The sequence below is a fragment of the Lagenorhynchus albirostris genome, chromosome 3 (genome assembly GCF_949774975.1).
Source record: "Lagenorhynchus albirostris chromosome 3, mLagAlb1.1, whole genome shotgun sequence".
In the NCBI taxonomy this organism is placed as follows: Eukaryota; Metazoa; Chordata; class Mammalia; order Artiodactyla; family Delphinidae; genus Lagenorhynchus; species Lagenorhynchus albirostris.
The window spans coordinates 97,615,424-97,737,319 of record NC_083097.1 but is presented as its reverse complement, the minus strand read 5'-3'; the positions used below and the strand labels follow the sequence as shown (position 1 = coordinate 97,737,319).

The window sequence follows — 121,896 nt, the reverse complement described above, 5'->3', positions numbered from 1 at the left end:
ATGCAGAGTCAATGGGACACAGAGGAATTCCAGCAAACAGACTTTCCTGTCTCCTAGTTATCTGTAACTGGAACAGGTCATCTACCTACATTCTTTTTTTTTTTTTTGCGGTACGCGGGCCTCTCGCTGTTGTGGCCTCTCCCGTTGCAGAGCACAGGCTCCGGACGCGCAGGCTCAGCGGCCATGGCTCACGGGCCCAGCCGCTCCGCGGCATAGTGGGATCTTCCCAGACCGGGGCACGAACCCGTGTCCCCTGCATCGGCAGGCAGACTCAACCACTGCGCCACCAGGGAAGCCCTACCTACATTCTTTTAGGCAGTTAGGGGGAAAATCAAAGTTTCTTCCTGAGTCTTGGGCCTTGATCATTTTTTCAGCTTGAAATCATCTGCATGCTAAAGAGACATTTTAGGGTGGAGAATTCTGCTCCCTGACACCGCAAAGATTGAGAACAACAAGGTCAGGGGAAAACTCACTAGGTTAGAAGTCAGGAGTTTTAAACTTTCTACCTGGCCATTTCCCCTCTTTGGGCCTCAGCTTCCTCATCTGTAAAAAGCTGGATCTTAGGATCAGTGGTTTTCAACTCAAGCTGCAAGAAGAATACTGATGCCTGGGGTTCCCTCTTTCTTTTCAGGCTCTGATTTAATTGGCTTTGGGTGGGGCTCTTCCTCTGATTCCCATGTAAGACAGGCTGGAAAAGCACCGTGTTAGATGATCTTCACATTCCCTTCCTGCTCTAAAACTCAGTTGTTTCTAATAATTGAGGTAATTCTTGGCCATAAAAATAGTTAAGTTAAAAAATTTGCCAGTCATCTGAATTGGATTTATAAATTTTAATTATTTAACTCTATGCAGGGATATTTAATTCAAAATGTAAAAATGAGTGTCTCCAAAACTAATTGGTAAAACAAACAAATCTAAGCAAACAAGATGCTTTAAAAAAAAAATCCTGTGAGCAGAGGATCCAAGTTGTATGTGTAGATAAGGGATAATAAATTTCCAAGTTCAGTAAACCTAGAATTTTTAGAAAATATGAAAGCATAACTGCACAGTCAGGAAATATAAAAATTAGAGTAGATCCTTGAGGAAAACCAAAGGGTCCAGTGACTTGGGGGTGAGGGAAACGCAATCACCTCCCTATCATCAACTGGGTCACTTCAGAACAATTTATGTCAAAATAATCATGACACATGTACTTAGGGAACTTGCATTAAATAAAAGAATCACTAGACTCACTACTAATTCACATAAAAAAGACCCAAAAATACAGTCTTAAGGAAACGTAGCCTAAGGAAAACAAGGAATGGAATTAATAGAAACCATCTTCCACTTTATATTACTTGCCATTAATCATACCATTTAATATTCTGATATCTAGTTGTTAATCTTCTGAATTCTTCTTTCTAAAAATGTGGTTTACATGGTCATTGTGCAGAACATTTGTAAGATAGAGGAAAATCACACTCACACAGAGACTTCTAATCCCAGTACCTTGGTGTAAGTATCAGTAATACTTTGGGTATATGTTTTTCCTTTTTCTTTTTCATGTGAAGTTTGTATGAATTGCATCCATAGATTTAGATGTGCAGATATGGAAGGTAAGATTTTGGCCCTCAAGTTCTGCACTCCCTGGTGTTATGCCTGAGACTATGTTACTTTACAGAGCAAAAGGGAATTAAGGTTGCAGATAGAATTAAGCAGTTAATCAGTTGACTTTAAAATAGGGAGATTATCCTGGATTATCTAGGTGGAAAAGGAAGTGGAAAAGGAAGGCAGAGAGTGAGTCAGAGAGATGTGACTACGGAAGAAGAGGCAGGAGAAAGTCAAACCACGAAAGGGACTCAAAACCTGCCATTACTGGCTTTGAAGATAGAGGAAGGGGATGAGTTCAGAACATGCTTCCCCAAATATATGCCTCTCTGGCATATTGACTCCTTTGAGTTAAAGCCATGTGAAAAACTGCAGATAGAAGAAAACCACTCTGACTTTACTTTTTTTCCCCTAAAAGCAGGAAGTGAAATTCCTATGTGAAAGATATCCTCCCTATACCAGAAGGAAGGTACATTCTAATCATCAAGGACAGGAAGTTAAGATCAAGAGAATGCTATCATCCAAACAGACTTTGTTAAAATAATTCCTATCTTCCTTTAGCTTGCCCACATAGTTGAGTCACTTTTCCACGACTGCCTCTTCGTTCAACCTAATATAAAAACAAGTTGGTGTCATAATATCTTTGGATCTTATTCCTTATGAAGGGTCTCGTGTGACAAAAAGCTTGCATTAAAAAAATTTGTATTCTTTTCTCCTTTTGATCTGTCTTATGTCGATTTAATTCTCAGGCCCAGCCAAAAAGAACCAGTTGGGGAGGGGGATATTTCCCCCTCTACCCCTCTTGAATTTTTGTGGCTGGACTAATAATATAATTGACACAGACAGATTAACAGAGAAAAAGAAACAATTTTAATTCATGTGCATGGAGGTCTCAGAGAAATGAGACATGGGAAGTGGCCAAAGCAGGCATTTTTTATACTTGCTAGGTGACTTTGTGAGGAATTGGCAGGACAATGAAGTGTAGGTTTTGAATGCCCTATTAGTGAAGAATCTAAACAGAGTTTTGGCTTGAGGTAGTAAATTAAAGAAGTAACAATGTTTGTTTACACAGGCTTCTAGGCTGGAATTCCTTATCTTTGACAACAAGGGTGTCCTTTTACCTCCAGATGCAGGGGTGCACCTTTCACATGAAACACTGATTTCCTGCCTTCAGGGAGACAGGAAGGTCAGAGTGTCCCTCTTGTGTTGGCTGTTTCTTAAGTAATTTTAATTCAAAATAATCAATATGCCCTTGAGGCACACTTTGCATAACCTACTCTGGGCTCCAACAGTTCCCTCCTCTGAAACTTCCCTGGAAGTTTCACATAGTCAAAGCTGAGCTGGTGACAGTGGAGAGAGAGAACAGGTTAGCAGAGTCCTCCATTTCATTGAACCAGTTTCTTAGTTCTGAGAACAGGTCATTTAAACAGTTATCTCATTTCAGTAATGCATCTGGGCTCCCAAAGCCAGATCTATGGTGCAAGGAATCGGGTATTTAATAAGAGGCACTTTATGGAAACAAAAGAAAAACATAGGTTAAGAATTGGAGCAGATTATAAACCAGTTTTTTAGCCCAGGGGCAGTCAGTCAAGAGAATTTCTAGATATCAGTGTCCAAGCATCTTTTGCAGTTTGAAACGTCTCTGATGATGTCATTGGGTGTTCAGGTAAACTTTCTGAGTGACATACAGTAACAGGCACAAGGATTATTTAAATATAAGCTGTTGTGGCAACTTCTCTGAAGTTTATATCAAGTCGTTTAGCTTCAGTTTGCAGGGCTTCAGGAAAAGTTTTAGGTCTCAGTGATTCCAAGTCAAATGGATGGGAAGAAATTGGAAAAGTTAGTTTAGAGAGTTGTAGCCAGATATTGGAGAAAACTAAAAAAATTCAGTCTAGTTTTTAGGTAAATTACAAAACCTCAAGGAAAGTTAATAGCAAAAAAAATCTAATATCTACAAGTATGTATTATAATTTAATTGAAACGTAACTATTCTCTCTAAAATCTCACCCTAATTGTTAACAAAGATAGCCGAATTAAGACTAATTTGTTTGCAAAGTAAGTCTAGATTTAATAAACTTGACCTGATTATTTGTATAAGTCTAGCAAGAGTAGTGACTAACCATATAGGATCCTTTAAATCTGTATTGCTTGAACTTTTATAAGGAATCTCTGGTTTGAACTTTTTGTTTTTGTTTGTTTGTTTTTGCGGAACGCGGGCCTCTCACTGTTGTGGCCTCTCCTGTTGTGGAGCACAGGCTCCGGACGCGCAGGCTCAGCGGCCATGGCTCACGAGCTCTATTACTGTTAGTGATAAATCTACTTTGTTTTTTATTTAAACTTTCATAGCTCTAGAATCAAGATAATTATGATTGCAAAACTTAGCTCATATGACTGGTAAAAACTTAATATTTTTGTTTAAAACGATGAATGTTGGTAGAAGTAACAAAGTATTAAATGAAAACAATCAGCACCGATATAGGGCAAGAAGTAGTGCCACTTTCATTCTGACGTAAAGTTCATTCTGGCTTTTAAAAAACTGCGGGCTATATTGCTGTTTTCCAGAGCTGTAAAAAGTTGGGCAAGGTAGTTATCTTTCTGTGGCTTACTTTTCCCCTCATACATGAAATCTCAGCTCTCTTACTTTGATCTTAGTGGCCTCGGACAATTTAAAAACCGCATTTCAACAAATGTTTAGTGTCTACCGTAAAACAGTATTCTTGATGACGAGTAGAAATACCAAGTACAAGACACAGGACAAAGGTCCCTGCCCTTCTAGAGCAAGAAAGCCGCTGAAACAGACCAGCCGTGAATTCAACTTTCCATCGGTACAACCTCTCCTTTGTAGGCCTGAAACAAGTACACAAGCTGATCAAGTACATCAGATGCTGAGACTGCTGTGTGCACTCACCAAGCTAATTCTTTTTTAAAATTTTTATTTAAAAAAATTTTACATTAATTAACTAATTAAGTTTTGGCTGCATTGGGTCTTTGTTATTGCGCGCGGTCACGGAGCTAATTCTTAAACTGCCATCCTAAGGGGGAAAACGCAGAATTCCATTATATTTTCACTTTTAAAGGGGTGAAAACAAGGAAAGTACATTCAAGTTTGCCACCTGAGGTGTTTTCAGAGGAGATTCCTTTACTTCTTCCCGAGACGCTTTCCTAACCTCACCTGCTCCCCAGGACGATCCACACTTCCCTTCCGGGTTCTAGGTGAACTAGCCCACAGGGCACAGACCAATGGGTTCACTCCTTGTCCACTGCGGGGCGGGGTCTCCAGCATGGGCTTCGGAGACCCGCCCCCCGTACGTGGCGTGCGTGCGTGGCGCCGGGCGGCGGAGGCTGGTTTCTCCAGCTTGTGGCGGCCCCTGGCGGCAGCGGGGCTTCAATGTGACGGTCGGACCTGAGCGCCTGCCATGGAGCTGCAGAAAGAGGCGCGAACACCCAGGGACCCCGTCGCGCGGCTACCAGGGGCCTCTAGGTCTCAGAAGCCGGACGAGGAGGAGCGGCGGGAGGGCGGCTCAGCCCCGGCGGCGACTGCCTTGGACGCGGAGGTGGACGGGGCTAGTGCGGACGGCCTGTGGGAACTGCCAGTGGAGCCGGCTGAGCGGAGGCCCGAGTGCAGCCGCTGCAGGTGACCGCCGGGCGGGGGCGGGGACTGAGGCCGGCGGCCGACTTGGAGGGGGATGTGTATCGCGGTGGCTGCCGCGCCCTCTGCCGGGGAGGCGGCAGCTGCGGTTCCAGGCCGGGGGAGCGCTGGTTCTGGCCTCTCCCCGCTTGGGGCGGCAGGGTCCACTGGTTGACCTTGGAATCACTGTGAAATACCTGTCACAGCTCTTTCGTAAGAAGTCATTTCTCCAGGTTCAGGATTATTTAGCCTTACTTCTTCCTGCAAGACACTGAGCGGGTCATGGGATGAGCAGACAGAAGTTCCGCTGTCAAGAAGCTTGAGTGTCTGGTAGGGGAAGTAAGGCGTAATGACAGTAATATTTGTAAAAACACGTTTATGCTTATGTGACATAGTCATCTCACAGTAAAAAAAAGAAAAAATGGATCAGAGGAGACAATCAAGGTGGCTATTCCAGTAGTTGACATTGTATTCAGAATTATGAATTCACTTAGAAATATTTATTGAGCACCTACTGTGTGGCAGGCACTGTTCTAGGTTCCTAGAAACCTAGGCATGGATAAAACATACGTTATCTCTGCGCTCACTGGGTCACTTATAGTCTAATGGGGAGACAATTTATTAAACTAGCAACACCAACAATTAACATTATTTGACCGTTTGAATTATGCTAGTGTACTTTCAGGATTGTGAGGATTGCTTTCCCTGCTTGTTTGAATCTCATGCTATACAGATATACTATTATATTTACCTCCTGGGTGTTCAGGATCATTTCTCTTGGTTACTACCTCTCTGTTGTCCTTCACACTTTTAACAATTAGGTAGTGTCTCTACTTCCTCACCTGGGAATCACTCTGTAATTTGTCCTCAGATCCTAGGTGCTCTGAAATGGCTCTCACTAAAGTCACCATTAACCTTAATGAGGTGAAATCTAATGGATCCTTTTCTGTTCACTTTTTACTGGACCTCTTGGCAGAATTCTGCAGTTGAAATACTCCTTGAAACACTGTCTCTTTGGTTTCGCTTTGATTTATCTGACTTCTGTATCCTAGTCTTCTTTGCCTGTTCTATTAAAACTCTAAATGTTGGGCTACCTCAAGGTCTTGGTTCTAGGTTCTCTTCTAACCCCATACACTTCTCACAGGTGATCTTACCAGTTTTCATGGCTAAGTTATCACCTCTACTTCAGTCTCTCTAGCTCAGACCTTTCTCCTGAGCACCAGATGTACGCATTCATTTAATCATTGAGTGCTGAGTGCTTTGCTAATTACTGGTAATACGGTGGAGTCTTTGTCCACATAGAGTGTTCAGTTTGTTATTGGATACAGATGATAAACCAGTAAACAAGCAACTAAATATGTAATTACAGATTGGAAAAAAAAAGAACAGCAATGAAAGGAGTGGGATTCTGCCATAGAAAATAGCAGGATGGTGTCAGGAAAGATTTGTGAAGAGATAGCCTTTATATTGAGACTTGAAAGATAAGAAGGATTCAGCCAAGAGAGAAGTGTTCCAAGAAGGGGAACAGAAGAACCGGCTGGTTGATTGTCTTTAGCATTTGCGTACTTGGAGTCTCTTACCAGGGCCATTTTGACCTTTTCCCAGAGCTGAATTCTAAGACCTCAGAGGAAGGATCTTGAGTGTAAGGATCTCTCTATATTTTCTGAAGGTACTATGTACAGTAGATACTCAGTAGACCTTTGACTAATTTGTGTCTAAAAGAGACTGTGTGTTGGAACAGACGGGGTGTGTGAATACAATTTATTTAAATAAGTTGTCTAAAGTTGTTAGGAGATAGCACTTAAGAATGCTTCGGGGCTTCCCTGGTGGCACAGTGGTTGAGAATCTGCCTGCCAATGCAGGGGACACCGGTTCGAGCCCCGGTCCAGGAAGATCCCACATGCTGCGGAGCAACTAAGCCGTGCCTGACTGAGCCTGCGCTCTAGTGCCCGCCAGCCACAGCTACTGAAGCCCATGCGCCTAGAGCCCGTGCTCCGCAACAAGAGAAGCCACCGCAATGAGAAGCCCGTGCACTGCAACGAAGAGTAGCCCCCGCTCGCGCAACTAGAGAAAGCCTGCGCACAGCAACGAAGACTCAACACAGCCCCCCAAGAAAAAAAAAATGCTTTGAAGGGCTCTCACTAGGAGGTGGAAAGAAAAGTATTTCAAATACAAATCCAGAGCTAAATTATGCTAGCTTTATCATGTAGTTTTTAGTCTACTCAGAACTGCTAGTTATAATAGTTTAAAAATTAGTCTTCTATGGCTAGCAAAGATTTATAATTTTTCTTATCTCCTCCTCTCTGCCCCATTAATAGACTTTATTTTTTAGAGCACTTTTATTTTATTTTTTAAAAAATTTATTTATTTTATTTATTTATTTTTGGCTGCATTGAGTCTTTGTTGCTGTGCCCTACTTTCTCTAGTTGTGGTGTGCAGGCTTCTCATTGTGGTGTCTTCTCTTGTTGCGGAGCATGGGCTCTAGGCGCGCGGGTTTCAGTAGTTGTGGCTCGTGGGCTCTAGAGCGCAGGCTCAGTACTTGTGTCGCACGGGCTTAGTTGCTCCGCGGCATGTGGGATCTTCCCGGACCGGGGCTCGAACCCGTGTCCCCTGCATTGGCAGGCGGATTCTGAACCACTGCGCCACTAGGGAAGCCCTAGAGCACTTTTAGATTGACAGCAAAATTGAGAGGAAGGTACAGAGATTTCCCATATACTCTCTGCCCCTACACATACATAGCTTCCCAGTTTTCAACATCCCCTACCAGAGTGGTACATTTGTTACAATTGATGGACTCCATTGACACATTATTATCACTTAAAGTCCATGGTTTACATTAGAGTTCACCCTTGGTGTTGTACATATTTTGAGTTTGGACAAATTTGTAATAACATATATCTACTATTATAGTATTGATAGCATACAGAGTGTTTTCACTGCCCTAAAAGTCCTCTTGGCTCTGCCTTTTCATCCCTCTCTACCCTCTAACCTGATCTACTGTTTAAAAAGTAAAAATGACTTGCTGGATTTTAGCTTGTTTTCAGTTTCATTTAGTTAATCCTTTAGCATTATAATTCATTCTGACATTTCTGCACTTTGTTTTTTCTAGTGAAATTTTCTACCTTTTAAAGACTCTTTCCCTTGGCATGCTGTGCATTTTGTTTGTTTTAATTGGTTAGAGTGCAGTTCTAGAATTATGGAGAATATTTAGGTGTTATCAGTATAATATTTATAGCTCTTTATATTTTATTTTATTAGCCGGTTAGGGTTTTAATTAGTTCCCTGAGTGAACTTGTTTACATTTATGCTTATAATAGTTTTTAAAATTAAAATGCATTCTTAGATTTGAGTGATCAGTAAGTCACAATTATTTGGCCATTTATTTAAAACACTATTCATTTCTCTAAACACATTACTATAATTGTCACAGCCTAAGGAGTTCTAGAGATTGGTTTTGTTCAGGAAGTGCAAACTCAATTTAACTTCTCAGCAGAATCTTGCTCGTTAGAAATATAACATATCTTAAACATTAACGAAATATTCTTTAAAAGATCCCAAACTAATTTGTTATTGCAAGATACAGATTTTATAAAAAGTGTGTCCCTGTTAGAAGGAACAGCATGTACAGGAGTACATTGTATAGAGTACAGTGTATTTGGAGAGCTTGGCAGAAAGGAAGGAGAGACGAGGCTGCAGAGAGTAATGGTGGTTGCACTGGGAAGGGCCAAATAAACTGTGTTAGGGAGTTTGAGCCTAAAGCACTAGAACCCAACAAAACAGCCACTGAAGTATTTTTATATTTGAATGGAGGTTACAACTTGACTTCTATAGGTGGCTTCTATCACAATTTGTACTCTGTTTTATATATTAAGAAAAATGCAAACTGAATGGTGATACAATGGTAAAAGGCTTGACTGGGAAGAGTTAGGGCCTTATTCCAGTAAAATGCCAGACATCTTAATTATTTTTTTATATCTTCTGTTTATATCCCTGCCTGAGGACAAGAGTTAGAAACCACTTGAAATTCATTAATCATAAGAATAATGGAATAATGTCTAAATACAGAGTATTTTTTAATTTGTCTGAGGGAGGCAGACAGCAGGGAGAACATGTACACAAACTGACACAGATAGGCCCTGAGACAGAAATTTTTCTCTCTCCAGTGCTTTTTTCTTACAAAAGTACAAAGTTGTAAGGATTATAATAAGCCACATCAGTATATTTAGCACCCGTTTATTAAGCACTGGTCATCTGCAGGTTATTCACCAAGCCTAGGTGCTTTATGTATAATATTTTATTTATTTCTCATAACAGCATTCTAGAATTGATGATATCATTAGCTTTTAAATGATAAGAAGGTAGAGGTAACAATCAAGTAGCAGAGTTGGGTCTCCAGCTCCAGTCCACTTGGCTTCCAAGCTCTTGCAAACGCTTGGCTTTGCTCTACGCTCCATGCTTGCTGAAGAAGCCTTATGATTTTGTTTGCCGAGTGGATGTAGTCACTAGTTGAAGTGCAGCCACTAAGGCTGCAGGAGTAGCTCTGATTTTCATACTTTTTAAGCTGAAGTATGTTTACTTCAAGCTTAGTAACAGGATTCCTGAGCTTTGGTATTCTTTAGCTCCTTTTTTTAAAAATAAAAATTAAGATATATTTGTTGTATAATTTGTATAAGTTTAAGGTGTACATCCTGTTGATTTGATACATTTATGTATTGCAGTATGGTTATCATTGGTAGCGGTTAGCTGTTGTCACCTAATTATCATTTCTTTTTTTGTGCTGAGAAGACTTAAGACGTAGCCTCTTAGCAACTTTGAAGTATATTAGACAGTATTGTTGACCATATCACAATGCTGTGCATTAGTTCTCCAGCATTTGTTCCCCTTCTAGTTCCAACTTTGTACCCTTTAACAACGTCTAGCTTCTTTATTCCATGTCTTAACGTTTTCCGTATTCTTTAGGCTTGGTTATTCTGGAGAAGAAGGTGCTGGGGATAAAATAATGAGAAAGTAAAGCAGGGAAGGTTGCAGGTATTTAAGAAGAATACAAGAGCCACAAACTGGCAGCCCCACAGATGTTTTGTTTAAAACTATATTTTTACCAGTTTTAAATTACCAGTTGCTAATAGTTAAAAATGAAGGTGTTTTATATCAAAATCCAGATTTCTGTTTTCTGTGAGAATGGGAAGATCTAGCAGCTTGGGGGCCAACTGCCTGAGCAAAATAGTTGGCTGAGCGGAGTATTGGTTGTGCCTTTAGATTGGGTGTGATCTGTCCAGGTCATCATTGCTCCCAGTCATTCCTGCTTAATTCAACTATGATTAACTGCCTGCCTCTCATAGGCATTTGCTTTTTGATCTGGGTGTCATGTACGTCATTGTGGGCTGGTCAGCCTGAGCAGGAGGGTAAATCAGTCTGCAGGTTTTGTAGGTAGAAGTGAAAAATGGTAACTCCCAAAGCAATTAGTTTACAATAATTAAGATTGTTGAACTGGTATCAACACTTAGAATTAGAAAACCAACTGTTTTGGTAAATTTAAAATAAACTAGATTATTGATGGTAATTTTTAGGGTAAAAATTTTGATAGCGTGCAAATTTAATTCTTTGTGCATTAACTAAGTTAATTTGTTCTTTCTTTTTAATACAGAAAATATGTTTATTCTTTGAACTAGTTCGTTCCTAAGATATGTGGGAAGCTAACTGATTTACAAATTACTGTGCAAGCTAATCATATGTTCAAAATTGAGCAAAGATGATATATCTCAAGAGGGAATTTTTTTCTTAATTAAGTCTCCAAAGAGGAGTGACCAATTTTAAGAAACCACTTTAGAGCTTTCTAAATGTTTGATTTATTTTCCCCAAGAAAAATAAGAACATTATTATTACCCTCTGATAGATAGAAGTTTTCTTCAAAGAATATCAAAGGACATTAATTTTTTAACTATGTTTACATTTGCCCCAAATTAATAATTCATAACTCTGTTAATGCTTATATAGTGAGAGAATATATTCCTTAATAGTCTAGTCTAAAATTTGTCTTTTTCATTTATTTTTAAAATATGTAATATATTTTATTTTTTTCTTACAGTTTTATTGAGATATAATTGACATACAGCACTGTATAAGATGTACAATATAATGATTTGACTTACATGCACCATGAAATGATTAAGTTTATTGAACATCTATCATCTTATGTAGATAAAAAATAAAAGAAAAAGAAAAAAAATTTTCCTTGTGATGAGAACTCTTAGGATTTACTTTATTTATTTATTTAGGCCACTCTGCGTGGCTTGTGGGATCTCAGTTCCCCGACTGGGGATTGAACCTGGGCCACGGCAGTGAAAGTGCTGGATCCTAACCACTAGACTACCAGGGAAGTCCCAAGATTTACTTGATTAACAACTTTCATTTATAATGTACAAGTGTTAATTATATTATGTTGTACATTATATCCCTGATACTTATTTATCTTACAACTAGAAGTTTGTACCTTTTGACCACCTTCATCCAATTCTCCTGCTCTCACCACTTCTCGCCTTTTTCTTTAAGTTTGTTTCTTGAAGTATAATTGACCTTCAGCACTATGTTAGTTCTTGGTGTACAACATATTGATTCGATACTTCTATACATTAGAAAATGATCACCATGATAAGTCTAGTTACCATTGTCACTATACAAAGATATTACATAATTATCGACTGTATTCCTCACACTGTACATTTCATACAGGTAACATTTATTTTGTAACTGGAAGTGTGTACATCTTGTATTTCCCTCACCTTTTTCACTTATCCTCTCACCCACCTCCCCTCTGGCAACAACCTGTTTGTTCTCTGTATCTAAATAAATTTGGCATTATTTTAAAAGACTTCACAGGTTACAAAGTGCTTTCTTACATGTATGTTTTTATTTACTATATAAGACAACTTTGTGATTTAAATAGTTATTCTCTTTTATGTATTCTTAAGGTCAGGGGAGTAGCAGAGGCAGAGCTGCTTTAACTTTCATATTTTCATTACTGCATCACGTAATAATGAATTATACTAAAATGAACAGTATGACTTTCTTTCTTTTCCTATTGCATATAATATATACTTCCAGTGAGGTGTTCCTTTGCCTTCTTCTAATCCATAGATTCTTTTCCTTTTCCTTTGTCCATGGCTATTTTTAATTATTTTGGGATGGGCAATTTTAATTATTGTCTTTTTTAAGGTCCACCTTTTACCTCCTGAATCCTTTACCTGCCTATGGTCAGCTCTCATTTCTCTTGGTGGCTCTTCACATTTCAGTTAGAAAGGCAAATTTGAAGGTATTATTGATTGATAGGATTTTTTTTTTTTTTTTCTCTGCTGAGTTTTTAGTTTGCTTGTTTCTTGTTTTTTGTCTACTGGAAGCCTAGTGGAAAAGTTGTGGGGAAAAAGGGAGCAGTGAAGTGAAGTAAGTAGAAGTGTTCCAGGATTAATCAAGGAAAAAAACAGAAAGGTATGGAATGATTCTACTGACCTTGCAAAGAGTTAGAGAGATTGACCTGATAGAAATGTGTCTGATCTCACAGGTGTGACCCCTAGGAATAAATAAAAATAAGAATTAAAAAAAGAAAAGAAAACTGAACAGACATACCAGTGACTGCACACTACAAGAGGAGGGAGTCTGCAGGTTAAGTCCAGGCAAGTTTCCAAAGAACAGCATCCAGAAGAATTAAATAGAATCCAGAGTTTCTACACTACCTTGTCTAAAACGTCTAGTTTTTAACCAAAGCTTACTAGACATGCAAAGAAACAGGAAAGTGTGACTCACATACAGGGAAAACAACAGCAAATAGAAACTGTCTTTGAGTGGATCCAGATTTTGGATATAGTAGAAAAATACTTCAAAGCAACGCTTATAATAGGTTCAAAGAATTAAAGGAAAAAAAATGTAATGACCGTGACTCAACAGAGACTCAATAGAGAGTTCAAAATTATTTTTAAAAGTCTATGCAAAATGTCATTGTAGGTTCATCATTTGTAACAAATGTACCACTCTGATGGGAGATATTGATAATGGAGAGGCTATGCATGTCTTTGGGCAGGGGGTATATAGAAAATCTCTGTAGCTTCCCGTCAATTTTGCTGTGAATCTAAAACAGCTGTAAAAAAAAATCTTAAAAAAAAGAGATGTGTATGATCTACTTGTTTATGTAAATCTGTTATTTGGCAGGTCAATTAAAAAAATCAGGTTAGTATGTATATAACATATTTATCATTTGAACCATTTATAAGCGTACAATTCAGTGACATTAAATACATTCATAATGTTGTGTAACTATCACTACTATCTATACCCAGAAAATTTTCATCATCCCCAGTATAAACTCTGTACCCATTAAATAATATCTTCTCATCCCCTCCTCCCCCCAGCCCCTGGTAATCTCTATTCTCCTTTCTGTTTCTATGAATTTACCTATTCTAGATACTTTGTATAATCACACAATATTTGTTCTCTGTCTGACATTTCACTAAGAATAATGCTTTCAAGGTCCATCCATGTTATAGCATATATCAAAATTTCATTTTTATGGCTGAATTGTATGTATATGCCATCTTAATTTATCTGTTATCCATTCTTTTGTTGATGGACACTTGGTTTGTTTCCACTTTTTGGGTATTGTGAATAGTGTTGCCATGAACGTTGGTATACAAATATTTATTCTAGTTCCTGCTTTTAATTCTTTTGGATATATACCTAGGAGTGGAATTGCTGGGTCATATGGTAGTTCTGTGTTTAACTTTTTGAGGAATTGCCAAACAGTTTTCCATAGCAGCTGCAACCATTTTACATTCCCCTCAGCAATGCACAGGAGTTCCAATTTCCACAAAATTGAAGGTACACAGTTATCTGAGTAGTTAACAAAGCATATATATCACCCTTAATGTACTTGAAATTGAATCTTTAATACAAACCCTCAAAGAAAGAAATCACTGAAAAAATGCAACAATTATCATAAGTAAGGATCTTGCTGTGCTATGCGGCTACTTCCCACTAGCTATGTATTTTACGTTTGGTAGTGTATATATGTCCATGCCACTCTCTCACTTTGTCACAGCTTACCCTTCCCCCTCCCCATATCCTCAAGTCCATGCTCTAGTAGGTCTGTGACTTTATTCCCGTCTTACCCCTTTTTTTTCCCTTAGATTCCATTTATATGTGTTAGCATACGGTATTTGTTTTTCTCTTTCTGACTTACTTCACTCTGTATGACAGACTCTAGGTCCATCCACCTCACTTGTAGCGCTCATACATGGCCTTCCTCCTTACTTATTGTCATTCTGTTCAGGTGCCCATCATGACAGCATCAGTGTAGCTGTTTACTGAGGTCGGTTGATGCAAACTGGCTGAGTCATTCTGCCTACTTGGTTGAATAGTGCCTCTTCTGTGACAGATACTCTCTGGCATTTACAGGAGATAAAAAGATTTTCAAATATTTTTCTATATATCCATCCACATTGCCTCGACCACAGAACCCTTTCTGCTATCTTAATATTTCTTTCATGCCCCTGATAAATCTAGCATGGCAGCTAAAATTGAACCTACTAATTGAGTTTTTGGTATTGTCATCTCCACTTGGATATACACAGCTCAGACTGATGAGTTAAATATGATGGGCGCTGCCAGTAATACATCTCTCTGATCCTCAGGGTAAGTGCACTAACTTTTTCCTTCCATCTCTGACTACAATAATGTTTTTACTATAATAACCTGGGTGACAGCTCCATTTTTCCTTCTCAAGATTGCTTTGGCTATTCGGGGTCTTTTGTGTTTCCATACAAATTGTGAAATTTTTTGTTTTAGTTCTGTGAAAAATGCCAGTGGTAGTTTGATAGGGATTACATTGAATCTGTAGATTGCTTTGGGTAGTAGAGTCATTTTCACAATGTTGATTCTTCCAATCCAAGAACATGGTATATCTCTCCATCTATTTGTATCATCTTTAATTTCTTTCATCAATGTCTTATAATTTTCTGCATACAGGTCTTTTGTCTCCTTAGGTAGGTTTATTCCTAGATATTTTATTCTTTTTGTTGCAATGGTAAATGGGAGTGTTTTCTTAATTTCGCTTTCAGATTTTTCATCATTAGTGTATAAGAATGCCAGAGATTTCTGTGCATTAATTTTGTATCCTGCTACTTTACCAAATTCATTGCTTAGCTCTAGTAGTTTTCTCGTAGCATCTTTAGGATTCTCTATGTATAGAATCATATCATCTGCAAACAGTGACAGCTTTACTTCTTCTTTTCTGATTTGGATTCCTTTTATTTCCTTTTCTTCTCTGATTGCTGTGGCTAAACTTCCAAAACTATGTTGAATAAGAGTGGTGAGAGTGGGCAGCCTTGTCTTGTTCCTGATCTTAGTGGAAATGCTTTCAGTTTTTCACCATTGAGGACGATGTTGGATGTGGGTTTGTCATATATGGCCTTTATTATGTTGAGGAAAGTTCCCTCTATGCCCACTTTCTGCAGGTTTTTTTTTTATCATAAATGGGTGTTGAACTTTGTCAAAAGCTTTCTCTGCATCTATTGAGATGATCATATGGTTTTTCTCCTTCAATTTGTTAATATGGTGTATCACGTTGATTGATTTGCATATATTGAAGAATCCTTACATTCCTGGAATAAACCCCGCTTGATCATGGTGTATGATCCTTTTAATGTGCTGTTGGATTCTGTTTGCTAGTATTTTGTTGAGGATTTTTGCATCTATGTTCATCAGTGATATTGGCCTGTAGTTTTCTTTCTTTGTGACATCTTTGTCTGGTTCTGGTATCAGTGTAATGGTGGCCTCGTAGAATGAGTTTGGGAGTGTTCCTCCCTCTGCTATATTTTGGAAGAGTTTGAGAAGGATAGGTGTTAGCTCTGCTCTAAATGTTTGATAGAATTTGCCTGTGAAGCCATCTGGTCCTGGGATTTTGTTGGTTGGAAGATTTTTCATCACAGTTTCAATTTCAGTGCTTGTGATTGGTCTGTTCATATTTTCTATTTCTTCCTGGTTCAGTCTCGGCACGTTGTGCCTTTCTAAGAATTTGTCGATTTCTTCCAGGTTGTCCATTTTATTGGCATAGAATTGCTTGTAGTAATCTCTCACGATCCTTTGTATTTCTGCAGTATTAGTTGTTACTTCTCCTTTTCCATTTCTAATTCTATTGATTTGAGTCTTCTCCCTTTTTTTCTTGATGAGTCTGTCTAATGGTTTATCAATTTTGTTTATCTTCTCAAAGAAGCAGCTTTTAGTTTTATTGATCTTTGCTGCCGTTTCCTTCCTTTCTTTTTCATTTATTTCTGATCTGATCTTTATGATTTCTTTCCTTATGCTAACTTTGGGGTGTTTTTGTTCTTCTTTCTCTAATTGCTTTAGGTGCAAGGTTAGGTTGTTTATTTGAGATGTTTACTGTTTCTTAAGGTAGGATTGTATTGCTATAAACTTCCCTCTTAGAACTGCTTTTGCTGCATCTCATAGGTTTTGGGTCATGGTGTCTCCATTGCCATTTGTTTCTAGGTATTTTTTGATTTCCTTTTTGATTTCTTCAGTGATCACTTCGTTATTAAGTAGTGTATTGTTTAGCCTCCATGTGTTTGTATTTTTTACAGATCTTTTCCTGTAATTGATATCTAGTCTCATAGCGTTGTGGTCTGAAAAGATACTTGATACGATTTCAATTTTCTTAAATTTACCAAGACTAGATTTGTGACCCAAGATATGATCTATCCTGGAGAATGTTCCATGAGCACTTGAGAAAAATGTGTATTCTTTTGTTTTTGGATAGAATGTTCTATAAATATCAATTAAGTCCATCTTGTTTAATGTATCGTTTAAAGCTTGTGTTTCCTTATTTTCATTTTGGATGATCTGTCCATTGGTGAAAGTGGGGTGTTGAAGTCCCCTACTATGATTGTGTTACTGTTGATTTCCCCTTTTATGGCTGTTAGTATTTGCCTTATGTATTGAGGTGCTCCTATGTTGGGTGCATAAATATTTACAATTGTTATATCTTCTTCTTGGATCGATTCCTTGATCATTATATAGTGTCCTTCTTTGTCTTTTGTAATAGTCTTTATTTTAAAGTCTGTTTTGTCTGATATGAGAATTGCTACTCCAGCTTTCTTCTGATTTCCATTTGTGTGGAATATCTTTTACCATCCCCTCACTTTCAGTCTGTATGTGTCTCTAGGTCTGAAGTGGGTCTCTTGTAGACAGCATATATATGGGTCTTGTTTTTGTATCCATTAAGCCAGTCTGTGTCTTTTGGTGGGAGCATTTAATCCATTTACACTTAAGGTAATTATCGATATGTATGTTCCTATTCCCATTTTCTTAATTGTGTTGGGTTTGTTATTGTAGGTCTTTTCCTCCTCTTGTGTTTCTTGCCTACGGAAGTTCCTTTAGAATTTGTTGTAAAGCTGGTTTGGTGGTGCTGAACTCTCTCAGCTTTTGCTTGTCTGTAAAGGTTTTAATTTCTCCATCAAGTCTGAATGAGATCCTTGCTGTGTAGAGTAATCTTGGTTGTAGGTTTTTCTCCTTCATCACTTTAAACATGTCCTGCCACTGGGGACAGATACCAAAAACAACAGGAACTACGAACCTGCAGCCTGCGAAAAGGAGACCCCAAACACAGTAAGATAAGCAAAATGAAATGCCTCCCTTCTGGCTTGCAGAGTTTCTGCTGAAAGATCAGCTGTTAACCTTATGGGGATTCCCTTGTGTGTTATTTGTTGTCTTTCCCTCGCTGCTTTTAATATGTTTTCTTTGTATTTAAGTTTTGATAGTTTGATTAATATGTGTCTTGGCATGTTTCTCCTTGGATTTATCCTGTATGGGACTCTCTGTGCTTCCTGGACTTGATTAACTATTTCCTTTCCCATATTAGGGAAGTTTTCAACTATAATCTCTTCAAATATTTTCTCAGTCCCTTTCTTATTCTCTTCTTCTTCTGGAACCCTTATAATTCGAATGTTGGTGTGTTTAATGCTGTCCCAGAGGTCTCTGAGAGTGTCCTCAGTTCTTTTCATTTTTTTGTCTTTATTCTGCTCTGTGGTAGTTATTTCCACTATTTTATCTTCCAGGTCACTTATCAGTTCTTCTGCCTCAGTTATTCTGCTATTGATCCCTTCTAGAGTATTTTTAATTTCATTTATTGTGTTGTTCATCATTGTTTGTTTCCTCTTTAGTTCTCCTATGTCCTTGTTAAATGTTTCTTGCATTTTCTCTATTCTATTTCAAAGATTTTGGATCATCTTTACTATCATTATTCTGAATTTTTTTTCAGGTAGACTGCCTATTTCCTCTTCATTTGTTAGGTCTGGTGGGTTTTTACCTTGCTCCTTCATCTGCTGTGTGTTTTTCTGTCTTTTCATTTTGCTTATCTTACTGTGTTTGGGGTCTCCTTTTCGCAGGCTGCAGGTTCGTAGTTCCCGTTTTCTTTGGTGTCTGTCCCCAGGGGCTAAGGTTGGTTCAGTGGATTGTGTAGGTTTCCTGGTGGAGGGGACTAGTGCCTATGTTCTGGTGGATGAGGCTGGATCTTGTCTTTCTGGTGGGCAGGTCCACGTCTGGTGGTGTGTTTTGGGGTGTCTGTGGCCTTTTTATGGTTTTAGGCAGCCTCTCTGCTAATGGGTGGGGTTGTGTTCCTGTCTTGCTAGTTGTTTGGCATAGGGTGTGCAGCAGTGTAGCTTGCTCATCGTTGAGTGAAGCTGGTTGTTGGTGTTGAGACGGAGATCTCTGGGAGATTTTCACCGTTTGATATTACGTGGAGCTGGGAGGTCTCCTGTGGACCAGTGTCCTGAAGCTGGCTGTCCCACCTCATTGGCACAACTCTGATGCCTGGCTGGAGCACCAAGAGACTGTCCTCCACACAGCTCAGGATAAAAGGGAGAATAAATAGAAAGAAAGAAAGGAAGGGAGGGAGGGAGGGAGGGAGGGAGATAAAAAAATAAAGTAAGATAAAATAAAATAAAGTTATTAAAATAAAAAATAATTATTAAGAAAAAAAATTTTGAAGAGTGAACAACAAAACAAACAAAACAACACAAACAAAACGGATGGACAGAACCCTAGGACAAATGGTGAAAGCAAAGCTATACAGACAAGATCTCACACAGAAGCATAACCATACACACACACACAAAGAGGAAAAGGGGAAAATATAATCTATCTTGCTCCCAAAGTCCTCCTCCTCAATTTGGGATGATTCGTTGTCTATTCATGTATTCCACAGATGCAGGGTACATCAAGTTGATTGTGGAGCTTTAATCCGCTGCTTTTGAGGCTTCTGGGAGAAATTTCCCTTTCTCTTCTTTGTTCTCACAGCTCCTAGGGTTCAGCTTTGAATCTGGCCCCGCCTCTACGTGTAGGTCACCAGAGGGCGTCTGTTCTTTGCTCAGACAGAACGGGGTTAAAGGAGCCGCTGATTCAGGGGCTCTGGCTCACTCAGGCCGGGGGGAGGGAGGGGTACGGATGCAGGGCGAGCCTGTGGCAGCAGAGGCCAGCGTGATGTTGCAGTAGCCTGAGGTGCACCGTGTGTTCTCCCGGGGAAGTTGTTCCTGGATCCCGGGACCCTGGCAGTGGCCGGGAGGCACAGGCTCCCAGGAGGGGAGATGTGGACAGTGACCTGTGCTCGCACACAGGCTTCTTGGTGGCTGCAGCAGCAGCCTTAGCGTCTCATGCCCGTCTCTGGGGTCCGCGCTGATAGCCGCGGCTCGCGCCCATCTCTGGAGCTCCTTTAAGCAGGGCTCTTAATACTCTCTCCTCACGCACCAGGAAACAAAGAGGCAAGAAAAGGTCTCGTCTCTTCGGCAGCTCCAGACTTTTCCCCAGACTCCCTCCCGGCTAGCTGTGGCGCACTAACCCCTTCAGGCTGAGTTCACGCCGCCAACCCTAGTCCTCTCCCTGGGATCTAAACTCCAGAGCCTAAGCCTCAGCTCTCAGCCCCCGCCCATCCTGGCAGGTGAGTAGACAAGTCTCTTGGGCTGGTGAGTGCCGGTCGGCACCGATCCTCTGTGCGGGAATCTCTCAGCTTTGCCCTCTGCACCCCTGTTGCTGTGCCCTCCTCCGTGGCTCTGAAGCTTCCCCCCTCCACCACCCGCAGTCTTTGCCCGCGAAGGGGCTTCTAGTGTGTGGAAACCTTTCTTCCTTCACACCTCCCTCCCACTAGTGCAGGTCCTGTCCCTATTCTTTTGTCTCTGTTTTTTCTTTTTTCTTTTGCCCTACCCAGGTACGTGGGGAGTTTCTTGCGTTTTGGGAAGTCTGGGGTCTTCTGCCAGCATTCAGTGGGTGTTCTGTAGGAGCAGTTCCATGTGTAGATGTATTTCTGATGTATCTGTGGGGAGGAAGATGATCTCTGCATCCTACTCTTCCACCATCTTCTCCTGAATCTAACTTTGGGTTTTGTTTGTTGTTCTTTTTCTACTTCCTTTAGATGTAAGGCTAGATTGATTTTTTGAGATTTTTCTTATTCCCTGAGGTAGGCTTGTATTGCTATAAACCTTCCTTTTAGAACTGTTTTTGCTGTTTCCCATAGATTTTGAATTGTTGTGTTTTCCATTTTCATATGTCTCCAGATATTTTTTGCTTTTCTCTTTGATTTCTTCAGTGACACATTGGTAGCATATTAAGTTTCTATGTGTTTGTGTTTTCTGCAATTTTTATTGTACTTGATTTTTAGTCTCATACCTTTGTGTTTAGAAAAGGTGCTTGATATGGTTTCAGTCATCTTAAATTTGTAGAGACTTGTTTTGTGGCCTAGCATGTGATTTATCCTAGAGAATGTTCCATATGCACTTGAAAAGAATGTGTATTCTCCTGCTTTTGGATGGAATGTTCTTTCTTTGACCTTTCTTTGACTTTGACTTTTTGCTTCTTCTTTGTCTCTTTCAGCCTGTTAGGTTTATTTATCATCAAATATTTTAATTTTAGTGCTAGGCCTTCTGGGACCTAGGGAAGCACTGCAGAGTTATGTTAAGACTTTTTATTGACATTAAATGCTTATATGGAATCAACAAAATGTATTGATTAAGGGCATACACTTTGGAATTAGAACTGGGTTCTAGCCCCAGCTCTGTTTTCTCTTGAGAAAGTTATTTAACCTTTCATAGCCTTGGTTTCTTCATCTGTAAATTAGGGCAATAATACTACCTTCGTTTGACAGGTTTTGTAAGAATTAAATGAAGGTAAAGTGTTTAGCATAGTGCCTATAGCATATGCACATTTGCACAAAATTGTGCAGTTGTTAAATTCTTCCTCTTTCCCTTTCCTCCTTGTTCTCATCTCTTATCTTTTTCTCTTTCCTCCTCTTCCTTCCCCTCTTTTTCTCCCTCCTCCCTCATTCTTTTTCTCCTCCATGAATTATCATTATTATTATTTACAAAATTGGTTTATTTTGTAGTCATCTTCTTCCCTGTTTGGGTAGTTTTTCTAGATTCAGAGATTAAGGGCAAGTAAATAACTTTGCATGTGTTAATGTTGCAGGTCACCATAATTAAATTGCCTCATGATGGAGATTTTATAATCCTAGGGCTTTTAAAATACGCACTTTCCAGCTACAAATAAATATTCCATTGATGAAAAATACTTTTTAAGGGACATCAGAATCGGTGGCTTATTCATACCATTCTTGTGTTCTCTTATGTAGTAAAGTAAGCCTATCTTAAACCTTATATATTTTTGTCTCTTATATCAAAGAAAGTTCTCAATTCTCTTTTGCTCTTTTGAAGAAATGAACCTTTATATAAATTTAGGAGGAATATTTCCTTAATAAATCAGGTATTCCAAATCTGCATTTTAAAATATAGACAGCTTTTAGGCAAGGGAAAGGAGAAGAAAGAATAAAGAAAATGAAGATGTTTTCTAGTAACATGGTCCCTTCATTCTATGCTATTCTTTGTAAAATATCTCTACTGAGATATAGCTGGTCCTTGGAACAATTTAACCTCTGACTCCTTGCTTGTCAGGATGGCCATTCATGCTGTCCCCTTTAGTTGACCAATGGCTAAGGAGCATAGAATTCTGCTGCACATGGATCTGGAGGCTTAATTTGATGAATCATATGGGTAGTCTTTATTCATTCAATCATTATTAATTCATTATCCAGTAAAGGCACAGCTTGGGTCATAGAAAAACAATTAAGAAATTGTTTCCTCTAGAATTCATAGTGAATTGAATGTGAGGGAAAACATGTCTATGTAATAAATATTTAAGACAAATTATGAAAGTATAAAATAAGAGTTTGTAGAGCAAAGAGTGATTTACTTAACTTGCTATTAAGAAAGATGTTTATTTTTTTATATTTGTTTTATTTTGATATAAGAAGACAAAGTAAATAATAGGATAACTGACTATAGATGATTACTTTATGACAAGATTCTCAGTTGACCTGTCACTTTGTCATTGCAGCTCTAGTAGGGGCTTTATATAGATGCTGTATATAGTCATCTCTCTGGACACAAGGCTTTTGTTTTCCAAGCATCTGGCTCCTCTGAAGGCTTCTTTTTTTTTTTTTTTTTTTTTTTTTGCAGTACAAGGGCCTCTCACTGTTGTGGCCTCTCCCGTTGCGGAGCACAGACTCTGGACGCGCAGGCTCAGCGGCCATGGCTTACGGGCCCAGCCGCTCCGCGGCACGTGGGATCTTCCTGGACTGGGGCACGAACCCATGTCCCCTGCATCGGCAGGCGGACTCTCAACCCCTGCGCCACCAGGGAAGCCCTGAAGGCTTCTTTAATATAATAACACTTACTAAAATTTTTCCTAGTTATAGATCTTATAGTAGGAACAAGCTTATCTCTAGGCCAGTGATCTCTAAATTATTTTGAATACATACCACAGTTGGTTAAAATATTTAGGATGTAGTTCTAATAGGTATACATATTTATCTATGATAATATACATTTATCATATATTAATGTATGACTTGCCTCTTAAACCATAAAAAAACATAGATAAAAAGGGAAGAGATAATGGTGAAATAAACTATTTAAAAATGTTTTGCTAATTGTGATGGGGTCCTAGTCTTATTATTTAGTATTTTTGAGACATAATATATACTTACAGTAAGGTTTATGATAGTAACTTACTGATAGTAAGATGTGATTTCATAGTTCAAATAATCTTTATAATTTCTACTTTTTAAAGTTATCGTCATCTGATTAGATTTATTAACTCTAATGAAGAGTTTGAAGTAGCAGTAAGAAAGGAACAGCTCTGCCATATACTTATTTATTTGTGATTATGTAATTAGAATTTCTTCAGTATAGACTCTTTGTGGGTATATATAGTTTCTTTGTGGGTGCTGTTGTTAACACTTCATGTTATGAAACTCCTCCTTTTCTATTAGGATACTGCATATCCTGACACATTACCATGTGATATACCATTTCACAGAGGGAGTGTTATTCTATGTACTAAATATTAGTTGTTTAATTATAAATAGAAGTGATAATATTGATACTATCTTTTTGCACCCCATTGGGATATTTTACTTAACTCACTTTGGACACCACTCTTCTAAGCATGCCTAGGTCAATATGTCTCATTTAAAGGTATTTATTATCTTTAGAGAGTTACTTCCTCTCCTATAACAGTGATTTTTTTTCTAAGTCTGTTGTTCCTCTACTCCTGAAGGCATTTATAAAATAAAATAATGTAGTGATAAAAAACAGATTTAAGGGGTTATGAGAATATCATTTCTTTTACACTTGAAGCAATCATACATGGTTGAGATTGCTTCTCTTTATGAGATGAAATTTTATTATAATATTATATTAATAACGAAAAGCTGTTTCTTCTTTCATTGATTATATTGGATATAGTTTCAAAAATGTAAAACCTAGAGTTTATTTTACAGATTATTTAAGTTTCTTTAAAGTGACAGTAGAGGGCACTGTGGCATTTCGTTTTTCAAAGTCTGTTTTAAAATTAGAAAGTTGTTGCCATTTTTATGTGTAATGCAGTGTATCTATTCAACTGATCTATTGAAAAGTGATGAAACTCTTTGTTCTTTGCTTTTTCAGTCTATGGGACTAAAAATTTTTTGTTGAGTGTTGGAAAACTTGAGGTGCGTTATCTTTCTGGGCTCTACATTTGCTTTTGTTTAGTGGGTAAAAGAAATTCTTTTAAAGATAGTGATTCTTGTAAATCTATTCACTGATCTTTTTTTTTTTAAGATTTAATTTTATTTACTTTGGCTATGTTGGGTCTTTGTTGCTGCGTGCGGGCTTTCTCTAGTTGTGGAAAGTGGTGTCTACTCTTTGTTGCATTGTGTGGGTTTATCTTTGCAGTGGCTTCTCTTATTGTGGAGCACGGGCTCTAGACGCGTGGGCTTCAGCAGTTGCAGCACATGGGCTCAGTAGTTGTGGCATGTGGGCTCTAGAGCACAGGGTCAGTAGTTGTGGCGCATGGGCTTAGTTGCTCCGCGGCATGTGGGATCTTCCCCGACCAGGGATCAAACCCGTGTCTCCTGCATTGGCAGGCGGATTCTTATCTACTGCGCCACCAGGGAAGTCCCGTATTCACTAATCTTTAAAGTATGCCTTATTAGTACTATGAGAAAAATAGCTTTCAGTGAATATTATGTTAGAAATTAATTAAACTTTCAAATATTAATTAAACTTTTGGAAGATGTTTTTGTAGGTTTTAGCATCTCTAGTCATATGTCAGATATAATTTTATTTCCCTACAGGCTGTCAAAGATAGCATACCCAGAGTGACAGATTACCCCTGTTTTACAGCATTCACTTCAGAAGCCAGTCAGTCCTAGTCTGACAGGAAGCCTACGTATTTATTTCTACAACCTTATTGAGAAAAGAAGAAAAAGCTTATTTCATAAAATTTGTTCAGGGAAATTATTTGAAAATTCCATTTATATGTTAAGAATATAATGAACATTAATTGGTTGTATAGATTTTAAAGAAGATAAACCCCAGTGATAGAGAACAGTATTTACAATACATTTTCAATGTGTTGTAAGTGTTGAAGAGGGAAAAAAATCTCAGCTCTTACTTTGGTCATTCTGTTATAAGCTAGTTGAAAAATTACATTTTTATTACATTTGCCTGTGATTCAGTAGTTATTCACCAGAACTTTCTTGGTATCTTATTACTAGTTCTATGAAGAAGGAAATTGAAAACCTCTGACACAGTCAGGATCACATAGCAAGACAATGATATTGTCAGTGACATATCTTAATAGTTATTCCCTAAACCTATACCCAATTTACCTGTTGATATTTATTCAGATATTAAATTTTCTTCCTTAGATCTATATAAATTGTAAAAGTAGTTTGATTTTTATTTTAAGATGAATGTTCATTATTTATAAATAATGATAAATAATAAGGTTCGATGTGTAGTTATCTGATCTGTTTTTTTCCTATCATCCATAATAGTTCATAGGAAGCAAGGAACTTTTAAAAAATTTTTTTCTGGCACAGTGAAAACATACACATTCAATAAGGGCAGTAATCTTTCTCTCTTTTATTGTCCCAAGTGCTTAATGTCTGGTACATAGTTAAGATGTACAGTAAATGTTTGAATAAAATTTTGTTGGATTTATAAATTATTTAATCCATTATTGACTTGAAATATTTAAGCCTTCAAGGATTAAGTTTGAATGTAGGGAGATTTTTTTTTCCTTTGGAAAAATATTTTATTTTTATTTAAAAATTTTACTTACTTTTTTGTTCAATTTTTTTAAACTAAAAAATACAAAAACAGTTCATCCATTTCTCCCCCCTCCATCCCCTGCCTCTGGCAGCCACCAATCTTTTCTCTGTATCTATGAGCTTAGGTTTTTTTGTTTTGTTACGTTTTTTTTTAAAGATTCCATATATAAAGAGAGATCATATGGTATTAATCTTTCTCTGTCTGACTTATTTCACTTAGCATAATGCCCTGGAGGTCCATCCATGTTGTCACAAATGGCAAGATTTCATTCTTTTTTTATGGCTGAATAATATTCCATTGTATATATATCACAATTTCTTTATCCATTCACCTACTGATGGACACTTTGTTTCCATATCTTGGCTATTATAAATAATTCTGCACTCAACATGGTAATGCAGATATCTTTTTGATTTAGTGTTTTCATTTTCTTTAGATAAATATCCAGAAGGGGAATTGCTGGATCATATAGTGGTTCTACTTTTATTTTTTTAAGGAATCTCCATACTGTTTTCCATAGTGGCTGCACCAATTTATATTTGCACCAACAGTGTAGGAGGGTTCCCTTATCTCCACACCTTCTCCAGCATTTATTGCTATTCTCCTTGACAGTAGCCATTCTAACAGATGTGAGGTGATATCTCATTGTGGTTTTGGTTTGCATTTCCCTGATGATTAATGATGTAGAGCATCTTTACATGTACCCGTTGGCCATCTGTATATCTTCTTTAGAAAAATGTCTGTTCAGATTTTATGCCCATTTTTCAATTGGATTGTTTTTTTTTTTTACTCTTGAGTTGTATGAGTTCTTTATATCCCCTTATGAGATATATGATTTTCAAATATTTTCTCCCAGTGTGTCGGTTGTCGTTTCATTTTGTTGATAGTTTCTGTTTCTGTGCAGAAGCTTTTTAGTTTGATGTAGTCCCACTTGTTTATTTCTGCTTTTGCTTTTGCTTTTGGTGTCAGATTAAAAAAATCATTACCAAGACCTAAGTCAAGGAGCTTACTGCCTATATTTTCTTCTAGGAGTTTTATGGTTTCCAGCCTTACACTCAAGTCTTTAAACCATTTTGAATTGATTTTTGTGTATGGTATAAGATAGTAGTCCATTTTCATTCATCTGTATGTCCAACCTTCCTAACACCATTTAGAAGAGACTGTCCTTTCCCCATTGTATATTCTTGGCTCCTTTGTTGTTAATTAATTGACCATACATGCATGGGTATATTTCTAGGCTCTGTGTTCTGTCCTGTTGATCTATGTCTGTTTTTATGTCAGTATAATACTGTTTAAATACTAGGGCTTTGTTAGTATAGTTTGAAATCAAGGCGCACGATGCCTCTAGCTTTATTTGTCTTTGTCAAGATTGCTTTGGCTGTTTGGTTTAATGGTTCCATACAAATTTAAGGAATTTTGGTCCTATTCCTGTGAAAAATGTCATTGGAATTTTGATAGGGTTTGCATTGAATCTGTAGATTGCTTTGGGTAGTATGGACATTTAAAAATGTTAATTCTTCCAATCCACGAGTACAGAATATCTTTCCATTTATTTGTGTGTTCTGCATTTCCTTTCATTAATGTCTTGTAGTTTTCAATATACAGATCTTTCACCTCCTTTGTTAAGTTTATTCCTAGGTATTTTATTCTTTTGGAAAAAGATTTTAAATTGAGGAGAGCAATTTCTCTGCACTTATTCACTAGTTTGGTAAGAGATGGTTTAACATTTGGATAGCTAGTCACCAGCATAGTACATGCAGACAATTGTGGAGTAGGAAAGTATGAGAAAAATTGCTGTTAATAACAAATAAGCAAAATTCTTAATTAATTAATAAGGGGGTTAATAAAGGGGACATGCTTTAAAATAAATGGGTAGTGATATTTTATGAGCATGTTAAAGCATAAACCAAAACAATTAGGTTTAGCTTAAATCACAGTTAACAATGTTTGTACATAAAGTGCTTAGCTGTTTTTTTTTTAAGTAAATATTTTCTTCAGTAAATATTTTTTCTCCCTATATGGTATTGCTTACCAGAAAGATCACAAATGATAACAAAGGAAGATCTGAGGGAATTCCCTAGTGGTCCAGTGGTTAGGACTTGGAGCTTTCACTGCCAGGGCCCAGGTTTGATCCCTGGTTGGGGGACTAAGGTCCTGCAAGCTGGACGTTGTGGCCAAAAGGAAACGAAACAACAAAAATGTCAAAGGAAGATCTGGGACTCTGAATTTCATTTATAATACAAACTAATTGCTTTAGTACTAGAGAGGAAGTGAAGGAGAGATCAGTATTTGATATGTAAGAAAATGAAAGGATAGGATAAGAAATTGTGTAGGAGGAGAAAGGAATTTCAAGGTCAAGGTAAGAGGGAATGCAAAGGTATTCCCTCATGTATTCAACAGTATTTATTGATAGCTTACTATGCTAGGTGCTGGGATATAAAAGTGAAGAAAGTAGGTCAAGTCCTTGGCTCTTAGGTAGCTTACATTGTAGAGAAGGAAACCCACCTTAACATAACATGATGTCAAATAGTGGTAAAATGCCTCTTTCTTACTAATTAGGTTGAACGTTCTTTTTTCATTGCATTTTTATATTTTTTAAAAAACCAGCTTTATTAAGATACGATTCACAGACCATGGCATTTATCCTACTAAAGTGTATAATTTAGAGGTTTTCTGTAATATTAGCAAAGTTGTGCAAACACCACCAGTATTACAATGATTTTAGTAGATTATCTTTGAGTATCTCTTTACAACATCTTTCTTTTAAGCTGCCTTCTTCTTTTGGTATTGCATCCTGTCCAGTAGGCTCCACTAATTATCAGTTGATCATTTTATCATTTCGATACAGTGCCCTGGAGAATAAATTGCTCAGCAGTCTGATCCAGTTAAATTTGGAGAGGGGTAGTTTTTGAGGCCACTCTGAGTTTTTTTCTGACTGCATGTGTGTTCTTCTTAGCTGTCTCTTTCCATGGTTCTTTCTGATGAACTAGCTGGCCTATGATTTAGCTGTTGCTCTTAATTAAGAAGAGTTATTGTTTTTGAGAGCACCCTTAGGCTTGAACTTCTCACACTCCATTTCAAATAAAGTCAGTTACTTTAGGGAGAGCTTCAGAGCTCTCTTATAGTCTGCCTCTCCTCCAACGTGGATTCTCTGAGTCACTGTTCTGGGCACAGGTCTAGTCAGTAGCCTCTGACTTGCTGCTTCTGGTGTTGAACTTCTGTCTTACGAGTGAACTGGGGTGAGAACAGTTGGGGTCCCAGCATTTTCAGCCTACTGCACTGTGGTACAGCTTCTGTTTTTTAAGTGGAGGCTGGGTGGAGGAAGGGAGACTGCTCTGTTGGCCACACTCACCAGGAATTTATTTTCTTCAGTTTGGAGTTGGAAGGATGAGAGATGCTGATGGTCTACCTTTCTCTGTGACATATGGTAAGTCTTGATTGAAAGCTGAGAGGAAGCTCTGTTCTCTTGGCCACACTTACCTGGAGTGGAGTTTCTGTCAACCTAAACTGGGGCAAGGTAGTAAATGGGTTATGGCTCAAATGCCACAAACTATCCCAATACCAAGTTTTCATAGATTTTCTTGAATAATGTTTCTTCATTTGAATATGCCCTTAGGACAATTTCCAGAGACTTTATTGTTTTAAGTTTTTTTAAAAAAGATTTATTTATTATTTATTTGTTTATTTTATTTAGTTTTGGCTGTGTTGGGTCTTAGTTGCAGCACGTGGGAACTTTGTTGAGGCATGTGGAATCTTTTGTTTGTGGCGTGCGGGCTCTTCGTTGTGGCGTGCGGGTTTCTCTCGTTGTGGTGCGTGGGCTTCTCTCTAGTTGTGGCGTGTGGGTTTACTCTTCTCTAGTTGTGGCACGCGGGTTCCAGAGTGCGTGGGCTCTGTGGTTTGTGGCACACAGGCCCTCTAGTTGAGGCACACGAGCGCAGCAGTTGTGGCATGTGGGCTTAGTTGCCCCGTGGCATGTGGGATCTTAGTTCCCTGACCAGGGATTGAACCCGCGTCCCCTGCATTGGAAGGCGGCTTCTTTACCACTTGTCCACCAGGGAAGTCCCTCCAGAGACTTTAAATGGTGGTTTTATAAAACAGTATTTGTCAGTTTTGCTTGTTTCACTGGAGTGTGGGTCTCTGAAGCAACTTTCCCTGTTATCCTGGAAGCAGAACTCTCCAAACTATTTAATTCTAAATCTTCCTAAAGATCAAACATGTCCTTCCAGTAAAGAAATTACTACTTAATTCTAAATCTTCCTAAAGATCAAACATGTCCTTCCAGTAAAGAAATTACTATCCCAGGTAACTTTTTTTCCCCCCATGAACAGAGGTTTTGGTCAGACATGAAACCCAGAGCTATCAATAGCTAAAGCAGTTCTTTGCACTATCCTAACTGTCATACTAAGGACCTTTATAATTACTATATATGTCATGAACTAAAGATGTTATTTTAACTGTTTATTTTACCTAGTTTTCTGCTACCCACAGAAATCTACAGCTTTCACTCAGCTTGTTTACTTGTTGGATTTTGCAGTTCTTTGGCCCTGCTGATATGTAGATGCTTCCTGCATAAGACATATGACATTTTTGCATTCTTTCATATTCTTAGAATCATATAATTTATAAATATGTAAGTTGATATCCAGTTAAATTCTGATTTTTAAAAAATGGCTTCATCTGATCTTAAATTACATTTTATAAAAGAATTTTACTGACATCTGATCATGCATTGCAGTCATATGCAGAGTTTCATATAAAAAATCAGAAACTTAGGGACTTCCCTGACAGTCCAGTGGTTGAGACTTTGCCTTCCAATGCAGGGGTTGTGGGTTCAATCCCTGGTTGGGGAGCTAAGATCCCACGTGCCTCGGGGCCAAGGGACCAGAACATAAAGCAGAAGCAGTGTTGTAACAAATTCAATAAAGACTTTAAAAAAAATGGTCTACATCAAAAAAATCTTTAAAAAAAATCAGAAACTTAAACTTTTAGAATTCTAATGTATCTCATTCTCTTCCTCCTCCTATTGAATGGGAAATCCTTTCTAATTGCAGCCCTTGATCTGTTTGTCAGTATACGTAGTTCCATCAGTCACTGCTCCGGTGTTTACTTATGTTTAAGTGGTCTTCTTGGGACCGCTGAAAGACTCTCCATTCCTATAAATCTCACATTCTTGAGAAGGAACCCATTGTAGGACTGAGTAGTCACACGGAATCATTTCAGACATCACTGGAAAACAAGTATATTGATTTTCCTTTGGTTAATCATCCACTCTGGGTTCATTGGTGGAGAGGGCAAGTGGGGTCATGTTGTACAATACATTTCTACCTTTGCGTAAGATATTGTCTAGATGATTTCTTCAGCAGGAGCAAAGGTTTGACAGTTTCTTGTAGAATGAGGTGGTAGATATAATTGAACCAATTTACTTGCACTGTGTTTTATTAATATAAGTATTTCTTACCTTAGGCTATAACTCAACATAAGTAAAATTGAGGAAACAGTTGATAGTGATCAGTTTTCTAGTAGTAAGTATGCTGTTGGGAATTCCCTTTAATATAACATTCACTTGTGTACTATTGTAATGGCATGTAACATCTGCCTATAATAGTGATCCATTGTGAAAATTTACTTCCATCATATACTGTATCTGGCCGTTTGTTGAATTTCATATTATAAACACACATATTAAATATAGGATATAATGGTAAACTATCCATGTATATTCCTTCAATACCTTTGGAAGGACACACAAGAAACTAAGCACTGGTTGTCCTTAGGGAAGAGAATGCACCAGACTGGAGGACTGAGATGGGAAGTATACCCTTTTATTCCGTCTGAATTTTGTAATAAGTATTTTTGAAACAATAGTAAAGCACTAAAAAGTAACTAAAACAAAAACAACAAAGTAAACAATAACAAAAGGGAAAACAAATGGATAGACTGGCGTTCTGTGGATATAATTCTAGCCAAAAATATTTTGGTGGCCCGTTTGGGTTTCTTCTCACAATTGGTAAGCTCTCCATGTTGACTGATGGCTAAGTTTGATTAGAACTCTCTTCTAGGTGGTAATTATATTCTAATATTTTATCATCATTTTGTTCTCTCCAACTTCAGATGATTTAGATCAATTGCCAGGTTTCTCTTTGACATGAGATCTGTTCTTGATTTGGAATGCAAATTATTAGAAGTGTTTCTTCATGAATAAAAAGACCATGGTGGTGACTTATGAGTATTCTTCCATTGAAGATAATTAAGGCAAGATTTTTTGAGGTACTTTGATCTATGTGGATGGTAAAAAATTTACTTGAGTCTTTTTTCAAATTCTCATATTGAAAATATGATTGATTAAATTCATTCTTGGTATCATTTTAAAGAATGCAGCTTTAGCAAATCTATATAATGAAGTGAGATTATGTTCAAATTTTAGGTTATTGGTATATAATTTTATTTTAAACATACAGGTTTTCATTTTTTTTCTGCCCTTTAGCCGACCTCAGAAAGTGTGTTTGTGTCCGTTTCTACCAGTGCATCCTCTACACATCTCTACCCACTTGTACATAATTCAGCATCCAGCAGAGGTAAGATGTTATAAAATACACAATTTCAGATAGAATATTAGGATACAAGAAGAAGCATACAGATGAACATACTCATCCCTTTCAGCTCTTCAGCATTTTTGAAAATAAATTGATGATAAATGCTCTCTTTGGGAAAAAAATAGTTTCTTTTATATATTTTATGATAGTATAGTATCATATGCTTTATAGACAGACAAAAAATGTGTTATTTCATAAAATGGTTTTATTTCATAGAAAGTACATTACTGAATTGTATAATGAATATTGAATATATAGAAGTTTAGAACTCCAACAATTTTGTATAGAGGAAAAAAAGATTTTGTGAGTAGAGAGCTAAGAAATTATTGCTTTTTAAATTCTGGTCATAGCTTGTATCCTTTGATGTCTTTTCTTGTTAAGGCAGAGATAATGCTCAGCATTTTAGTGTTATAAAATGAATGCGTAAAATAAATTTTTTACTTCTTTAAGTGAATAGAACAAATATGTATGTTTTACATGTATATATAAAAATAAATATATAAAAATATGTGTACGTGTTGTATAGAAAGACTTTTTAGTTAATAATTTCATATGTTGGTGAGAATTATGCATGTCCTAGTGTGTATGTATGTTAGTAACTCTTGATTAACTGCAGTAATGAAGAGAGGAGCGAAGGAGATCATAGAAAACCAGAAATTATCATCAATACCAAACTAGTTGATGCATGGTACAAAAATGGGTTTACTGTAAACTGAAGTTAAAACTCTTCCAGGCTTTTGAAGGAGGAATAATTTTTTCTTAAATTTCTGAGGTGTATACCACTTGAAGACTTTAACAAAGACAATAAAGTATATTAATCTGTCACTTTCCTTTTCCAAATGATGAAGCAATTATTCTTTTATTGCAAATTGTTAAATATTTCATTTGTTGGGCAGCCTTTTTTTCTTTTTCAGTGTTAACAACATGCTTTTGTCAGGATTGTGACACTTTAATCACTAGCATTATTTTACTGCGTTTAAACATACAACACGGTGCAGCTCAAATTTACATAAAATGATAGCTTACTGGCCATAACAGTTGTGGCTAAAACTTGACTTTTGATGTTGAGTGCTGTTTTCATTTTGCCATATACATAGTATGGGGCCTTTTCATTGTTGTATGGTTCCAGACATAAGATGGCTTTTAAAATGTAGGTGTTTTCATAGATTTGTGGCAGTTTTAATGTTTTCATATCTCTTATTTGTTCCTTTTTTTCTTCATTCCTCTCTTGTCCTCTACACCCCCCCCCCCACTTTCTCCTCCTTCTCTCCCTCCTTCCCTTCCTTCCTTCCTTCATAGTTAATTCACAGTTTAGATGATTCATCCATAATTGTGTGTGCTATAAATGTATTTTATGTATGTACAAGTACATACATATTGTTTTTCCTTAAAGTTCCAAGGAACTTTACAATCTCAATCTAAGTCAGTCATACTTGGCTGCCTTGTGCTTAATCTCAGCATACTGTTTTCAATAAAAGAATAGGCCAATTTGATGACTTCCCCTAAAAAATGATTGAAAACCATTTGGATAGGCTCTAGGAGGGGGCTTTGAGAAAAGAAGACTTGATGGAGTGAATGAAATGGAGGTGATATGATGGAGCATTTCAAAGAGTAGGTATATGCATATAGAAAATTACTTAAGGATAAAAACAAAACAGTTATCTCAAGAATAACAAAAATACTTTACAAGAAAGAAACGTTGTGTTAAATTGCTTGGCATTTTGTGAACTACGTATATGTAGGCATTAATGATGTAAATACTGTTTATTGATTTAACTAAAAATATTAGAAGATGTAAGGGTAAGGAGTGTTGTAAGAAAGCTAAATTTTCATTTATTACGAGAGGCTGTAGTTATAGAATGCTGTAGTTAAGAGTAAGGCTCAGGAGTTTAAATCCTTAACAGCTCTGTAAACTCTGTAACCCTGGGCAAGATAATTAACCTCTCTGTGCTTCAGTTTTGTCATTAGTGAAATGGACATAATAAAAAATATATTTCATTACTTGTTTGTGGTGCATAGTAAATGAATAATATATAAAATGCACTTAGAATTATATACGTTAAAGTTAGCTATTATAATAAATGGTAGTTTTTAGATAATATCTAAAATTGATAAGAAATAGCAAGACATTATAGAAATATGGACATAACTACTGGAAGAAATAGAAGAGTTAAAGTGATTGCCTCTAGGAAGTAGTATTGGGGAGTGTATCTGGGAACATTACAAATCTTTAGGCACCATTTAATTTGACTATTTTACATGTGTTACTTTGACAAAAGTTTGGAAAGTGATTTAATTATGTGTCGAAGTCTCAATAGTGATGGTAAGGAGGGAGGAAAACAGTATGAGACGCTGGAAAATGTCCTGAAACTTCCCTCTCACCTATCTCCTGCTAGTCCCATTCATCATAGGAGCTGCTCCAACTTGTTTTCAGGCTTCCTCAGAGTGCCAGCCTGCTACATGTTCTTTTTAGTTAAAATCCCAGCAAATTCTGACTCTTCTGTTTCCTTTTTGAACTTTATATTAGGTAGATCAGTTTAACTACTCTCAGCATCTGTAAATTTACCTTTTACATGCTATTTTAATCAATACTTCCAAGACCCAGGGGTGAAAGAGGTAAACACAAAAATGTCCCTGAGGGTATATCTATGTGTCTGTTTGTGGTTGTTGAATACTGTTACTACAATACTTTTGGTTTCTGTTTAAACGTAAATAATGTAATTATAAATTTATTTTTAATTACTTTTATAAATTCATATATAACTTTATTATTTTGTATATTTACTAAATAACTGATATTCCTAAAGGAAAGTAAGTAATATTTGATATTCCTTTAGAACATTGTCTTTTTTATAGACACAAGTTATTCACTGTGAGGATATGTATATGCAGGATTATATAAACTGGTAGAGCTAACATTGGGCTCTATGTAAGTAAACTGATTAGAGAGAGCCTCTGTCACTTATTTGATCAAGCATGACATTCCGAGATGGGCCATTGGAGAAGAGCCAGGCAGTGACTGAGCACTATAGACCAAAATAACCAAGAAAAGTATGAGGCTAAAGCAGAATAGCTAAGCACCTGACTTTACTAAGGATTAAGAATGGAATTCTTGTGGCAACCAGAAAGGTGGTTTTTAGTGTTGGAAGTTAGGACGTTGGAAAAAACCCACTGATTTATGGTGAACATTATCTATGATGATAGTTAATGCAATTTACAGAAATGGTCACCAGCTTTTTTCACACTAAAGTTATAATTTTTTTCTTTTTCCATACTTTATTCCTTGGAAGGAAGGCCATAAATCCAGCCCACACTCAAGTAGGAGGGAGAGATTAAACTCCACCTCCTGGAGAGGGGAGAGTTTATGTTTATTACTTGGAATTCTTCTATGAGGAAGATTTGTCACTTCTCTCCCATTTATTTATTCAATCATTTATTTATATCAGTCTAGACTCTGTATTTATTTTATACTTTGGGTTATAATCCAAATACTGTTATTTTGTTTCTCAAGTTGTTCCATTGGGTGCTCTTTAAGATTGGCTTCTGTGTCCCTTTGATATGCCCTATTGTTTTGTTTTTTTTTGAGCACTTCCTTGCTTTTGGGGCATAAATATCTAGGCAGTTATCTTCAAGTTGACATACTACAAAATGTAATTACTAGTGAAATAAAAAGTTTGTCAGAATAAATGAATTCAATTTAGTTAAACACAGATTTACATTTTTCATAATCTTTATTATTTAAAATAATGTTATCTTTTTTGATCAGTGAACATGTAAATACACCCAAATAAAAATATACACTTGTATTATATTTAATACTGATAAGTCAGAGAAACTGTACCTCTTTTTATTAAACTGTGGCCTGTAGTAAAAGACTTGTGAAAATTATACATAATGCTGTGAATCAGATGTTCATCAAAAAGTTTTAAAAGCGTGTTTATCTAATTAGAATCTACATTTTAATTAATTATTTAATTACAGGAAAACAAGGTGTTGCGGACAGTTCCTCTGCTAGCAGCATGTCTCCCCCAAGATAAGTGTAAAGTCAAGATTGGTCGTCGCTTCAGTGAGGAAAGGTAAATTAACTTTAAGGGCAATTTAAATGAATTCTTTTTTTACTTTAAAAATGGTTTCCTTCAAGTTACCTATTAGACCTAGAACATGGTACATTGGAAATGGTTAAAAAATTTAATTTCTGCCTTCTCTCTCAAAATAATACAAGATAAGCAAAACATAAACATAAACAAAAACAGACCAAAATGGAATAAACAAATTATAGCATTATCTAAATTCCATGGTATATATGTTGAGCCTAAAAGGCATGTATATTTCCTGTTTATTTCATTTTTGTTAAGATATTTTATTTCAAGATGTTAGTGTACTTGTATTAGATTTAGTTAATGTTTTTCTTTCTTTTTTTTTACAATTATATATGATATACATTTATATAAACATATATTCATTTCTAGCCCATGAAGGCTTTCCTAAGGTACATTGACTAGAACTATATTTAGTGTTCCAGTTATAGGCACATCCATATTTTAAAAAAATGATAGAATGCCTTCTCTTGTTGTGTTTAAAATATTTTTTTTTGATGAGGCCCAGTATGTGCAGCAGTTTGTTAGTTGGTATCTTCACAGACAGTTCTGTAATATTCTTGGATCTTATTTTACACTGTATTACAGAACCCATTATTATAAATATATATAATATACTGTATGTATATTGAAATTTTTCTACAAGTTGTTTCTTACCTTTGAAGCATATTTGTTGCTTTTCTACCTATTCAGAGCCTTCACAAATTACTTTGATCCTATCTACACAGTTAAATATATTTTTAGATTTCTTTTTCAGTTCACTTATGAAAATGCTAAGTAAGACTAGTGGCAGCACCAAGCCCAAGGAATTGACCAAACTTTTTCCTTCCTTTATTATTTTAGCTTTATATTATGAAAACATCATGTTAGAACTTTATAAAATCATTTTTTTCCTTTCTCTGAAACTATTGGTTAGGCATTCTTTTCTCATATAGATTTTTCTTTTGCACAGTTTGCATTGCCTTGTTCCCCAGAGGTGAGCTTTGCTCTGGGCTTGGTGCTGCTGTTGCAGATTCTGCCGTTTTGTTGGGAGTGGAAGCACCATCCAGAGCCCTTCACATGGGGAGCAACCACATAATTTACACTGTGACACTTCTTTCACACAGAGGCTCTTTATAATGATAGTTTCTTTATAATTCTTGGATAGATGTGGATATATAATCTGCCAGCTTGGATCTTGGTTATTTTATTGCAAAAATGGTGAGCATCTATGGTGGTAGAAGTGGAAACTATCTGGGTCATCCCTGACATTTGGCTATGTAACCCTTCCACAGATGTGCGTGGGGATGAGAAACTTGATATTTTTCTAAATAGCCTATCCCATTTTGAGCCTATGATATTAAGCTCAGTATTATTATTTTTTTAAATTTTTATTTATTTTTTTGCGGTACTCGGGCCTCTCACTGCTGTGGCCTCTCCCGTTGCGGAGCACAGGCTCCGGACGTGCAGGCTCAGTGGCCATGGCTCACGGGCCTAGCCGCTCCACGGCATGTGGGATCTTGCCCGACTGGGGCACGAACCCGTGTCTCCTGCATTGGCAGGCGGACTCTCAACCACTGCGCCACCAGGGAAGCCCTAAGCTCAGTATTTTTGATGGTACCAAATATAGTGCTTACTCAGTAGATTATTATTCACGTATGGATTTTAAACTAAAGCTGATTAAGATTATTGATTTAATATTAATCTGGTAATTGAATGATTTATTTATTTTTATAAATTTATTTTATTTATTTATTTATTTTTGGCTGCATTGGGTCTTTGTTGCTGCGTGCAGGCTTTCTCTAGTTGTGGTGAGTGGGGGCTACTCTTTGTTGAGGTGCGCAGGCTTCGCACTGCAGTGGCTTCTCTTGTTGTGGAGCATAGGCTCTAGGCGTGAGGGCTTCAGTAGTTGTGGCACGTGGGCTCAGTAGTTGTGGCTCGCGGGCTCTAGAGCGCAGGCTCAGTAGTTGTGGCGCACGGGCTTAGTTCTCCACAGCATGTGGGATCTTCCCTGACCAGGGCTCGAACCCATGTCCCCTGCAGTGGCAGGTGGATTCTTAACCACTGCACCACCAGGGAAGTCCTGAATGATTGATTTAGTTTTTTGTTAGAGTATGTGATGTAACCATGCGGGAATGATTAAGAGACTTATTACTTTTAGTATCCTTTGTAAATGGAATTTAAAAATACTTATTTTCAGTTTTTTGCCACTAGTATATAAGAAAACAGTTGGGCTTTGTATATTAACCCTGTATACTATGACTTTCTAAATTTATTTGTTAGTTGTAGAAATTGTTTTGTAGATTCCCTAGAACTTTCAATGTAAGTAGGATTATCTGCAGATAGGGTCATTTATATTTCTTCCTTTCTGATGTTTATGCCTTTTATTTCTTTTTCTTGCCTTATTGTAGTAACTGGGACCTTCAGTACAATGTGTATTATGAGTGGCAAAAGCCCCTATCTTTACCTTGATACCAATCTAAAAGGACGTTGTTAGAGCTGGTATTGGCTGTATATTTTTGTAGATGCTACTTATTATTATAGTTTGAAGATTATACCATTTATTGTCTTTAATTGACTTTTAACTTGTCTCCTTCCCCCTCAAGTTTGTTTTGTTGCTTGCAGACAGAGGCTGTGTCATTCTTTATTATATCTCTAGTGACAAAATGCTTTGACATGTATTTTTGAATGAAGTTCAATAAGAATAATAAAACTCCACCCCCCCGCCAGGCTAATAAAGACTTTTATTTTAAACTTTTAGAGATCCTGAACTTTCAACTGTTTGTCGGAAGTCTGATACATTAATATTATATCCAGGGGCTGAAGCTGCTAATTTGGAAGAATTTATATTAGATTCTCCTGTTTATCCTTCCACAATCATCATCATCGATGGTACATGGAGCCAGGCTAAGGACATTTTCTACAAGAATTCCTTGTTCCGACTGCCTAAACAGGTAAACTAGTATTTTAACATAGAGTAAATACAAATGTATGGTTATACATATATATATTTTCTGTGAGAGGACACACATATGCATTTATATATGAATTTGATGGTGTTTTGATATGCGAATGTATGTACAGAGGTATGTATATGCTTGTGTGTATGTTTTATATGTAAGCAGAAAATTTCAAATTTGTCCTTCTTTGTCAGTTCCTACCATCAAATTTCACCATAGTTTAGGTATTTAGCTGTATTAAAAGTTTCTCAGACATTTAATCAGAGCAGTGTAAGGATTATTTATTTCTATGTGTATTAATGTTTTTGTTAAGAAGTGTTATGTTTAAATATTTTTGGAATACTAAATTACTTTGTTCTTATTAGGCATGACTGAGTTTTTATGAAATACTTTTTTTTGTCATTCATGATTATAATCATATGGTTTATCCTTCAATTTGTTGATGTAATTGATGATGATACATTTCCTAATGTGGGACTGTTCTTGTATTATTAGAATGAACTCTACTGGGTCATATTGTACTGCCCTTTTGATATATTACAGAAGCTTATATTTTATTTAATGGCTTTAAATTATAATTTATATATCTTATGTACTTTTATTATAATATTTGGGTACTAAGATAATGGTAACTTCACCAAATAAATAGGAGAGATTTTAATATTTTTCTGTGGCTTGGAATAGTTTAAATAATAGTTAACCTAACTTCATTTAGGTGAACTTGAGGTGCTGCCATTTTGTTGTATATGTACAGGACGGTGGGCTGGGAAGCCTTTGTCAAGAATCTATAGTACCTATTTCAACTTCCCCCAAATGACTCTGTCCCTGAATTTGTTTTCCTTGGGGGAGGGCGGATGGATTGTACCATGAGTAAGAAGTATTAATTTTTTTAAAGACAAATTGACTTTGAAGATACAAAAAGTTCACTGCAAGAAATAAAAATTGTGAATGAAGAAAAAAAAATAATAGTTTTTCTCCTTAAAAATTACATGGAGCTCTATGGTGAAGCCACCTGATACTGGTCTCTTTAAAATGGTAACTTTAAAACCCTTCTTTCAAACTCTTTCATGAAAAATTATTCAAACTTTCTACTTCTATTTGCTTCATTTTTTAATAGTTTATCTTTTCTAGGGAATTATTCCTTTCCCTTGGGTTAACAGATTATTTGCCATATACCTATATATTCTTAAGTACTTATTTTAATTTCTTCTGGATGTTTCCCTTTTTTTTTCTAATCATACACACACACACACACACACACACACACACACACACACACTTTTCTCCCCCATGAACAGACTCAAGAGGGATTTCCTTGTTCATTGAGCTTTTAGAAGTATTAGCCTTTAGATTGTTTTAATGGCTATTAAACTTTATTCTTACTTCATCAATTTGAACTTTTAGCTTGATCAATTTATTTTACCTTTTTCAGCTAAATTATTTTTTTATGATTGTAAGATTTGTGCTATAAGTACTATGTTCCTTTATTAAGATTAGTGAGTTTCTTCTTTAATAATAAAGGGAAAGAAGACTGTAATGTTTCTTCTTAGTATAATTGTCATTGTATCCTATAGTTTTAGATTGATGTGTTTTTGTATCTATACCATTGATATAATTTGTAATTTGTTTTGATTTCTTTCTACCCATGGATTATCAGAGTTCTCAATTCTCAAGTGTTATAACATTTTTGTAGCTATTTTTATTTCTTATTTTGTTGGATCATGATAAAATAACTGCCAACAATATTGTGAATAATTTTATGATTTTTATCAGGGTAAGTACATGGCAAATTTTTGTGCATGTTCTATGAATATAAAAAATTTACCTTCTCTATTTAACAATGAAAGTGTTTACATTTTTTTAGTTTGTTATTGTGGTTTTACTTTATGCTGTTATTTTTGGCATGCCCGGGCTATTTTATATTGAAAAAGGTATATGGAAAGCTTCTGTTTGTGTGTTTTTAATGAAGTTATTCCTACATTTTCTTCTTTTTAAATTTATTTTATTTATTTATGTTTGGCTGTGTTGGGTCTTCGTTGCTGCACACGGGCTTTCTCTAATTGCGGTGAGCGGGGGGTACTCTTTTTTGCAGAGTGCAGGCTTCTCATTGCAGTGGCTTCTCTTGTTGCAGAGTGCGGGCTCTAGGCATAGGGGCTTCAGTAGGTGTAGCACGCAGGCTCAGTAGTTGTGGCTCGTGGGCTGTAGAGCGCAGGCTCAGTAGTTGTGGTCCCTGGACTTAGTTGCTCCACGGCATGTGGGATCTTCCCGGACCAGGGCTCGAACCCATGTCCCCTGCATTGGCAAGCAGATTCTTAACTACTGCACCACCAGGGAAGCCCCTTTTTTCCCTACATTTTCAATAGTTTTTGTGTTATGTATTTTTTTTTAACATTTTATTGGAGTATAATTGCTTTACAGTGCTGTGCTAGTTTCTGCTTTATAGCAAAATGAACCAGCTATACATATACATATTTTCCCATATCTCCTACCTCTTGTGTCTCCCTCCCAACTTCCCTATCCAAACCCTCTAGGTGGTCACAAAGCACCAAGCTGATCTCCCTGTACTATGCGGTTGCTTCCCACTAGCTATCTATTTTACATTTGGTAGTGTATATATGTCCATGCCACTCTCTCGCTTTGTCCCAGCTTACCCTTCCCACTCCCCGTGTTCTCAAGTCCATTCGCTACACCTGCATCCTTATTCCTGTCCTGCCTCTAGGTTCTTCAGAACCGTTTTTTTTTTTTAGATTCCATATATATGTGTTAGCATACGGCATTTATTTTTCTCTTTCTGACTTCACTCTGTATGACAGTCTCTAGGTCCATCCACCTCACTACAAATAACTCAATTTCATTTCTTTTTATGGTGGAGTAATATTCTATTGTATATATATGCCACATCTTCTTCTTTTTTTTTTTTTTTTGTGGTATGCGGGCCCTTCACTGTTGTGGCCTCTCCCGTTGCGGAGCACAGGCTCCGGATGTGCAGGCTTAGCGGCCATGGCTCACGGGCCCAGCCGCTCCGCAGCATGTGGGATCTTCCCGGACCGGGGCACGAACCCGTGTCCCCTGCATCAGCAGGCGGACTGTCAACCACTGTGCCACCAGGGAAGCCCCGCCACATCTTCTTTATCGATTCATCTGTCGATTGACACTTAGGCTGATTCCATGTCCTGGCTATTGAAAATAGAGTTGCAATGAACATTGTGATACATGACTCTTTTTGAATTATGGTTTTCTCAGGGTATATGCCTAGTAGTGGGATTGCTGGGTCATATGGTAGTTCTATTTTTAGTTTTTTAAGGAACCTCCATACTGTTCTCCATAGTGGCTGTATTGCTTTACATTCCCACCAACAGTGCAAGAGGGTTCCCTTTTCTCCACACCTTCTCCAGCATTTATTGTTTGTAGAATTTTTGATGATGGCCATTCTGACTGGTGTGAGGTGATACCTCATTGTAGTTTTGATTTGCATTTCTCTAATGATTAGTGATGTTGAGCATCCTTTCATGTGTTTGTTGGCAATCTGTATATCTTCTTTGGAGAAATGTTTATTTAGGTCTTCGGCCCATGTTTGGATTGGGTTGTTTGTTTTTTTGCTGTTGAGCTGCATGAGCTGCCTGTAAATTTTTGAGATTAATCCTTTGTCAGTTGCTTCATTTGCAAATATTTTCTCCCATTCTGAGGGTTGTCTTTGTCTTGTTTGTTTTCCTTTGCTGTGCAAAAGCTTTTAAGTTTCATTAGGTCCCATTTGTTTGTTTTTGTTTTTATTTCCATTTTTCTAGGAAGTGTTTGAAAAAGCGTCTTGCTGTGATAAATGTTACAGAGTGTACTGTCTATGTTTTCCTCTAAGAGTTTTATAGTGTCTGGACTTACATTTAGGTCTTTAATCCATTTGGAGTTGATTTTTGTGTATGGTGTTAGGGAGTGTTCTAATTTCATTCTTTTACATGTAGCTGGCCAGTTTTGCCAGCACCATTTATTGAAGAGGCTGTATATTCTCCGTTGTATATTCTTGTCTCCTTTATCAAAGATAAGGTGACCATTTGTATGTGGGTTTATCTCTGGGCTTTCTATCCTGTTCCATTGATCTATGTTTCTGTTTTTGTGCCAGTACCATACTGTCTTGATTACTGTAGCTTTGTAGTATAGTCTGAAGTCAGGGGACCTGATTCCTCCAGCTCCTTTTTTCTTTCTCAAGATTGCTTTGGCTATTCAGGGTCTTTTGTGTTTCCACACATATTGTGAAACTTTTTGTTCTAGTTCTGTAAAAATACCATTGGTATTTTGATAGGCATTGCATTGAATCTGTAGATTGCTTTGGGTAGTAAAGTCATTTTCATAATGTTGGTTCTTACAATCCAAAAGCATGGTATATCTCTCCATCTGTTTGTATCATCTTTAATTTCTTTCATCATTGTCTTATAGTTTTCTGCATACAGGTCTTCTGTCTCCTTAAGGCAGGTTTATTCCTAGGTATTTTATTCTTTTTGTTGCAGTGGTAAATGGGAGTGTTTCCTTAATTATTTTTTTTCAGCTTTTTCATCATTAGTGTACAGGAATGCCAGAGATTTCTGTGCATTAATTTTGTATCCTGCTACTTTACCAAATTCATTGATTAGCTGTAGTAGTTTTCTGGTAGCATCTTTAGGATTCTCTATGTATAGTATCATGTCATCTGCAAACAGTGACAGTTTTATTTCTTCTTTTCCAATTTGGATTCCTTTTATTTCTTTTTCTTCTCTGATTGCTGTGGCTAAAACTTCCAAAACTATGTTGAATGATAGTGGTGAGAGTGGACAGCCTTGTCTTGTTCCTGATCTTAGAGGAAATGGTTTCAGTTTTTTACCACTGAGAATGATGTTGGCTGTGGGTTTGTCATACGTGGCCTTTATTATGTTAAGGGAAGTTCCCTCTATCCCTACTTTGTGCAGGGTTTTTTTCATAAATGGGTGTTGAATTTTGTTGAAAAGTTTTTCTGCATCTACTGAGACGATCGTATGATTTTTCTTCTTCAATTTGTTAATATGGTTTATCACATTGATTAATTTGCATAAATTGAAGAATCCTTACATTCCTGGGATAAACCCCATTTGATCATAGTGTATGATCCTTTTACTGTGCTGTTGGATTCTGTTTGCTAGTATTTTGTTGAGGATTTTTGCATCTGTATTTATGAATGATATTGGTGTGTAATTTCCTTTTTTGGTGGTATCTTTGTCTGGTTTTGGTATCAGGGTGATGGTGGCCTAATAGAATGAGTTTGGGAGTGTTCCTTCCTCTGCAATGTTTTGGAAGAGTTTGAGAAGGATGAGTGTTAGCTCTTCTCTAAATGTTTCGTATAATTCACCTGTGAAGCCATCTGGTCCTGGGCTTTTGTTTGTTGGAAGATTGTTAATCACAATTTCAATTTCATTTCTTGTGAATGGGCTGTTTATATTTTCTATTTCTTCCTGGTTCAGTCTTTGGGAGATTGTACCTTTCTAAGAATTTGTCCATTTCTTCCAGGTTGCCCATTTTATTGGCATAGAGTTGCTTGTAGTAGCCTGTTATGATGCTTTGTATTTCTGTGGTGTCCATTGTAACTTCTCCATTTTCATTTCTGATTTTATTGATTTGAGTCATCTCCCTCTTTTTCTTGATGAGTCTGGCTAAAGGTTTATCAATTTTGTTTATCATCTGAAATAACCAGCTTTTAGTTTTACAGATCTTTGCTTTTGATTTCTTTGTTTCTATTTCATTTATTACTGCTCTGATCTTTATGATACTTTCTACTGATTTTGGGTTTTGTTTGTTCTTTTTCTCTAGTTCCTTTGGGTGTAAGGTTAGGTTGTTTATTTGAGATTTTTTTTTGTTTCTGGAGGTAGGATTGTATTGCTATAAACTTCCCTCTTAGAACTGCTTTTGCTGCATCCTATAGGTTTTGGATCGTTGTGTTTTCATTGTCATTTGTCTCTAGTTATTTTTTGGTTTCATCTTTGATTTCTTCAGTGATCTCTTAGTTATTTAGTAACGTATTGTTTAGCCTCCATGTGTTTGTGTTTTTTACATTTTTTTCCCTGTAATTGATTTCTAATCTTATAGCGCTGTGGTTGGAAAAGGTGCTTGTTATGATTTCAGTTTTCTTTAATTTACTGAGGCTTGATTTGTGACCCAAGATGTGATTTATCGTGGAGAATGTTCCCTGTGCACTTGAGAAGAAAGTGTAATCTGTTGTTTTTGGATGTAATGTCCTATAAATATCAATTAAATCTATCTGGTCTATTGTGTCATTTTTAAAGCTTGTGTTTCCTTATTAATTTTCTGTCTGGATGATCTGTCCATTGGTGTAAGTGAGGTGTTAAAGTCCTCCACTTTTATTGTGTTACTGTCAATTTCCTCTTTTATAGCTGTTAGCTATTTGCCTTATGTATTGAGGTTCTCCTGTGTTGGGTGCATATATGTTTAAATTGTTATATCTTCTTGGATTGATCCCTTGATCATTATGTAGTGTCCTTCCATGTCTCTTGTAACATTCTTTAAGGTCTTACTCCAGCTTTCTTTTGATTTCCATTTGCATGGAATATCTATTTCCATCCGTTCATTTTCAGTGTGTATGTGTCCCTAGGTCTGAAGTGGGTCTCTTGTAGACAGCATATATACGGGTCTTGTTTTTGTATCCATTCAGTGAGCCTGTGTCTTTTTTTTTTTTTTTTTTTCTGCGGTACGCGGGCCTCTCACTGTTGTGGCCTCTCCCATTGCGGAGCAATGGCTCCGGACGCGCAGGCTCAGCGACCATGGCTCACGGGCGCAGCCGCTCCGCGGCATGTGGGATCTTCCCGGACCGGGGCATGAACCCGTTTCCCCTGCATCGGCAGGCGGACTCTCAACCACGGCGCCAGCAGGGAAACCCGAGCCTGTGTCTTTTGGTTTCAGCATTTAATCCATTCACATTTAAGGTAATTTTCAATATGTATGTTCCTATTACCATTTTCTTAATTGTTTTGTTTTTGTAGGTCTTTTTCTTCTCTTGTGTTTCCCACTTAGAGAAGTTCCTTTAGCATTTGTTGTAGAACTGGTTTGGTGGTGGTGAATTCTCTTAGCTTTTGCTTGTCTGTGAAGCTTTTGATTTCTCTGTTGAATCTGAATGAGATCCTTGCTGGGTAGAGTAATCTTGGTTGCAGTTTCTTTCGTTTCATCACTTTAAACATACCATGACACTCCTTTTTGGCTTATAGAATTTCTGCTGAGAAATCGGCTGTTAACCTTATGTGAGTTCCCATGTATATTATTTGTCATTTTTTCCTTGTTGCTTTTAATAATTTTTCTTTGTGTTTAATTGTTTTCAGTTTGATTACTATGCGTCTCGGCGTGTGTCTCCTTGGGTTTATCCTACCTGAGACTCTGCACTTGGGTGGCTATTTCCTTTCCATGTTAGTGAAATTTTCAGCTATTATCTCTTCAAATATTTTCTTGGGCCCTTTCTCTCTTCTCCTTCTGGGACCCCTATAATGTGAATGTTGGTACGTTTAATGTTGTTCCAAAGGTCTCTTAGGCTGTCTTCATTTCTTTTCATTCTTTTTTCTTTATTCTGTTCTGCAGCAGTGAATTCCACTGTTCTGTCTTCCAGGACACTTATCTGTTTTTCTGCCTCAGTTATTCTGCTATTGATTCCTTCTAGTGTATTTTTCATTTCGGTTATTGTATTGTTCATCTGTGTTTGTTTGTTCTTTACTTCTTCTAGGTGTTTGTTAAACATTTCTTGCATCTTCTCCATCTTTGCCTCCATTCTTTTTCTGAGGTATTGGATCATCTTCACTATCATTATTCTGAATTCTTTTTCTGGAAAGTTTCCTATCTCCACTCTATTTAATTGTTTTTCTGGGGTTTTATCTCATTCCTTTGGTACATAGTCCTCTGCCTTTTCTTTTTGTCTATCTTTCTGTGAATGTGGTTTTTGTTCCACAGGCTGCAGGATTGTAGGTCTTCTTGCTTCTGCTTTGTGCCCTCTCTTTCAAGATTTAAAATGTACATACCTTTCAACCCCAAATTCACTTTTAGGAATCTAAAAATCTTTAGAAGTTCAATATAGGAATGACATCCTAAATATTCAGTACAAGAAATGGTTAAATGGATTATCATACTTATGTACTGTACTGATATAGAAAAGCATCCACAATATTACGTCAAGTACAAAAAAAAATAAGGTCCAGAATATAATGTGGCACCATTTTTTAGACACATTTGTGTAGGAATAAAATATTTTTGTTTGTTTTTTAGTTGGCCTACATTAAGGTTTTTGTCTGTGTTTAGAAAAATTCCTTAGAGATAATGAGATATATAAAGAGACAGTGAATCAAAGTCATACCTAAATCACTTCTGAATTTGGAAGTCATGGCACGTGAGGGGCAAAAGAGAAGAAAACGGGAGAACAGAAGAAGTGGACTTGCAGCGAAAGTGAGAGAGAGAGAGGGAGGAAGGGAGGGAAGGGGTGGTTGGTGGGGGAGAGAGAGTGAGAGAGAGAGAGAGAGAGAGGGAGGGAGGGAGGGAGGGAGAGAGAATATGGCAAAAGAGAAGACCTGGGAGTGTGTGGAGAAAGAACAGTGTTTTCAAAATTCAATTTTAAATAGTTCACCTTGTTACAACCCTCCCCCCGCCCCACAACTTCATGTACCCAGACATTCTTTAGAGTCTCTTTTATATACAGAAGAATACTTTGTGTGAGTGAAGTGTGTATGTGAATGCTTTGTGTGTGTGAATGCTTTGTGTGAACTACCCCAGATAAATTTTAGGAGAGGGGCAACATTCCACATCTGAATAGACAGGAAGCTGAGAAAAGAGAATCTCTATGGGAGATAAGTGTATAGCAGAATAGGGAGGTACAAACTTTAAGCTGCAGAATAAATGAGTCCAGGTATGAAATATACAGTGTGGGGAATACAGTTAATAACTGTGTAATATCTTTGCATGGTGACATATTGTAACTAGACTTATGGTGATCATTTTGAAATGTATAGAAAAATATCACTATGTTGTGTAACAAGAACTAACATAGTGTTGTAGGTCAATTATACTTCAAAACCAAACAGACATGCAAACTCAGAAAAAGAGATCACACTGTGGTTACCAGAGGTGAAGGGGTGGGGGGAGGGGGAATTGGAGGAAGGTGGTCAAAAGGTACAAACTTTCAGTTATAAGATAAATAAGTACTAGGGAGATAATGTATAACATGATGAGTATAGCTAACACTGCTGTATGATATACAGGAAAGTTGTTAAGAGAGTAAGTAAGTCCTAAGAGTTCTCATCACAAGGGGAAAATTCTTTTACTTTTTTCTTTTCTCCTTTTCTTTTTATTGTATGTATAAAAGAAGATGGATGCTAGCTGAACCTATTGTGGTAATTGTTTCACAATATATGTAGATCAAATCATCATATTGTGCACGTTAAACTTATACAGTGATGTATGTCAATTATTTCTCAATAAAGCTGAAAATTTACCTTCTGATTCTTTACTGATCAGGAATTCATTGTTTTTACCCAGTATCAACTGACCTTTACATTATTACTTTTCAAATGATGTAATGTGTATCCTTCAGAATAAATTTTTATCAAGATCAACTTTTAGGAGACTTCAAATGTACCAGTATAAAAGACTAAGATTAAAAATCAGTTTTCAAATAGTAATTTTACTTTGAGTTTATTTGCCATGATGCATATTTTAAAAGAATATCATTTAGTGCATTTTGTTTTACACAGATTCCTTTTAACTACTTTTAATTTAGTGTTTTCACAGGAACAGAAGATATGCCATTTTAGGCCAGTCTGGCCAGTGGTTTGTACAGCCTAATATATTGTTTTTGATAGTAAAGTGTGGCTGTTGTTCCAGTTGTCTATTGTTACATGTGCAGAAAGCAATTAACACAGCAGGTTTGAGACTGCTATCCTTAGAAACATTCTTTTTTTTTTTTTTTTGTGGTACACGGGCCTCTCACTGCTGCGGCCCCTCCCACCGCGGAGCACAGGCTCTGGACGTGCAGGCTCAGCGGCCATGGCTCATGGGCCCAGCCGCTCCGCGGCACGCGGGATCCTCCTGGACCGGGGCACGAACCCGCGTCCCCTGCGTCGTCAGGCCGACTCCCAACCGCTGCGCCACCAGGGAAGCCCCTTAGAAACATTCTTGCAAGAACGGCCTTTGGCATCTGAGAATGTGAATGGTAAACAGTTTGCTGCACAGATATAAACTTTCCCTAAAGGATGAGTGGCTCACTGTTGTACAAACAATGTGGTATATAATGAATACTTCCTTTTCTGTAGGAGTCTGAAATTTTGGTGCGTGCCAGGCAGAGGGTGTCTATGTAACTAATCTCCAATAAAGACCTTGGGCCCTGTGTCTCTAATGAGCTTCTCTGGTAGGCAGCACTTAACACAGGTTGTCACAGTTTAATGCTGGAGGATTTAAGTGCATCCTCTTCGACCTCACTGGGAGAGGACTCTTGGAAGCTTGAGCCTGATTTCATTTGGACATGTGTCTTTTCCCTTTGGTAATTTTGCTTTGTGTTCTTTTGCTGTAATAAGTCTTAGTCATACGTTGAACTAGATGCTGAGTTCTGTGAGTCCTAGTGAATCACTAGACCTGTGAGTAGTCTTGGGAACCCATGGCAAACTGCATAACAAAATTCTGCAAAACATAGTATCTTAAAACAGCCATATTATTGTATCTCATGATTTTGTTGGTCAAGAATTCAGTTTGACTTGTTGACAGAGGTCACTTGGTGATTGTCATCTAATAGTTGGTTTGGTCTGGTGGGTCCAGGAGCTTTCTCTATGAATCTGGCACTTTGGCAGCGATGGATGGAAGGCTGTGCTCAGCTGGGACTGTTGACTGGACTGCCTACATATGGCCTCTCCTGTATTACAGCCCTAAAATGCCAATTAAGAATCAGACTATCCTGAATAGACTGATCATTTATTTATTTTATACTGCTGAAATAGCTTATATTATTTTTAGCTGGAATAATTGGAGTTCTGAATTCCCTGTATTACCACATATTTTGTAATGTGTGGTTATTAATTCCTTTTGTTTTCCCCAAACTACCTTCCCTTTGAGTGTTAAGGTATATATCTTTTTGTTCTGCTGAATAATTCTGTGTTCATGTTATCTGTACTCTTTGTGATTTTATTAACATGTAACATCTTCTTTTGGCTTTCATATTTCTAAGAAGAGAATGTTTTTATTATATCCTCTTTAGAGAGTGACTATTCTAGTTATTTTTATCTTAACCGTTTCCAGGTTCATTTTTTCATTTGAAAATGAAAAATCTGACCTATATGCAATATGATAGGCTGAGATGCCCCATATATATATTTTTTTCCTCCAGAAGAACCATGGAGGCATGAATTGCCTTTGCAGAAAATATTATTACTTTTTATGGCTAGAAATTATTCTTACTTAAGTGGAAAATTTTCAAACCTGTGATTAGAAATATTTCTTTTTTACTCACTGGTTTGTAGTTCCTTGAGAGCCCTTGGAGCCTTTTTTTAAATGAATAACATGAAAAATTCTTGAAATCTTTCAGCGGCTTTTACAAATTTTAGCTCATAGTTTGATAGCTTCACATTTGAGTTCCTTCAGGACTCCTGAGTGAATGTTATTCAATCCTAATTTATTTGTATTCAACAATCATGTTTATTTTTTGGTATTAACAATAAATGACATCTCTGTTGGATAATATTGCATGTTAGAAAATTTTAGCATGCATTATATAATTTCATTCTTTAAGCAAATTGTTAGATGGTTTGAATAAGTATTTTTTAAAAATTGAATCATAATGTTTTATAGTAGCAGTTAATTTGGCATTCTGTATATGCCATGGATTGTAATAGTTCATATTTGTGAATATTATGTGGCTCTCATTTTAAGAAGTTGTCTCTTTTCATAGCTTACTCCAATTATTTACAATACTATTTTTTTCTGTTTTTGAGATTCAAATAAAAATAATCTCTAAATTAGAATGATAGACTTAGAAGGAAGCTCAAAACTCTGGGTACTAGGGACACGAGAGGTTTTTCATTATCCTCCTTGTAATTATTTTGAAAATTTTCTACATTGAGCAGGAAATTTCGAAGAGGAAAATAAAAATTGCTTGAAATCCTACTATCCATAAATAATCATAGTTAGCATTTTGGTCATTTCCTTTCTTCTCCATCTTCCTGTGGATTTGAATAGTATTGTTAATTATCTCACTTCATAGATGAGAAACCTGAGGCTTAGAGTGATTTTTTAAGTTTGAAAATAGAAGAACTAGAGTGAGAATGGAGATCTTACGACTCCAAATCCCACTGCTCATGGGCATCTGTTCAGTTTTAGGGGCACCACACTACCATCCTGGGTCCTGGTGTTTAGATGATTGTTGTTGTTGTTAATGTTGATCAAGGCAGGCAGGATATTATGCAGTCCACTTGCATCAGGGATGTTCTGAGATTGATATTTGGATACCTGAGGTGAACCCTGGACACTCATGATCACAGTGAGTCTCCCCTCTGCTTTAGTGCACTTAGAGTGCTCAGTTAGGTGATTGAATTTCAGCCTTGATTTCTGACTTATCATTCCATTTCCCCCAGTGGGACTGAACTCTGCCTTAAATCCCCACCTCCCTAGTTCTTGCTCCTAGAAACTGGACCACAGAAGCTCCACCCACTGACTGGAATCTTGTTCCAAAGATAGGATCATGGTGGTACCATCCACCTGACTCTTCTGACCTTGTCTCACTCACAAGTTAGAGTGCTTTTGGCTATTTGACCACCATTTCAGTGTCACTAAAGATATGGATGTTTGCACTGTTGGTCACTCTCTTTAGGGGGGCAGCCCTACAGTGTGGACTCACTCATATCTACTTTCTTCCTTTTTCTCACTAGCGTATATATATTGAAGTTGAAATAGTAGGGACTTTCAGGTTTTTTCCATCAGGGTATACTGCTTCCTTAGGATAATCCTAAACTATTAATTAGATATTGAATCTCTGCACTTACCATGTTTTCGTGTGTATATATATATATATATATATATATATATATATATCTTCTGAACTATTCCCAGTAAAATGAACTTGAGAATTTAGAATCCCTTTAAAGTAATAATTTTCAATCTAAAGTTTACGGGAGTGGTTAAAGACTGAGGTATATACATTTGTGAGTCATTTCCACTTAGGTGGCAAGTGAAACCAGGTTATGGATGATATTATCTAGAATGAGAATATGGAGTTAAAAACAAGTATTTAAGATTGGACCTTGAGAAACTTGAGTATTTAATAACCAGGAGAGAAGGTTGAAACCACAAAGGAGACAAAGAATGTGTAGCCAGATGGGTAGAAAGAAAACTAAAGGAATGTGGTGTCTTGAGAACAAAGGAAGAAGAGTGTTAGCAAAGTTGAATGCTCCTGAGAGATCAGTTAAGTGAGTACTGAGAAGTATCCATTAGTTTTAGTGACATGACGGTTATTGTTTATTTTAGTCAGAGTGTTACAGTGGAGTGATAGGATGGAAACCAGGCAGTCAGGCTTAAGTGGCAAGTAGAGGTGAAGAAATGGATCCAGTTTGTATAGAAAACTATCTTAAGTAGTTTGGTAAGAAGAGAAGTGAGGTAGAAACAAGGGAATTGTGAAGTTGGTGGAAGATGTTTTCGTTTATTATATATTTCAAGTAGGGGAGACTTAAGTATAATTAAAAAACAGTGGGAAAGATTTAGTTGAGAGGGAGAGGTCAAGTGTGTCACAGAAAGAAAGGATGTTTGATAGTATATTATGTTTCTGAGGAAGCAAAAAGGCTGCATAAAGCTGCTTTGAATGATCTTTTACAAGTCTTTTTGTGTTGCATGCTTTTATTTCTCTTCAGTAAATACCTAGGAGTGGAATTCCTGTGTCTTTTGTTTAACTTTATAAGGAATGGCCTGTTATCCAAAGTGGTTATACCATTTTACTTGCTCATCAGCATTGTATGAGAGTTTCAATTGTTCCACATTCTTGCCAACACTTGTTAGTGTTTTCAATTTTAGCTAATCTAAGGGCAGAGTAGTGGTATCTCATTGTGGTTTTGATTTGCATTTTCCTGGTGATTAATGATGTTGAGCATCTTTGCATGTTTTTAGTTGATCATCATATTTTTTATTTAGTGAAGTGTCCTTTCCTATTTTGGGGGGATTGATTGTTTTATTATTGAATTACAGGAGTTTTAAATATATTCTGCAGAATAGTTCTTTCTCAGACATATGTGTAGCAGATATTTTGTTCTGATCTATGTTTTGCCTTTGCATTTCTTAATGTTGATTTTGAAGACCAGAAGCTTTTAATTTCAATCAAGTCCAGTTTATCAGTTTTTTAAAAATGGTTTGTATATTTTACATCCTAAGAAATATTTGTCTAACCACAGGTTACAAAGATTTTCTCCTACTTTTTCTTTTAGAAGTCATATATTTTTATTTGAGTGATACATTTTTAGCTGATATTTTTGATTTAAGTTAATTTTTTGTGTGTGGTGTGAAGAAAGTAAAATTTCATTAAAAAGATATGGCTATGTAGTTGTTCCAGTACCGTTTGTGGGTAAGATTTGTCATTCCTCTAATGAATTACTGTGATTCATTTGTTGAAAATACCTTGACCATCTGTGGTTCTGTTTCTGTTCCACTTATGTATGTGTTTATCTTTAATGTCAATACCATTCTGCCTTGATTATTGTAGCTTTGTGGTAAGTCTTAAAATCACATAGTGTAAGCCAACCAACTCTATTCTTTTCCTTTTTAAAATTTTTTTTGTGAAAATTGTTTTGGATTTCCTTTGCATTTCTGTATACCTTTTAGCATCTGGTTTTTATTTTCCAATATAAAATAAGTGGGAGTGGGATTGTATTGAATCCCAAGTGAGGATGGGTAGAAAAAGTGAAATGACCTTTTCCAATCAGATTTACATTTTAGAATGGTCACTCTTCTGACAGAGTGCAGGAGTGCATTAAAAGAGAGTAGGATTGGAGACAGAACAACTTATAGTCCAGGTGATAAATGGTGAAGACTAGAAGAAAGACATTGGTGCAAGTACATACTTTTGAAACCTCTATCAGTTTTCTATTGCTGCCCTAACAAATTACCATGAATTTAGTGGCTTACAACAACACAAATTTATTATTTTATAGTTCTGAAGATCAGAAGTCTGGTACAGTTCCTGGACTAAAATCAAGGTGTAGATCTCCTATGTTTTTTTCTCCTGTGTTGCTTTCTGGAGGACCTTGGGGGAAATCTGTTTCCTGCTCCTTTGGGTTGTTGGAAGTATTCCATTCCTGTGCTTGTATGTCTGAGATCCCTGATTTTTTGATGGCTGTTGGCCAAACGCTGTTCCTAGCTTCTGGAGGCTGTCCACCTTCCTTGGTTAGTGGTACTCATCATCCATGTTCAAATCCAGCAATAGCAGGTTGAGATCCTCTCATGCATCCTTTTTTTCTTCTTCTTCTTTTTTTCCCTTCAGTCCTATCTCTCTGACCAGCTGGGAAAGGTTCTCTGATTTTAGAGGCTCATGTGATTAGATTGGACCCACCCATATAATTCAAGAGAGTCTTCCTATATCAAGAGCTGTAATTTAGTTACATTTACAAAAATGAAAACTGTATAAAAACTATACTCAGAAGTCTCACTCTTTTTCATATCCCTTCTTCCTCGTTTCCACATATTCTCCATGGGTAATAACTTTTACTAACTTCTTGTTTATTCTTATATTATAGCATTTTTCAAGAAGCAAGCAGATATATACATATATTCATAGTCTCATTTCTATGTTTTTTACACAAAACTCTCTTACTATACATATTCTTTTGCATGTTTTTTAACTTAACACCATTATCGTTGAAATCACTCCATATCAGTTTATAGAGATCTTCCTTATTCTTTTGCTTATAGTACCTGTACTCCTTATATCCTTTAAATAGATGAACTATACTTTATTCAACCAGTTTCCATAGAAAGGCATTTAGATTATTTCCAGTGTTTACTCTGACAAATAATGTTGTATATATGTTGTTTCATGATTGTGTAGGTGCTTCTTTGGGGTAAATTCCTCGACATGGGATTGGTAGATCAGAGGGTAAATACTTATGTAGTTTTATAAATATTATCAAATTCCTTTCCAACTATTTTCTCTCATTTTACGTACCTATCAGTAATGTTTGAGAGTGCCTGCTTCCGAACAGCCTTTTCAACAACTTTGTTGTCAGCCTTTTGAATTTTGTCAATTGGATAGGTGAGAAATGGTATCTCATTATAGTTTTAAAAAACTAACTTTACTGAGGAAGTAAAATGAATTATAGGAAGTAAAATGAATTTATTTAAAATATACAGTTGATGATTTTTGACAAATGCATAATCATGTAACCACCACAACAATCAAGATGTAGAATGTTTCCATCATCCCTTAGAGGTTCCTTGTCCTTTTTGCGCTCAATTTCTCCATCCTTCATCCCAGCCCCAGACAATCACTGATATGAATTCTGTCTCAATAGATTCCCTGCCCCCTGCCTTTTGGAATTTTAAATAAATGTAATCGTATAGTATGTACTGTTTTATGTCTGATGTCTTTTGATTAGCAAAATGCTCTTGAGAGTCATCCATGTAAGCATGTGCATAATTTATTCATTTTTTTTACTCAGTGGTATTTCATTGTATGGGTAATTGTTTATCTGTTTACTTATTGATAGATATTTGGGTCCTTTCCAGTCTTTACTATTATTAATAAAACTGCTGTGAAAATTCTTATACAGGTTTTTGTGTGGACATATATTTTCATTTCTCTTGGGTAGATACCTGGGAGTGAAATTGCCAGTAAGTGTATGTTTTACATTATAGGAAGCTATCAAACTGTTTTCTAAATATATATCATTTTATATTCCCACCAATAGTGTTTGAGAGCCAGTTGCTTCACATCCTTTATAACATTTGGTATAGCCTGTGTTTTTAGTTTTAGCCACTCTAATGGATGACTAGTGGTATGTAACTATGGTTTTAGTTTGACTGTTGACCATTTATGTATCTTCTTCTTATTAAGTTATCTTTTTATGAATGAGTTGTAAATATTCTGGATATCAGTATATTGTCAGATATATGCAGTGGATTTTCTTCCACACTGTGGTTTATCTCTTCATTTTCTAAATAATGCCTTTCACAGAGCAGAAGTTTATAATTTTGATGAAGTCCAACTTATAATTTTTTTCTTTTATGTTTCATATTTTTCATATCCTAAGAAATTACCTCCCTCCAAATCACAACTATTTCTTTTATGCTTTCTTCTAGAACATTTGTAGCTTTTTTAAAAAAATTATTTATTTTATTTTTTATTTTATTTTTGGCTGCAATGGATCTTTGTTGCTGTGTGTGGGTTTTCTCTAGTTGCAGTGAGCGGGGGCTACTCTTTGTTGCGGTGTGCGGGCTTCTTAACTGTGGTGGCCTCTCTTGTTGCAGAGCATGGGCTCTAGGCACACAGGCTTCAGTAGTTGTGTCTCGTGAGCTCTAGAGCACAGGCTCAGTGGCGCACGGGCTTAGTTGCTCTGCGGCATGTGGGATCTTCCCGGACCAGGGCTTGAACCTGTGTGCCCTGCTTTGGCAGGCAGATTCTTAACCACTGAGCCACTAGGGAAGCCCCATTTGTAGTTTTGCTTTTATGGTGGTCAATTTTGAGTTAATTTTGGTAAGTGTGACTTAAGGGTTGAGGTTTATTTTTTTCCCAGTGACTATCCACCATTTATTGAAAAAATTATCTTTTTTTTCATTGAATTACTTTAACATCTTTAAAAAAATCAATTGAATATGTATGGGTAGATCAATTTCTGGATGCTATATTCAGTTCCATTGATCTGTGCCTTTCCTTATAGTGATAATACTCTGTCCTGAATACTGTAGCTTTCTTTATAGACCACCTTGAAGTCTGGTATTATAAAGTCATTCAATTTTGTTCTTTTTAAAAATTGATTTGGCTAATTCTCAGTCATTTGCATTTTCATGTAAATTTTAGAATCTTCTTGTCAGTTTCTGCCAAAATGCCTGCTGTAATTTTGATTTGGATTACTGTAAATCTTTAGGTCAGTTTTGAGAAAATTGACATCTTAACACAATTGAGTCTGTCAGTCCATAAACGTGAACATGGTATATCTTTCTATTAATTTTTCTTCCTTAATTTGTTTTAACAAATTTGTGGCTTTCAGCATTTAGGTCTAGCACATATTTTGTTAAATCTGTCTCTAAGTGTTTCATGTTTTTTGATGCTATTATATTGACATTATATTTTTTTGATTTAATTTTCTAATTGTTTGTTGTAATATATTGGAATACAGTTCAGTTTTGTATATTGACCTTGTTTTTCAGAGACCTTTTAAAATTTGCTTCTTATTGGCAGTAGGTTTTTAATAGATTTCTTAGGTTTTTAAAAACTTACGTGATCACATGTAAGTCATTTTTAGATGGTGAGGTAGTAAAAAAGATGATTATGTTGTGGAAATTTTGTTAAAAACTTAGGAGAATACAAAAAATATAAGATTTTCACTTAAGGCACTGTACAGTAGCTCATAGGATGTAAGATCTTTCCCACAATAGCAAAGATCAGTTGATTCAAAATTTGAAAACTTGCATGTACTTTTATTTAGTTTATATGAGTCATGTGATAAAAGAGACGCAGTCCAATTAATACATTGGGTAAAAAATAATTTGGTAAGCTCAAATGTAGGAAGAAGGTGGCTTTGGGTAAGCCACTGCCAGGGTCTCATGATCCAGGGACAACCTCTCTGGGAGAACACACGGCATGCCTCAGGCTGTTGCAATGTCACACGGGTCTCTGCCACCACAGACGCACTCCGCAATCCAATTATAGCTACCTGTACTCCTCCCTCCCCCTGGCATAGGTGAGCCAGAGCCCCCTAATCAGCCGCTGCTTTAACCCCATTCTGTCTGGGTGGCAATAGATGCCTGAGGGCGACCTACACCCAGCAGTGGGGCCAAAACCAAAGCTGAAGCCCAGGAGCTTCATGCAGCCTCAGGAGCAGCAGATTACATCCCCACAATCGACTTGATGTAGCCTGCATCTGTGGAATACCTGAATAGACAATGAATCATCCCAAAATTGAGGCAGTGGACTTTGGGAGCAACTGTAGACTTGGGGTTTGTTGTCTGTGACTGATTTGTTTCTGATTTTGAAGTTTTTCTTAGTATAGTTTTTAGTGCCTGTTATCATTGGTGGATTTGTTTATTGGTTTGGTTGCTCTCCTATTTTTTTTATTATTAATTTTTAAAAATTTTAATAATTTTTAAAAAATTTATTATTATTTTATTTTATTTTATTTATTTTCTTCTTTTCTCCCTTTTCATCTGAGCCGTTTGGATGACAGGCTCTTGGTGCTCTGGCCTGGTGTCAGGCTTGAGCCTCTGAGGTGGGAGAGGCGAGTTCAGGACATTGGACCACCAGCGACCTCCTGGCCCCACGTAATATCAATTGGCGAGAGCTCTCCCAGAGATCTCTGTCTCAACACTAAGACCCAGCTCCACCCAATGACCAGCAGACTCCAGTGCTGGATGCCCCATGCCAAACAACTAGCAAGACAGGAACACAACCCCACCCATTAGCAGAGAGGCTGCCTAAAATCATACTAAGTTTACAGACACCCCAAAACACACCACCGGACGTGGCCCTGCCCACCAGAAAGACAAGATTCAGCCCCACCCACCAGAACACAGGCACCAGTCCCCTCCACCAGGAAGCCTACACAACCCACTGAACCAACCTTAGCCACTGGGGGCAGACACCAAAAATAATGTGAACTACGAACCTGCAGCCTGCAAAAAGGAGACCCCAAACACAGTAAGTTAAGCAAAATGGGAAGACAGAGAAACACACAGCAGATGAAGGAGCAAGGTAAAAATCCACCAGACCTAACAAATGAAGAGGAAATAGGCAATCTACCTGAAAAATAATTCAGAATAATGATAGTAAAGATGATACAAAATATTGGAAATAGAATGGAGAAAATACAAGAAACGTTTAAAAGGACCTAGAAGAACTAAAGAGCAAACAAATTGATGAACAACACAATAAATGAAATTAAAATTCTCTAGAAGGGATCAATAGCAGAATAACTGAGGCGGAAGAACGGATAAGTGACCTGGAAGATAAAAGAGTGGAAATAACTACCACAGAGCAGAACAAAGAAAAAAGAATGGAAAGAACTGAGGACAGTCTCAAGACCTCTGGGACAATATTAAATGCACCAACATTGGAACTATAGGGGTCCCAGAAGAAGAAGAGAGAAAGAAAGGGACTGAGAAAATATTTGAAGAGATTATAGTTGAAAACTTCCCTAATATGGGAAAAAATAGTCAATCAATTCCAGGAAGTGCAGAGAGTCCCATGTAGGATAAATCCAAGGAGAAACATGCCAAGACACATATTAATCAAACTATTAAAAATTAAAGAAAAAATATTAAAAGCAGCAAGGGAAAAGCAACAAATAACACACAAGGGAATCCCCATAAATTTAACAGCTGATCTTTCAGCAGAAACTCTGCAAGCCAGAAGGGAGTGGCAGGACATATTTAAAGTTATGAAAGGGAAAAACCTACAACCAAGATTACTCTACCCAGCAAGGATCTCATTCAGATATGACAAAGAAATTAAAACCTTTACAGACAAGCAAAAGCTAAGAGAATTCAGCACCACCAAACCAGCTTTACAACAAATGCTAAAGGAACTTCTCTAGGCAGGAAACACAAAGGAAGGAGAGACCTACAATAAGAAGCCCCAAACCATTAAGAAAATGGTAATAGGAACATACATATCAATGATTACCTTAAATGTAAATGGATTAAATGCTCCAACCAAAAAACATGGACTGGCTGAATGGATACAAAAACAAGATATGTATATATGCTGTCTACAAGAGACCCACTTCAGACCTAGGGACACATACAGACTGAAAGTGAGGATGGAAAGAGATATTCCATGTAAATGAAAATCAAAAGAAAGCTGGAGTAGCAGCCAACATCATTCTCAGTGGTGAAATACTGAAGCATTTCCACTAAGATCAGGAACAAGACAAGGTTGCGCACTCTCACCACTATTATTCAACATAGTTTTGGAAGTTTTAGCCACAGCAATCAGAGATGAAAAAGAAATAAAAGGAATCCAAATCGAAAAAGAAGTGAAGCTGTCACTGTTTGCAGGTGACATGTTACTATACATAGAGGATCCTAAAGATTGTACCAGAAAACCAGTAGTTTTCTACCAGAAAACTACGATAGCTAACTACTATAGCTAATAAATGAATTTGGTAAAGTAGCAGGATACAAAATTAATGCACAGAAATCCCTTGCATTTGTAGACGCTAATGATGAAAAATCAGAAAGAGAAATTAAGGACACACTCCCATTTACCACTGCAACAAAAGGAATAAAATACCTAGGAATCAGCCTACCTAAGGAGACAAAGACCTGTATGCAGAAATCTATAAGACACTGATGAAAGAAATTAAAGATGATACAAATAGATGGAGAGAGATACCATGTTCTTGGATTGGAAGAATCAACATTGTGAAAATGACTCTACTACCCAAAGCAATCTACAGATTCAATGCAATCCCTATCAAACTACCAATGGCATTTTTCACAGAACTATAACAAAAAATTTCACAATTTGTATGGAAACACAAAAGACCCTGAATAGCCAAAACAATCTTGAGAAAGAAAAATGGAGCTGGAGGAATCAGGCTCCCTGACTTCAGACTATACTACAAAGCTACAGTAATCAAGACAGTATGGTACTGGCACAACAATAGAAATATAGATCAATGGAACAGGATAGAAAGCCCAGAGATAAACCCACACACATATGGTCACTTTATCTTTGATAAAGGAGGCAAGAATATACAATGGAGAAAAGACAGCCTCTTCAATAAGTGGTGCTGGGAAAACTGGACAGCTACATGTAAAAGAATAAAATTAGAACACTCCTTAACACCATACACAAAAATCAACTCCAAATGGATTAAAGACCTAAATGTAAGGCCAGACACTATAAAACTCTTAGAGGAAAACATAGGCAGAACACTGTATGATGTACATCACAGAAAGATCATTTTTGACCCACCTCCTAGAAAAATGAAAATAAAAACAAAAATAAACAAATGGGACCTAATGAAACTTAAAAGCTTTTGCACAGGAAAGGAAACCATATAGAAGACGAAAAGCAGCCCTCAGAATGGGAGAAAATATTTGCAAACGAAGCAACTGACACAGGATTAATCTCCAAAATATACAAGCAGCTCATGCAGCTCAATATCAAAAAAACAAACAACCCAATCCAGAAATGGGCAGAAGAATAAATAGATATTTCTCCAAAGAAACTATACAGATTGCCAACAAATGCATGAAAGGGTGCTCAACATCACTAATCATTAGAGAAATGCAAATCCAAACTACAATGAGGTATCACCTCACACCAGTCAGAAAGGCTGTCATGAAAAAATCTACAAACAATAAATACTAGAGAGGGTGTGGAGAAAAGGGAACCCTCTTGCACTGTTGGTGGGAATTTAAATTAATACAGCCACTATGGAGAACAATATGGAGGTTCCTTAAAAAAACTAAAATTAGAACTACCGTATGACCCAGCAATCCCACTACTGGGCATATACCCTGAGAAAACCATATTTCAAAAAGAGACATTTACCACAATGTTCATTGTAGCACTATTTACAATAGCCAGGACATGGAAGCAACCTAAATGTCCATAGACAGATGAGTGGATAAAGATGTGGGACATATATACATGGAATATTAATCAGCAATACAAAGGAACAAAACTGAGTTATTTGTAAGGAGGTAAATGGACCCAGAGTCTGTCATACAGAGTGAAGTAAGTCAGAAAAAGAAACAGAAATACCGTATGCTAATGCACATATATGGAATCTAAAAAAGGCGGTACTGATGAACCTAGTGGCAGGAGCAGAATAAAGACGTAGACATAGAAAACGGACTTGAGGACACGGCGAGGGTGAAGCGGAAGCTGGGGCGAAGTGAGAGAGTAGCATTGATATATGTACACTACCAAATGTGAAATGCATGGGTAGTGTGAAGCTGCTGCATAGCACAGGGAGATCAGCTAGGTGCTTTGTGGTGACCTAGAGAGGTGGGATAGGGAGGGTAGGAGGGAGGCTCAAGAGGGAGGGGATATGGGGATATATGTATACATATAGCTGATTCACTTTGTTGTACAGCAAAAACTAACACAACATTGTAACACAATTATACTCCAGTAAAGATATAAAAAATTAGAAAAAGATGAACCAATTTTGTCAGTGTGTATGAAAATATTGAAGGCATGTGTTTATGTGGTACATGAATGTGTTATTGGAAAACTGAAGTATATTTTGAACAACTTAGATACATGAACTACTTTTTAAACTCTGATGAAATCTAAATACAGATTAAAAATTTATGTTTGATATTTAGCCCCTTAATTAAGATGTTATGTATATATAAAATATACAGTGGATTTCAAGGACATGGTTTTTTTTTTTTTTCCTGTACGCGGGCCTCTCACTGTTGTGGCCTCTCCCGTTGCGGAGCACAGGCTCCGGACGCGCAGGCTCAGCGGCCATGGCTCACGGGCCCAGCCGCTCTGCGGCATGTGGGATCCTCCCGGACCAGGGCACGAACCCGCGTCCCCCGCATTGGCAGGCGGACTCCCAACCACTGCACCACCAGGGAAGCCCAAGGACTTGGTTTTAAGAAAAGAATATAAAATCTCTTAATAACTTTTATAGTGATTATATGTTAAAATATTTTATTTTTGATCTTTTTGGTTAAATAAAATATATTATTAGATTTAATTTCACCTTTTCCCTTTTGTTCTAAAAATTCAGCTATTAGAAAATTTAAAATTACATATGTATCTTGCAATGTATTTTTATTAGACAACATTGAGCTAGATTATTTTATTGTCTTGCTTGCGTAACAGTTTGTGAGTGTCTTCTGGATGCTTGAGGTTAAGAGAAGTTTAAGATAAGAGCTGTTTGGTCTTAATTCAATCAGTAGTAATTCCTTGGTTATCCTGGTCACTTCAATGACTGTTATAAGGTTTGTAATGCATTTTATTTATTAAATATTAATGGTTTGATCCAACGGATCTTATTGGGTTGTGATATGTGAAAGTGGTAATGTGAAACGAATTTGTGTTTGTATATATTAATTACTGTAACTTCTTGTGAGCCATATTATGATACTGACAGCGTTTAAGCCTCTAATTGACTGCATTCTTTCAGAGGAGTACATTATTCAGAGATGTTTTGCACCCAGTTTAGGGTGGGATGTGAGTGGCAGTGGATGCACTGTAGACTTTCTTGCAACAGCTGTCACAGTTGGCAGAGGGAATGCTGGAGAAGCACGGCATTAAATTGGCCCAGTGGACACAATTATTTCAGAGAAAGAAGAGCTGTTTGCATAGCAGGCATGCTTGGACTAGTTGGGCAGCTGGTATGATTATGTGCCTCCCTTACAGGGCATGGTCGATAAAACTGCCTCTGTTTATGAAGTGATGTGGATGCTGTAGTTGGAACAGATGGCTAAAAAATACTTGACCTTCTAATACTTTGATATACTAATAATGAAAATAATTTTTTAAAAAAGAATCAGGAGAATTCTTATAGATTCGGGAAACAACCTGAATACAAATGGAAAAATGTAGCCAAATTTAGTCAGAAAAAAGAAGACATACTAAAATATCTCTTTTATTGCATCTAGAGGTTACTAATGAAATCTCATTTTTGATAAAATTGTTATATAAATATGTTAGAATGTCACCCTGCAAAATTTCACACTTAGCCCTCCATGTATTTTTGTTCTGTTCTTTTACCTGATTAATAATAATGCACTATATACATTTTAAAAAACACTTTCTGCCTCTGCCTTCATTAGACATCTGAATTAAAGAAGGTAATTCATGTAATTAAAGCACAAAACTTGTGAAACTAGGATTTTGCCTTTTGGTGACTTGCTGTAATTTATATCCTAAGGATTGCATTCTATCTAAAAAGTAAGGTCCACCAGTTTTCAAAGATACATAGATCCCAGAGAAATGGAAATAAAAACAAAAATAAGCAAATAGGAGCTAATGAAACTTAAAAGCTTTTGCACAGCAAAGGAAACCTAAACAAGACCAAAAGACAACCCTCAGAATGGGAGAAAATATTTGCAAATGAAGCAGCTGACAAAGGATTAATCTCCAAAATTTACAAGCAGCTCATGCAGCTCAATATCAGAAAACAAAAAAACCCAATCAGAAAATGGGCAGAAGACCTAGACATTTCTCCAAAGAAGATATACAGATTGCCAACAAACACATGAAAGGATGCTCAACATCATTAATCATTAGAGAAATGCAAATCAAAACTACAATGAGATATCATCTCACACTGGTCAGATGGCCATCATCAAAAAATCTACAAACAATAAATGCTGGAGAGGGTGTGGAGAAAAGGGAACCCTCTTGCACTGTTGGTGGGAATGTAAATTGATACAGCCACTATGGAGAACAGTATGGAGTTTCCTTAAAAAACTAAAAATAGAACTACCATACGACCCAGCAATCCCACTACTGGGCATATACCCTGAGAAAACCAAAATTCAAAAAGAGTCATGTACCAAAATGTTCATTGCAGCTCTATTTACAATAGCCCGGAGATGGAAACAACCTAAGTGTCCATCATCGGATGAATGGATAAAGAAGAAGTGGCACATATATACAAAGGAATATTACTCAGCCATAAAAAGAAATGAAATTGAGTTATTTGTAGTGAGGTGGATGGACCTAGAGTCTGTCATACAGAGTGAAGTAAGTCAGAAAGAGAAAAACAAATACCATATGCTAACACATATATATGGACTCTAAGAAAAAAAAAGAAAGAAAAGGTCATGAAGAACCTAGGGGCAACATGGGAATAAAGACACAGACCTACTAGAGCATGGACTTGAGGATATGGGGAGGGGGAAGGGTAAGCTGGGACAAAGTGAGAGAGTGGCATGGACATATATACACTACCAAACGTAAAATAGATAGCTAGTGGGAAGCAGCCGCATAGCACAGGGGGATCAGCTCGGTGCTTTGTGACCACCTAGATGGGTGGGATAGGGAGGGTGGGAGAGAAGGAGACACAAGAGGGAAGAGATGTGGGAACATATGTATATGTATAACTGATTCAATTTGTTATAAAGCAGAAACTAACACACCATTGTAAAGCAATTATACTCCAATAAAGATGTTACAAAAAAGATACATAGAAAAAATTTTTAAATTAATTAATTTATTTTTGGCTTCGGTGGGTCTTCTTTGCTGTGCATGAGCTTTCTCTAGTTGAGGCGAGTGGGGGCTGCTCTTCGTTGGGTTGTGCAGGCTTCTCATTGCGGTGGCTTTTCTTGTTGTGGAGCTCGGGCTCTAGGCGTGTGGGCTCAGCAGTTGTGGTGCACGGGCTTAGTTGCTCTGCAGCATCTTCCCGGACCAGGGCTCGAACCCGTGTCCCCTGAATTGGCAGGCAGATTCTTAACCACTGCGCCACCAGTGAAGTCCGATACACAGAAATTTAAATGAATTAATTCAAAATCTAAGAACTTCAGAGTTTATAAAATATGAATTACTGAAGAGTATATACAAGATTATCTGCCTAGAACTTTATTGTACCTTATTTAATGGAATGTGTAGGACTGGCCTCATGGCCTAATGAGTATCAGCCCAGGCCCTGATGTCAGACTGCCTTGCTTTATACCTGGCTCCACAACTTACTTGCTGTTTGACATGGCAAGTTACCTCTGCTCTTAGATTCTTCATTTGGAAAATAGAAATAATGATAGCATTTACTTAATAGATTATTGTGACATTCAAATGTGATAATACAGGCAAAGTATTTAGCATAGCTCCTGGCTCATAGTGTGTACCTACTAAGTATTATTTACTTCTAATGTATATAATGTCGTTGGCTAACTGAGGCTTGCCTAATTCATTTACTTTTTTCTTAGTTAATAAATTGTACTTTACTTCATATTACCAAATAGTAACAGAATGTAGTATATATTTCTGAAGCTAGAGGGTCTTGAGTTTCAATAGAAAACTGAGTAAAGTTCTTCATTCTTTCCTGAAAAACTGTATTTTTTAAGGGATACATTTTAGTCTCAGAAAGCAATGACTTAATCTTTTTCTTGCATCACAATAATTAAATAATTGTTGAAAAGACCATAAGTATCATTCAGTTTTTTTGAATTTAATTTTTAATAAAAGTGAGATATTCACATGGCTGAAAATTTAAAAGATATGAAAGAATATAGAGTGAAAAGTCTTCTTCTTGCCTCTATACCCCATGTACCCATTTCCCGTTCCCAGACATAACCAATATGTCAGGTTCTTATGTATTTTTCCAGATTATTTTATTTATATACAGTTAAATCCCCCCTTTCCTAGATATGTGGTAGATACCTGCTCCTCTGTTCCTTGCCTTTTTCATTTAACAATTTATTTTGGGACCTGTCTGTATCTGTATGTAAAGAGGTTCCTTATTCATTTTTAGCTGCCTTGTATCTCATGTATGGATGTACTGTAATTTATTGCTTGATGTTAAATTATTCTTCCTTTGTCATTTGTTTTTCCTATTCATTTTTCTCCTTAATTTTCTGGTGATATCTTTGTATGGATCCTGTGTTTGTTTCTTTTTTCTTTTTTTGCTTACTCATTTTTATTTGAGGCCTGTTAATGCAAGGAGGTACCTGTGAGAGAAGGACCAGAGCCCCGGGAGGAGTTTTCTTTGTTATCTTAGGTTTGTTCAAGATTTCACCCAAAGCACCATCTGTAAGAGAACAAATTGACTTGGACTTTCATCAGAATAAAAACTTCTGCTTTTTAAAAGTCATTGTTAAGAGAATGAAAAGAAAAGCCACAGACTGAGATAAATTATTTGTAAAGAATAGGTTGAAGAAAAGACTTGTATTCATAATATGTAAAGAACTTTCAGTTTTCAGTAATAGGAAAACAAACATCTCATTAAAAAAATGGATGGGCTAAAGTTTTGAACACTTTTACCAAGGAAGATAGATGAATGGCAAATATGCACATGAACAGATGCTTAATATCATTAGTCATTAGAGAAATACGAATAAAACCACGATGAGATACTATTACACACCTATTAAAATGGCTAAAATTAAAAAAGACTGTTCACACCATGTATTGGCAGAGCTGTAGAGTAACTGAAACTCTCATACACTCCTAGTGGCAATGTAAAATGATGCAGCCACTTTAGACAATAGTTTGTCAGTTTCTTAAAAAGTTAAACATGCGCATAACATGGTCCAGTCATTCCACTCCTGGGTATTTATGCAAGAGAAATGAAAGTAAGTGTCCATGCAAAAACTTCTTCATGGAGTGAGAAGTGTACATTTCTTTTAAATTTTAGTGCTTCTGGAAAATTTTTATTAGCAATATTCTATATATGGTTCAACAGAGATGGGGAATGTTCATTATAGTTTCCATGTTTCTCTTTGCCTGTTCGTTTCTCATTTGATAGCTGCAAAGTTGTATCTACAGAAGAAGAACCCTTGTAAATTTACAAAAATCTGATGTCTATCTTGAACTATACTATTCTGTCTCTTCTACTCATTAGGTACAAAAATATAAATATTTGTCGAACTCATAGCACCACCATTTTCAAGTGTCATTTTTGCCAGCTGTTTATTTTTTGAAGTAATTTTACCCTCTAAGATGAGTAGTGTTTGATTTTCCTCTATTTTTTGAGAGAATTGTTGATGTTCTAGAAAAATGAGTTTCAAATAATGTTGGAAGTCATTAGAAGGAAATGATATTTTCAATTGATAATACTCTTATAAACCATGTTATTTCTTAGGTTCATGAACTTTCAAAATCTCAAATCTCATTTTTTCAAGTAAGCAATGGAGGTTTAAAAAAAAATCTTAGATCATGGTATTTAGAGTCATAGGAATCTGGTAAAAAAGAAAGCAAAGATAGCATTTGGATCATGTTCTTGTAAGATTCATGTCACTTAATAGATATGTTAAAGATTGGTATTTAGACCTTCACTGTTTGCTTTTTCTGTGTGAATTTGAACATATGATAAATACAAGGTAGTGTTCTTGTTAAATGTTTTGTTGGAGAAATAAAATGTATATTCCAAAATAGATGTATATTAGAATGCATTCAAAATCTGATATAAAACATTAAAACTGTGAGATTAATTCTGTTGTACAAAGTTACTAATCAGGATGATCAGATCATTTGCATGTAATGTTTTGCTGATAGCATCAGAATTTTAAGGTGATTGAAATGATTTTCAGTGTGCTTCAGTAAGCCATATGAAAATACCAAAAAGCATACTTACCTTAGTTGTTAAGGAAAATCCCAAAGCAAAATACTTACTTAAATTAGAGAGTTTAGGTCTTGGTTCATATATAAGTTTGAATGCATTTTAGTACTTGATATTTGCCAGTAGTGTGAGTTTATAGAGGTCTCAAAGCCTAACAAATATATGAGAATTGAAATAATATGGGAATGGAAAAAAAACTGAGATGTATTTTTAAAAAAGAAACAAGGAAAATAATAACAAGTTAGTTGTGTCTGGAACCTAATGAAAAAACCAATTCCAGTTGAAAATTAGGCAGTGTGTTTTTAAGAGATTTTTAAAAAGTCAGAAGAGAATCCCAACTGTTACCACTTGATTATGATGAGTGTTTTTGAGTTAATGAACTTTTAAAACAGTTTGTTTCTGAAGTTTAGGAACCTAAAATTCTATTATAAGACATATTCTAATTTTAGAGATGTTGAAATGTGGAGAGAAAATGCGTGTCTAAGAATCAGTAAAATACAAGGTTATTGTTTACAAGCACAACAAGGTAGAAGAACTTGTCTAAAGTTATAAAAAGTGGTTAACAGTCTAGATGTGAATCGAGTTCTAGTCTGGCTTTAGAATTCTTTCAGCCACTAAAATACAGTGCCTCACCTATAGAAATCTTTGTCAATACCTAAGATATACAAAAAAAAACACCCCAAACCAAAAAACTGTACTTCATGGCATTCCATTGAATAGATGTGCTGCAGTTTATATAACCATTTCCCTACTGCTGTATATTTAGTTTGTGTCCAGCTCTTTGCTGTTATATAAGCAGTGCTACAGTAAACATCCTAATACATGTGTATACATGTGTATTTATCTGGTGGATAACAGGAGGTAAAATGGCTGTGTCAAAGAGTATTCATGTTTCAAATTTTGATAGAAACTATAAAGCTGCCATATCGGCTTTGGCCATTGGGATTTCTTTCAGATTGGTTCCTGTGTCTTTCTGAAATGCTTCAGCCTTTTTTCCCCTCTCTCTCAAGTACTTCCTTACCTTCTGTCACTATAATGTACTCCAGGCTCATCTTCTATTTTTCCTGCCCCAGTCCTAAAATTTCTCCAGCTCAGCCATTTCTCCAGTGATCCCTGGTTCCTTCCATTGACAAATTATATTTAGAGGGCTTCCCTGGTGGCGCAGTGGTTGAGAGTCCGCCTGCCAATGCAGGGGACACGGGTTCGTGCCCTGGTCCGGGAGGATCCCACATGCCGCGGAGCGGCTGGGCCCGTGAGCCATGGCCGCTGAGCCTGCGCGTCCGGAGCCTGTGCTCCGCAATGGGAGAGGCCACAGCAGTGAGAGGCCCGCGTACCACACACACACACACAAAAATTATATTTAGAAACTAATCTGTGGGCTATAGGTATGCTTGCTGCTACTGGGGTGTCACTTTGATAGGGCCTCTCAGTTGACAGCCCTAGAAAATGTATGTGTACATACATCTCTAATTATTTCCACATCTAGCTATTCTGTATCTGCATACATACTAAAGCAAATGAGTTTGTACTGGTGTCTCCAACTGTAATCCAGCACCACAGGGTTCATTCCAGCCTTTCTCCCTTGCTTATTTGTAAATTTGTTCTCTGACCTTGAGGAACCTCCTTTCCATTACTACAGTTTGTCTATTTGTTCAACCTGAATTCAGTGCATGTAAACTAGTTTCAGAGTTATTAACTTCCGTCCCCATAAGAAAACACACCAACAAGACTACTATGTTTATGTACAGTTCTTTTCATCTTCAGCTCAATAGTAGCAAGTTAAAATACCGTTTTCCAAAGTTACTTAGGTCAGTTTTATTTTTTCTCGTCATCTTCAGGGATATTATTTTATATCACTTTTAATCATTTTTTAAATTAATTTTTTAAACATCTTTATTGAGGTATAATTGCTTTACATTGTTGTGTTAGTTGCTCTTGTATAACAAAGTGAATCAGCTATACATATACATATATCCCCATATCTCCTCACTCTTCCGTCTCCCTCCCACCCTCCCTATCCCACCCATCTAGGTGGTCACAAAGCACCGAGCTGATCTCCCTGTGCTATGCGACTGCTTCCCACTAGCTATCTGTTTTACATTTTGTAGTGTATATATGTCCATGCCACTCTCTCACTTTGTCCCAGCTTACCCTTCCCCCTCCCCGTGTCCTCAAGTCCATTCTCTACATCTGCCTCTTTATTCCTGTCCTGCCTCTAGGTTCTTCAGAACCATTTTTTTTTTTTTTTTAGATTCCATGTATATGTGTTAGCATACGGTATTTGTTTGTCTCTTTCTGACTTCACTCTGTATGACATACTCTAGGTCCATCCAATTCACTACAGATAACTCAATTTAGTTTCTTTTTATGGCTGAGAAATATTCCATTGTATATATGTGCTGCATTTTCTTTATCCATTCATCCGATGATGGACACTTAGGTTGTTTCCATGTCTTGGCTATTGTAAATAGAGCTGCAGTGAACATTGTGGTACGTGACTCTTTTTGAATTATGGTTTTCTCAGGGTATATGCCTAGTAGTGGGATTGCTGGGTCATATGGTAGTTCTGTTTTTAGTTGTTTTTTTTTTTTTTGCGGTATGCGAGCCTCTCACTGTTGTGGCCTCTTCCGTTGCGGAGCACAGGCTCCGGACGCGCAGGCTCAGCGGCCATGGCTCACGGGCCCAGCCGCTCCGTGGCATGTGGGATCCTCCCGGACCGGGGCATGAACCCGTGTCCCCTGCATCGGCAGGTGGACCCCCAACCACTGCGCCACCAGGGAAGCCCCTATTTTTAGTTTTTTAAGGAACCTCCATATTGTTCTCCATAGTGGCTGTATCAATTTACATTCCCACCAACAGTGCAAGAGGGTTCCCTTTTCTCCACACCCTCTCCAGCATTTATTGTTTGTAGATTTTTTGATGATGGCCATTCTGACCAGTGTGAAGTGATACCTCACTGTAGTATTGATGTGAATTTCTCTAAGGATTAGTGATGTTGAGCATTCTTTCATGTGTTTGTTGGCAATCTGTATATCCTCTTTGGAGAAATGTCTATTTAGGTCTTCTGCCCATTTTTGGATTGGTGTTTTTGTGATATTGAGCTGCATGAGCTGCTTGTATATTTTGGAGATTAATCCTTTGTCAGTTGCTTCATTTGCAAATATTTTCTCCCATTCTGAGGTTGTCTTTTGGTCCTGTTTATGGTTTCCTTTGCTGTGCAAAAGCTTTTAAGTTTCATTAGGTCCCATTTGTTTATTTTTGTTTTTATTTCCATATCTCTAGGAGGTGGGCCCAAAAGGATCTTGCTGTGATTTATGTCATAGAGTGTTCTGCCTATTTTTTCCTCTAAGAGCTTTATAGTGTCTGGCCTTACATTTAGGTCTTTAACCCATTTTGAGTTTTTTTTGAGTATGGTGTTAGGGAGTTTTCTAATTTCACTCTTTTACATGTAGCTATCCAGTTTCCCCAGCACCGCTTTTGAAGAGGCTGTCTTTTTACCATTGTATATTCTTGCCTGCTTTGTCAAAGATAAGGTGAACATATGTGCATGGGTTTATCTCCGAGCTTTCTATCCTGTTCCATTGATCTATATTTCTATTTTAGTGCCAGTACCATACTGTCTTGATTACTGTAGCTTTGTAGTATAGTCTGAAGTCAGGGACCCTGATTCCTCCAGCTCCATTTTTCTTTCTCAAGATTGCTTTGGCTATTCGGAGTCGTTTGTATTTCCATACAAATTGTGAAATTTTTTGTTCTAGTTCTGTGAAAAATGCTATTGGTATTTTGATAGGGATTGAATTAAATTTGTAGATTGCTTTGGGTAGTAGAGTCATTTTCACAGTGTTGATTCTTCCAATCCAAGAACATGGTATATCTCTCCATCTGTTTGTATCATCTATAATTTCTTTCATCAGTGTCTTACAGTTTTCTGCATACAGGTCTTTTGTCTCCTTAGGTAGGTTTATTCCTAGGATTTTATTCTTTTTGTTGCAATTGTAAGTGGGAGTGTTTTCTTAATTTCTCTTTTAGATTTTTCATCGTTAGTGTATAGGAATGCAAGAGATTTCTGTGCATTAACTTTGTATCACTTTTAATCATTGATTATTAAAATTATGGGGGTGCATAAAATAATGATATATTGTATGGTAACCTGACATATTGGCAGAAAAATAAATAGATAAGGAACCTTTTGTGGCTTTTATTTCAAATAATATTTTAACATAGATCCATGATAAAAAAGATTTCAAGGAAATATGGATATTCATTTTGTTTTTCCAAGTAGTTTTCTTTAAAATGGAATTATTTTCTCATACATATTATCTTTAATACCTTTAAAAGTTCAGATACAACCAATTGTAATAATTTTTTTTCTAAGATAGGAAAATAATGTAATTAGATAAGATTATTATTTCATTGGTTTATAGAACTATAAGGATTAAAGAATCTATTCTGTTTATTTATTTGTTCATTTTACCTTATTTAGTCTTTGCTAGCCTATCATGAATGAGGGAATATTATTAGTAAAAGCTAAGGGTAAGAAAAACAAGTTAGAAGAATAATGAAGTTACACAGTGTTCTGTTTGTTCATATTTTTAATTAATGGGAAGTCATTTCCTAATCCAGCTACGGAATTTTGTTTAGCTTCATTGTTCTATCGTTTTGAAAATCTCATAGTGTTCCTGCTAAAGGTTTATTAAAAAGTGAGCCAAATCTAAATAAGTCACAGTAGTTCATTCATCAATCTCTTAACCAAAATCTAATTTTTTTACTTTATATATATTTCTGTTTATTTAAAGTGGTATTTTCAACAGCAAATAAAAATTTGTGTATGAAATATAAACTCTGGAATATCATTGAATATCAGTGTGTGAAACAGGTTTGTCCTTTCTTTTACTTGTTTAGTAGTTTTACTTAAAAAAATTCTGTTTCTGTCATGCTAACTCATTTTTAAGCGAATCTCCTTCCTGAAGTTGCATTTTAATATTTACTGAACTGTTGTTAGGGGACCAGATTCCTTATCCTTTTCTTACTTTTAAAAGTAGCTCCCGTTATAGAGACAGGAAACATATTTGGAGCTGTGCAGTATTTTGTGATTCAGAGTACTTACAGAGAGCTGTGCTACTGTATAAAATTTTTCTTTTTTCATAACTATCACTAAGTATCTGAGTACAGAAACTGCTTTTCTATTTACTGTCTTCTTCATAAATCTTAGGTACTTTTCTTTCAGTTAATGAGATCCTATTCCAGGGTACTTTCCTTAGTGGTGAGGAAAAAGGGATAGAAGGAATTAGAAGGTAAAGCTCCTCCTTTCTGCCCTGGGAGGGGAGTGTGACTGGTTGGCTTGTCTGCTTGTTTACTTGCATATGTATTTATAAAGCAAAATTATATTCAGCACCTCTTATGTGCCAGGCCCTTTCTTAGGTACCATAAACACAAGTATGAGGAAAAAGCAAGGTTTCTTTTCTCTAGTTGCACAGTTGAATTGGAGGAGATAAATACATAAATATAATTACAGTACAGTGTGTCAAGAACTTGATAGTAGGTATTTTGGAAGAAGAGAAATATCATGTGTCCTGGCAGGGGAAGTTATGGAATGTTTCCTGTAGAAGAGGTGTTAACCCACCTAAGGAATGTGTTGAGTCACCCAGAGAGAGCAGGAAAGAGAAGGAAGGACGCTTCTGTAAAGGGGAAAGTGGGAGCACAGTCTCAAGAGAAAAAGCATCATGTATGTAAGGATGATCAGGATCCTTAGAAAATAAGGTGCAAGTAGTTAAGGGCAAGAAAGTGAGTAAGATAGGGCCTAGATTGGGGATGAGTATTTAATGCCATCCTTGGTATTAATGCCTGGCATTATATAATGGAAAGATCCTTTCCATTTTTTACTGTGTTAAAATACATATGACATAATATTTACCATTATAACCATTTTAAGTGTACATTTTCAAATGTTCAACTATCTTATTATTTTATTTTATTTTTAATTAATTAATTTATTTTTTTGTGGTACACGGCCCTCTCACTGTTATGGCCTCTCCCGTTGCGGAGCACAGGCTCCGGACGCACAGGCTCAGCGGCCATCGCTCACGGGCCTAGCCGCTCCGTGGCATGTGGGATCTTCCCGGACCAGGGCACGAACCCTTGTCCCCTCCATCGGCAGGCAGACTCTCAACCACTGCACCACCAGGGAAGCCCATATCTTATTATTTTAGATGGCAGAAGAAGATCTCATTTTGAAATATACAAAGCTCTGTGATTCCCTTAAGATCAAAGTGAAAGTTTACACAGTGTTTCCATTACATGTTGCCACAATAATTCTGTGTAACAACCAACCAGAAGCATTTTAGTAGCACATAATCTTAGTAGTATAAAGTAAGTTTATTGCTTACAGAGTCAGGTGGGTGTTGGCTAGGCAACTCTGCTGGTCTTGGCTGGGCTCACTCTTATAACTGGTGTAGACTGGCTGTTGGATGGTCACCGACATGATTAAGCTCTTCCACTTCTCATTCTACTGTAGGTTATCCCAGTCATACTCTCATGATGATGGCAGATGTGTAAAAGGAAGCAAGCGAGTATAATTGTATGAGCACTTTTCAAGTGCTCAGTCTAGGGCTGCGTATTCCCCACTATAGAGGAAAGACCTTTCTGTGTACTCTGCTCAATAACCTATGAATCATGAGATTTTCTAGTCTGGCTGGTGGGAACAGGCCCATACCCAACCCTGTGTGTCTGCAGGTACCATTGTCACTTTTCTTTTTAGATGACTTTGGTGTCTAATATTCCTTAAACATAGTATGAAAAGCAATAACCATAAAGTAAAAGGTTGATAAATGATATTTCATTGATTTTAAGAACGTCTAGTCATTAAAAGACATTAGTAGAGTTAAAAATGTACTTTACTGTTAGAAGATGTTTGTAATACATAATATAAAAAATAGTACAAATCACTAAGAAAGAGGCAGAAAACCCAATATTATAAAAATTGGAGCCAACACATACACATAGGTTTTACTTAAGTGAAAAAAAAAAAGCTTAAAGCTCACACACACACACCAATTGGAAAAGTCACTCACCTAGTTAGGGTCAGAGTAGAGACTACTATTGAGGTAACTTAAATTTTTAAAAACTTTTGTTTTACTTGTAGCTTAGTCAACTTTCTGGCTTTTGAAATTACAAATTGCACAGCATAGATGTGCAAGTTTGAACGTTATCAGCATTAAAAATGTTATTAACTCTATATTTGTAAAGCAGTTTACAGAGTGATTTACCATACTCATGTTCATTTGATCTTTCTCATATCTGTACCAAGCCACAACAGATATTATAGAAAACTAAGACTCACAGAAGTTATGTGGCTTGGCCAGAGTCATAAAGATGTATTTGGTGACCCTAGCATTACAACTCTTACCTTCTCGTGCCCAATCTAATGCCTTTTCTACTTCACATGGATATCTTTCCAAAAACATTCATAAACCTCTTATGTTCAAGATAATGTCAGATTCTTAGGATGTTGAGATACAAGTCAGCCCACCTTCAATGGTGTGACAGGCGAGTAGTAGAAATTACTAAACCAAGATTCCTCCAGAATCCTAGGCTGGTGTTGAAATTGAGGTCATTCATAGTAGCAATCACCTTTGTTTCACTGGTTCCTGCTCCTGCCTCATAGGGTCTGACCACGGTCACCAGTAAATCCTCCACCATTGGCGATTGCTGAAAATACTCAAATGGTGTTCTACGTGAGCTCTGGAAACAGTGTAATCAGCTACCCAGATGTAATTCTTCCTTACAACTCTGAAGTTCTGTTTCTGGACCAAGCTTGTGTCTATTTTCTTTCCTTTTGGGTAGTTTATTGTTTTTTCTTCAGAGGTCTCTAAGCTTCTTATATACACGTATTTCTTTTGGGTCTTTTAAAGATGTCCCATTTAAGATACGCATCCACATTTCTTCTTTTGTAAGTAGATGAAAGGAAAAATACAAAATATCCACAATGAGAAACGCTTTATTCCCATCAGATTAACAAACATTTAAAAATGTCTGATGATATCAAACGTTGGAGATGAAATGGAACAAGTGGAACTCTTATTCACTGCTGAAGGGTGTATTAAATATTACTACTTTGGAACACAGTTTGCCATTATTTCATGAGGAAAGCATAACCCAATACTTTGATATCAGTTTTACTCCTAGATACGTACTCTGGTGAAACACCTGCACTTCTGTACTAGGACACACAAATTTTTATTAGTTTGCCTATAATAGCAAACAACTCTAAACAGCTCAAATGTTTCAGTGAATATGTAAACTGTGGCAAATTCACATACAGGGATACTGTAAGACAGAAATGAAAATGAATGAACTGCAGCTATAGGAATAAATATGGATGGATGAATCCTGAAATATAATGTTGTTAAAAAGACAAGTCACAGAAGAATATAAACCTTTTTTATAAAGTTCAAAAAGGCAAACTTGAACAATGTGTTATTTAGGATACCCAGAACTAAGAGAATAATAAAAAATTAAGACTAGTGGTTATCTTGGAGGAGGTCAAGTTTATTAGGAGAGCTTTCACTGTTTTACTAAGGATATTCTTTTTGTTTCATTTTTTAAACTGAGGTATAGTTGATTTACAGTATTATGTAATTTCAGGTATATATCATAGTCACAATTTTAAAATATCATACTCCATATATAGTTATTATAAAATATTGACTATATTCTCTTTGTTGTACAATATATCCTTGTAGCTTTATTTATTTTATACATAGTAGTTTGTATCTTTTACCATACCCCTATCTTGTCCCTCTCTCCTTCCTGCTTCCCACTGGTAACCACTAGTTTGTTCTCTTTATCTGTGAGTCTGTTTCTTTTTCGTTGTATTCACTAGTTTGTTTTATTTTTTAGATTCCACATATAAGTAATATCCCACAGTATTTGTCTCTCTCTGTTTGACTTAACTTCACTAAGCATAATACCTTCCAAGTCCATCCATGTTATTGCAAATGGCAAAATTTCCTTCTTTTTTATGGCTGAGTAGTATTGCGTGTGTGTGTGTGTGTGTGTGTGTGTGTGTGTGTGTGTGTATACCATATATATATAATCTCACATCTTCTTTATCCATTCACCTGTTGATGGGCACTTAGGTTGCATTCATATCTAGACTATTGTAAATAGTGCAGCTATGAACATCGGAGTGCATGTATCTTTTTGAACTAATGTTTTTGTTTTCTTCGGCTGTATACCCAGGAGTAGAATTGCTGGATCATACAGTAATTCTGTTTTTAGTTTTTTGAGGAACCTCCATACCATTTTCCACAGTGGCTGCACTAAGGACATTCTTAAATGAAATTAGATGTATAGATGGATCTATCTATCTATCTATCTGTCTGTCTATTTCTCTGTATTTCTGTGAGTGTGTGGAGCATACTGGGAAGGGTATCCTGAGAGTGTTAATCATTTTGGTTATTTCTATTGTATTTCTTAAATAGTTACTAAAAGATTCAGGGATGCCAGTTTTAGTCATTCTTCATGACTCAAATATTGCATATTTTCTTTTGTAGATATTAAAAATTTTATAATTATGTATTAAAAACTAAGGTGTTAGAAGAAATAATACTGTATGGTAGTCATTTTTTCTTGGTGGTGACATTTCAGGGTACTCTCACTTTTTATATTATGCATTTCTAAATCTTATAGGTCTTTTATAATTGACATGAAATTTTAATATCTAGAAAAGACGTAGATGACTATTGAAAGTAAAAGCACAAATTCAAAGTTTTTTCTAATATTTTGCTAATGAGATGTTAACCTTGAGTTATATGCTAGTCTACAAAGCTGTCATGTTGGACTTAATACTAAGGATATTTGTTTTTGAAAATCACCAAGCCCAGCATTTACTCTCACTTGAGACTCTCAGATAAGCATATTTATCTTTCACCAGAATTTTAATAAGTCCAAATTTGGGTCAGTGTTTTCTGCACTGATATAAAGTATATCTAAATTTAAAACTAAAGCTGATGTTTGAGTGGTCAAAAGACCACTAATATGTTACATTGTTACAGATACAGTACTTAAGTATCCACTTGTATGCAATACTATTAAACAATTCCAAAACCATTCATTATAAATAAAAGTTTATTTTATAAGTTTTTCAACAAATATCCTCTGCATGGTACTTCATCTTTTTATAATTTCTTTTAGCACCTGTAACTAAATGTAAATATGTTATTATGAGAAGTTGGGGCAAAAGATTATAAACATTTTTATTTTAAGGGAAGAAAATAGAAATGATGTGGTTACTAAAAGTGAGTCTCTGCAATTATTTGAAAATCTTTTAAAAAATTCCAACTTTATACAGAATGTTAAATGTCTTAGAAACATATGAATGATATAATGTAATTGACCATGAAACACTGGCTTCCCATGGTATCAAGTTTATACATATTCTTGAGTTGACAATTTAGAAGCTTTTGGTATCTCCATTTTTATGGTAGAATAATTATGCATGTGTTTATGTACATATATATGTGATTAGACAAATATAATTATAGAAAAAGTTTTTGTGACTTACTTTCCTTATATGATTTTATAATTTAAAAAATTGCATGACATTTATTCCCTTTAGAATTTTTTCTCCAAATAGGTGCTCTAAAAATGTCACTTTGAATTAAAGCATAGTGTTTGGAAAAGATAACTTATTTATGTTCTTGATGTAGATTTCAATAACATGCTGAGTTTTGCTCTGGTTGAATTTTTCCAGTATCTCAAAAGAAATTGCTGAAAATATTTAGATGTAAAGTTTTCAGATTTTGCATTATAGAAAACAATGTTAGAATTGCATAGAATAAAAGAAGGTAATCCCTTTAAAATTCCTACAAGAGGATTTGATGTGCACCTTATATATATACATATATATATATTTTCATTAAACAATTCATATTTGCTTCACAAAGTCCAATTTTTTTTTTACAAATTTCTCAGCTTAAAAGGAATTGCATTTCTTTTCCTGTAGTATGAACAACTGGCTAAATTTCTAGTTCTTAAAGGATTTGTGTGATGTCAGTGGGCTCTCCCTGCTTAATAAACTTACTAGGCCTCTCACCTTCTGAGATGGCCCGAACTCTGTCTGTGGAGGATGTTTCTCCCTTGGCCGCTCTCACTTTCCAAGGTGACCCCATGCCCTGGGGCCACTCTTGCCTTTTGAGACGGTCTGCATTGTGTCTATGGAATGTGTATTTCTAAATAAATCCACGTCTTACCTAAAAAACAAAAAACAAAAAATTAAAACACAACTTACTGAAGTCCCTCAAAAGAGATAAATTATGACTAATAATATTTGTTTCCCATTTCCACCTTTTCTATATAAAATTTAATAATTGACTAAAGCAGTTGTTTATCAACTTTGTAAGTTTATTTTACTTATTTATTTTTTTGGCCTATGCTGTGCAGCTTGCGGGTTTTTAGTTCCTCGACCAGGGATCGAACGCAGGCCCTGGCAGTGAAAGCGCCAAGTCCTAACCACTGGACCACCCAGGGAATTCCCTCAACTTCATAAGTTTAAATTCAGACAGAGAACCCTAATGTCTTTATACAAATCCTTTCTCCACCTCTCATTTCCACATCTCCTTGCCCAGCAAAGTTACCAAAAACCCATAAATTTAAGTATTTAACTGCTGGGTTTGAATTCATAGCTATAGTTTTTTTCTTTTCTAATGATTATCATCAGCGTTCATTCATTCAACCAGTATTTATTGAATACCAGCCACTATGGGCACTGTTATTGACACTAGAATTCAGTAAGTTGTAAGTAAAATAATCCATGCCTTAATGGAGCTTACTTTGTGTGGAAATAGCCACTTAGGTCAGTATATAATTACAAATTAAATTCTGTGAATGGCATATAGGGGGTGCTTTAAAACGGCAACTTGATTGAAGTTGGGAATTCATGAAGACCTCTTTAGCATTTGAGAACTGAAACATAGTAATAGTTAGCCAGGCAAAGAAAAGGTAAATACTTTTTTATACTTTGTCTGGCTATGTAGTGAGGGAGGTGGGGAAAGAGTGTTCTTCATGAAATGGATAGTTTACAGACCATGGTAAGGATTTTGCCTAGTGGCAAGCTAAGGATTTTAATATGAGTAATAATGTGATCAGTTTGTTTTTTAGAAATTCACTTGGTTGATACATATAGAAGGATTTATAAGAAGATTGAAGTGGAAGCAAGATGTCCAGATAGGCATTTGCAGAGATTCAGTCTAGAAAGGATATTGACTTGGAATTGAGTACTGTTGTTGGAAAGAATGTTATTAAAAAATAAAAGTCATGCTAATAGTTACAAAGACTTATGTGTTTGTGTCTCTGGCTGAGACTGTTAACCTTGTCTAGTAGAAAAAGAACTAATTAATACAGATAGATGGAATTAGGCTGTAGATATTGCCAATAAATTAAATACATGCAAATAGCTTTTATATGGATTAAGGAATTGATGGGAATCTTAATAAAATAATAGTAAGCTAAAGTACAGAACCTTTCATTAAGCAGATGGTGAAAAGCAACATAACAGTAAACCACAATTTGTTAAATATTGTATATCATCATAGTGATACTTTTATTGTAATTAATGCTTTCCATAAGAAGCGTGGAATTAACATGCCAATGTTTTATCTGTTTATTTATTTATTTATGAGGATGATCTGTCTTTTATTTATTTATTTTTAAACTTTTAAAAATGTACAGAGGTATTGAATTTATTTATTTATTTATTTATTTTTGCGGTACGCGGGACTCTCGCTGTTGTGGCCTCTCCCGTTGCGGAGCACAGGCTCCGGACACGCAGGCTCGGCAGCCATGGCTCACGGGCCCAGCCGCTCCGCGGCATATGGGTTCTTCCCGGACCGGGGCACGAACCCGTGTCCCCTGCATCGGCAGGCGGACTCCCAACCACCGCGCCACCAGGGAAGCCCTGAATTTTTTTTTTATACATCTTTATTGGAGTATAATTGCTTTACAATGGTGTGTTAGTTTCTGCTGTATAACAAAGTGAATCAGCTATACATATACATATATCCCCATTTCTCCTCCCTCTTGCGTTTCCCTCCCACCCTCCCTATCCCACCCCTCTAGGTGACCACAAAGCACCGAGCTGATCTCCCTGTGCCACGTGGCTGCTTCCCACTAGCTATCTGTTTTACATTTGGTAGTGTATATATGTCCATGCCACTCTCTCACTTTGTTCCAGCTTACCCTTCCCCCTCCCCATGTCCTCAAGTCCATTCTCTACATCTGCCTCTTTATTCCCGTTCTGCCTCTAGGTTCTTCAGAACCTATTTTTTAGATTCCATATATATGTGTTAGCATACAGTATTTGTCTTTCTCTTTCTGACTTACGTCATTCTGTATGACAGACACTAGATCTATCCACCTCATTACAAATAGCTCAATTTCGTTTCTTTTTATGGCTGAGTAATATTCCATTGTATATATGTGCCACATCTTCTTTATCCATTCATCCAGTGATGGACACTTAGGTTGTTTCCATCTCTGGGCTATTGTAAATAGAGCTGCAATGAACATTTTGGTACATGACTCTTTTTGAATTATGGTTTTCTCAAGGTATATGCCCAGTAGTGGGATTGCTGGGTCATATGGTAGTTCTACTTTTAGTTTTTTAAGGAACCTCCATACTGTTCTCCATAGTGGCTGTATCACTTTACACCAAAGTGCAAGAGGGTTCCCTTTTCTCCACACACTCATCAGCATTTATTGTTTGTAGATTTTTTGATAATGGCCGTTCTGACTGGTGTGAGGTGATACCTCATTGTAGTTTGGATTTGCATTTCTCTAATGATTAGTGATGTTGAGCATCCTTTCATGTGTTTGTTGGCAATTTGTATATCTTCTTGGAGAAATGTCTGTTTAGGTCTTCTGCCCTTTTTTGGATTGGGTTTTTTGTTTTTTTGATATGAGCTGCATGAGCTGCTTGTATATTTTGGAGATTAATCCTTTGTCAGTTGCTTCATTTGCAAATATTTTCTCCCATTCTGAGGTTGTCTTTTCGTCTTGTTTATGGTTTCCTTTGCTGTGAAAACTTTTGTTTCGTTAGGTCCCATTTGTTTACTTTTGTTTTTATTTCTGTATCTCTAGGAGGTGGGTCAAAAAGGATCTTGCTGTTATTTATGTCATACAGCGTTCTGCCTATGTCTTCCTCTAAGAGTTTTATAGTGTCTGGTCTTACATTTAGGTCTTTAATCCATTTTGCGTTTATTTTTCTGTATGGTGTTATGGAATGTTCTAATTTCATTCTTTTACATGTAGCTGTCTAGTTTTCCCAGTACCACTTTTGAAGAGGCTGTCTCTTCTCCATTGTATATTCTTGCCTCCTTTGTCAAAGATAAGGTGACCATATGTGCATGGGTTTACACCTGGGCTTTCTATCCTGTTCCATTGATCTATATTTCTGTTTTTGTGCCACATACTGTCTTGATTACTGTAGCTTTGTAGTATAGTCTGAAGTCAGGGAGCCTGATTCCTCCAGCTCCATTTTTCTTTCTCAAGATTGCTTTGTCACTTTGGGGTCTTTTGTGTTTCCATATAAATTGTGAAATTTTTTGTTCTAGTTCTGTGAAAAATGCTATTGGTAGTTTGATAGGGATTGCATTGAATCTGTAGATTGCTTTGGGTAGTAGAGTCATTTTCACAGTGTTGATTCTTCTAATCTAAGAACATGGTATATCTCTCCATCTATTTGTATCATCTTTAATTTCTTTCATCAGCGTCTTATAGTTTTCTGCATACAGGTCTTTTGTCTCCTTAGGTAGGTTTATTCCTAGGTATTTTATTCTTTTCGTTGCAATGGTAAATGGGAGTGTTTCCTAAATTTCTCTTTCAGATTTTTCATCATTAGTGTACAGGAATGCCAGAGATTTCTGTGCATTAATTTTGTATCCTGCTACTTTACCAAATTCATTGATTAGCTCTAGTAGTTTTCTGGTAGCATCTTTAGGATTCTCTATATATAGTATCATGTCATATGCAAACAGTGACAGCTTTACTTGTTTTCCTATTTGGATTCCATTATTTCTTTTTTGTCTCTGACTGCTGTGGCTAACACTTCCAAAACTATGTTGAATAATAGTGGTGAGAGTGGGCAACCTTGTCTTGTTTCTGATCTTAGTGAAAATGGTTTCAGTTTTTCAACATTGAGGACGATGTTGACTGGGTGTTTGCCATATATGGCCTTTATTATATTGAAGTAAGTTCCCTCTGTGCCTACTTTTGGGAGGGTTTTTATCATAAATGGGTGTTGAGTTTTCTCAAAAGCTTTTTCTGCATTTATTGAGATTATCATATGGTTTTTACCCTTCAGTTTGTTAATTGCGTGTATCACATTGATAGATTTGCGTATATTGAAGAATCCTTTTATTCCTGGGATAAACCCCACTTTATCATGGTGTATGATCCTTTTAATGTGCTGTTGGATTCTGTTTGCTTGTATTTTGTTGAGGATTTTTGATTCTATGTTTATCAGTGATACTGGCCTGTAGTTTTCTTTCTTTGTGGCATCTTTGGTTTTGGTATCAGGGTGATGGTGGCCTCATAGAATGAGTTTGGGAGTGTTCCTCCCTCTGCTATACTTTGGAAGAGTTTGAGAAGGATGGGTGTTAGCTCTTCTCTAAATGTTTGATAGAATTCGTCTGTGAAGCCATCTGGTCCTGGGCTTTTGTTTGTTGGAAGACTTTTAATCACAGTTTCAATTTCTCTGCTTGTGATTGGTCTGTTTATATTTTCTATTTTTTCTTGGTTCAGTCTCAGAAGCTTGTGCTTTTCTAAGCCTTTGTCCATTTCTTCCAGGTTGTCCATTTTATTGGCATATAGTTGCTTCTAATAATCTCTCATGATCCTTTCTATATCTGCAGTGTCACTTGTTACTTCTCCTTTTTCATTTCTAATTCTATTGGTTTGAGTCTTCTCCCTTTTTTTCTTGATGAGTCTGGCTAATGGTTTATCAGTTTTGTTTATCTTCTCAAAGAACCAGCTTTTAGTTTTATTGATCTTTGCTTCAATAAGCAGTCATTTCCTTCATTTCTTTTTCATTTATTTCTGATCTGATCTTTATGATTTCTCCCCTTCTGCTAACTTTGGGTTTTTTTTGTTCTTCATTCTCTAATTGCTTTAGATATAAGGGTTGTTTATTTGACATGTTTCTTGTTTCTTGAGGTAGGATTGTATTTCTATAAACTTCCCTCTTAGATCTGCTTTTGCTGCATCCCATAGGTTTTGGGTCATCGTGTTTTCCTTGTCATTTGTTTCTAGGTACTTTTTGATTTCCTCTTTGATTTCTTCAGTGTTCTCTTGGCTATTTAGACATGTATTGTTTAGCCTCCATGTGTTTGTATTGTTTATACATTTTTTCCTGTAATTGATATCTAGTCTCATAGTGTTGTGGTTGGAAAAGAAACTTGATACAGTTTCAATTTTCTTAAGTTTACCAAGGCTTGATTTGTGACCCAAGATATGATCTGTCCTGGAGAATGTTCCATGAGCACTTGAGAAGAAAGTGTATTCTGTTGTTTTTGGATGGCATGTCCTATAAATATCAGTTAAGTCCATCTTGTTTAATGTATCATTTAAAGCTTGTGTTTCCTTATTTATTTTTATTTTCGATGATCTGTCCATTGGATGAAAGTGGGGTGTTAAAGTCCCCTACTATGATTGTGTTACTGTTGATTTCCCTTTTTATGGCTGTTAGCATTTACCTTATGTATTGAGGTGCTCCTGTGTTGGGTGCATAAATATTTACACTTGTTATATCTTCTTCTTAGATTGATCCCTTGATCATTATATAGTGTCCTTCTTTGTCTCTTGTAATAGTCTTTATTTTAAAGTCTATTTTGTTTGATATGAGAATTGCTACTCCAGCTTTCTTTTGATTTCCATTTGCATGGAATATCTTTATCCATCCCCTCTATTTCAGTCTGTATGTGTCCCTAGGTCTGAAGTGGGTCTCTTGTAGACAGCATATATATGGGTCTTGTTTTTGTATCCATTCAGCCAGTCTGTGTCTTTTGGTTGTAGTGTTTAATCCATTTACTTTTAAGGTAGTTATCAATATATATGTTCCTGTTACCATTTTCTTAATTGTTTTGGGTTTGTTGTTGTAGGTCTTTTCCTTCTCTTGTGTTTCCTGCCTAGAGAAGTTCCGTTAGCATTTGTTGTAGAGCTGGTTTGGTGGTGCTGAATTCTCTTAGCTTTTGCTTGTCTGTAAAGGTTTTAATTTCTTCGTTGAAGCTGAATGAGATCCTTGCTGGGTAGAGTAATCTTGGTTGTAGGTTTTCCCTTTCATAACTGTAAATATGTCCTGCCACTCCCTCTGGCTTGCAGAATTTCTGCTGAAAGTTCAGCTGTTAACTTTATGGGGATTCCCTTGTACGTTATTTGTTGTTTTCCCCATGCTGCTTTTAATATTTTTTCTTTGCATTTAATTTTTGCTAGTTTGATTAATATGTGTCTTGGCATGTTCCTCCTTGGATTTATCCTGTATGGGACTCTCTGTGCTTCTTGGTCTTGATTGACTATTTCTCTTCCCATATTAAGGAAGTTTTCAACTATAATCTCTTCATATATTTTATCAGTCCCTTTTTCTTTCTCTTCTTCTTCTGGGACCTTTATAGTTCGAATGTTGGTGTGTTTAATGTTGTCCCAGAGGTCTCTGAGAGTGTCCTCAATTCTTTTCATCCTTTTTTCTTTATTCTGCTCTGCAGTATTTATTTCCACTATTTTATCTTCCAGGTCACTTATCCATTCTTCTGCCTCAGTTATTCTGCTACTGATTTCTTCTAGAGAATTTTAAATTTCATTTATTGTGCTGTTCATCATTGTTTTTATTCCCTTTAGTTCTTCTAGATTGTTTTTAAGCATTTCTCCATTGTATTGCGAAGATTTTGGATCATTTTTACTGTCATTACTCTGAATTATTTTTCAGATCGACTGCCTATTTCCTCTTCATTTGTTTGGTCTGGTGCATTTTTACCTTGCTCTTTCATCTGCTGTGTGTTTCCCTGTCTTCTCACTTTGCTTAACTTACAGTGTTTGGGTCTCCTTTATGCAGACTGCAAGTTCGTAGTTCCCGTTTTTTTTTGGTGTCTGCCTCCAATGGGTAAGGTTGGTTCAGTGGTTTGTTTAGGCTTCCTGGTAGAGAGGAGTGGTGCCTGTGTTCTGGCGGATGAGGCTGGATCTTCTCTTTCTGATGGGCAGGTCCACATCTGGTGGTGTGTTTTGGGGTGTCTGTCACCTCATAATGATTTTAGGCAGCCTCTCTGCTAATCGGTGGGGTTGTGTTCCTCTCTTGATAGTTGTTTGCATAGGGTGTCCAGCAATGTAGCTTGCTGGTTGTTGAGTGGAGCTGGTCTTAGCATTGAGATGGAGATCTCTGGGAGAGCTTTCGCCGTTTGATGTTACGTCGGCCCCAGAGGTCTCTGTTTGACCAATGTCCCGAACTCAGCTCTCCCACCTCAGAGGCTCAGGCCTGACACCCGTCCAGAGCACCAAGACCCTGTCAGCCACTCGGCTGCTAGTGTTGGAGGGTCTCTTGTGGAGGTGGGCGGTGGCTGTGGCTCACCGTGGAGACTAGGACACTGGCAGCAGAAGTTCTGCAAAGTACTCCTTGGCATGAGCCCTCCCAGAGTCCACCATTAGCCCCACCGAAGAGCCCATGCCAGTGTTTTGATTAACCATCTAATAGAATTTTCCTTTAAGTCATTTGAAAAGTGAACGATAAGCTTTGGGGAAATTAAGTTTTAATTTGAAATCAGATCTTTTCCTACTGAATAGAAAAGAAATTCCTGTAATTTTTAAAGAATTCTTTACCTTGTGTTCTTTTCCCATATTATTTTTACTCTTCATTGCAGTTATCAGTCTTTCATCCCTTTTTTTGGGTGGTAATTTTTCAGCCTTATTTGTGTCACTAAAAACTAATTCACTTGTCAAATTCAGTATCTGACATTTATGCACATATTCTTCATGCTACAAAGTTGACAGAATTATGTTATATTTCAGAGGGGAATATATTATATCATTAATGGCTATTACGCAGGGTACTTTATGTTGTCCAAATTGTGTTTGAATGGATTTATTTAAGAAAGGCCAATTCACTTTTTGGATTTCACTAGCTCTATTAAATAGTCTAAGAAAATAATTAACAGACATGGAGGCATCATGCACTCTGATTTCAAACTGTACTACAAAGCTGTAGTAATGGAAATAATATCGTGCTGGCACGAAAACAGACACATAGATCAAAGGAACAGAATAGACAAACCAGAAATAAACCCACACTTATATGGTCAATTAATCTATGACAAAGGGAGCAAAAATATACAATGGGGGTAAAGACAAACTCTTCAGTAAGTGATGTTGGGAAAACTGGACAGCTATGTGCAAAAGAACGAAACTTAAGCCACTGTCTTACACCATCTATAAAAAATAAAGTCAAGTGGATTAAAGTCTAAATGTAGGACCTGAAAGCATAAAACTCCTAAAAGAAAGCATAGGCAGTATGCTCTTTGACATAGGTCTCAACAATATTTTTTTGGATCTGTCTCCTTAAGCAAGAGCAACAAAAGCAAAAGTAAACAAGTGGGACTACATCAAACTGAAAACCTTTTGCATAGTGAAGGTAACTATCAACTGAATGAAAAAGCCCCTTACTGAATGGGAGAAGACATTTTCAAATGACAAGTTCAATAAGGGGTTAATACACAAAATAGGTTAAAAAAAACTCATACAACTCAATATCAAAAAACCCAAACAATTTAATTTAAAAATGGGCAGAAGACATAAATAGATATTTTTTCAAAGAAGACGTACAAATAGCTAACAGGCACATGAAAAGATGCTCAACTCCTCTAGTCATCAGCGAAATGCAATCCAAACCAAAATGAAATCATTACCTCACACCTTTCAGAGTGGCTGTTATCAAGAAGACAAGTAATAAAAAGCGTTGGCAAGCATGTGGAGAAAAGGGCACCCTGGTACAATGTTGATAGGAATGTACATTGGTACGGATGCTATGGAAAACAAAAAATTAAAAAATGGAACTGCCGTATGGCTCAGCAGTTTCACTTCTGGGTATTTAACTGAAAATAACAAAAGCACTAATTAAAGAAGATATATGCATACCAGTGTTCATTGTAACATTATTTACAATAGCCAAGATATGGAAGCAATCTAATTGTCTGTGAAAAGATGAATGGATAAAGAATATGTGGTATATATACACAATGGAATATTACTTAACCATAAAACGAACAAAATCTTGCCATTTGTGACAAAATGGATGGACCTAGAGGGTATTATGCTAAGTGAAATAAGACAGAGAAAGACCAATACTGTGTGATATCACTTTTTTATTTTTATTTTCGGCCACTCTGTGTGGCTAGCGGGATCTTAGTTCCCCAAGCAGGGATTGAACCTGGGCCATGGCAGTGAAAGTGCTGAGTCCTAACCACTGGACCGCCAGGGAATTCCCCTGTGTGAATCTAAAAAACAAAACAAACATAATAAAATAGAAACAGACTCATAGATAGAACTAACTGGTGATTGCCAGGGGAGAGGTGGGTAAAGGGATAGGCAAAATAAGTGAAGAAGATTAAGAGGTACAAACTTCCAGCTATGAAATAACAAAGTTATGGAGATATAATGTACAACATAGGGAATATTGTCAATAATATTGTGATAACTTTGTATGGTGACAGATGTTAACTATCCTTATCCTGGTGATCATTTTGGTGTAAAATGATCAAAGGTAAAAAAAGATATAAAAATATCGAATCACTATGTTGTACACCTGAAACTATTTAACATTGTAAGTTAATTATACTTCAGTTAAAAAAATTGTGATATTCTGCAACTCATAATTTCTTATCATTTAAGTATTCTGTACTCTGTATTCTTCAAAGGAACATAGCACCCTATTGTTAGCCAATTCTTTTTTATGTCCGTCTGCCAGTTTTACTGTCATAAAATCAATTAAACATTACAGATAAGTTACACATGTGCAGAGGTAGAAGAAGATGAGAAAATATATTGAAAATATTAGGCAGATAAAAGAGTCATGCAAGGTCATTCAAGAAATGAAAAAAATTCATTTTAAAAGTATTTTCAAAAATCATTATAAATTCTTGGTCTGTCTCTTCTGTTACATAGTGTTGTTTGGGAATGTTTTAAAGAAATATCAAAGATTTAGATACAAGATTCAGTACTTTGGGAATTATTGCACATTTTAATGATGCTTAGATCATGTACTTAAAGGGCAAAAGAGTAAAATATGAATATTTTCCTTGTATATAAATTATATCTTTAATGAAAATATTTCTGCCTTTTTCAGGATTCTTACTGTTAGGAATATTTTATTTATCTGGCAATGTAACTTGTTCTCTGTTATTCAGTGAAACTCCTTTCTGGTTCTTTCTCCTGCTTCTAAGACTGCTTTTTCTCTACCTGTTCAATAGCTTTTCTTCTTCCATCCTGTAAAATTTGACATTCTTCTAGCTCTAAGTTTTATCTTATCCCACACTCTTGGTCCGGCTACTCATCTGGCTTTATTGCGATAAAGCTGAGTTGCTTCACACTTATTCATTAGATTGTGAAGAAAGCATTGTAAATCATCACTAGCACTATCCTGGTTAACATCAGTAGCATCAGTACCACCCTCATCAACATCTTTGCCTGTATTGCCTGCTTACTGTATGTTAGGCATTGCTGAGCACTTCACATATATTAGCATCTTAAAGCACAATCATTCTTTTTTTTTTGCGGTACGCGGGCCTCTCACTGTTGTGGCCTCTCCCGTTGCGGAGCACAAACTCCGGACGCGCAGGCTCAGCGGCCATGACTCACGAGCCCAGCCGCTCCGCGGCATGTGGGATCCTCCCTGACCGGGGCACGAACCCGCGCCCCCTGCATCGGCAGGCGGACTCTCAACCACTGCGGCCCCAGGGAAGCCCGAGCACAATCATTCTTTAAGGTTGTTAATGTTTTAGGCTCTGAGAGTTTAAATCTTGTTTGAGGTCATACTACTATTATGTAGAGTTAATAATTTCCTTTCTTATGCTTTTAGTTACTGTGCTTTTCTGTCTCCCAATTCATGCACATTATTTTAATTCAAGGTTATAGAAAAGTGTTGTTAATAAAGTAAAAGAGTGTACAATTTAACTCAGTAAATTTTAAAATAAAAATTTTATGTGACAAATTGAACTTATGAAGTAATTGTTTAATGTGTGCTTTATTTCACACCTAGGCTAATTTATGATTTATTTTCCAATAGCTGTTTATAAAGCCATGACAGCTTTTGAAATGAGTAGAAATGATAATTGTTAAATGAAATTTATCTTTGGTGAGAAAATGTTTCACTAGCAAGACATTATAAAATTGGTTATTACTTAGGTGAGACTAGTAAATCAATTTCTAATATCCTAAATCAGTTTCTGTTCTAAGTTTCCTAATAAAGGATATAAATTGATGTAAGCCCAGTATGAATAAATGCATACATGTAGACATGCTTAGTTTGGACAATTTCAATTTCAGGAGATATCACAAAAGTTAGTTTCTATAGCATTATTCAACAGAGACTTGTCTCCATTAAGTATTGCTGAGAAAAATAGCAGCAGAAAGTAATGCCAAGACATGTAATCTATAGTCACATTCTTCTTTCTGGCTTGTTTAATGGTGTAATGTTTTGTTAATTTACTGAAATCACTCTGAAGTTATTGTAGGCAATAATGTTTTTTTGTTTTTTAAATTTTTTTTTGGCTGTGTTGGGTCTTCGTTGCTGCGTGTGGTCTTTCTCTAGTTGCAGCGAGTGGGGGCTACTCTGTTGCGGTGCGCGGGCTTCTCATTGCGGTGGCTTCTCTTGTTGTGCAGCACGGGCTCTAGGTGCATGGGCTTCAGTAGTTGTGGGAATGTGGGCTCAGTAGTTGTGGTTCGCGGGCTCCAGAGCACAGGCTCAGTAGTTGTGGCACATGGATTTAGTTGCTCCACGGCATGTGGGATCTTCCCGGACCAGGGCTCGAACCCGTGTCCTCTGCATTGGCAGGCAGATTCTTAACCACTGCGCCACCAGGGGTGGTAGCCAATAATCTTAAGGGATTTTTGTTTTCATGCCTCTATTCTTTTTTTTTTAAAGAGGAAGCTTAAAAACTCAGATAAAACTTTTTTTATTTAAGAGAAATTATTATATTTCAATATTATTTTAAACTTTAATTCTGTCATTCTAAACTTTTTAAAAGAATAATTATGCCTGGGAACATGGAGATTACTATTTGACTTATAAAGATAACTTCCAATTCTGTGATCTCATGAATCTATGTGTTTTTACTTTCCTTCTCTAGATATTTCCATACCCATAGTTCTCAGTGACTTCAGATATGCACTACTTGGAGTTATGTGGTAGATTAAATATTTTTATTAGTAGGAAAAAACACTAGTCAAGATATTTGATTAAATATGTCACTCAACAGAATTTTAATTTTGTATCATTATTTAGATTTGCTTAAATTTGAAATTTGTAAGTGCATAATTTTTATGCTTCTGAATTGTATGTTTGCATTTTTAACATCAAAGTTTTTGTGTGTTGGAAAAGCAATGTGTAACTTTAATTATCATTTTAATGTGTAAGAAAGTACTAAATTTTAAACCCAATGTGTTCTACAAGTTCTTTGGTAATTTTGGAATTGTGCTTTACCATAGAAACTGTTATGAAATGAAGTTTCTCAGGTCAACTCAGAAAAAAAAAATTTAAACAATAATGTGTTTTGGAAGTAGCAGAATATTATCATTTTATCTATAACTAATGCCCCCTTTAACCTTATTTTTATCAAATTTTCTGAGTTTCAACATTAATCCTGGAATCTTAACTTTCTATAAAAACTTTACAGGCTTCATAGTGTGGGAAGATGGGAGCAAGACATAGATATTGATATTTGTGAGAAACTTTCATTCTTGAGAAGACTCCTCCCCCTTTATCATTTTTTTTTTACACTGTGTTCATAAGAACCCTAAAATTATTCAGGAGTCCCTCAGCCTTGCTTTCCAGCAGAATAACTTTGTTTTATTTGTTTAATATGTTGGGATTTGCCTAAGAATTCATCCATTTAATTATTAGCCTAGTTATGAAGAGCTCAAGCTCTCAAAGAAGACTATAAATTCATTTATCTGCTTTACCATGATTGATTTTGGAACCTTGGGTAAGTTACTTCACCTCTCTGTACTTTGGTTTCCTCATCTGTAAAATGGAGATAATAGTACTTCATAGGTTCTTTGCGAGAATTAAATGAGACAATATATGTACATTTTCTAGAATAGCACTTACTGTCCAAGTGCATGAGACTTTGCATATAAGTGGTTAAGTCTGTTCAAACTGGCAAATGTCTGATGCCAAAGCTGGGCTCTTACCACTATTAGATCATAGTGTTGAACTAAACCGAGGAAATTAAAGGAATGAAGTGGATTGAGGGATTGGGGCTAGAAGAAAAGATTTAGTACCTCTCCTTCAAAGGGCAGCTCATAAGCTCAGATACTGATTCTTGTTTGTGAAAGATCATAGAAAAAAGGGCGCTTCAGAAAGGAGGGTTTTCATGTGTGTCTTCCACTGGTAAGGAATTCAGAATGTTAGTAAAAAGAATTTTTTTAGCTTGTTCTAGACTAGGGTTGTTTCAGAAAGACTGCAAAATAGAATTGATTTTCCTAGAAACCTTTAAGGAAGCTGATCAACTGATTAGAATGTCTTGTGACTCCTAATAATTAAGTGAATAGCACAATAGTTTTATGTAATAATGAAACTTGTCTTAAAAGAGCCTGAGAACAGATAACACGTAATCACCATCAAATTATAAAAATACAGCATTTGTTGGGTGTGTGTGTGTGTGGAGATGATTAAAATTTTAATTTTGAGGTCTTTTTTAGTTTATTTTTCTTGACAGAAGAATTATTATAGTAAATATTATAAAAAATTATTAAATTATTTAAAAAATATTATAAAAAATTATTAAATAAAAATTATTATAGTAAATTATAGTAAATTATTTTAAAGACATATGTTATGCAAACATAAGCCATGGCATGTTAATCCTTTGGATATTTTTTTGAGTCCTAAAGGTCATTACTAAACCACTGAACATGCTATGACTTCCACACTATTAATGACACAAATCACAAAAATAGCTAAAGGTCTATCTAGGAAGGAGACATTTGGAAAAACCCTTTTAAAAAGCATCTGAACAGTGATCATAGCTGTCAAACTGTTATCTGGTATACTTATATATTAAATATATTTAATATTTAATGGAAGAAAATAAAGGAAGGCATTAACAACAAAAGAATTTTAAGGAATTCGAATTTTAGCCAATCCAGAGAATCAGTGGAAAAGTTCTGAAGCTCAGTCTAGAAGTAAAATTTGGATGAGTTGGCTCTTTCTAAAATGGGAGTTATATTATAGGCTTACAACCTATACCAGTAGAATTCTAAACCAACCAATGATACTCCTGTTCCTAAAGAAGTCACATTAAGAGCACTCAGACAACTTCTACCCATGGAGAACCAACTTCCAAGAAGATCAAAATTATTGAAGCATTCTTTGCATCAGCATGGCTTCCAAAAATTGGAAGTGAAGATTGTATATAATAATTATACATAATATATTAATAATAATGATATATAATTAATGTAGCATTAAAATTACATATACATTATATGATCTTGGGATTGATCACTAAGAAATAGGTTTTAATACCATCAGGTCCAGCTATCTGATTTTTATCAAGTGAGCAGAAACTGAGAAACTAAATGACTGAAATTAAGTGATTAATTATTGTCAACTTTGATATAATAATATTGGTCTTTCAGTAGTTCCTCTTTCTACATACCATACTTTCATCATATGTTAATTTTTTTTATTTTTTATAATAGTTAATTTTGCTTTGGATTTTCTTAAACACTTATTCATGAAGATGAGGCAGTTTCTGAAAAATTATGATGCTTGTGACTTCTCAAGAAGATGGATCAACAGGGTTTCTTTTTAGTCTTGCTCATTTACTCACTGAATTAAGTGTGTGATGAAGGTGATATAGCACGTAAGCATAAAAGGAGGTGCTGTGAGATCACATTAGCATGCTTTAATAACATGTATCCTAATAATATGACAGATCTTAGTTATATATATTCTTTTAATATATCCAGTTACTAGGTAACTCCCAGAGAGACAATTTGTGAAGGATATTCTGAAGTCTTTTAACAAATGATATATTTCAAATTCTGTTTTCATACAGCCATGTGAGCCACAGTAAGAAATAAAACACCCTCCCGAAATAACAAATTTCTTTTAAAAATCAAATTAATTCCAATAAACAAAATCCACTGTGAATTTTGCATGTTTTCCAAAGGTTTTGTTTTAATCAGATGCTTGTTATAAATTCCTCCAGTGATGACTTGGAATTAAGTATTGAAAGCAGTAGTTGTCTGTACTCTGTTCTACTAGTTGACCTGATGAAATATCAAAGCTTTTAGTAATTACAATTAATCAACATCATGAATTATTCTTACAGTTATTTAAACATAGGCTTTCTTTTATCATTATACATGTTTCTCAACCATTTTCTTCCATCTCTTTCTCTCCCTGCATCTATTTTTCATCTTGTCCATTGGTAGAAATGCAGAGTAATTTTAATATGATATCTAAAATATAATTAGTCAAATATGCCTTAAAGAATATATTCCAAAATCATATATAGGGCAATACATTCTATAGTGAATCTTTTATGATGCCCACTTTGTTTCCCTCTCTCTCTCTCCCTCCCCCTTCTCCCCTCATCTCTTTTTGAGGAAGGAAAGGAAACAAGTTGTAGAGGATAATTTTTTGAACAAAAAGCAATCAGTGGAAAAACCATATTTCCCATCACATATCCTTAAATGTGATTTTGGTCAGAGTGTGGGCTTTATGAGTGTAAGATTACTTGAGTTTCATTTAATTAAAGTAGGAATCAAAGGGCCAAAATGCTGACATTCAGTTTTCTATTGCCTTTCTCATGTCTGACTCTATCTCAGCTAAAATATTATCTCTATGGAGAAAAGTTACCTGTAGTATGCTACTTTTATCTGAAAAGAGGATATGTGTGTGTGTGTGTGTGTGTGTGTGTGTGTGTGTGTGTGTGTGTTGGTATGTGTGTGTATCTCTGTGTGTTTATATAGATTTACACCCACACAGATATATGCTTATCAGTTTAAGAAATAATGGAGGAATAAACCAGAAAATAAAATATCCCTATCGTCAGTTCTCCAAAGTGATTAAACCATTTTCACTTCCACTTCAATGTATGAGAGTTTCATTTACTCTATCCTCATTTGGTGGTGGTAGTCTTTTCGATGTTAACTGCTCTAATGAGTGAAATGTTATCTCCTTATGATTTTATTTTATTTTATTTTAATTTATTTATTTTTGATTGTGTTGGGTCTTCGTTGCTGCACATGGGCTTTCTCTAGTTGCGGTGAGCGGGGGCTACTCTTCATTGCGGTGTGAGGGCTTCTCATTGCGGTGGCTTCTCTTGTTGCAGAGCATGGGCTCTAGGTGCACGGGCTTCAGTAGCTGTGGCTCACGGACTCTAGAGCACAGGCTCAGTAGTTGTGGCGCACGGGCTTAGTTGCTCCGTGGCATGTGGGATCTTCCCAGACCAGGGCTCGAACCCATGTCCCCTGCATTGGCAGGTGGATTCTCAACCACTGCGCCACCAGGGAAGCCCCTCATTGTGATTTTAATTTACATTAAATCATGTTGAGCCCTTTTACATGTACCTATTTGCTACTTGTATATCTTCTTTTGTGAAGTGTCTGTTCACTCTTTTTGCCCACTGGGAGGGGGTTATTAGTCTTTTTATTTTTGATTTGTAGGAATTTGTATATATTTTGAATACATTTTCTTTGTCAGATGTGTAACCTATCCTCTTGCTTCTATTTAACAAAACAATAATAAAAGGATATTATGTATAGAAGATATTGATACATTTAATATTTATAAACTGTCAATTTTGGAAGGAAATTAATTAGTATTTAAAATACAGACCTTAGGGGCTTCCCTGGTGGCACAGTGGTTGAGAGTCTGCCTGCCGATGGAGGGGACATGGGTTCGTGCCCTGGTCCAGGAAGATCCCACATGCCGCGAAGCGGCTGGGCCTGTGAGCCATGGCCGCTGAGCCTGCGCGTCCAGAGCCTGTGCTCCGCAACGGGAGAGGCCACAACAGTGAGAGGCCCCCGTACCGCAAAAATAAAATAAAATAAAATAAAAAACAGACCTTATAGTTTTAAACTTAAAAGAAAAGTTACATTCTATTCTGTTTTTGATTTCAGGTGCAATTAAAAACCAGCATTTCTAGTCAGTATGTAATTCGGGCGCAACCAACTAATAGGTGCCTTTCTACACTGGAGTGTGCAGCTGTTGCTCTTTCTATCTTGGAGAAAAATAATTACATACAAGAGGTATGTCTTTGGAAAGTTACATAGTTTTTGAAAGTAGGAGTTTTTTGTCTAGAAAATTTAAAATGCATAACTTGTTAAATTTGTAACTTAAGTGACAAGTAGACTGTATCTGTGATAGAAATTTGTGCACTTTTATAACCTTCCTTTCCCCTCTGGTGTTTCTCTGTTAGTTTAACGTTCCAGATTGCATTATTTAAATATTCATTCTAAGCTGTGCAAACAGCATTTGTAATATGCTAAATCGTTTTTAAGTAGCATAACATTAAATATAGTTTTTTGGGGCTAGATATGTCTTTCAGTAGTCTGTATTTCTGTTTTAGTCTTTTGTGTTCTCTTGTACTAGACTTTTTTCTTTTTATTTAAAAGAACATTTTACAGCAAGCTTTTTTACATTGGTGCTTTTATTCAAGGAGATATACCAACTTCCTATTTATCTTATTAACCTTGCTTAGGGTGTAAAAAGATATAATTTTTCTTGAGAAAAAAGCCTACAGAATATGAAAAGGTTATAACCTGCAATCAACATTTTATTTAATTTCCATGAAAGCCTGATGATTTCATATATAATTCATAATCATTAGTAAATAATAATGTTTCAGTGAGCTCACCAACATCTCAACCTTTTAGAACATGTAAGAAACTTTCCATTTATGACAAGAGAAAAAAATAGCAAACTAAATGGAGTTTTATAACTCCCTCCTCTAACACACACACACACACACACACACACACACACACGCACAAAATATGCTCTTTCCTGCCTTCTTTCTGTCTTTCTCATTATACACCATGGTTTCTATTATAAAAGTGTGCCTTAGCCATGAGAGAAATTCCAATAATGGATAAAAGCTTAGGTCAGAGTAACTGGATAAGTGGATTAGTTATCAAGAAAAAGAACAAAAGACCTCCAAAGCAAGGGGAGTTAAAGAATGCCAGAAGCATTGAATTGCCCTTTTCCTCTCCCCTACCCTAAGCCATGGTATGTGTCAGAGTTGGAGACTTTTTTCTTTTGAAAGAAGTAGGCTTTCATGAGTAGGCTATTTTTGTGTGTATCTGTGTGAGTAGACTTAGTTTTGGGTCTAGGCAATTTCTCTTTCTCTCTTTTGAGGGAAAAAATGCGTGAGGGATCCTAAATCCTTCCTCCAAATAACCAGGGAGTGTTCTCAGACCTTTTTTTCTCCCCTCTGACTTTAGCACCTACTCCCATGTACCTTCCATCAATATAACACTTAATATACCCCTATACTTGTCTCTCTGTTTTGTTTATTAACCATCATCTGTGTATGTTCTTCAGCAGAAAACAACATTATTTTTAGGTGTCTTAAAGGAAAGATGGAAGCCAAGGCTGTTGTTTAAGCTTGCTTTCTGTACAGTCTCTGTATTTTCCTTTTTGTTGATGTAAAATCCTAGGATCAGCCAACATCAGACATAGGCCTCATTAAAAGTTTAAATCTTGAGGGAAAAATATAATGGTCTTTGGCTATAAATTTAAAATTTCGTTCCTCTTCTTCTTTTGGTTTATAAAAAGAATCTTCTATGGATTTATATTTATTATTCCCACAATTGGAATTGGATCTTTACTGCATTCCTAAACAGAAGCTTTAATGTTGGTAACGGTGGTGTTTTAGTAGTAGTAGTTATAGTATAATAGGGCTAGGGTTTGGCATAGGGTTTGTACTACTACTACAAATGCTGCTACTGCTCCCCCCTTTCCAGCTTTATAAGATATATTATTCTGATATTAATTAATGTACTGTCACAGCAGGAAACCTGTCTTATGTTTTTAGTATAATATCTTACAACAGGCAGGGTTTAAGAGACAGAAGGGTATAAGGATCTATCATCTCTTCAGCTTTTGGAGCTTTTATTTTTTTCTGTGGATCAAGTTGAACATAAAATCCCAAAGCAAAAGTGAGGTCCTGGAGTTCTCATTCTTTTTGCTTTGGTCACCAGGAGTGGTTATACTATAGTGACTAGGAGTAGAAGAAGGATGTTTGATAATCAGACGTGTGATTTGGGAGGTGCTGATAAGATGGTCGCAGGAACATGAGCAGAAAAAAAGCATATGAAACATCCCAAGTTGCTTATTATTACATCTGGCAAACAATTAGCTTTCTTAGTGGGGGAACACCAAGTCCAGCTTGTTTAAATCCAGCTACAATAAAAAAATTAGTACATTCTTCTGAACATCTGCTCTGAAATAGGTGTTTTCTTTCCTTCCTGGGGAGGAAAGCTATAACATGACTTTTCCCCCCAATAACCTTTTATTAGGGGCATCCTAATAAAACCTTAAGATGATGGGGAGAGTAGTAATTTTTCAGCTGGCTTCATTCTGTAGAGGTAGGGCTCCTCAAAATAAAGAACTTGGCATAGAATGGCCTTCTTAGTCTGTTGATTCATTCTCTTCCTTTATTCTTGAGCAGTTTTCAGTCACTTGGAGATAGCATGATATGAGTTTTGAAGCAAGTTTGAGTTAAAACTTTATCACTTATCATCAGCAGTTTTTGCCGAAAGACAATTCATGTAATCTCTTTGTTTTTGTTTTCTTATCTGCAATATACAAAAAATAGTTACCTCATAATATTGTTATGAGAATCGAATGGGATAATGTATGTTAATTGCCTGGCACCGGGCTCTCAAGAAGAGTTCACCTTTTTGCCTTTCCTCGCCTCTGATTCTTGTCTATAGATTGACAGAAAAATTGAACTGAAAGTTGATGATTTTCATTTTGCCATTATAATATGTACCAGGGTTACTCATACCTTGGAAGCCTTATGAACTTTTGTAACTAGAAGTGGCAAAGCTTTGTGCTGTAACCTAAATGTCTTAGCTCTACTCATCACCAGTAGTTGTTAATAACGGTCTTTTGAAACTGTCACGTTGCATCTATAGACAGAGGATTTACAGAACACTGATTTTCCCCCAAATAAACTTTTAGAAACTAATTTTGTAGGTAGAGGATTTTCTTTGTTCTTCTGAACCAGTAAACCTCTCATATAGTTTCACATTGCCCCAAATATAATGTTATGAATGTAGAGAGAAACATTATCATTTATTATCAATCAAGTTATATGCTAAGCACTTTAAATGTATCATGTGAGTGCACCATAATAATAACCTTATAAGATGGACATAATATTCCTCACTTTACAGATGAAGAAAATGAGGCAAAGAGAGTTTAACTTATCTGGGGACACATAGCTAGTAAGTGATTGCATCAGTCACTTAAACCCCCCAAATCAGAATGGCATAACACACTGTCTGTACAGTGGGATTGCCAGGGGGACCGCTGCTAATTATAGTCACTTAGGGATCCAGGCTGATGGATGCACCATCTAGACACATCACTCTACTTTTATTAAGGAAGGAATAAAGAGAGGTGGGGAATCATACACCACTTTTAAAGCATCTGCCCAGAGGTGACACACAGTATTTGTGCTCACATTTCATTAACCAAGTCAAGTTATATGGCCATGCCTAACTTCAGAGGGGCTAGAAAATGCAGTCTGATCATGTATCATGAAAGAGGACTGATGTATTTGTGAACAGCCCTAGTGACTACCACAGATCTATCTCCAAAATTCATTGTCTTAATTACTCAGAAAATTGATAGAATCTTATCTTCAGGAAGTAAAAGTTGGAGGCCCTTAATCAGAGGAGTATTAATACTCTTCTATCTATGAAGAATCTAATAAATGTCATAAAATAGCAATTGTCTCAGTCTGTATATGGTCCAAGGTATGTTTCCTAGGTATGATGTTTCAGGATTCAATCACTTCCTTATGTTGACTCTGTAAAGTAATTATAGTCATTTCTGTATTTCTTCTCTTGTTTGAAGAATTGAAGATACAAAAAGAAATTATGAGAACATACCTAAGAGACTCTCTACAATAATGTCAGGCAGAGCTTTTCCAAGACGTCTGTCTTTTTCTTACTGGTGTGTCTCAGTTAGGAGTTACATTTAGTTGCATGTAACAGAGCCCTTACTGCAGTGGTTGAGCCATATATGAGCGTATTTTTCTCCTGTAATAAGAAATGCTGAAGTTAGTGGTCTAGGGCTGGGGATGCAGCTGAAGAGGACATCAGAGACCCAGATTTCTTCTGTCTTTCTGTCCATCACTGTATGTATTTGGCTTTAATCTTCATGTTTATTGTCCTGTAGTCACATAGTGGTCATCCCACATGTGGCAATCACGTTCCAGGCAAGAAGAAAAGGCAAAAGCCTATGCCTGCCAGGTCTGTCCCAACCCAAGGCCTTCCACTTACATCTTGTTGGATAAACTGTCATTAGTCAATGTAGTATTACTAGCTGGACACATTGCCACCTTGAATAAAATTTTAGATTTTTTTTAATAAGGAAGAAAAGAATGGATATGGAGAGCAACTACCAGTGACTGCCACATATTTGTAAGAGTTCATTGTAAATTAAAGCTGTTAAGCCCTTTGCTGCCACTTTTGTTGTATATGTGGGGGAATACATTTTCACGTAGACATTGTGAAATTTTTGTAGTTAAATCTATCTTTGTTCCTTTTATTTTCTTTTTAAACAATCTGCACCATCAAGTGTGTTATTTAAAAGTGTTAGATCAGGGAACTCAGGCCCAGGGAAAGACTCTGACTCAAATATGTTTAAAACACTAGCTTAATGTTTTGTTTTTTTTCCCTAATTTTTGAATTTGAATAACTTTAAGAAGGACATATGCTCAGTTGTTTGACAACCTCCACCATTCTCTGTTACCTTATAGGTCCACCTAGGTCACATGTTTATGTTATATGTCTGGCCCTATAGGTATTTGAGTTCAGACAGGTATGTATACAGTTACAGTTATTTCGAATGCACCCACACCTGGTTATCTAACTTGTATGTGGGCCATGGAGTAGTGTGAGAGAGTTAGTAAACTTACCCATTGCTGCCATCATCCGTTTGTTAGCAAGTAGAGGGAAGCTTGTGTTAGTCTGTGATTGAACTGAATTAACTAATTTGTACCTAAATGTCTCTTTTAGTCTGCTGTTACAGATTAGTTATTATAATGGCCACAATTTTTGTAGTGTTTGAATATATTAAAGTATAAAAATAAATTTAGACTTTATCACCTATATGGAAAATTAGTATTTGTGTCTTACTGGAATTCCTTAGTGGTATGTAAGGTATGAATTTAAATCAATTATTTATTTAGAAGTTATATATTTGAGTGCCTACTGCTTTTCATAGTTAAAAGCTAATAATAAAATAATAATCCCTGTTTCTAAAGAAAAAATTTAGATAGAATATCATGATTTGTCACACTTTTTTTAGTATCTTTTTTTTTTATCTTAACAGACTTTGCTTCGCCCTCTTCAAGCTTTATGCTCTTTCCAGCTTCAGCATGGTGCTCAAATTCGCCTCAGCAAGGAACACCTTCTGAAAAATGGATTATATCCTAAGCCGATGCCAAAGAACAAACGCAAACTCAGGAAAATGGAACTATTAATGAACAGCATTAAAATTTAGTACAGTTGCTCTTATGGTGCTAGTTTTGTTGTCTTCAGCTGACAATAATGAGTTAACTTTTTATACATTTTAAGTCTGTGGGTTTTTGTCTAAAGAATGAGAGTTACATACTAAACTTACCCAGAAGAAGAAAGTAATCCAAATAGCCAAAAAACAAACAAACAAAATTCAGTGATTCAGTGAAAAGCAAGATTTCGTACTGTATTTGTTTTTAAAATGTGCCTCTAATACATTTTTTCAAGTCAGTAATTTGAAATGTGATTAATTGTTGAGCTGGGTTAGAAGTACTTATTAATAAAAGGGAATGGAAGGAAATTGATGTGCCTGACTGGTTCAGTATTGTTTCTGTTAGTATTTATAGATAATTAGGTGTAGACCTATAACAGAGGATAATCTTGCACATGAACATTATAGTTTGAAATAAGTAACAAAAGAAAATAATAATCAAGTAATCTAGGTTGAATTTATTTATTTCATAAATAAGTATTCTTTAGGGACTAAAATTGAATTCAGCCAATGTGATTTAAGTGTGCGATTAATTGCCCATATTTTTAAAGTTAAAGTTTAATTAGAAAAAGTATATTCACTGTCTAACATTATTTTCAGGTGTACAACATAATGATTTGGTATTTGTATACGTTGCAAAATGATCACTACAATAAGTCTAGTTAAAATCTGTCATCTTACATAATTAGAACAAAATTTTTTCTTGTGATGAGAAGTTTTAAGATATACTCTCTTAGCAACTTTAAAATATACAATACAGTATTACTAACTATAGTCACCATGCTGTATATTACATTCCCGTGACTTACTTGTTTAAAAACGGCCCTTTTGACCCTCTTCACCCATTTCACTCCCACCCTCACCTCCACCCCTGCCTCTGGTAAACACCAGTCTATTTTCTTTATCTTAGAGCTTGTCTGTCTATAAGCTTTTTTTTTTTTTTTCCAGATTCCACATTTAAGTGATACCATTTCTTTGTCTGACTTACTTCAATTAGCATAATGCCCTAAAGGTCCATCCATGTTGTTGCAAATGGCAAGATTTCATTATTTTTTTATGGATGAATAATACTCCTTTATATATATATATATATATATATATATATATATATATATATATATATATGTGCGCGTGTGCGTGCATGTGTGTATCACATTTTCTTTATCCATTCATCCATTGATGGGATGCTTAGGTTGTTTCCATATCTTGGCTGTTGTAAATAATGCTGTAATGAACATGGTGGTGCAGATATCTTTTCGAGTTAGTGTTTTCTTTGGATAAATACCCAGAAGTGGAGTCACTGAATCATATAGTAATTCTGTTTTCAATTTTTGAGGAACCTCCATGCTGCCTTCCATAGTGGCTGCATCAATTTATATTTCTACCAGCAGTGCACAAGGGTTCCCTTTTCTCCACATCCTTGCCAGCATTTGTTATTTATTGTCTTTTTGATGACAGCCATTCTGACAGGTGTGAGGTGGTGACTCATTTTGGTTTTGATTTGCATTTCCCTGATGATTAGTGATGCTGAGCATCTTCTCATGTACCTGTTGGCCATCTATATGTCTTCTTTGGAAAGATGTCTATTCAGATCCTCTGCCCATTTTTAAATTGGATTGTTTGTTTTTTTGATATTTAATTGTAATAGTTCTTTATATATTTTGGATAGTAACCCCTTATTAGATATATGATTTGCAAATATTTTCTCTCATTAAGTAGGATGCTTTTTCATTTTGTTGATGGTTTCCTTTGCTGTGCAGAAGTTCTTCAGTTTGATATACTCCCACTTGTTTATTTTTGCATTTATTGCCTGCCTTTGCTTCTGGTGTCAGATTCAAAAAAGCATTGCCAAGACCTAGGTCATAGAGCTTACTGCTTATGTTTTCTTCTGGGAGTTTTACGGTTTTAGGTCTTACATTTTAGTTCTTAAATCCATTTTGAGTTGATCTTTGTGTATGGTGTAAGATAGTGGTCCAGTTTCCTTCTTTTGCGTGTGGCTACATGTGGCTGTTCAGTTTTCCCAACATCATTTATTGAAGAGACTGTCTTTTCTCCATTGTATATTCTTGCCTCCTTTGTGGTAGATTAGTTGACCATATAAGTGTGGGTTTGTTTCTTGGCTGTTTGTTTCATTGATCTATGTGTTTGTTTTTGTGCTAGTACCATACTGTTTGATTACTGTAGCTTTGTAATATAGTTTGAAATCAGGACGCATGATACCTCCAGCTTTGTTCTTCTTTCTCAAGATTGCTTTGGCTATTCATGGTCTTTTTTGGTTTCATACACATTTTAGGATTATTTGTTCTATTTCTGTGAAAAATGCTATTGGAATTTTGATAGATATAGCATTGAATCTGTAGATTGCCTTTCATAGAGCCCTAATTTTTAAACAGGTGCATGTAATTTTGAAATAGCACACATTTTCATTTGTATGCAATCTGGATAAGTTTAGATTTCTCAGTATTCATTGAACAAGTTTATTCACTGTGATAAACTACTTATATTGAAGTTTTCACATGGAAATAACTGTAGAATATAAGACAGCTATAATTTCGAAAACAAATATAAATATTTTTAGTGGACAAAAACTTTCAATTTGAGAGAATAAATTTTTCCCACTCCCTTGGGAAAATATTTAAGGAGATTTCTATATAGAATAAGAGACATACATGTAGTATATATTTATATCTAACTTACATCTACTGCAGTTATGTACACATTTCAGCAAGAAGAGGGGACTTTGTTTTTTCTTTATTTATGACTTCTAGAGTTTCCTGTATGTAGTTTTAAATTGTAAGGAAAAACTAAACATTAGATTTAAAAGTAAGCTTTATACACACACACACACACACACACACATACACACACACATTTAATTTTTTCTAGTATACAGAGCTTTTTTAGTCACTTACTCTCTTTAAGCATTTTTAAATACATTTTAAAAACTATTATTAATATTTTTAGTTACTAAAATTTTTCAAAATGTGTAGTATTATGTGAGGATTTAACTTAATCTGGTTTTTAAAAGTCGTTACTTTTTTATTATATTAGTTGACTTTTAACTTCAGATGCTTTGTATCTGGTTGAGTTGCCTGGCTTAATTCTAGGTTTTGTGGATTTGTAGCTGTAGAGTATACATATAGGCTTTACATGTATACTCTACACTTTGATGTGGGGTAGATTGTTTTGTGAATTGTTATTTAAACCATGTAACTCAGAGAGTATTCCTTTATATATAAGGTGACCATGTGTTTAGTCAGCCTTTTTGTGGTGCGTTAAAAAATCACTGTGTAGTGAGTGATGGTATTTTGAGAATTTTATGCACATGTGAGTATAAAGGGTTGAGAACTACAGTATATGAAACAAGTCACAGTGCTTGGAAACTTTCTATAGCTTGGATTATAAGATTTCTCATGTGGAACATGAGAGTACGTTAAGAAAAATTATTTTCCTCCACTTTAAGACTCCAAACCAACTTTGCTTAGCTGTGACCATTACAGTGTTACGGTCTTCTCCCTAAGATTTTGGAAGGACCAAGTTCCTCACCACCACCACTGTTAGTGAATTATGTAGAAGAGCACTTCTGTATAGCTTTCTTCATCACATATCCCCATTTATTGCCCTAAATTTCCTGTTTAAAAATGTGGTCATGCTAATAGAGAATCCTTTCCATTGAATGATACTGAATTTCAGGAAGGTAAGTTGTTGATCATGGATACAACTTCATTGGTGTAGAAGTAAATGTTATTGATGCTCTAAGTAAAAAATTAGCTTTGACTTGGTGAACTCAAAAGTTTTATATAACTGGATTTTTGCTGTGTAGATTTATTCCTTAAAAATAGGTATGAGTGGATATTTTTATAGATAAGTAGACTGTGTTTTAGATGTAATGAAACTTTGCATCTAATTCTGTCCTATAGCATAGAATAAATCACTGCCCCTTAATTTTTCTGACTAAATTTTTATTTACTGGCTTTGCTTAGCATATTCTCCCTCCTTTCTCTTTTTTTCAGCTTTATGGAGGTATCATTGACAAATAAAATTTTAAGATATTTAAAGTGTACAACATGATGATTTGATACACATTGTGAAAGGTTTCTTCCCTATGAAGTAATTAACACATCCTTCACCTCACATATTTACTTTTTTTTTGGTGATAACATTTAAGTTCTCTTAGCAAATTTCAGTTATACAATTCAGTGTTAATCAACAATAGTCACCATATCCTCTCTCCTTTCTTTTCACACTTGCTTCTTCTTTCCTAGGCTCTTCCTTTCCCTCTCTCATTCCCCTCATTGTCCTCTATCCTTTTCTACTATCCTTAGCCTGTGTGCTAGTTTGTAGAAAAATTTTTTACAAATTATTCATGTATTCTTACATAAGTATTTTTCTTTACAGAAGATCCTGTAGTGGTCTTAATAGATTGTAATTTTATGTTTAAAATTTGTGCAGGAAATCAGTGCTCCATGACTTACTCTGTGCAGATGACTTGGCTCCTTTAGTCTATTTAAAAAAACATATTAGACAAACAAGTAATTGTTTATTAGTCTTTAATAATTGTTCACTTGAACTAACAACATAAGAATTATTTTTTAAAGAAATTTTTTAGTGTAAGGAATTAAAAAAACTGAAATAGATAGCCTTTGAATAAGAAATTATAATTTACTGTTATTGTTATTTAAAAGTATTAAGGAATTAAGGCATTAAAACATTTTAGAAAGTACAACTGCCTCAAGATTATTTTCACAGATGTACTCTTCATTGATTTTGTATGCTAAAAGCATTTATCCATTTCTGTCTCTAAATTTGTTATTTACAAGGTAAAAAATCTCTTATTATATTTTTGGTATATATTTAATTTTATGGGAAACATAATTGATATGAAAAAGGCAGTAATTTACAATGTGAAAAAATCATCAGATTTTATAAATCTGAGTTTTTTTGGCTTTATTAAATAATTTTATATCTAAAGTTGCTTCTTTCTTAATAGAATCAATGAAGAAACAGTTAAAAATGTATATAAAAAACCTTGATTTTGGATCTAAAATGTAAGCTTGCCTTTTCACGTCTCTGGATTATCTACAATTATAGAAATGAAACCAACGTTTTAACATCACATTTAATAGTTATTGTTTAGTAACTCTCAGAACTCTTGCAAATTCAAATTCTATGGGGCAGACAATGACAGATACTCTTACCCATGGCATATAGTTTTCTATAAAAGAAAAATGTCCATTTAGTGAATAAGGGAAAAGTAAAGATTAGTAGAAATAATGAGTACCTTTCAGGCAAAATACATTAACAAATTGGCTCTTCCTTTAATTCATAAAGTGTTCATTCAGTAGGTTAAAGTAGGGAAAACGGATTATGATGTCACTTTTTCTTTTTAATTTAATTGGAGTATAGTTGATTTACAATGTATTAGTTTCAGATGTACAGCAAAGTGATTCAGTTACACATATACATCTATTTATTCTTTTTCAGATTCTTTTCTCATATAGGTTATCACACAATATTGAGTAGAGTTCCCTGTGCTATACAGTAGATCCTTGTTGGTTATCTATCTTATATATAGTAGTGTGTGACATGTTCATCCCAAGCTCCTGATTTATCCCTCTCCACCTGCTGCATTTCCCCTTTGGTAACTATAAGTTTGTTTTTGATATCTGTAAGTCTGTTTCTGTTTTGTAAATAAGTTCATTTGTATCAGTTTTCAATTTAGATTCCACATACGAGTGATATCATATGATATTTGTCTTTCTCTGACTTACTTCACTTAGTATGATAATCTCTAGGTCCATCCATGTTGCTGCAGATGACATTATTTCATTCTTTTTTATGGCTGGGTAATATTCCATTGTATATATGTACAACATCTTTATCCATTCCTCTGTTGATGGACATTTAGGTAGCTTCCACGTCTTTGCTATTGTAAATAGTGCTGCAGTGAACATTGGGGTGCATGTATCTTTTCAAATTATGGTTTTCTGCAGATATATGCCCAGGAGTGGGATTGCTGAATCATATGGTAGTTCTATTTTTAGTTTTTTAAGGAACATCTATACTGTTCTTCATAGTGGGTGTACCATTTTACATTCCCTCCAACAGTGTAGGATGGTTCCCTTTTCTCCACACCTTCTCCAGCATTTATTGTTTGTAGACTTTTTGATCATGGCTATTCTGACCAGTATGAGGTGAAACCTCATTGTAGTTTTGATTTGTATTTCTCTAATAATTAGTGATGTTGAGCATCTTTTCATGTGCCTTTTGGCCATCTGTATGTCTTCTTTGGAGAAATTGGACTTCTTTCTCATCTTTGCAAGATCTTACTGTGATTCTGTCCAGGAAACAAAATTATGTCCCTTCCTTTCTTCTAATATCTATGAGCAGATTCAACATATAAAGCAAGGCTTCTGATTTCCTGATCTGAAAGGTACCTTTTTGATAAAGGACTCCTGCATTCTAACAATTAGATAGTTAACTTATTCATATCTTTGGATGGTTTTATTTGCTCATAAAGGTCCTGGAAACTTCTGTATGGAAAAGAATTTGGTAAATTCAATAATGTCAGTATACCAATGTAAATGATCTCCTTTATTTTCAGATCATTGGTGATGAGAAGTATAGATTAAATGGGGATTGTAGGCCTGGGATTAGGCCATTGAATTTTTTTTTTTTTTTGGCCACACCGCGTGGCTTGTGGGATCTTAGTTCCCCGACCAGGGATTGAACCTGGGCCCTTGGCAGTGAGAGCGCGGAGTCCTAACCACTGGACTGCCAGGGAATTTATGATGTCACTTTTTGATTTTTAATTTATGGGAATTGATTTCATTACTTTTAAGAGTACCGGTCTTTTTAGCTTAAAATTTACTAATGTCTATGTTTATGGGGTATAGTAATAGTTTTTACTTAGAACTAAACATTTGTGATTTGTAATATCTAATATTCAGTAAATTATTAATACAATATTAAACTTAATTTCCATCTGAAAAGAAATAGTTAAATTACTAATGACAATATTTACTTTGTATAATGCTTCTACTAATTTTTGTTGTAAGTTATTTGAATTATTTTAAAAAATAGAATTGTTTATGTTTTGTGGTGTTTCTCAGTAACATTATTATTAAAATATCATAAATATTTAATTTGAAATATATGAATGATTCCTAGTATTTAGCATCAAAGAACAAAGTCTGTTAGGTAATATATCTCTCCATGCATCTACCATTATTTTGGATAATTGGACATGATGTTACTAGTGAAATAGGCTTGGGTATCCATAAAATACCAGGTTTCAGTATATAGTAAAAGTGTCTGTGAGGTCTGTCTTTTATGTCTATTAGTAGATAGATCTTGGTCTACTTAGTGTTTCTCAGTAATCATTCCAATAAACCATTTATTTGGTAGATATTTTTATTTAGCTCTTAGTATGTGTCAGGCACTATTTTAGGTACTAGAGAATACAGTGATGTTGAAGACCGAATCCTTGTGTTCAAGAACTTGAAGTTTGGTGGTTGGAGACAGATGTAATAAAATAATTTCAGGTATTGATAACTGTTATGGGAAAGGGTCCTGTAGCAGAGTATGAGAGTCCAATCATAGTAGTTGGGAAAGGCTTTGTTGGAAGAGGTGACTTTTCAGTTTTGTGCTAAATGATGAGAAGGATGCAGCACGTAAATAATCTTAAGGAAATTTTCAGAGAAATAGTAGTTCAGAGGGATCAAAGGACAGGAATTTTTTTTTTTTGAGATACGTGATATTAAGGATAGCTGTCTGGGTAGATTGGTAGACTTGCTGAAGAAAAAATTTGACATGTTTTTTATCTGATTATATTTTTTCAGTGAAGAAAGTGGTTAAGTTATCAACTAAGTATGAAGGGGGATATTGAGATATATTTATGGAGAGAGAGGACGAGGACATGAAGTATTTACCTGGAGAGTGGGTTTACTGGGGCAAGGACTAGGATTATTTGGCATTGTTGTGTGCCCCTTTCAGATATATGAGTATAAATTTGAAGCAGATCTGTTTAGCATGTTTATGTGAGTTGTGTATGTGGGCATGCTCCATATTCTGTTGTGGTGCCTAGTCCTAGAGTAAGCAGATAATTGGATTGGGGTGCTGTTCAGTGAGCACAAGAGAAGGAGAGAGGGTAAGGGATTGGGGGTACTGTGTAATAATACTAGACCGTAGAATCTGGACTTATAAGGAGAGAAGGGCATCTGGACCATGGATAGTGAAAAATTGGTATGGTCATTGGTTGAGAATCTTAGTGAGGTCATAGAATTATTGGAATGGGTATTCTAGATAAATAAGCTGGAAGGTGAGGGTCAGAGAACAGGAAGTTTGAAATTGAGATTTCAAAGGTGGTACAGTTATTACTGATAACAGTTTCCAATGTGTGATGTTAGAAATGATGCTAAAGTTTGGTAGAGGACTAGATGTTTAGAGCTAGGTAAAGAATTAAGAGGCTGTGGAATTGGATGGCCAAGTTTTGGGGTGTGGAAGTCCCCAAGAATATTAAGAGTAATGGTGGAAAGTAGGTGCTGAATTCATCAGCAAATGAGGGGAAGCGACCGGGAGTTAATAGATAATGCCAACAAGGAGGGTAAGGGGTAATAGAGTCTGGTAATGCATTTCAGAGGTGCTAGAGGTTTTTAATGAAGAAGGAGGAAAGACCAAATGAGTTGGATGGAAAGTGACAATGGCCATCAAAGAGAACTATACTGTCTCCAGGCTCTGAGGTATGAGGGATATGAGAGGAAAAGCAGCCTCTGCTTGGGAGAGCCACAGGGAAAGCAATGTTCTCATTTATATAATAAATGGCTCACAAAACTTGGAGAAACATTTTACTTACTAGATTACCAGTTTATTATTAAAGACTGGAACTCAAGAATAGCCAGATGGAAGAGATTGCATAGGGCAAGGTATGTGGGAAGGGTCTTGGAGCTTCCATGTCCTCTCTAGGCTCGTCACTGTCCCTGAATCTCCATGTTTTCACCAACCTGGAAGCTCTCTGAACCCTGTCCTTTTGGATTTTTATGGAAGCTTCATTATATAGGTATGATTGATTAAATCAATGACCATTGGCTATTGATTCAGCCTCCAGCCCTCTGCTCTCCATGGTCTTTCTAATTATGGCTTATTTCACTTAGAGTTATGACCTCCAGAATCATCCATGTTGTTGCAAATGGCGGAATTTCCTTTTTTTAAAACCACTGAATAATATTCCATTTTATGTACACCACATTTTCTTTATCCATTCATCCATTGAAGGACATTTAGGTTATTACCATATTTTGGCTATTGTGAATAATCCTGCAGTAACATGGGGGGACTGAAATTTCCAACCCTCCAGTCATGTGGTTGGTTCTCCTGGCAACAAGCCCCCATCCTCAGGTGCTTTCCAAAAGTCACCTTGTTAACATAAACTCATGTGTGTTTGAAAGGGGGTTGTTATGAACGTCAAGACACCTTTATTGCTCTTATCACTTAGGAAATTCCAAGGGGTTTAGGAGCTCTGTGCCAGAAATGGGGAAGAAGAAATATATATTTCTTGTTATAAATCACAGTATCACAGTTTGTAAGGATGGGAAGAGTAGAAAATGGGATTATTAGAGATGCCTAGTGGTGAGTCTGTAGGATGATAGATAATCTGGGAAGTTTGTATTTCTTTTTTTTTAAATTTTTAAATTTTTAAAAATTTTTTATTCAAACAGGGGAAGTTTGTATTTCTAATTGAAATGACTGGACATGTAAAGTATGATGGGATTCATCCTGAGGTCAGAACATGCAGTAAATCTTTAAATCCTAAAAATGATTTTTTATCATTATAGAGGAATAATTGACAAATATAACTATATATTTAAAGTGTACAGTACAATGTGATGAGTTGATTTACATATACATTGTAAAATGATTACCAAGATCGAGATAAATAACATATCCATCACCTCACATAGTTTACGTCAGTAACTCTTTTGTGTGTGTATGTGGTGAGAATGCTTAGGATCTAATGTACAACATAGTGACTTGATATTTGCGTATACTGCAAAATTATCACCACAGTAAGTCTAGTTAATAGCCGTAACCATACATAGTTACAATTTTTTTGCTTGTTATGAGAACTTTTAAGATTTACTTTCTTAGTGACTTTCAAATATACAAATATTATTAACTGTAGTCACCATGCTATATATTAGACCCTCAGAACTTATTCTTCTTATAACTGAAAACTTGTACCCATTGCCCTATATCACCTTATTTCCCCCTACTCCTAGCCCCTGGCAACCACCATTCTATGTTCCAATGAAGTCAGCTTTTTTTTTTTTTTTTTTTTAAAGATTCCACACGTAAGTGATACTATTTAGTATTTGTCTTTCTCTTTCTGGCTTATTTTACTTAGCATAGTGCCCTCCAGATACATCCATGTTGTTGCAAATGGCAGGATTTACTTCTTTTTTACGGCTGAATAATACTCCATTGTGATGTGTGTGTGTAACATTTTCTTTTATCTGTTGATCCATTGAAGTACTTTTAGGTGGTTTTCATATCTTGGCTATTGTGAAAGATGCTGCAACAACATGGGGGTGCAGATTTCTCTTAAAGATTCTGATCTCACTTCCTTCAGATAAATACCCAGAAGTGGGATTGCTGGATCATATGGTGGTTCTATTTTTTATTTTTTGAGGAAACTCCATAATGTTTTCCATAGTGGCTGTACCATTTTACATTCTTACCTGCAGTGTATAAGGGTTCCCTTTTCTCAACATTCTTGACAACATTTGTTACCTCTCATGTTCTTGATGATAGCTATTCTAATAGGTATGAGGTGCTATCTCATTGTGGTTTTTAAAATTTTTTATTTTTTTATTGAAGTATAATTGATTTACCATGTTGTGTTAATTTCAGGTGTACAGCACAGTGATTCAATTATATATATGTATGCGTGTATATATATGTATATTCTTTTTCAGATTCTTTTCCATTATAGGTTATTACAAAATACTGAGTATAGCTCACCGTGCTACATAGTAGGTTTTTATTGGTGATCTGTTTTATATATAGTAGTGTGTATATGTTAATTCCAACCTCCTAATTTATCCCTCCCCCCACTTTCCCCTTTGGTAACCATAAGTTTGTTTTCTATGTCTGTGAGTCTGTTTATGTTTTGTAAATAAGTTCATTTGTATTTTTTTTTTTTTAGATTCTACATATAAGCGATATCATATGATATTTGTCTTCCTCTGTCTGGCTTACTTCACTCAGTATGACAATCTCTAGGTCCATCCATGTTGCTGCAAATGGCATTATTTCATTCTTTTTTATTTCTGAGTAATATTCCATTTTATATATACACTATATCTTATATATCCATTTATCTATTGATGGACATTTAGGTTGCTTCCATGTCTTGGCTTTTGTAAATAGTGCTGCAGTAAACATTGGGGAGCATGTATCTTTTCAAGTTATAGTTTTCTCTGGATATATGCCCAGGAGTGGGATTGCAGGATCATATGTTAATTCTATTTTTAGTTTTTGAAGGAACTTCCATACTGTTCTCCATAGTGACTGCATAATTATGGGTTTGACTTTAATTTCTCTGATGATTAGTGATGATTAGTGGAGTAAGACCCAACTGTAAACATTTTATAAGATGCACCAGACACTTTAAATGTAAAGATAAGGTTAAAGACAAAAGAATGGAAAGAGATATACCATGCAGACCTTGACTTTTTTCATTTTCTAATCCATTTTATTTATCATTCATTCAACATGTATATGTTTATCATCTAGTAGGTGTCAGACACTGTCTTTAGTACAATATTGTATATAAAAAATCGAGCTATTTGGATTTTCCATTATTTTGAAGTTTAGATAGGAAAATTTGAAAATGGTAGGGCACTTTCATATAAATGTTCGTTCCTAAAAATGTCTTGTTCTTAAAAGAAAAAAGCCAACTCGCTCAACCCGACTGTCCAGTTAATTCTTTTTGCGGTTATAAATGTCTACCAGAAAAAAAATAGAATACTTTTAACCACAGTGGTAGGCATCAGTAGTCTTTAGTAAATACTTTAATCCTGTCTGGATCTTTATAAGGAAGGCTATAACAACAGTAATATTTTATATATACTTGTTTGATTCAAATAGTTGTTTCAATCCTTGTGATCTAGTCATTAATTCTTTAATTTATTACTTTAGAAACCATGTTGCATCTACTTCCTTTTTGAATCGGGAGTGGAATCTGATTTTTCCTCTTGAGCCCGGGATGCTATTCTCAACATGGGGTGAATCCCTGTCAGAAATGAATAAAAGCTTCATTAGATGTTTCTTATAAAGAAAATTAATTTTCTTTTCTTAACCTACTTCACTTTATTATCATCAGAATGTAATGCAGAAAAACTATTGTAATATATGTTGACAGGGCCTTCCTGCAGAGAGGATGTTCTAGTTGACTTGCTGATTTCTACAAGAAAATGCCTTGCCTAGTGCATAATTCAGGTAAGATAGTAGCAAGGGATTGGACTGACCAACAATTTCAGTGAGGAAATCATGTTGAAAGCAAAATATTCCATGTAAAATGTATGATATTCTTAATGCTCATATTTAATATTTAATGAATCCAGCCCTGAAGGATAGTCTTTGAAACACAAGTTCAGCTACCTGACTGGTATTTCTGTATGCCACAGTTAGAGCTGTCAAAACAATCTTTTTAAAAATAGAACCAGAAAGAGCTTGAGTGCTTGTTGTCTGGAGTTGTACTAGCATTACTTGATGTGAATACAGAGTTTCCACAAAAGATGAGGCTAAAAAAATACCTTCTGATTATAAGTACAGCACTACCCATAACATGCACCAAAGGAAGAAATGTATTTTTCAAGGATATGGTGAGATATTTTTATTTAATTATTTAGATATATATGAATAAGCCAAAAAAATCTATGAAGAAACATGTAGGTGAACATTTCTGAAATTAACTTATGGAACAAAGAGGCCTCAAATATGCTGTTATAATATGGAATAGAAAATAGGGCAGTGTATGAAGAATCCTAAAATAATTGTTCATTAATGGACATCATACATCTGTTAGAACTGCTTTTAATTTATTACCTTAGGACTGCATAGAGCAAATGAAGTAAGGTAATAAATGGCTCATCAATCCCTAATCTTTACTTTTGCAAAACTTTTTTTAAATGATCAAAATCTGAAATCTGTTTCCTAATTCACAAATAAAATTCTCATTATGTATTGCTAGAAATCCACCAATCAGCCATACAGAATTGCATTATTTTACAAGATACAGTTCTTGCATCAACTTTTTGCTCCTCTTTCAACTTATTTGCCCATATATTAAAAAAAAATCTAGAAAACTTCTCTCTCTTTGTATTTTTAGAGTGACTTAGCCTGATATTATTATAAGCCAGGTTCCTGATTGTCAGATTTAAAAATTCTGATAGAAATTCTGTGACAGACTCCGCAGCAGCATCTCAAATATAATGTCAGTGGTGGATCCTCCCACTCATTTTAAGTAGGAAATGAATGATAAAGTCTATACCATAGTATCAGGTGTTCTGCTCTCAAACTGCCTGACTTGCTCAAAAGTCAGGAAGAGCAAAGAGAAACATTGGTCCCTGCAGTACGTGAAATTTAAAAATGTGTATGCTGCCTTTTGAAGGAAAGGCTAAATTTGTTGTTTAAGGGTTTTATGCTTAAAGCCTTACTGTTCACTCCCCAGTTAAGTCCCCCTAGACTTTGTATTGTGGTTGTCTCCAGCTGAGTGCTCAAGGTGGGCAAGCTATGGTTCGTCATTGCATTAGAGTGCAGGGAGTCAACTGTACTGAGGAGAACTGTTAGAGTGAAACTCTCAGGACTGGCAGAAGAAGAGCCCTTAAGGGCACTTGGCAGTTCCATTATAAACTAGAAGTAGCAGGAAGAGAAGAGGGACACAAGGTTAATTCAGAGGAGGGGGAGTTCAAGCTCCCTAAATGCTATAGCTGTAGCCATCAGTCTTTTTTTTTTAAATTATCTGAACGCAAAAATAGAGATTTAAAAATTTTTTTTAATTTTTTTTTTTTATACAGCAGGTTCTTACTAGTCATCCATTTTATACACATCAGTGTATACACGTCAATCCAATCTCCCAATTGATCACACAACCACCACCCTCACACACCCGCTACTTTCCCCCCTTGGTGCCCATACGTTTGTTCTCTACATCTGTGTCTCAATTTCTGCCCTGCAAACCGGCACATCTGTACCATTTTTCTAGGTTCCACATATATGCGTTAATATGCGATATTTGTTTTTCTCTTTCTGACTTATTTCACTCTGTATGACAGTCTCTAGATTCATCCACGTCTCTACAAATGACCCAATTTCGTTCCTTTTTATGGCTAATAATTCCACTGTATATATGTACCACATCTCCTTTATCCATTCATCTGCTGATGGGCATTTAGGTTGCTTCCATGACCTAGCTATGGTAAATAGTGCTGCAGTGAACAATGGGGGTGACTGTGTCTTTTTTTTTTTTTTTACATCTTTATTGGAGTATAATTGCTTTACAATGGTGTGTTAGTTTCTGCTTTATAACAAAGTGAATCAGTTATGCATATACATATATCCCAATATCTCTTCCCTATTGCACCTCCTTCCCTCCTGCCCTCCATATCCCACCCCTCTAGGTGGTCAAAAAGCACCAAGCTGATCTCCCTGTGCTATGCGGCTGCTTCCCAGTAGCTATCTATTTTACACTTGGTACTGTATATATGTCCACGCCAGTCTGTCACTTTGTCCCAGCTTCCCCTTCCCCCTCCCCTTATCCTCAAGTCCATTCTCTAGTAGGTCTGCGACTTTATTCCCGTCTTGCTCCTACGCTCTTCATGACCATTTTTTGTTTGTTTTTTAGCTTCCGTATATATGTGTTAGCATACGGTATTTGTTTTTCTCTTTCTGAACTTGCTTCACTCTGTATGACACACTCCAGGTCCATCCACCTCACTACAAATAACTCAATTTCGTTTCTTTTTATGGCTGAGTAATATTCCATTGTATATATGTGCCACATCTTCTTTATCCATTCATCTGTTGATGGACACTTAGGTTGCTTCCATGTCCTGTCTATTGTAAATAGAGCTGCAATGAACATTCTGGTACATGACTCTTTTTGAATTGTGGTTTTCTCAGGGTATATGCCCAGTAGTAGGATTTCTGTGTCGTATGGTAGTTCTATTTTTAGTTTTTGAAGGAACCTCCATACTGTTCTCCATAGTGGCTGTATCAGTTTACATTCCCACCAGCAGTGCAAGAGAGTTCCCTTTTCGCCCCACCCTGTCAAGCATTTATTGTTTCTAGAGTTTTTGATGATGGCAATTCTGACTGGTGTGAGATGATATCTCATTGTAGTTTTGATTTGCATTTCTCTAATGATTAATGATGTTGAGCATTCTTTCATGTGTTTGTTGGCAATCTGTATATCTTCTTTGCAGAAATTTCTATTTAGTTCTGCCCATTTTTGGATTGGGATGTTTGGTTTTTTTGATATGAGCTGCATGAACTACTTGTAAATTTTGGAGATTAATTCTTTGTCAGTTAGTTCATCTGCAAATATTTTCTCCCATTCTGAGGGTTGTCTTTTCATCTTGTTTATGGTTTCCTTTGCTGTGCAAAAGCTTTTAAGTTTCATTAGGTCCCATTTGTTTATTTTTGTTTTTATTTCCATTTGTCTAGGAGGTGGGTCAAAAAGGATCTTGCTGTGATTTATGTCATAGAGTGTTCTGCCTATGTTTTCCTCTAAGAGTTTGATAGCGTCTGGCCTTACATTTAGGTGTTTAACCCATCTGGAGTTGATTTTTGTGTATGGTGTTAGGGAGTGTTCTAATTTCATTCTTTTACATGTACCTGTCCAGTTTTCCCAGCACCACTTATTGAAGAGGCTGTCTTTTCTCCATTGTATATTCTTGCCTCCTTTATCAAAGATAAGGTAACCATATGTGTGTGGGTTTATCTCTGGGCTTTCTATCCTGTTCCATTGATCTATATTTCTGTTTTTGTGCCAGTACCATACTGTCTTAATTACTGTAGCTTTGTAGTGTAGTCTGAAGTCAGGGAGCCTGATTCCTCCAGCTCCATTTTTCTTTCTCAAGATTGCTTTGGCACTTCGGGGTCTTTTGTGTTTCCATATAAATTGTGAAATTTTTTGTTATACTTCTGTGAAAAATGCCATTGGTAGTTTGATAGGGATTGCATTAAATTTGTAGATTGCTTTGGGTAGAATAGTCATTTTCACAATGTTGATTCTTCCAATCCAAGAACATGATTTATCTCTCCATCTATTTGTATCATCTTTAATTCTTTTCATCAGTGTCTTATAGATTTCTGCATACAGGTCTTTTGTCTCCTTAAGTAGGTTTATTCCTAGGTATTTTATTCTTTCTGTTGCAATGGTAAATGGGAGTGTTATCTTAATTTCACTTTCAGATTTTTCATCATTCGTTTATAGGAATGCAAGAGATTTCTGTGCATTAATTTTGTGTCCTGCTACTTTAGCAAACTCACTGACTAGCTCTAGTAGTTTTCTGGTAGCATCTTTAGGATTCTCTATGTATAGTATCATGTCATCTGTAAACAGTGACAGTTTTACTTCTTCTTTTCTGATTTGGATTTCTTTTATTTCTTTTTCGTCTCTGACTGCTGTGGCTAACACTTCCAAAACTATGTTGAATAATAGTGGTGAGAGTGGGCAACCTTGTCTTGTCCTGATCTTAGTGGAAATGGTTTCAGTTTTTTACCATTGAGGATGATGTTGGCTGTGGGTTTGTCATATATGGCCTTCATTATGTTGAGGTAAGTTCCCTCTATGCCTACTTTCTGAAGCGTTCTTATCATAAATGGGTGTTGAATTTTGTCAGAAGCTTTCTCTGCATCTATTGAGATGATCATATGGTTTTTCTCCTTCAATTTGTTCATATGGTGTATCACATTGATTGATTTGCATATATAGAAGAATCCTTGCATTCCTGGGGTAAACCCCACTTGATCATGGTGTATGATCCTTTTAATATGCTGTTGGATTCTGTTTGCTAGTATTTTGTTGAGGATTTTTGCATCTATGTTCATCAGTGATATTGGCCTGTAGTTTTCTTTCTTTGTGACATCCTTTTCTGATTTTGGTGTCAGGGTGATGGTGGCCTTGTAGAATGAGTTTGGGAGTGTTCCTCCCTCTGCTATATTTTGGAAGAGTTTGAGAAGGATAGGTGTTAGCCCCTCTCTAAATGTTTGATAGAATTTGCCTGTGAAGCCATGTGTTCCTGGGCTTTTGTTTGTTGGAAGATTTTTAATCACAGTTTCAATTTCAGTGCTTGTGATTGGTCTGCTCATATTTTATATTCCTTCCTGCTTCAGTCTCGGAAGGTTGTGAATTTCTAAGAATTTGTCCATTTCTTCCAGGTTGTCCATTTTATTGGCATAGAGTTACTTGTAGTAATCTCTCATGATCCTTTGTATTTCTGCAGTGTCAGTTGTTACTTCTCCTTTTTCATTTCTAATTCTGTTGATTTCAGTCTTCTCCCTTTTTTCTTGATGAGTCTGGCTAATGGTTTATCAATTTTGTTTATCTTCTCAAAGAACCAGCTTTTAGTTTTATTGATCTTTGCTTCAATAAGCAATCATTTCCTTCATTTATTTTTCATTTATTTTTGATCTGATCTTTATGATTTCTTTCCTTATGCTAACTTTGGGGATTTTTTGTTCTTCTTTCTCTAATTGCTTTAGGTGTAGGGTTAGGTTGTTTATTTCAGATGTTTCTTGTTTTTTTTTTTTTTTTTGCAGTACACGGGCCACTGCTGTGGCCTCTCCCGTTGCAGAGCACAGGCTCCGGACGCACAGGCTCAGTGGCCATGGCTCACGGCCTAGCCGCTCCGTGGTATGTGGGATCTTCCTGGACCGGGGCATGAACCCGTGTCCCCTGCATTGGCAGGCGGACTCTCAACCACTGCGCCACCAGGGAAGCCCCTGTTTCTTGTTTCTTAAGGTTGGATATTGTTGCTGTAAACTTCCCTCTTAGAACTGCTTTTGCTGCCCCCGATAGGTTTTGGGTCGTTGTGTTTTCATTGTCATTTGTTTCTAGGTAATTTTTGATTTCCTCAGTGATCTCTTGGTTATTAAGTAGTGTATTGTTTAGCCTCCATGTGTTGGTATTTTTTACAGATTTTTTCCCTGTAGTTGATATTTAGTCTCATAGCGTTGTGGTTGGAAAAGATACTTGATACAATTTCAATTTTCTTAAATTTACCAAGGCTTGATTTGTGACCCGAGGTATGATCTGTCATGGAGATTGTTCCATGAGCACTTGAGAAGAAAGTGTATTCTGTTATTTTTTGATGGAATGTCCTATAAATATCAGTTATGTCCATCTTGTTTAATATATCATTTAAAACTTATGTTTCCTTATTTATTATCATGCTGGATGATCAGTTCATTGGTGAAAGTGGGGTGTTAAAGTCCCCTACTCTGATTATATTACTGTTGATTTCCCCATTTATGGCTGTTAACATTTGCCTTATGTATTGCGGTGCTCCTATGTTGGGTGCATAAATATTTACAATTGTTATATCTTCTTGGATTGATCCCTTGATCATTATGTACTGTCCTTCTTTGTCCCTTGTAATAGTATTTATTTTAAAGTCTATTTTGTCTGATATGAGAATTGCTACTCCAGCTTTCTTCTGATTTCCATTTGCATGGAATATCTTTTTCCATCCCCTCACTTTCAGTCTGTATGTGTCCCTAGGTCTGAAGTGGGTCTCTTGTAGACAGCATATATACGGGTCTTGTTTTTGTATCCATTCAGCCAGTCTATGTCTTTTGGTTGGAGCATTTAATCCATTTAAATTTAAGGTAATTATCGATACATATGTTCCTATGACCATTTTCTTAATTGTTTGAGGTTTGTTA

At 36.0% G+C, this 121,896-nt stretch overlaps 1 protein-coding gene across 1 annotated transcript; it reads left to right on the top strand.

The window, feature by feature from the left end:
• The first annotated feature begins 5,003 nt into the window (after nucleotides 1-5,003).
• DTWD2 (DTW domain containing 2) lies at nucleotides 5,004-103,234 on the top strand. The gene is made up of 6 exons (XM_060146199.1): nucleotides 5,004-5,221; nucleotides 32,381-32,471; nucleotides 36,471-36,565; nucleotides 39,327-39,519; nucleotides 97,320-97,448; nucleotides 102,769-103,234. The coding sequence occupies exons 1-6, from the start codon at nucleotides 5,004-5,006 to the stop codon at nucleotides 102,937-102,939; spliced, it is 897 nt and encodes a 298-aa protein (XP_060002182.1). The 3' UTR covers nucleotides 102,940-103,234.
• The last annotated feature ends 18,662 nt before the right edge of the window (nucleotides 103,235-121,896 follow it).

Excerpts from the sequence above, each read along its gene's own strand:
- DTWD2 (XM_060146199.1), top strand. The coding sequence starts at position 5,004 with ATGGAGCTGCAGAAAGAGGCGCGAACACCCAGGGACCCCGTCGCGCGG. Across the intron at positions 32,472-36,470 it reads TAATTCAGCATCCAGCAGAG|GAAAACAAGGTGTTGCGGAC; the intron begins GTAAGATGTTAT and ends ATTTAATTACAG. Across the intron at positions 36,566-39,326 it reads CGTCGCTTCAGTGAGGAAAG|AGATCCTGAACTTTCAACTG; the intron begins GTAAATTAACTT and ends TTAAACTTTTAG.